Raw genomic sequence first — 144,179 nt, forward strand, 5'->3', positions numbered from 1 at the left:
ATGTTTCTTTCTTATATAACATTTTGGACCACGTTTGCACCACTTGTTTTGTTTTTGCAAAACCTTTTGTAAATCCTTTTCATAGATCTTTTGCAAATAGTCAAAGGTAAATAAATAAGAGTTTGCAAAAGCATTTTCAAGATTTGAAATTTCCTCCCCCTGTCTCAAATGCTTTTCCTTTGACTAAACAAAACTCCCCCTAAAAGAGATCCACCTCTTAGTGTTCAAGAGGGTTTTGATATACCATTTTTGAAATACTACTTTCTCCCCCTTTTGAACACAATAGAATACCAAATGATAAAGACTTTTGGAAAGCACTAAGTTTTTGAATTTGGTGGTGGTGGTGCGGTCCTTTTGCTTTGGGCTCATTTCTCCCCCTTTTTGGCATGAATCGCCAAAAACGGAATCATTAGAGCCCTCGAAGTGCAATCTTCCCCTTTGGTCATAAATAAGTGAGTTAAGATTATACCAAAGACGAAGTCCTTTTGCGTTTGAGCTTTTACTCTCTCCCCCAAGGATGAAGTCCTTTTCCTTGATGCTCATTTCTCCCCCAAAGACGAGAGAGTTGCTCGGAGTGATGGCGAAGTATGAGTTACGGAGTGGAAGCCTTTGTCTTCGCCGAAGACTCCAATTCCCTTTCAATATACCTATGACTTGGTTTGAAATAAACTTGAAAACACATTAGTCATAGCATATAAAAGAGATATGATCAAAGGTATTTAAAAGAGCTATGTGTGCAAGCTTAGCAAAAGAAATTTCTAGAATCAAGAATATTGAGCTCATGCCTAAGTCTGGTAAAAGATTGTTCATCAAGTGGCTTGGTAAAGATATCGGCTAATTGATCTTTAGTATTAATGTAAGAAATCTCGATATCCCCCTTTTGTTGGTGATCCCTAAGAAAATGATACCGAATGGCTATGTGCTTAGTGCGGCTATGCTCGACGGGATTGTCGGCCATTTTGATTGCACTCTCATTATCACATAGCAAAGGGACTTTGGTTAGTTTGTAACCGTAGTCCCGCAGGGTTTGCCTCATCCAAAGCAATTGCGCGCAACAATGTCCTGCGGCAATGTACTCGGCTTCGGCGGTGGAAAGAGCGACCGAATTTTGCTTCTTTGAAGCCCAAGACACCAAGGATCTTCCCAAGAACTGGCAAGTCCCCGATGTGCTCTTCCTATTGATTTTGCACCCCGCCCAATCGGCATCCGAATAACCAGTCAAATCAAATGTGGATCCCCGAGGGTACCAAAGCCCAAACTTAGGGGTATAAGCCAAATATCTCAAGATTCGTTTTACGGCCGTAAGGTGTGATTCCTTAGGGTCGGATTGGAATCTTGCACACATGCAAACGGAAAGCATAATGTCCGGTCGAGATGCACATAAATAAAGCAATGAACCAATCATTGACCGGTATACCTTTTGATCCACGGACTTACCTCCCGTGTCGAGGTCGAGATGCCCATTAGTTCCCATGGGTGTCTTGATGGGTTTGGCATCCTTCATCCCAAACTTAGCAAGGATGTCTTGAGTGTATTTTGTTTGGCTAATGAAGGTGCCCTCTCGGAGTTGCTTGACTTGGAATCCTAGAAAATACTTCAACTCCCCCATCATCGACATCTCGAATTTCTGTGTCATGATCCTATTAAACTCTTCACATGTAGACTCGTTAGTAGACCCAAATATAATATCGTCAACATAAATTTGGCATACAAACAAGTCATTTTCAAGAGTTTTAGTAAAGAGTGTAGGATCGGCCTTGCCAACTTTGAAGCCATTAGCTATAAGGAAATCTCTAAGGCATTCATACCATGCTCTTGGGGCTTGCTTGAGCCCATAAAGCGCCTTAGAGAGCCTATAAACATGGTTAGGATACTCACTGTCTTCAAAGCCGGGAGGTTGCTCAACATAGACCTCTTCCTTGATTGGTCCGTTGAGGAAAGCACTTTTCACGTCCATTTGATAGAGCTTAAAGCCATGGTAAGTAGCATAGGCCAATAATATTCGAATTGACTCAAGCCTAGCTACGGGTGCATAGGTTTCACCAAAATCCAAACCTTCGACTTGTGAATACCCTTTGGCCACGAGTCGAGCTTTGTTCCTTGTCACCACACCATGCTCATCTTGCTTGTTGCGGAAGACCCATTTGGTTCCTACAACATTTTGGTTAGGACGTGGAACTAAATGCCATACCTCGTTCCTCGTGAAATTGTTGAGCTCCTCTTGCATCGCCACCACCCAATCCGAATCTTGGAGAGCTTCCTCTACCCTGTGTGGCTCAATAGAGGAAACAAAAGAGTAATGTTCACAAAAATGAGCAACCCGAGATCGTGTAGTTACCCCCTTATGAATGTCGCCGAGGATGGTGTCGACGGGGTGATCTCGTTGGATTGCTTGGTGGACTCTTGGGTGTGGCGGTCTTGGTTCTTCCTCATCCTCCTTTTCTTGATCATTTGTATCTCCCCCTTGATCATTGCTATCATCTTGAGGTGGCTCGTCTTCTTGATTTTGCTCTTCATCATTTTGAGCCTCATCCTCATTTTGAGTTGGTGGAGATGCTTGCATGGAGGAGGATGGTTGATCTTGTGTACTTGGAGGCTCTTCGGATTCCTTAGGACACACATCCCCGATGGACATGTTCCTTAGCGCGATGCATGGAGCCTGTTCTTCACCTATCTCATCAAGATCAACTTGCTCTACTTGAGAGCCGTTAGTTTCATCAAACACAACGTCACAAGAGACTTCAACTAGTCCAGTGGACTTGTTAAAGACCCTATATGCCCTTGTGTTTGAATCATAACCAAGTAAAAAGCCTCCTACAGTTTTAGGAGCAAATTTAGATTTTCTACCTCTTTTAATAAGAATGAAGCATTTGCTACCAAAAACTCTAAAATATGAAATGTTGGGCTTTTTACCGGTTAGGAGTTCATATGATGTCTTCTTGAGGATTCGGTGAAGATATAACCGGTTGATGGCGTAGCAAGCGGTGTTGACCGCTTCGGCCCAAAACCGGTCCGGTGTCTTGTATTCATCAAGCATGGTTCTTGCCATGTCCAATAGAGTTCGATTCTTCCTCTCCACTACACCGTTTTGTTGTGGCGTGTAGGGAGAAGAGAACTCATGCTTGATGCCCTCATCCTCAAGGAAGCTTTCAATTTGAGAGTTCTTGAACTCCGTCCCATTGTCGCTTCTTATTTTCTTGATCCTTAAGCCGAACTCATTTTGAGCTCGTCTCAAGAATCCCTTTAAGGTCTCTTGGGTTTGAGATTTTTCCTGTAAAAAGAATACCCAAGTGAAGCGAGAATAATCATCCACAATAACTAGACAGTACTTACTCCCGCCGATGCTTATGTAAGCGATCGGGCCGAATAGATCCATGTGTAGGAGCTCCAGTGGTCTGTCAGTCGTCATTATGTTCTTGTGTGGATGATGAGTGCCAACTTGCTTCCCTGCTTGACATGCGCTACAAACCCTGTCTTTCTCAAAATGAACATTGGTTAGTCCTAAAATGTGTTCTCCCTTTAGAAGCTTGTGAAGATTCTTCATTCCAACATGGGCTAGTCGGCGGTGCCAAAGCCAACCCAAGTTAGTCTTAGCAACTAAGCAAGTGTCGAGTTCAGCTCTTTCAAAATCTACCAAGTATAGCTGACCCTCTAACACTCCCTTAAAAGCTATTGAATCGTCACTTCTTCTAAAGACAGTAACACCAGTATCAGTAAAAAGACAGTTGTAGCCCATTTTACATAATTGGGATACGGAAAGCAAATTGTAATCTAAAGAATCTACAAGAAAAACATTGGAAATGGAATGGTCAGGTGAAATAGCAATTTTACCCAAACCTTTGACCAGCCCTTGATTTCCATCCCCAAATGTGATAGCTCGTTGGGGATCTTTGTTTTTCTTATATGAGGAGAACATCCTTTTCTCCCCGGTCATGTGGTTTGTGCACCCGCTGTCGAGTATCCAACTTGAGCCCCCGGATGCATAAACCTACAAAACAAATTTAGTTCTTGACCTTAGGTACCCAAACTGTTTTGGGTCCTTTGGCATTAGATACAAGAACTTTGGGTACCCAAACACAAGTCTTGGAATGCTTGTGTTTGCCCCCAACAAATTTGGCAACTACTTTGCCGGATTTGCTAGTAAGCACATAAGATGCATCAAAAGTTTTAAATGAAATGGCATGATCATTTGATGCATTAGGAATTTTCTTCTTAGGCAACTTGGCACGGGTTGGTTGCCTAGAACTAGATGTCTCACCCTTATACATGAAAGCATGGTTAGGGCCAGAGTGAGACTTCCTAGAATGAATCTTCCTAATTTTGCTCTCAGGATAGCCTGCAGGGTATAAAATGTAACCCTCGTTATCCTGAGGCATGGGAGCTTTGCCCTTAACAAAGTTAGACAAGTTCTTAGGAGGGGCATTAAGTTTGACATTGTCTCCCCTTTGGAAGCCAATGCCATCCTTGATGCCAGGGCGTCTCCCATTATAAAGCATGCTACGAGCAAATTTAAATTTCTCATTTTCTAAGTTGTGCTCGGCAATTTTAGCATCTAGTTTAGCTATATGATCATTTTGTTTTTTAATTAAGGCTAGGTGATCATGGATAGCATCAACATTAATATCTCTACATCTAGTGCAAATAGAAACATGCTCAACATTAGATGTAGAGGGTTTGCAAGATTTAAGTTCTACAACCTTAGCATGCAACATTTCATTCTTAGTTCTAAGGTCGGAAATAGTAGCATTGCAAACATTAAAATCTTTAGCCTTAGCAATTAAATTTTCATTCTCTAATCTAAGGCTAGCAAGAGATGCATTCAATTCATCAATCTTAGCAAGCAAGTCAACGTTATCATCTCTAAGATTGGTAATTGAAACATTGCAAACATGTGAATCAACCTTATCATTTAAAGTAGCATTTTCATTTCTAAGGTTGTCAATCATCTCACGGCAAGTGCTTAGCTCACTAGACAGTTTTTCACATTTTTCAACTTGTAGAGCGTAAGCATTTTTAACCTTAACATGTTTCTTATTCTCCTTGATTAGGAAGTCCTCTTGGGAGTCCAAGAGATCATCCTTTTCATGGATGGCACTAATTAGTTCATTTAATTTTTCCTTTTGTTCCATGTTAAGGTTAGCAAAAAGAATGCGCAAGTTATCCTCCTCATTTTTATCATCATCCTCATCACTAGATGTTTCATATTTGGTGGAGGACCTTGATTTTACCTTCTTTTTGCCGTCCTTGGCCATGAGACACTTGTGGCCGACGTTGGGGAAGAGAAGGCCCTTGGTGACGGCGATGTTGGCGGCGTCCTCGTCGTCGGAGGAGTCGCTTGAGCTTTCGTCGGAGTCCCACTCCCGACAAACATGGGCATCGCCGCCCTTCTTCTTGTAGTATTTCTTCTTCTCCTTTCTTCTTCCCTTCTTGTCGTCGCCCCTGTCACTGTCACTAGACATAGGACATTTTGCAATGAAGTGACCGGGCTTACCACACTTGTAGCAAACCTTCTTGGAACGGGGTTTGTAGTCTTTCCCCTTCCGTTGCTTGAGAATTTGCCGAAAGCTTTTGATGATTAGGGCCATCTCCTCGTTGTCGAGCTTGGAGGCGTCAATTGGTTGTCTACTTGTAGACTCCTCCTTCTTCTCCTCCGTTGCCTTGAAGGCCACCGGTTGCGCCTCGGAGGTGGAAGGCTCGTCAAGCTCGTTGATCTTCTTGGAGCCCTTAATCATGCATTCAAAACTCACAAAATTCCCGATAACTTCCTCGGGGGTCATTAGTGGATATCTAGGATTCCCACGAATTAATTGTACTTGAGTGGGGTTAAGGAAAATGAGAGCTCTTAGAATAACCTTAACCACTTCGTGGTCATCCCATTTTGTGCTCCCGAGGTTGCGCACTTGGTTCACCAAGGTCTTGAGCCGGTTGTACATGTCTTGTGGCTCCTCCCCTTGGCGAAGACGGAAGCGACCGAGTTCCCCCTCGATCGTTTCCCGCTTGGTGATCTTGGTGAGTTCATCACCCTCGTGCGCCGTCTTGAGTAGGTCCCAAATCTCCTTGGCGTTCTTCAATCCTTGTACTTTGTTGTATTCCTCCTTGCTTAGGGAGGCAAGGAGGATGGTTGCGGCTTGGGAGTTGAAGTGCTCGATTTGGGCCACTTCGTCCGTGTCATAGTCCTCATCCCCTATTGATGGTACCTGTACACCATACTCAACAACATCCCATATTCTTTTGTGGAGAGAGGTTAGATGAAATCGCATCAAATTACTCCACATAGCATAATCTTCACCATTAAAAGTTGGTGGTTTGCCTAATGGGACGGAAAGTAAAGGTGTATGTTTAGGAATGCGAGGGTAGCGTAGGGGGATCTTACTATACTTCTTGCGCTCTTGACGCTTAGAAGTGACGGAGGGCGCATCGGAGTCGGAGGTAGAAGTTGATGAAGTGTCGGTCTCGTAGTAGACCACCTTCCTCATCCTCTTGTGCTTATCGCCTTTCCGATGCGGCTTGTGGGAAGAAGATTTTTCCTTCTTTTCTTTGTGGTGAGAAGAAGATTTCTTCTCCTTCCCTTTGTTGGAGGAGCTCTTCTTCTTCTCCCTCCTTTTGGTGCGGGACTCTTCCGATGAAGTGCTCCCGTAGCTTGTAGTGGGCTTTTCGCCGGTCTCCATCTCCTTCTTGGCGTGATCTCCCGACATCACTTCGAGCGGTTAGGCTCTAATGAAGCACCGTGCTTTGATACCAATTGATAGTCGCCTAGAGGGGGGGTGAATAGGGCGAAACTGAAATTTACAAAAATAATCACAACTACAAGCCGGGGTTAGCGTTAGTAATAATAAATGAGTCCGCAAGAGAGGGCGCAAAACAAATCACAAGCAAATAAGGAGAGTGACACGTGGATTTGTTTTACCGAGGTTCGGTTCTTGCAAACCTACTCCCCGTTGAGGAGGCCACAAAGGCCGGGTCTCTTTCAACCCTTCCCTCTCTCAAACGGTCCCTCGGACCGAGTGAGCTTTCCTTCTTCTCAATCAACCGGGAACAAAACTTCCCTGCAAGGGCCACCACACAATCGGTGCCTCTTGCCTCGGTTACAATTGAGTGTTGATCACAAGAGCAAAAGAGAAAGAAAGAATGCGATCCAAGCGCAAGAGCTCAAAAGAACACGACAAATCTCTCTCGCTAGTCACTAAAGGCTTGAGTGGAATTGGAGAGGATTTGATCTCTTTGTATGTGTCTAGAATTGAATGCCTAGCTCTTGTAAGTGGTTAGAAGTTGGAAAACTTGGATGGCTATGAATGTGGGGTGGTTGGGGTATTTATAGCCCCAACCACCAAATGTGGCCGTTGCTGGGAGCTCTCTGTTCGATGGCGCACCGGACAGTCCGGTGCACACCGGACAGTCCGGTGCCCCCCTGCCACGTCATCGTTGCCGTTGGATTCTGACCGTTGGAGCTCTGACATGTGGCCCCGCCTGGATGTCCGGTGTACACCGGACATGAACTGTTCATTGTCCGGTGCGTCGGTATGGGCGCGCCTGCCGACTGCGCGCGCAGAGCGCGCATTAAATGCGCTTGCAGGTGACCGTTGGCGCAGAAGTAGCCGTTGCTCCGTGGTTCACCGGACAGTCCGGTGCACACCGGACGGTCCGGTGAATTTTAGCGGAGCGGCTGCCGCGCGAACCCGAGGCTGGCGAGTTCCGGAGGCCGATCTTCCTTGGAGCACCGGACATGTCCGGTGCACACCGGACAGTCCGGTGAATTATAGCGCGCCGGCTTCCGAGAATTCCCGAGAGCGAAGAGTTGGAGTCTAAGTCCCCTGGTGCACCGGACAGGTACTGTTCACTGTCCGGTGGCACACCGGACAGTCCGGTGCGCCAGACCAGGGGTGCCCTCGGTTGCCCCTTTGCTCCTTTATTGAATCCAACACTTGATCTTTTTATTGGCTAGATGTGAACCTTTTGCACCTGTATAACTTATACACTAGAGCAAACTAGTCAGTCCAATATTTGTGTTGGGCAATTCAACCACCAAAATTATATAGGAACTAGGTGTAAGCCTAATTCCCTTTCAGTCATGTTGGAGAAGTTCCTTTTGATTATGATAGCTACATTTTTTAGCAATTTTCAAATCTGATTCAATGTATCCATGTATATTCAAGGCTTGACTTGTTATTTCTTTTGTTCTACTATCTACTGCAACTTGTTTCTTGTCAGACAAATCTTGCTCCTGGAACTGACTTCTGGTTGCTTTTATATGTCACTGAATGATTTGACAGTATTTTACCATTCTCTCTTGAAGATGCCAATTGCTCCCTATGAGTTCCCGATTAGATCCTTCAACACACATCTTTGTGTTCTGTTTCAGGTGGTTGCTGTTGGTGACTTGTGTGCAATATGCCAAGAAAAGATGTATGTTCCCATCCTTATGCGCTGCAAACATATTTGTTTTTGTCCTTTCTTGTGAATACCATAACTATAATACCATATGCACAATGAGCATGAAAAATTACCAATCTATATGCAACATCAGTGAAGCTTGACTTTTGTTGTTGAACATGCTTATCTTTTGTTAATGAATGTAGTGATGCTTTATTTCACATTTTCTTCATTCCCTCATCTAAGAATGTTAGTTTAATGTAAATGACTTTGTATATAATCTTATTCAGGATAGTTCTTGGAAGCTCCTCGACGCGGTGCGTGAGACAGGGCTCATCTTCTTCCGCGCACCCATGGAGGACAAGCTCCAGTTCACCTGCGATCCGGCCAGGGATGCCATCTCAGAATGGTACTTTTAACCTTGTGTTGTTACAAAGGTTGGAGGTTCTGTAGGTTCTAATGGAAGATTACAAGGTCATATTGAAGTATCAAGAGCTTTTGGTGATTGCCAGTTTAAGAAGGACAGGTTGGCTGATGCGTACCATTGTTTGCTTAATCATAGATGCTATCTATTGCCCATCACTGTTTGATTTGAAATATTCTTGTTTCCTTATATTTACATGCAGTTTTCTTCATAAAGCGGACATTCAGATCGAAAGCATTAAGTAATATTGAAACTTGGTTATTTTCTTGTGACTATTCTGAATTTGATTGGCAGAGTTCATATGGATCCTTTCTCTCTTTTGTTTATTGATGCAGCTTTCTGAAGTTATGGTGAGAAGTGGCATGAATCCTACTGTCAGTGATCAAGCAATCCTCCTGGATCTCATTGCTAAATCGAGATGTGTCGCTGCTGCCAAGAAGTACTTTTTGGACCTCCCAGAAACTTCCAAGACTTATTTTAGGTATCACGCTCTTCTCAATTCTTACTCCAAAGTTTTGATGATTGAGAAGGCCGAGTCTCTCGTGGAGAAAATGGAGGAGCTCAACTTTCCATTCATATTTTATATGAAGAGAAAGGTGGAGCACGAGAGGAACTAAATACCTAGAGTAAGTGTTGACTGGTATACATTCATGCAGTTATAAAAAGAGGGAGTCATGAAAGAATTAGACGTTAACTACAGTGCTATAGTTGTTTATTTGGCAAAGTTTGGCTGAATAGAAAAGGACATCTTCCTATTCAGGAGAAAATAACATGTAATCTATTCAGAGATTGGGTTTCTAGCTGAACAGTTGTACGAAAGTATACATTTGTATGGCTTGACTTCGTATTACACAAGGAGAGACTAGCCACTCTATAAATATAAAAGTGACAACTGATTGCCAACAAACAGTTAAATTTACCAAACAAGTTACTTTTTCGTTTATCTTGTCTTCTAATCTACTATTGTGGCACGATGTATGCTTCAATTAAAGAGTAAATTGTTGACTTCATGCCATGGCATGCCAGGCACAATGTAGTGAATGAGCACTTTTTAATTGTTGTTCCTTGTTGTGAAGTAACCGTGAGTGTTTGTCCCATGAGTTCTGTTTCAATATTCTTTCTTAAGATAATTGCTTACAATTTTTAATTACATTTTGGTATTCTTATCAGCCATATCCTGATTACAAGCTGGTTGTTAGCCATGATGACAATTTTTAATAGTTCTCTTTTTCATAGCAATTTCCCAGTACATATTGTCCTGTCAAACTGACCAAGTTATATGTTCACTGTTCAGTGATTTTGTTGCAAATCTGTACCAGTACTGTGTTATATCTCATGTGTATTTATACGTTACTAGGAGAGTGCCCGTGCGTTGCAACGGGGCCTCTACATTGTAACCTTCAAATACAAGGATTTTCCGTGTTCTTTTTCATATTCCCGTGCTCAAACATCCAAATAATGTTCTTTTCATCCGGCCATCCGGGCGAGTTTCCCTGTAGCATCTGTCCGGCAGGAAGCAGGCATCAAATCCTTGAATCTACGTAATAGTACATTGCATACAGAACATGAAGGTTTTTCTTTTTACTGTTCTGGTGCAGTCATTTGGTCTATGTACATACACATTTGGGCGGCAAATCTTTTCCTGTCTGTTGAACAAGGCACGGATTAGCACTTCACTTGCGTTGTGTCCTCCCGTTGCAGCTAATGGCCCACGCGAGCCGCGGCACGCAGCACCGGTTGGCCTCCGCGCCCATGCGCAAGGAGTCGTCTCTGGAGAGGCCGTCGACGGCGGTGTCATTGTCATTGTCGTCGTCTTGCGCCTCTCGCAGGAGGTCGCCCAGCCTCCTTTGCGGCGGCGGCGGCTTCAGGGGTTCGGCCTTCAGGATCACCGCCAGTGTCGGTAGATCGCGGGGTCTAGGTGGCGGAGTGTTCCGGCCGCTGGTTCGGGATGCGAACGATCCCGCAGGCGTCAGATCTGGACGTGCAGGAGGATATCAATGACGCCGCCGCCGTCGGTCAAGAACCTTGAGATGAAAGTGAAACCGGCTTTTTTTGTTGTTGTGGATTCAGTTTACCTTCGTTGACGCTGTAGAAATCATCTTCGCAGTCTGATTCCAACCAGGGGGTGGCTTCAAAGGACGTCTCGTCTCTGCTACTACTACCTGCAAAAAAAAGAAGAAAAAAATTGTCAGGCAATTAGGCAACCGACTACTACATGTGGAAAATGATGGGCACCTAGAACCATGATCACAGTTGCAACCGTGGAAAACTGCGGACAACCGAATCATGATCACAGTTGCAATCTCATGAGGCCGCTCGACACTCTGCCTCGCCTCCCTCCTTTCCTATTGTCTCATCTCTCAAGTCAATGTCCTTTGCATTTCGATTAATTTCACAAGCACGAAGCAACCTAACCAATAATTTGTTGCCCTTCCGAAGGACTTGATTCGCTTTTTGATTTCTACCTCTTCTGAATTGTTCCTAGACATTGGAACTTCTGACCCCGTTGCAAGTGGAAAATCCTTGTATTTGAAGGTTACAATGTAAAGACCCGTTGCAACGCACGGGCACTCACCTAGTAATGGTTGTAAAACTCGTCTGTGATTCAGTGATGATAGTTGATGTTGCGACGTATGGCATGATTATATCATGGTCATCCACATCGTATGATCCTCCATAATCATACTCAATAATTATATTAAAAAATTATGGTAGATCATATGTTTATGATAGATCCGATAATTATGGTAGACCATGAAAGTTTTTCTTGCATGTACACAAATTTTAGATGATATTTTCGTCTCCACTACATGCACACAAAAATTAGATGGCTCCACAAATATAGGATCGTTCCAACAGTCTTGCAGCTGAGCTCTTTTTAATCGGTTTATGATATATAATAATAGTAATTATGATATACTATGTATGTATTTATACAACTTGGTACATTGCGTAAAAATATGTAACTACTGTTGCTGCTTTATTTTAACTTAAGAGACGTGAACTCGTAGCACTTTTCCTTTAGGTATTGATTGATTTGATGCTAATTTATGTGGATTGAGTGAGGTTAAGTCGGTTTAAATCCATAGTAGGGGGTGTTTAGTTTATAGAGATTAATTTTTAGTCACTACATTTTATTTTATTTTTGTTTTAAAATTGTTAAATACAAGAAAACTAAAATAGAGAAATTTAGAGACTATAGTAAAATAAATAAAATAGTCAAACACCCCTAAGTCAAAAATTCACCTCAGAACATCATAATGTATTTCAAATCGCATGGAATAGACATAACCGAACAAGTTTTAGGGTGTGTTTGGTTTGACTTTTGGCTTTAGCTTTTGCCCCCTAAAAGCCAAAAGCCAACCAAAGGGCTGGATCCAGAAAGCAGCTTTTTCTAAAAGCCGACTTTCTCGCAGTACAAAACTGAAAGCATCAATGGACCTGCTTTTAGTGGCTTTTGGATGGAACTGTGAAAACATATATCAAAGAACTTTTAACGACTTTTAGTGGTTTCCCCCAAACGGTTTTTAGCTTTTTAACAGCTCATAGCCTACAGTAGCTTTTTCCAAAGCTCACAGCCCACAGCAACTTTTTCCACAGCCACAGCCCAACCAAACAGACCCTTAGTTACAAACTGAGTCTTTTTGTTGTCTCTACCCGTGCATGGTTGCACGCGAAAACAGTCCATGGAATCTGCCCATTGCATTTCTCACACAGCAGTAGTGTGTGTAACCCACCATTTGCACCGGCCCTCGGAAAGCGAAAGCGAGAGCAGCATCCAAACAACAAAACAACCAGCTCACGCCCTTCTTTCTTAAGCCTCCAACTCCAAGGCAGACCTAGCTAATAATAAACCACGGATCTAATCTAAGCACGAACTAGCCAAAGCCAGGGCGGGGCCCCACCATGATAGTGGACGAATAGCTAAGAACCCGTAATGGGCGTATCGCACCGCCACCGTCCAATTATCACCGCTCGTCATCGCCAAATAGTCCAACTTGCCTTGCCGCCCACTGATGTCACCCGATCCGCCATCCACCAATTCTTCACCGGCGAGCGGTGAAAGAAAACAGAGAGGACGACGACGTCCATTGCTAAAGCACGCTTATAACATCAGCCGTCGGATGGCATCGATTCTCCACGCAACGGACGGCCAATAACAACCGTCTGATGCAGCATGTATGCTACTGAGTACTGACTTCCAAAATAATTCGAAATCCATTTAGTTTGATTATTTAGGATAAAACAAGAATTCTATTGTGTGTGCTGTCTTTTGGTTCATGAATCATGATTTAGTCAACACTACATTTTATGCTTGCTTGTTCAGCTAAGGACATGTACAGTGGTGACTCTTGAGGTGTTTAAAAAATGAATTATTTGCAAAAAAAAAATTGTGGAGCTGTCTCTCCGTGAAGAGACGCATCTGACTTGTAACTCAAGTAGCAACAGATGCCTTACCTTCCACTGTACGAATTCGTCATCGGTTCTATCGATCCGATGATGTACAAGCGTATTTATTTCTGTATTTATTAATAAACTACATTGCATAATAGAGTCTCTTGTGCTTGGAGAACCATTTTGGTGTCACTCTACTATACATGCCCTAATCTCTCTTTTAACGGTGCTTGGGGGCAAGGGGTTTCATCCGCCCCAGTCCTCACCTCATGAGAGTTAAATGCACAAAATTGGTTAGCTCGAAAACATTTACCTAACCTATACATGTAAGAGCATGTCTAATGGCTTTAGTATTGCTCCATCCGTCCTAAATATAATTCGTTTTAGACTAAATATACATTCATTCAATAACATGTGAATGTAGTTTGTATATACGTCTACGTATATTACCATTCATTCGAACATGGATGGAAAAGAGCTACAAATAATTATATTTCAAGACAGAGGGAGTATAATCTTTTCAATAAAACTTTGTACCAAGGATAAGCATAAAACACAATGTAAGGGCATTATTTTTTGAGACTGCGGATTATCATCGGACATTCGCTATAAAAATATAAAAAACTATCTACTCTATGTGCCTTCACTAAATCACAAGTTGTAACACCAACCTCCGATTATACTTTGTTTGATTGCATCTAGATTAGAGGAGAATGGGAGAAATTATCCCTTCCTATATAATTTTAAATAAAAGAGTTTTAATTCTATTTAATTTTTAATTTCTCTAAATTGACTTCTAATCAAACATGCCTTTATTAATGAAAAAGCAGGCACGCACCGAACACAGGGCAGTGGCGAGCTCAAATCGCAGTTGTTGCGAAACATTCACATGTGATCAAACTCATCCGATGGGTTACTACCCAAGGGTCACACCCCTTGGGGGAGTACCCATGCAGTCTGTATATAATCCAATGTTCCCCTGCAATAAAGACTTACAATTGTCATTTGTTATTCTCTCAGTCTCGTTACCACTGACTTCTAATACGTTATCAGCATCGTTTCTTCACTGAGCGCAAGAAAAAGAAGTGAGGAGGTTTGACCTCTAGAACGACAGAAAGGTACGATAATTGCCGTTCTCTTCGCATTCGTCGCTTGAGCCATATTCTTCGTGTCGTCAACGACGTTGGGCCATCGGGGCAGCGCTCACGCTAGCCGCCAGGACCGTAGCTGAGCCTGAGGCCGGGCCATGCTAGAGGCCGCACCCTCACGCCGGAGGAGCGGCACGCCCGCACCGTCGTGGCCGCGTGCCGGCACCGCTGGGGTCGCGCGCCCGCGTGCTGAGGGTCTGACCGGTTGTGCTCGCGCCGGAGGTCGCACCGCCTGGGCTGGAGGCCGCGCCCAAGTGCCGACGGGCTACGCGCCCTCGCGTCAGGTGTGCGATCCTGCGCAGCCGGTGCCTGGCAAGGAGATCTGCGCCGGGGGCTGTTGCGCCCGAGCCCGTGCAGGGGTCGACGCGCGCCCGCGCTGGCCGAGGTCCGCCTGTGCCGGACGCGCCAGATGTGCCACACGCCCGATTCGCTGGGGAGGCAGCGCCTCGCCACCAGATCCCGTGTCGCCGTTGACACATGCGTCGGGGAGGTCCGGTGCGGGGACCGCGCCCGAGCCGTCGGGGCCGGAGGCCGCCGCGCCGCTGGGGGATCCTCGCTCGCGCGCGCCTCGGAACGCACGCCCGCACGCGCTGTTGGGCCATCGCGCCCAAGTTGTCGGGTCGTGCCTGGACGGCCGCTCGCCCGCAGGGGAGGCCGCGCGCGCTAGGGGCCGCTCCCGCGCGCTGCTCCTCGAAGGCCGCGCCTGGCCGCTGACGGGAAGCCGCGCCCGCGCTCATGCGTCGGGCTGTCGCGCTCGCGCCCCGCCGTTGGCCGTCGGGGCCACGCTAGCGCCTGGCCGGGGCCGCGCTGCCGGAGGACAGCGCCATGGTGGCGGTCGACTGTGTCCGTAAAAAATGGTTAGGTATCCCTAACCGTCTCCATATGGTGGCGTCAACCAGACCGCGGATGGGCCGGTATTCGGCTATAATGGGCCACGAGCAGTTTTTTTTATTTGTATATTTATTTATTTTCCTGCAGTTTTACGTTTTAAACACTGCGTTTATTCGTAATTCTGTTTCATCAGTGTTAGGTGTCTATATTTAAATAATTAGACCCCCTGATGTTATATATAATTATACATACTTGTTTGTTTTTATTATGAAAAATACAGACTTATTTGTGAATTATTTGTTTTTACATTTATAATTCACATATCTCGACTTAATTTTTGTTTTCGCATTCTTTTATGTTTGCTAGCAAAACAAAGCATACAATTAAGTCGACACCTAATGGTCTTTATGCAAAATAAGGTTGCATTTTTTGGGAAAAGCATAGGGTGATGGAGTCCTAAGCACTGGCTGCGCTAAATTCTTTATCGAGTTTAGTAGCCCAGAGACCGTGCTTTAGGCCGCATTTGAAATGCCTATCACTATAAGGTCTACATCTTTCGAGATGATTACCTATACGTGCTAACCCAAAAAGATCATGGACCACGCAGGCGTCGCGGGCTATGGAGCCAGACTGGACGCTGCAGTCATACTGACTGCTAAAATAATTCTTTTAATTAAGTTCTACTTAATTAAGCGATGAATTCTTGCAAAATATGACACATATCTTGAACTTGGGATATTTCAACACATGATGGAGATCTAGGCTTTGGCTGCAATAAGTTCTTGGAATTTATTTGCCCAGAGACCAAGCTTTTAGACAGCAAAATGTTATTTGCTCATCAGTAAGAGGTCTACAACATATGATTATGATGATTACCTATGTGTTCTCCCAAGTAGATATGTTGGTTATTCACATTTATGGAGATTACCATTTCATTTTTGAAATTTTGGTCAAGCACATGGTAGTGGAGTCCTAAGCATTGGCTGCGGTATGTTCTTTGAATATATCGGCCCAGAGACCATGCTTTCAGGCAGCAAAAGTTTTGCCCACTACTGAGAGATCTACTCCATAGTTTTATTACATGGAGATTATCTACGTTGTGTACACCAATTTTCAAAAATCCTTTGGTACACTTTATGTGATACGAGTTCTCCAACATATAAAGATATGATATATTTTGCGGCATATTACAACATCTGAAAATGGTTAATCCATTTGGAGGATAATTATTTAATAGAGTTTGATGAACTCGCCTACTCGGCTTAATTATCCTTAATGATCATTGCATGTGTCCATTTCATTTTTGTATGATATGGGAATTCATCTCTTCATTTTGGAGGAAATAAGATGCTCTCTTTCTCTTTCGGTTCTTATGAAAAGAACTTATGTGCTTTTGCGGCTTGATATGCAAGCGCAAAATGAATAGCAAAGAAAATCATAAGACTTGTGGACTTATGAGTATGTGTCTGCATTATGTTGTAGACTAACACTTTGTATTCAAATATTTTTGCTTGAAAGCAAATATATAAGCACATTAAAAATGGAAGGGCAATGAGTATGACAAACTCTTTTGTCATTACACTATACGTGGTATAGTGTTGTATGCCTAAGCATCTAATCATGTATATGAAATCCCAATAGATGCATACTACTCATGAAAGCTAAGATATGAAGTGTACTTCAATCTTCCATCTGACATGATAATAGTGGTTAGTTGTGTAATTCATGATTTGGACTAATCATGTAACAACACTTCTTTTTCTAAAAGAAGACCACTTTGTTAGATTATTTGCTTTTGAGTACTATTTAAATGATGCATGAGATTTGGTATAATCTCATAATTGATAGGTTCAACTCATGCGATGTGAGTTGAACACACTCATGTGATTTGAGTTGACCAAACTCATCGATTAGAGTTGAACGAACTCATCAAGGGAGTTGATGACTCATTGATTTGAGTTGTGCAAACTTGTACGGGGATTCTTCCAATTGAGGAAGAAACATGCAATGTGGAGAATTGAGCCACAAACTCTATAAGTGGGAAACAAAATATTCTCATATTCCTTTGGAAAGAGGAAAGAATATTTTGGCAATCGCTTCGCGCGATATCATGATATGTTGTTATCATATCCCCTTTTGGTATTGGAAGTATCAAGGATGTGTTGATATATCCTAATTTATCTTACCAAATTATAGAGATATCCATAATATTACTATCATGTGGAAACACAAGGTGATAGTGATGGATATTGCATATGTTTCTCAGAAACATTTCTTATGGACTGTATTCTACATACATCCTCCCATACAAAGTGTTGCATTAGTTATAACTTTTCATGTGATGATACTTACCAGGCTGGGTAAGATTGAATTGGTCATCACATTGTTGGGATGAAATGAAAAGTTATGGACAATTCTATTGGTCATGTTTTTCCCATAAGATAGATACTTGATGAGTATCATTGGGAATGAGATTTTAAGTCCCTCTTATCTTAAAATCTGATCTGAATTGGTTAAGTTCTTTGAATTATTTCAAAAGAACAAGTGTGGTCCATTACAGAGTTGTATGGACATTGAAGGTTTTATATGGTTACTTGGTGCATCTATATGATGACCTCAAGTGTGTCCTTCGGACAACACATGACCATTAAGTAATAATGTCTCAAGCTTGAGCACATTAGCCTCCACACTGCTGAATTTACCAAACCTGCTTACAATGATGATTGTTTGTCTTGGTATTCAGAATGATATCCATAAAGGATATGATGAATCTATGATAGATTCGAAAATTTCAGATCATTAATGACCATCAGTAATGAATTGTCATTTCCAACTGGTTATGGTTGGAGTCAGGAAGTTTGTACGCTCCTGACTTGTGATTAACTGCATGTACTACATGTACAAGTTCCCCTATGTTTTTTTAGTATGTGGGAATCCATGAAAGATTTCCCATGCGTACATTGGGTATGTTTTCCCAATCTCACCACCGCAGCGTACATGTATGGGCACACAGAAAGCTGGGGATCTATGTGAGAATTTATTCTCCGTCGATCATTAAGTTTTAGAATCTCTTCATGAGAATCTATTTACGGCCCGTATGCTTGTTTGAATCATGAGCTTTTCCAGGCATTAGGGGGAGATTTCGAGTACCAAAATGAATGCCAGGAAATTATAATGAATGCAGTAAGCATTCAGGCTCAGGATCGCGTACTAAAACTGAACTTTTAGGTTCGAATGATTTGCAAGAAGTTGCAAATTGACTGCCATGTGCATTTACTAAAAGGTGTCACTCAAATTAATCCTATGTGAAAGTGCCAGAAAGAGTGGTTACATGGAAAACCACTTAACTCCCTATTGCAACGTAGTTGTAAATAAGAGGGGGAGAAGTATGGACACAAACTGGGATTAAGATGCTTGCAAGCAGCTGAAGGCAAGACCTTCTGAGAAAGTAAATGCAGACCATCTATTCGTTGGTAACCAACCTAGTGTTGGTGGACACCTAAAGGATATTGATTATCCTATGAATGGAAGACATTCACAACCTAGCTCAGTGCGCACTGATGAGGCTAGGTTATCGGAAGCCCTTGATTCTCGTTTTGGGATTTCACGAAGAATCATAAGGGTGCATAAAAATGACTTCATGTCAACTAGAGAATTATGTTATTTGAAAGCTACAAGTGTCGACACATACATCTCAACAATTGTATATGCGCTCCATGTGATCCAAAAGACTATGGCCATAGCAGAGCATAAGTATGCTCAATTGGATCTTGTTGAGTGATACAATGTTGCAGAGATAGCCTTGCTCACCGGAAAGAAGTGTTAACTTATTTTCACTTCAGGGTATCTTACTGTGGATACAAGTTTGTTTTCATGGACTTGGAAACAATGAGGTGGTGGGAAAGCATGGCTAGTAGCAACTGGGTTTATACGCAAACCCAAACATTATTTTAATGCTATAAATTCTCTTCTACCGTGAGTAGTAAAATTCCGATACAATACAAAGGGCAGTAAATCATCTATCTCTGCAGTTGATAGATGTAGTGACAACATATGCATATGTGGTCACTGAATTATGGTATTTATGGAGTCTTGAAGGATTCCAAATACATAATAACCAATCACAAATTTGCAATGCTTGGAAAGTCTTTGTGACTTAGAGCATTCAGGTCAAATATGGTACATTCGACCTAGTGAATCCTTCCTTCCGAAGGGATACACAAAGAATGGTATGTTTAGCGTAAATATGTGCAACATATTTCTAAACATACATTACTTATCGACGGAGTTCGAGATAGAAGATATGAATTGAAAGAGATGTTCAATTCAAAGTAAACTATCTTGAGTATCTTGGATACAAAAATTGTCTATATCCAACATATATTGAAGAAATTCAATATGAGAGAATCATTGTTATTTGATTCTTTCCGATCATGAGATGTGCTATTGTATCTTGCAAGAGCATCCGGCCGGATATTGCTTTGCAAAGATTTGCTAGCTAACAGCACATGAGATCGAGTTATGATCTCCAGGTATACTCATGCTCTCCTTATGTTTGGATATATTGATCTTGGATATCTATAGAAGATCCCCAGGTACAAGATCAATGACATACTTCCAGTAAGTTGGACCTACTGTTTGATAAATGTTGATCAACAGAGATTAATGGCCACTTACACTAATCATTCTATAGTACACTTCGTGGGATTGTACAGAATGATATACTACATACTGAGGGTATGTGGTGGTCATGATTTTATATCATTGACCTTATTATCTATGGAGATAATATTACTTTGTGTTGTTTAGATGAAAAACAAGTTACGAACTAAGTCTCTACCTTACTCCACATTTTTTATGTGTTTGAGAGTAGGTATGGGATGACTTAGTGTTTTGCAAAGATCAGGGGGAGTTTTCTCTTGATCGGAAGAACTTGTTTCTACATCATGTTGTGCTCTTTTCTTTGCATAAGTTTTTCCCTGTTTGGGTTTCTCATTCAAAGTTTTTAATGAGGCAACATCAACACAAGGCTTATGTCGTATCATCTATTTTTCCCGTAAAGGTTTTCGAGGATGATACATTATGGCATAGTTATTGTTGTATTTGAACTAGGTGATGAGTTTATCTCCCTAGAGTTCAAATGAATCAACAATAGAGTATGACTACTCTCCTTATTTCTCCCACTGGGTTTTTAAGGAGACTCAGCTGATATGTTGATTTCTCAGATTTCCTGGCAAGATTATCTTGGAGAAATATTAGCCTGAGTTATATGTCTCATCATTTATTTTCCCCACGGGGTTTTTTGAAATGATGACTATAGACATATTATTGTTCTTTGGGCTAGAGGTCCATGGGAGAACAATGGCATACCATGGTTCAATTGAACCACCGATAATTATCCATAAAGATAATTGAGCTTGTGTTGTTCAGATGGAAACAGGAAAATGGAAATATAAACATCTTGCAAACAAAGTCTTGTGAAAATCTTGTTGATCTATTCACAAAATCTCTACCATACTCAATGTTTTCAGAAATGTGTTGAGGTGAATGGTATGAGAAGACTTAAGTGCTTGCAAGGATCAGGGGAGTAATTCTCCATGATATTTGACATGTTTTGTACCATCATATTACACTCTTTTCTTTGTATGAGTTTTGCCTTATTGAGGTTTTCTCATCCAAAGTTTTTAACGAGGTAATATCAACTAAGCTATATGCTTCATCATTGACTTTTCCCCACAGGGGTTTTTATGCATGATGATTACAAGCATATTTTCTTTTGGAATTCAAGTGAGATTATTCTCATTATCCAAAAGACACTGTGTACTCCTTATTTTTTCCCACAAGGTTTTTGAGGAGATAGGACATTGGAAGACGACTTGCAGGTGATCAAAGGGATTTGGGTTGATCAAGGGGGAGTGTTGCGAAACATTCACATGTGATCAAACTCATCCGATGGGTTACTACCCAAGGGTCGCACCCCTTGAGGGAGTACCCCTGCAGTCTGTATATAATCCAGTGTTTCCCTACAATAAAGACTTACAATTGTCATTTGTTATTCTCTCAATCTCGTTACCACTGACTTCTAACAGCAGTTTCGCTTGGGGCTGGACTGCCGGCTGCGGATGACGGATGTGTGGATGCATGACATGGGTGGTCATGCCCCCCATAGCACCATGCACCCATGCCATACCGCCCCCGAAAATATCAAGGCCATGTCAGCAGCGCCAGGATGCGGGCGATCTCCCACAGTCCCACCCCAGCTCGGGGCATTCCCGGATAAGTATCTCCCTCCCCCCCGCCGACGCGCGGGCCCAGACGTGCCTCGCGTCCACCTGTCGGTGACTGCAGTGACCCGCGTGGGCCTTCACCTGTGGCTCGCGGGTGAAATAACGCGGCCGCACCACCACCACCCCCGGCCCCCGCATCGCGAAAAAATCTTTTTCTCGCCTCTCATCGCTCCTCGCCATTTCTCTCTCCTCCCCTCCGTCTCACCCGCCGCCCGCCGCGAAAATCTGCGCACGGACGCGCCGGCTGCCCGCGGAGAGCCTCGGGTGGGAGCGCGCCCCGTCGAGGTAGTGCTCCTGTTTTTTTTTCCGGATTTTTTTCCTGCTCGGGCGGGTTTCGTGTTCCCGGCGCTGTATTTAGTATTCACTGCGGTTTTGCCCGTTGATTTACGGCTATCCGTTCGTCGCGGCTACTGGTGCCAGCTGGTCTGCTGGATTTGTAGATACTTTTTGGAGCAGGTGGTTTTATCGGGGTTACGGTGATGGATTTACTAGAGACGCTTAGGATTGGCGGCGAGGTTGAGCTGATTGTATTTACCATGTTTTGTTTTGGCTAGTCTCGACGGATCGATGCGTCGGGATGCACTTGTCAATGAATTTCTGTAGTATTTTTATTTCGGCTACTAGATCCTTAGCTCGTCGATTGCAAGTAGTGTGGATTTGAGCTGGGCCTCGCTATTTACGGTGTCATACTACATACCAGTGTGTAGAATTATGTTCCCGAAAAAAAACGGTGGAGGATCCGTAGTTACGGTTGTGGAAAAGTTATAAAGGTGGGGACAATCATTTGGAATTGTATCTAGTAATGGTTGTTGGTCCTATATTTAACATGTCTGCTTTGGTTATCCTGTTTGTTTGTTTGTATTTGTTGACGAGGAGCTATATCAGACAATTATTGATCTGAACTAGTACTAGAAATATGCGAGTTCAGCACACAGGATTATTGATTCAAAACAGGAAGGTTTTACTTTGAACTTCCATACCAGTCATCCTATTCCTACGAATTGTTCATCAGTATACAGGAAATTAGGTGATAAGTTGAGTCCTCGGAATTGCTGAACTGAACCTTGATGGACGATTTTTTAGATGTAGGCACCTGTATGAACTTTCTAAAGGATAAATAACTGATTCCCAATTCACCTTCCCCTTGCGGGCAGTTTCGGGACAAAACATCACATTGGTTATTTAAAATGCTCTTTTGCCAAGTCGATTTTTCATTTATGTGATCCAGAAATGTAGTTTAAGTGTCCATTTTGGACTGTGTTGCTGAAATGTCAGATAAGTACCGCCTGAAAAATTACTGCCGTAAAAAGTTAAGCATAAATTCCCAATCCCCTATTTTGGTCATAATTTTGTTTGATCATGCATTTATTGTAAAAAAGGACAGACCCAATGCTGGAGGCTCCCACACGAGTGGGGTCTTGGGAAAGGATAATTTTGTTTGGTCATGCATTTATTGTATCAAAAAATTTATAAGATCTATCAGCAGATTGTACACATTTCTTGTTTGAGCTCCATCTCATTTCTTTTGTTAGTTTCTATATTTGTAGTTCAGTTGCTTTTTATTCTTGAATATTAATTCTCAAAACTATTCACCCCCCAATTCTTTTTTGTTATATATTTCTAATGCAGAGGTTTTCAAAGCAACTATGTTTGGGATTGGTTGATATGATACTTGTTCACGTTAGGGGATGTAGACGCCCTCCTCTGTGGGGGTTGATTGAAGAAGTTAATGTCACACTTAGGATAACTTGTGTATTACTGAAAGTTTCTTGGTTTTGAGGCAAATAGCATTACTAAGAGTAGTATTTTGGCGTATAGATTGATGAACTGATTGACAACTTGAACACAGTGTTGATTACAGGTGCTCTTATTGGTTATGGGATCAATGTGCAATTTTTTTCTTTCCGTTTGAGAGCCTTTCTAGTTTCTTGGGCAGGCTCTTGAGCTACCAAGCATGTCAGAATCAAATGTGAAGTGGATTGATGGGCTTCACTTCACATCATTGTACTGGCCTCCACCCCAGGATGTGGAGCAGAAGCAGGTATCTTTCTTGCTTATTGAATTTGGTTGTCTATGCTATAATTTTCATGATACTTGGTGTAGATTGCAAACACCTTTGGTCATTTCTTGTTTGAAGGCACAAATCTTGGCCTACGTCGAGTACTTTGGCCAGTTTACAGCTGACAGTGAGCAGTTCCCTGAAGATGTAGCTCAGGTACCTCATCTCCCACAACAGTTTAGTATTTATTGTGGCAAAATGTATGTCAGATGTGTTTACCTTGTTTACCCTTTTTTCCTTCTGTGCAGCTCATTCAAAGTTCCTATCCATCAAAAGAAAGTCGCTTGATAGATGAAGTATTGGGTAATACAAACTTCTTATGGATAATTGCTAGGAAATTCAAGAAAGAATCTGACAAGTTTCTTTTACTTGCACTGTACAGCAACTTTTGTTCTTCATCATCCGGAGCATGGTCATGCAGTTGTACATCCAATTCTTTCACCCATCATAGATGGGACACTGTGCTATGATAGGCATGGTCCTCCATTCAGCTCCTTCATCTCTTTATTTAGCCATACTTCTGAGGTGAGGCCATTACAGTTTCAGTTGTTCTCTTTGTGTTTGTGTTGACTTTGAGTTTTACTATTCTATACTGTTTCTCATTAACAATTTTCACCACAGCAAGAGTACTCAGAACAGTGGGCCTTGGCCTGTGGAGAAATTCTTAGAGTCTTAACTCACTACAATAGGCCAATTTTCAAAGTTGAACGCCAACACAGTGAAGCTGAATGTAGCACCACATCTGATCAGGCAACATCTAGTGATTCCACAGATAAGAAATCTAACAATTCTCTAGGAAATGAATCTGACCGGAAGCCATTGAGGCCACTAACCCCGTGGATCACTGACATATTGCTAGCTGCACCTTTGGGCATTCGAAGTGACTATTTTCGATGGTGAGTAATATTATTTGTATTTGACCTTTTTCTGATTATTGAATTTTCTTAGAACAACATATTATGTATTTTTATATACAATGAGTATATCATGGACTATATATACAAGGAATGCAACAAACAGCTAGTTGATAATACAGGAGTAAGGGAAGGAATTCATTATCCAGCTCCAGCCCATACTGCAACAATGTCTGCAATTTACTTATTTCAAGCATGCCCCGCTACGAATAGTATGAGGACTCATAGTTCAGAAATAACTGGTTACTGTGATGTGATGCAGATACATGAATGGAATTGTTTGTTCTCTGCTGTGAGATGCTTTTCAGTTTGTTGGAATATATTAATTTGCTGCTCAAAGTTAATTGTTTGCTCCAATCACTTCTAGTAAGTAGTAACAGAGGCTAAGCACTTCATTTTTATTTCACATATATCAGGTGTAGCGGTGTAATGGGAAAATATGCTGCTGGTGGAGAGTTGAAGCCTCCAACTACTGGTTGGTAAAATCAATCCCCAAATATTTTATCTTGATATTGTAGATTTGTAGCATTATAAAAAACTCGTCCCTCCGTGCATTATATTAAGAAGAAGATCTTCTCACACAGTTTGAGAAAACCTTCGAACCCCTGCCCCATCCATACAGCGCGGTACGTAGCCCATGTGAAAATGATAGCGACCAAGGATTAGGCCTTAGACCGGTGCTTTGGCGTGAGACTAACGAGGTATTTTTTTTACCCCCAACCTGAAATCCGCTCCCATGGGGAGTTGAACTCAGGATCTGAGAGGTGCTACTCACACCACCTAACCAACTCAGCTAGTAACTATAAATAACCATTTTCTTATATGTAGAGATTGTTGGGAAATGCACTTGTTTTCATTATGAGGCCCTAAGGCCTGTATATATACATCGGTACATGAGGATAAATATGCACTAAACACCTTATTCAATGGGGATATATAGGTACATGAGGATAAATATGCACTAAACACCTTATTCAATGGGGATATTTAGGAATACATATATATACATCTAACACCCCCTCTCAAACTCAAGGTGGATCAATGACACTAAGTTTGGAGAGATAAAACTGATGCTAAGCTCTGGTTTGCGCCCTGATGAAGGTACCAGCCAACTGAAGCTCTGAAGGCACATGGCGAAGAACAATGACATCATCATCCTGAATCTGCGCTCGTGTATAAGAAGCATCAACACCAATATATGCTTAGTAAGCTCATGCTTTACCGGATCACGAACAATACTAATAGCACATGTACTATCAGACAAATGAGAAGTCGGTATAGATACAGAAACTCCAAAATCAACAAGCAACCACCGTAGCCAAGTCACCTCTGTCGTCGCAAGAGCCATAGCACACAACTCAGCCTTTGTACTCGAACGAGAAACTGCTAATTGCTTCTTAGTCTTCCAAGCAATGAGGGAACCACTAAGAAAAACACAATGGTCAGAAAGAGATTAAGGATATGAGAAATAACTAGCCCAAGTCACATCAAAATAGGCATGGAGCTGCAAGGAGCTAGAACGAGGAAAGAACAGATGACAAGAGATAGTCCCACGAAGATAACATAGAACACGAAGAAGATGATTGTAGTGAAGTTGAGTGGGGGTAGATACAAACATATTCAGAATATGCACATGATACGAGATGTCATGGTGAGTAACACCAAGGTAAACCAGACTACCTTCAATGTGACGATATCGAGTAGAATCCGAAAGAGGCTCGCCATTAGTGGCACAAAGGCAAACATTGAGCTCCATGGGGTCTTAACAGTGCAATGATCAGAGACACACAAGGGTGACTAGCAAGTAACTGGGCACGAAGAGGCTCAAACTTTTCACGCGGATGGGTAAGCCTAGACATTTTACCCGCTACACGCTACCCGAACCCGGACCCGAAATACCCGAACCCACAGTACCCAAAATCTATTTCGGATAAAAAATGCTATTACCCAAAATTAGTTTGGGTAGTTTGGCTAGCAGCACCTGATACCCGAACTACCTGTAACAACGGGTAATATGCCCTGGCGTGCGAGGTGTCGGAGTCTGCTATCTGCGAACCGTGGAGACGTCAGAAGTGGAGTCATGCGACGACCCATGAGCCCATCAAGCCAAGGCGCATTCGCTTTAGCTTCATCTGATCCGACGCCCGACAGTCGACGCTGCATAACCTAGCAGTAGCCGCCAACTGTCTCCTTGTCCTCGGTGGCGGTACCCGCCTGCGACTACGCCGGACGCCGGTTGCTTCTTCACCAGTCACCACGGCCGTACACTCCGTTGCACAGTCGCTGCCCTTACTCCCTTCGTCCCTCGTCCACGGTCCACCTTTGCCCAGTTTTGATGACTGGTAGTTCTAAATTCTTTTCCTGTAAATCTTCAAGCCGTATGTAATGTGCTTTGGCCTTTGGGCGTATGGACTCTGGAATGTTGGGTGTGTCACTGTCAGTGTGAGCATGTAATGACTGTTGTTCGATGAGAGCAGATAGCTTCTGTCAAATATGCTTTGGGCTTCTGTCAAATATGCTTTTGATGAGTGATGACCGCTAGTTCTATTCACCGGAAATATTTCGGGTAAATCGGGTATACCGAACTCGAACCCGAAATTACGGGTAGAGTTTTTTCTTGGCTGTAATGGGGTAACAATTTCTATTACCCGAATTTATCAAAGCCCGAACTACCCGACCCGAATTAAACGGGTAACCCGAAGGTCCCGAACGCCAGTCTTATGGATGGGTCAAGAAGTCATATGTGCGACGAAACTCAAGATCAGTCTTTTGATCCAGACAGAACTCACATGTGCTAGGAGACATCTACAGACTAAGAGTATCAAGCTGACGCTAGGCGTCAGACATCTGGCTATAGAATTCATCAACTGTAGAATCTCCCTGACGTAAAGACCACTCCTGACGAATGGCAGCAAGATAAGTAGATGTCCAGCACACACAACAATCACGAAGAAGGGTCCACATCTGATGAGAACTGTCACTCAACAAACTCTGTAGAAAAGCGAGCCTCCACACTAGCGGTGAGAATAGAACCAGCTCAAGCATCCTCATCCATCCATATCCGATATGCACTCTACTGAGCCTCATATGATGCCAGCTGATCATCATAATCTGCAAGTAGAGTGCATCAGCTGCTCCCTATACTGCTCCATTACTCGTCTTATTAAGAAAATGGCTTTCATGGTTGACCTTCTAGAGTTCTAGGCACGAAACCAAATTGGTTAAAAGAGATTCTCATTATTCCTCTCAGGCGGCGCTCGATAACTCTCTTCCATATCTTCATAGTATGGCTCGTCAACTTAATTTCTCGGTAATTAGTACAACTTTGAATTTATTCTTGTAGATCGGTTCCGATATACTTTACCACTCAGACATCTTTATTTTGGACAAACCCAGCCAGAAGTATCTATATTTTGGGATGTAGGTAGTAGTCGATAATGTTTGTTGTGTATGGAAAAAAATCAACATATCCCTGGGTGATTTAGCTTACAGCCGAGGATCTGGAAAGCACCCACAACTTATGCCTTCCACCCCCAGATGGGCTGTTGCCAATGGAGCTGGAGTTATATTAAGTGTCTGTGATGAGGAGGTAGCTCGTTATGAGACAGCAAATTTAACAGCAGCAGCTGTTCCTGCGCTTCTGCTACCTCCGCCAACGACACCCTTGGACGAGCATTTGGTGGCTGGTCTGCCCCCTCTTGAACCATATGCTCGCTTGTTCCATAGGTAATCTCCAGTTCACTGCTATGCTTTCATCTACTTCCAGATAAAATTTTAAATGGGTTATTTTTTCCCAGATATTATGCAATTGCTACACCAAGTGCTACACAGAGGTTGCTTTTTGGTCTTCTCGAAGCACCTCCATCATGGGCTCCAGATGCACTTGATGCAGCAGTACAGCTAGTTGAGCTACTTAGAGCAGCTGAAGATTATGCTTCTGGCATGCGGGTATGACATACTTCACAGATTATTTTGAGTGCAAAATTATCAAGTTGCCTACGATACAAAATTGTCCGGCCACATTTGTGTGTGTAAATTTTCATTAACTGTGATACTTTTATTTTATTTGTAGCTTCCAAAGAATTGGATGCATCTGCATTTCTTGCGTGCCATTGGAACTGCAATGTCAATGAGAGCTGGTATTGCTGCTGATACAGCTGCTGCTCTGCTTTTCCGAATACTTTCCCAACCAACGCTGCTTTTTCCACCACTGCGACATGCTGAAGGAGTTGACGTACATCATGAACCACTAGGTGGCTATGTATCATCATATAAGAAACAGGTATGCAATATTTTTTCTCTCAAAACCATTTTAAAGCTTTCTAAAGAAGCTACGGATACGATGATAATTGACACTTGTCCAGTGAAAGTACAGCTAAAATTTACTGTAGGGGATTTCCCTACAGTTTTTCCTTCAAAAAATATTTTTATCCAGTTTTATCACCGTCGAACTAAGTTCAGGGCAGAAGACACCTTAGTATGACTATTTAGGCTATTTGATCAGCCAAAACATCACAGTGAATTGATATAATATCTAAACTTAATCTGTATGTATATTGAATAAAGAATTTTCACATTTAAAAAACTCGACATGCAGGGTAAGGCAGCCCCCGAGTATTGTATTAAGAAAACTTTCTTACATAGGTCGAGAAAACCAACGAATCTCTGCCCCACTCATACACAACGGCATCATAGCCCATGTGAGAACGATTGTGGCCAGGGCCGAGCCTTAGAGCAGTGCTTTGGTGTAGGATACACGAGGTGATTTTTAACCCCAACCTGAAATTCGGTTCCACAGAGTCAAACTTAGGACCTGAGAAGTGCTACTCAGACCACCTAACCAACTCAACTAGAGGCCTTTCACGAATTTTCACATTTATACGTGCTGATTTAGCATGCTACCTCAATTTCTTTATTTTTTGAACCATATATTCTTTGATACAACCCTTTACAATATTCAGCTACTTTGATGTTATAACAAACGAAAGTTGGAAATTAGCTTCCCCTTGATTTATTGCTGACTTCTGTTTGCATTGATCATTTTCCTGTCTGCACCTGACTACCGGAAGTTGGAAGTTCCTGCATCTGAGGCCACTATCGATGCCACTGCACAAGGCATTGCTTCTTTGTTGTGTGCTCATGGGCCTGATGTTGAGTGGAGAATATGTACCATCTGGGAAGCTGCCTATGGTTTGCTACCACTAAGTTCATCAGCAGTTGATTTACCTGAAATTGTTGTAGCTGCCCCGCTTCAGCCACCTACACTGTCATGGAACCTGTACTTACCATTATTAAAAGTATTCGAGTATCTACCTCGTGGAAGTCCATCTGAAGCATGCTTGATGAGGATATTTGTGGCAACAGTTGAAGCTATACTTAGGAGAGCTTTTCCTTCTGAAACACCAGAGCAATCCAGAAAGCCAAGAAGTCAATCTAAGAATCTTGCTGTTGCTGAACTTCACACAATGATACATTCACTCTTTGTTGAATCCTGTGCCTCAATGGACCTTGCCTCCCGGTTGCTATTTGTGGTGTTAACTGTTTGTGTAAGTCATCAAGCTTTGCCAGGGGGCAGCAAAAGACCAACTGGTAGCGATAACCATTCCCTCGAGGAAGCCACTGAGCATTCAAGATTAACAAATGGAAGAAGCAGATGTAAGAAGAGACAAGGCCCTGTTGCTACGTTTGATTCGTATGTTCTAGCTGCAGTTTGTGCCTTATCTTGTGAGCTTCAGCTGTTCCCTTGCATTTCTAAGAATGGATCACATTCAAATTTAAAGGATTCCATGAAGATTATCATACCTGGAAAAAACAATGGGATCAATAATGAGCTACACAGTAGCATCAGCTCAGCAATTATTCATACTCGTAGAATTCTTGCCATCCTCGAAGCCCTTTTCTCCTTGAAGCCATCATCAGTTGGTACCTCATGGAGCTATAGCTCAAATGAAATAGTTGCAGCAGCTATGGTTGCTGCTCACGTTTCTGAGTTATTCCGTCGGTCCAGGCCATGCCTTAATTCACTCTCTGCACTGATGAGATGCAAGCGGGATGCTGAGATTTCTACCAGGGCATCATCCCTCTACCATTTGATTGACTTGCATGGTAAAACAGTGTCCTCCATTGTGAACAAAGCTGAGCCTCTTGAAGCTCACCTGACCCTTACACCAGTAAAGAAGGTTAATCAACATCGCTGTGAGGAAAACAACACCAACTCATCGGATAGTGCCAAGTTGGAAAACAAGAATGGTTCAACACATAAGAAAAACGGTTTCTCAAAACCACACTTGAAATGTGCAGAAGAGGTTCTGAACGGCAATGTTGCAAGTACATCTGGGAAATCCATTGCAAGCTTACAGGTGGAAGCATCTGATTTGGCAAACTTCCTTACCATGGATCGGAATGGGGGGTACCGAGGTTCACAAACTCTCCTAAGATCTGTATTATCAGAGAAACAAGAGCTGTGCTTCTCTGTTGTCTCATTGCTCTGGCAGAAGCTCATAGCTTCTCCCGAAATGCAGATGTCTGCAGAAAGCACATCAGCTCACCAAGGATGGAGGAAGGTATAATTATGTGTTCTTATAAGCCTTCTTTATTGTTGTTAGCATTCTTGTGGCTAAATGACAATCCTTGTTTCTCACGTGTAGGTTGTGGATGCACTTTGTGATGTCGTTTCAGCCTCACCAACCAAGGCCTCAGCTGCTATCGTTCTCCAGGTCAAGATATTGCTATATTCGTACGTTTGGTCATAACTAATTTTGGTTTGAGTTTTGTTTGAATTATTTCAAGTAAATTCTTTTTACCCTTTTCTGGTTAATTTATTTCAAAGCAAACATTCTTAGTTTAGTTTTTTTTGTTTCTGACAGATCTCTTTCGAAACACGTTTTAACTACAATGCCTATGTGAATATGCACCCGTTTCCTATTCACGTTTCTAGAATTTTCGCAGGCCGAGAAGGACTTGCAGCCTTGGATTGCTAGAGACGACGAACAAGGCCAGAAGATGTGGAGAGTCAACCAACGTATAGTGAAGCTTATAGCGGAGCTCATGAGGAACCATGACAGCCCTGAAACCTTGGTGATACTCGCTAGTGCCTCTGACCTTCTACTTCGTGCTACTGATGGAATACTTGTTGACGGTGAAGCTTGTACTTTGCCACAGCTTGAGGTGACATTTCTTTCGTTCATCAGATCTCGTGACAGGAGGATACCTTTTAACAAAATCGTCTGTTCTGTTCCATTATGTTCTGTTGTCATTAAACATAGTCAGCTTTATCATTTCCCGCGCACTACAAACTCGCATGATATATCATCTTTTGACTTGCTGACTATCGTTTATCTGGTGGATGTATGCAGCTTCTCGAAGTAACCGCTCGAGCAGTCCATCTTATTATTGAATGGGGAGATCCAGGTTTATCAGTTGCTGATGGCCTTTCTAATCTGCTAAAGGCATGCCCTCTTCATCTAGTCTCGTTCTCATTCATTTAAAATGCCACCCATGCATCTTTTATAGCTCAGCCAGTTAACTGAATATGATTTTTCAGTGCCGTCTTTCAACCACCATCCGCTGCCTTTCTCACCCAAGCGCGCACGTGCGCGCGCTCAGCATGTCCGTTCTCCGTGACATCCTGGACCACGGATCCGTGAGCCCCAACAAGATCAGCCGAGGGGAACAGCAGCGGAATGGCATCCAGAGCCCATCGTACCGGTGCGTGGCCGCAGGCATCCTCAACTGGCAAGCGGACGTGGAGAGGTGCATAGAGTGGGAAGCCCACAGCCGCCGCGCCACCGGGCTGACGCTCGCCTTCCTCAGTACGGCGGCGAAGGAGCTCGGCTGCCCTCTCCCGTGCTGACGAGGCCGCTCCCGGATCTGATCTGACATCGGCGGCCACTTGACGGCCAGTGCTGGCAGCTTGCTGCGGGACCGGCGAGTAGGACGCTAATCTCTCGACCAAGGACGACTCGCCGGTTTGTTCACGTGATATGTGATCAAACTGATATTAGATGGTGTTTCCAAAGTATATATCTACTGAGGGGCTTGCTCCCATGATGCGATTTTATTCCAATCTGACGTCAGATGCTTTACGAGCATATTTAACTGCTTGAGCTGTACGTAGCTTGTATTACTTGTAACTTTGTGTAATATGGTTATTATTGCCGAAGAAGCAGAACATAGCTTTTTCTTTTTTTTCTCTCTCTTTTTTAGACTGCTGCTAGATCCTTATCCATGCGTTGCAACGGAGCGCCATATAGATTGAAGTTCCCCTTGCAGGGCTCCTTGTACGGTCTATAACATGAACATAAAGATGGCATCCAGTAGTCAATCAGCAACTATCGCAATGAGATTGGTCTTCTGCACGTGACCCAGTTTAGCTCCCGTGCAGGGCTCTCTGTAACCTACTGTGATGTCCCATGACATGAACATAAATGTGGCAGGTTTATCATTCAATAACCAAACAGCAGCCGATATGTTTCATCTTTATACATAAGTGCTGATCTAATTCATAGGTCCTACAACAACCGGATAGATTGATCCTGTACAGTGTACATAATAATATGTACAGGGAGCGGCGGAGGCGCGGAGCGCTGCACGCGAGCCAAACTCGGGCTTCTTTACCGCGTGTGCCGCCATCTGACCGGGCCGGCACAATAGGCCACTGGTTTCGCATGATGGGCCCTTACACCGACCGACTCTCTGTGTAGAGACTCCCAGCCCAGTACGTTTCTATCTATTGTATCCGAAATTCCGAATACACACGACCAAGAGGAAATTTGGCGCTGATAAGACTCGAGTGGAGGCGGCAAGCGAGGCCACCAGTGTTCAAAAACTCTGAAAATTCCCACCTCTCCCTCCCTCTCTCGCGCGTCCGCGCCCGCGCCCGCGGCCTCGTTCAATCCGCCAGCGCTCCCCCGCCCCCCGGTGGTAGCGGGCTCTACGGCAGCGCTCCTCTCCGGTTCCCCTGCGCTCCGCGTCTTCATCTGTGGCGGCCGACGCTCCGTCGGTGTCTCGTCGGACGGAGCGAGCGGAGCTAGGGTTCCGTTTCATGCTCAGGATCGGCGAGATCTAGGGTCTCGATTTCAGGTATGCCCCCCGCCCTTCTCGAATTTACGGTGCCGGGCCGATGCGGGTTGGGACTTGCTTGATCCGGGGTTCTGAACCGCTGGATGTTCGGTAGAATTCAGGGATCACTGGATCAGGATACCTAGGTTTTAGGATTCGGGTCACGTATTTGTTCTCTACTGCTTTGGATCGGGTATGGAACCAAAGTCTTTCCCCCCTCCGTTTGTTTCTCTTGATCCAGAAATAAAATGAGTTCCTAGTGGACAAGTGATATCGCGTTCACTTATTTGTACTGTATTCCGTTGATAGCACAGTGCATGTAAGAGATAGATTGTTTGAAAATCATAACTTATCAGTTGAGTGGCTTTGTGCAAGAAAAATCAGAGCCTGTTTTAAACATACTGTAAAACAATTTGATTGAAATATCGTAGTGCATGGAGGAGCTAGAATTTTGGAAATCGTAAGTTATAATCAACTGCTTTGTTTTCTACAATTAAAACCAGAAATTATGTTAAACACTGATATGTAATTTTAGGACTGTAGGAAGTGCACATTTTCTTTCACGCGCAGTGATGTTCTGGCCACTTAGTGAATAGGACCCTCTCCTGAGTCATGGCATGAATCCAAACCCTTGAAATAAAAGAAAAGAGAAACTTTTAAAAACAGTGACTACATTGAGTAAGGGGGTGTTTGGTTTTTAGTGACTAATTTTTGCTCCCTCTATTTTAGTACCTAAATTGCCAAACATAGAGACTAAAATAGAGACAATCCATCTTTTAATTTATGTGTTTGTCAATTTAGGGGACTAAGGGGGTGTTTGGGATGGCTTCAGGTTCCAACTCTAGTCTGAAGCTGTAGTTTAGAAAATCAATTTAAACAGTTTTAAAAATATATTTTTAATCTAAATAATAAATAAAATGATTTATCTAAATGTCTTCTAAAGGCTTACAACTCCGGCTCCACGATTTTCTAGAGCACCTAATGATCTGCTCCATCAACTCTACCAAATTTTATGGAGCTGGAACTATCCCAAACATGGCCTAAAATGAACTAAAATAGAGAGACTAAAAATTAGTCTCTAGAAAACAAACACCCCCTTAATGATTGTGTTGTGCAACAGGGTGATTGTACTGGATAGCTGCTGCTGATATTGCAAGACAATGAAAGCTCATCAGCAGCAAGGTAATGCATCTGGCACAGGAGCAAAGACCAAATCTGGTTGTGATAAGGTACAAAGCCTGAAAGCTGGTGCACATATCAACAAATCATCAGGTGATGTGTTGTCACTATCAGTTTTCCGTCTTCTTTTCCACCTATTATCTGCTGAAATCGTAATCTAACACAGACCAAAGTCAAAGTATGAAATAAGCGCTTCTTGGTAGATCAACTAAATTGAAACAATTGCACAAACTGTTAAGTTTGTGGCGATATGTCATAAGGACATCATTGATTTTCTAGACTTATCAATAACATCATTTGCAGGCAATGTGGCTGCAAAGCGCAGAAAAGTCTCTCCTTTTGAATCACATACCAAAAGCAAGATAGCATCAAAGACTGACAGTCTTATGGAAGCACCAGCAAGTGATGCTAAGTTGTCTGCTCGGCCACCTAATCACTCTGGAAAGATCAAACTTCAACTTTTCCCATTATATGAAACCATTCAAGAGATTATGCAGCAAGTGAGTACCTCTGCACCTCAGTTTTTTTTGGTATAGCTTAATATAAGCACCATGCCACAAATAGTCCTGTTTGAAGGTTCTTTCTCTCTTATATTTGCATTGCTTATTACTTCATGCAATGTGACAGGAAAAACACAATCCTTACCTTGAATTGACTTTGGCTCCTCGAAAGAAGATGTCCTCAATTTTACAGCATCTGAATACAAAATGGGGCAGTTCTCAGTGTGCAAAAGGCGAGCTCATGCTCTTCCCTAATGATACTAGACTGGACACTATAGGTGGCAGTGCAAAATGGACTCTTAAGGATTCTTGCACAGCTGCTGATGTGCATGTTGCAGTTGGCTACCCTTCAACATTTCGTTTAAGGTTCAAGTTGTTTTCTTTATAGTTATTTTTGTTTGGAGCAAAATGTTTTGGTGGTTCATGAACTTGTCCTGTGGTGTATTTAGGTTCTTATATTCTTAGAATGCAATGTAGGTCGCCACTTGTTAAATGTGTCAACTGTCCTTGAGGTACAAATCACCCTACGCTGTAATTAATTGCATATGTTACACTTAAGTGTGCAGTTTGAGATCAGATGCTGCATGCTATATTTTGTGCTCATGGTCACCACCACTGTCATGTATACCTCGATTTAGGTGTTATATTGGTGTGCCATATGTGCAAGCTTTTTCCAATTAGGGTGATTTGGATCAATGACATACTTAACAAGTTTAGAGCCACATGTGTGTTTAGGAGTTTATTGGGATTTAGATGACATTGCTACTTGCTAGGCAAGTTTATGAATTCTCGGTGTATTTCATTTTTGTGTTTGTATTCACGCAAATCAATTGTGAAAGTTGATGTTTAAATATTATTTTTCTATTATGAAGGTATGGTTGGTTTGGACCTGATTTGAACCAACAAAGTAGTGAACCATCCTTGGCATCAGCGTACTCTGCAGACAAGATTATTGGCAGCAGGCCTCCTGATCTTGTTTTCAATGAACAAAAACATATGGCTGGTTCAGATGAATTTGCAAATCATTTTGTGACACCCTCCATTGTGGATGAAATAAATACATCACAAATGGCGGTGAGTATCAAATTTTGTTGTTTATTGAAACATTACCATTATCTGTACTTGAAGCTGATACCCTATATGATTCAAAAATAGGAGAATCCAAGCAAGGTGGCACAACTTTCATGGCTTGACTCCATATCTAATATTAGTTTTGGAGCACTGTTATCTGAAGCTGCGCCTTCTCAAGACACCAAACAACCGCCTTCACAAAATAGCATTTGTCTCCAGCAGATCCCTCCCACATGTGATTCATTTGATGCTGCTATTGCTTCGCTGATTGCCCGTCAGCAACCAAGTAACCAACCAAAAGTGTTAAATCCATCCCTTTGGGAAGCCGAAGAAACTTGCCATGCATTTCCCTTCCAGAATCAAACTCCACATGCATCAAGTTCAGTTCCTGGCAACAGCTTTGCTGCTATGACCTCATCAGTCTTGTGCGCCATTCCAGAAACTGGCACAGATGATCAGGTACACTTGCCTTGTAATCTTTTGTCTCAGCAGAAACCTTTCTTGCTGCTTATGATCTTTTTGTTTTTGCAGCAATGTGCTACGGATGGTAGGAAAGAGGAACTAAACAGTCAAACATCAGTAGAGGGCGATGGTATTAATGCAAAGCCAGAGATTTCAATGGTACCGGTTATGACCCTAACAACATTGATTTGTTTAGGATGCTTAGACTTCTTTGGTTTTCTGATTACTGATGTAATCCTTATGTAAATCTTACTATTTCTTTCAGCAGGAGTCAGCTGGTGACCCAGAGCGTGAAGCATCTTGCCCCAGACTCTTGGGTGGAACCGACAGTATAGGACTAAGCTCTTTGCTCACTGACAGCCTGGATGCGTTCCAGAAATTCTCTGTTTTCTGAAGCTCAGAAATCCATAAAGAACGACGGGCTTATACAATATGAACTAAGCGGAGGTATATATTAACCAGGTTTCTGTTTCGTGAACAGAACTAATTGTTTTGGGCTTCCTAAGTTATTTCTGTAGATAAAACTCCCCATATCTGTATTGTGAAGTTTTTTATTATCTCTAGTTTACTACTCCATCTGTTCTTTTTTATTTATCGCGGTTTAGTTTAAAAATGTACTAGCTGACGACAAATATTCGAGAACGGAGGTAGTACTAGAAAGAAATATGTATTCTGAAGTTGAAATTTCTTTCGCTTTATCTTAAGGTAGCAAGTGCCTAGCCTATAGGGAGGCTCTGCCAACTGGGCTGTCACCCAGTTATATTTGTCATTGCATCTTGCTGTTAAGTGAACATTTGTTCTTTGGAACATTGATCGGCTGTGGTATTATAGTGCAATAACAAGCGGTAATCTGGCCGTTTTGCTGTAATGTGAGTTGTTGGGTGGTGCGTCTATTTGACTATTTGCTACTCTTTTTTAAGTAAAAAAAGAGAGTAACCAAAAAACGCTCAGTGTATCTCCAACCATTCTCCCTCTCAAATCTCCTTGTTTGTACTTTATATTCATATTTAAATATCTCTCTCTAAACTATCCTTCTCTCTATTTATCACTTCAACCATTCTCCCTATTCAGTCTCTCTATACATTATAACTGATTTATTTGACTTTTATATATCAATTTTTAAAATTTTAAAAAATTCTAATATATTTGTTGTATCATAATACATATTGTTATAAAGTGATAATATAAAAAATTAATTTCACAGTGAAATCACTGATTAAATGTGGGAGATTACTACTCCCCCTCGACGGGGTGCTTTTTTTTCTCTCACCCCGCGTAGGGTGACACCGAACGGGTGCCGTTGAACGGCTTCGACGAGCTCGCCACCCCGGATTCCGTAGGCAGCAGGCGAGGGTGCTCCGTTGGAGCTAGCCTCAAACTTGAACCAACAACCATTCTTGCGTGCTGTACCAGTTGTGCACTACAGAGGTCGGTGTCCTGGCCACATTAAAACTTCTACTTGCTGTTGATGTCGCAATTATTCCTGGTTGCGTACCTGTAGCATGATTGTATCGTTGGGAGTTGTCCCTTTTTAGGACTAGTTTTAGAACCTCATTTTATCTATAAATTTTTATTTTTCTAAAAAAAATAGTGGGAGAATAGAAATCCCTTGAATAAATAAGTTTCTAAACTAGCCCTTAAAATAGAAAAATCTTTGAAACAACACTGAAAGATCACCATAACCGATGCCTCAAATCATCGCATTGTATTGCTACGGTCTGACGAGCGTTAAATGTGAATATTTTACTGTTAAGGAATGTATAACCCTATTTAATATGTGGTCTCTTGAGAGGTCTCTAAGGACATGTACAACCTAAATACTATGTTGCGGTTCTTCAAGCACTAGATACAGCTAAGAAACCCCATCTTACAACCTAATGTATTTAAGTCTTGTATCTTATTCATTAGAACCTCTCAAGATACAACTCATTTATGTGGGTTGTATAGCTAAAACCGTATCTAGACTTAGAGAACTGTGCTAGAGATGTCCCTTCACCAAGATAACATCTTTTGTGTTTTTTTTTTTTGCACTTACCCCGTTGATACCACTTAAGAAAAGAAACATTTTTGTGGGTTATACATGCCCTAAGAGATTGTTTGAATATCTTCATGACTCTCGATACATGTCATCTCTTGGCTGCATTTATAATCCATTGTCTTGGTATTGTATCGTGCAGTCTCTTAACTGTCTTTTATACCTATAAAACCAAACCAAAGTCTTAGAGTTATACATGCCCTACCTTATTCAATTTTAAAGAGGTTGAGGGGATTAATTTTTTTATTTAATTTTAACTCTCAAGAAATTTAATCTTCTCTTGTTCACTTTTTAATCCGCTCATAACCAAACAAACCCTAAGGAAAATGTTTGGATCGCATTGTATTGCAACTAGGTTTTGTGACACTGCCCAGCTGCATATTCGTTTTAGACGAAACTCAGGTCTTTGTGGTCTGACCTGATCTGATCAATCTATTGGTTAACAGTTGTTGGGCCAGAGAGACGTCTGAACAGCGCCCAGCCCTCTTCCGAATTGAAAGCAAAAAAAGGCATGATGACTCGGCTCGAGCGATCTGGAGTCAAACAAGTTTGAAAGAATTCGGTTGCAACTTGCCACGAATCTGGCCTGCTTCGTTTGACCGTCAGATACTGTGGGATCCTATCCTTTCCCTCATTGGATACGCCCACGGGCCACGTACAGACCTGCCTGGAGATCTGCATGCCACGCAGCAACACATGCTTGGAGAGTTGGAGATCCAGTCAGTCAAGTTTGGCGCTCTCAAGTCTGAACTGTTCCTGCTACGCGGCTACGCCATTTAAAAAAAAACAAAAACTCTCCTAGAAAGAGAGATTTCATTATGGTGGCTGACAGGACCATGTAACTGCCGTCTCCCTCCCAACTGACTCGTTGTAGCTGATGCAGCAGTCTCACTCAACTCCTGTTTGGTGAAACAACAACGGAGATTATGGGGTGTTTAAATACATTAGAGTTAATAGCCTAATAGTTAGTTGGCTAAAAAATTATAGACAAATTAGCTAGCTAACTATTTGCTAATATGCTAAAAACAACTAATTGCTGAACTATTAGGTATTTTGTTTGGATGTCTTCAACTAATTTTAATGGAATTATCCGCTTCGAATTTAAAACAGTTGTTTTTTGACTGCTGCACATACAATTTATAGAGATAAAAACATTATAGAAACAGTAGAAGTCAGTATGGATTAAAATCAAACGAACATGATAGCTAACTATTAGCTCTAATACATTCGAACACTCTCTATGTCTAACATGGTACACCGACTAGTTTCCTCCTCATCCTCCAAATAATACAAGTCCATGGCATGCATGATTGGCTAAGCTGGACCTGCCGCCAGTGCCAAACGGCAGGCCTAACTGAAGGACTAGTACTCTAGTAGGTTAGTAGTAGCTTGGTGTAATATAGTATTGTCTCCGTCCCTTTCTTTTTTATTTATCATGTTTTAGTACAAAACTGAAGACAGAGTAGTATATTATATAGAAGGCGCCGGTACGAAAAACAAACATGGGTGTCCAAGGAAACGAGCAAGAACTGGATTTTGGGGTGCTAGCAATCATGAACTGAGCACTCTCTTGCATTGCGGTTCCAAAGTGATCTAGTACTCAACGGGTAATGATGTGCATTGAGCAAGCATCAAGACAAACCGCCAATCTAACGTCTACCCACTGAGCACGCGCCAAAATGTGCTTTGTTCTTATCTTACGGGGCAAAAGTTTGGTGGAGTGCTGACAAATAAAGTAACAGCAGGTTATGTTCTCTCTCTAATTCAAAATACCGGAAGTTTTGGCAAGTTTAGATATATAGTTGTTACTATATATCTTGACATAATTTATACCTAGGTGCATAGCAAGAGTATCTTATAGTTTAGAACGAAAATAGTAATTAATTAATTTCTTGCTTGCAAATTCTTAACAAAGTCACTCACATATGGTTTGTGGAGGTTTTCCCCCGATCTAGTATCTTATTATTATTATTATTATTATTATTATTATTATTATTATTATTATTATTATTATTATTATTGTTGTTGTTGTTGTTGTTGTTGTTGTTGTTGTTGTTGTTGTTATTGTTGTTGTTAATTGAACAATAGTTTATGCTTGAAAATAGTAATCCAATTACTACTACTACTTATATACCCATGCAAAACATACCTTGGACTTTTGGTTTTGACAAATCTATATGTCTCGTTTTAGACTAAACATATATTCATTATTTAACATATGAATATATTTGTATGTATGTCTATATTCATTATTATTATAATTATTATTTCAGTTTTTATATTTGTCGTATTTTAGTTAAAAATAAATTAGCTAGCGACAAATATTATAGAACAGGGGAAATTAATTTCGAACGGATGGATTATTAAAGAGTGAAAACAGATTTTTATTACTCGTTCTCTTTCTTGTCTATTTGTCCGTTGTCCTCTGCTCTCACTTGTCTTGCTTTTAGGAATGGACAAATGTAGACCAACTGTGGGAGTTTAGAGCTCCAAAACTTTCACCGCTACCACACCACTCATATCGTTGTCTGCCTGTGCACGTCACGACGTGCGTATGCATGCCTCGTCTTAAGCCATAAAAACACATAAACAACTCATTCATTAGCCAGCTACAGGGAGTACACATCTGTAATGAGCTGGTACTATGCTAATAAAAATCCGAGCAAATAGGTAATTACATTGAGATAGAGAAATATATACTTTGGGTCGTCCAAGCAAATGCATCCATTCCATTTGCATGGAAACTAACGTGGCATAGCTTGTGATCCCTATGGCGAACCAAATGGACAGATCAACCTTTGTCATTAGCAAAGCTAGTCAAAGGCAACAACACATGATTAGAGCGCAGCGCCCTAAAAATTTGATTTTGATCCCAAATCCCCCAAACCACCCACCGCCCACACAACCCACTCCGGCGCTCCCTCACCTCTCCCATATATACGCAGGCCGGGCGCGGCCACTCCCCCGCTCCTGCCGTCCCCCACCGCAGTCCCCCGCAGCAATCTCTCCTCCTCGCTCGCCCCCGCAGGCCGCGGCCGCCCATCGTCTCCATGGACGGCGGCGGGTACAGCCCGCGGTTCCAGCGCCAGGCCTCCTGCTCCTGCGCCCCCTCCATCTCCCGGCGGGGGTTCGTCCGCGCGGGCTTCGACCTCGACGGCGACGGCGACGACGACGCCGCCGCCGCCGTCGTCTTCCACTCCTCCTCGTCCTCGTCCTCCTCCTCCTTCTCCAAGGCCGACGGCCCGGGTGCGCCCTACTACTACTACTCCGCCGCCGGGGCCCCGCGGCCGTCCGCGCGCGCCAGGCTGAGGGCGCTGTGGCGCCGCGTCGTGCGGGAGAAGAAGCGGATCCTGCTCTGCTCCACCGGCTGCGTGCCGGCGCCGCACCGCGACCGGGAGCCCTACGACGCGTACAGCTACGCGCAGAACTTCGACGACGGCGAGGCGTGGGTGGAGGAGCCCGACAACCTCTCGCGCTCCTTTTCCGCGCGCTTCGCCGTCCCCTCCAGGGTCTTCCAGAGGGTCGCCGTGTAGTGTAGGAACCGCCGTCCCGCTCGCTGGCGGCCGGCGGCCGGCGGCGTCAAGATTTTTACTTTTAATCTCCCCCCCCCCCCCCCCCCCCCCCCCCCCCCCCCCCCCCAACTCCAATTTTGGTCCGGTGAATTCTGAAAACAGAAGCATCCATCCCCATCTGTACATGCATTCATATTTTTTTCGTTCTCGATCAAACTCTGTACTTCGCCGGCAATCAGATACCACAGCACACATGACTGACACACCATTGCTCACAGCAAAATCACGGAAAACATGTGAATGCTACGTTCCACAGCCCCGTGATCTGTTGCTAAATCACTAGAGGTGGGATGAATACTTGGTTTGTTCTGAACTGGCTTGATGAGAAGATTGGTTTTTTTTGTTTTTGTTTTGAATGCTAGTTGGAAAACGCTTGTCAGTTTTAGGAATCTTTGGAGACAAGATCTAAATAAAGGACTGCAAAATTGAAAGTGCCCAGCACTATGTACTAATTGTCTAATCCAGCTAATTGCGTACGATGGGATCGCTTGGTCAAACATGTTTTCTTGGACATTAGGCGAGTGCGTCGCCGCATGTGAAGTTGATCGGAGTCTGCACGCACCACTTTTTCAATGCTCCAAACGCTCGCACGTTTGACCAAACTAAGAAACTGATCTGGTTCATAAGACTACGCTGCCTGAATCTGACCATTTTCAGAAAGAAAGAAAAAAAAACCCACGCATCCCGTCCTTGCCTTCCATCAGAGTGATGTGTGTGGCTCGCCGTCTTCGCAGCGTAGAGTGAAAAAAAGAACCGCAGTGTAGAGTGGAAAAAATGCAGAAGGGGCGGCAGGAGATGTTTTCGTCCTAATCCAACCTGTTGAAAATTGCCATGTGTGTGTTTGTCGTGCTAGGCTGATGTGATGTGAGGTTAGCGTCACACCATTGTTGCTGCTTAACCAATTCTCCCTCCCTCTTCGAAAGCGAGAGGCCACACGCGCTGTATTCTAGAAGAAGCAATCTTGGTGTGCGAGCTCCTCTTCTTAAAGGACAAACGCGCTGTGACCGGACCTGTGAGAAGGGAATCTTGCTGCATTCTTTTCGTAGGCACTTCGTCTTGGCGCACTCCTTTCATACTCTATACGCTGCCATTTTTGTTTAGTCTCAAGTGGCCTCATGTATTGTGGGTTTTTTTTAAAAAAAATAAATGTATCTCGGTTAATGATGGTCAGCGTTTACATATACCGTCGTTTAGCCAGTAAACAATGCGTAGTGGTTTAGGCACTGTTCGAAACCTCTAGAGCTAATTATTAGTCAACTAATAATATATGTTATTAGCTAAGTTAGAGCAACTAACAGTTATTTGATAGGTATAGCTAATAATAATTAGTTGGTCTATTGACTTACTCGTTCTAAATCTCCCAGCTAATTTCAGCAGCTAATCATTAATTTGAGAGGTTCAGAACATGGCCTTACTACGTCCGTTTAATCGTCGTTTATTAAGTTTAAATGACTTTTTAGTCTAAATAATGAGCTAAACATAGTCATTTAGTTCGTTTAAACCCTTAGAGTAACACTGATGATCATTATTGGTGAACAGTATATTTTATCTACACCTTCAAAAGTGCAGGCCACTATCCCTCGTTCCCCGGCTCCCCGCTACTTACACATTTATGATGCAACGATATATGTATGCATGGGATATGGACATATAGTAGCTAGGTACACTATCAATATGGATATGTCAACATGGCCATATGGATACACCGGTATGGCTATAGGGATGGTAATGGGCACAGATTACCCGCGTGCCCACGGGCACAAACCCTATAGGGTGCGGGTTTGGGTTTGGGTTTATACCCGCGGGTAAGGGTACGGGTTTAAATGTGTACCCAATGGGTGTATCTTCGCGGGTATAAAATGTTTAAACCCGTGCCCGTATACCCGCGAACCCGGTATATATATATGTGCTAGAAACCCTAACTCTGTCTCAGCAAACCCTACTCCCGTCTGTTCTCGTTGTGGCGGCCGCCCCTATCCCCAATTCCCCATTCCCCATCCGGCTTCGGCGACGACAATCCCACGCGGCCACGCTCAGGCGGTCAGGCCCAGGCGGTCCAGCCTCCACTCCAGCGCTCCAGCTCCACCGCTCAGCCGCTCTAGCACGGGGCGCAGCCTCCACCGGCGCTCGGCCAGTCGGCCTCCAGCCCTCCACACAGCGCCGCCCTGCCCCTGTCCGGCTGTCCCACGCGGGCACGCGGCCAGCGTCCAGTCACTCCAGCGCTTGGCCTACAGCACCGCTCGGCCTCCAGCAGTCCAGCGCTTGGCGTCCACCGCTCGGCCGCTCCAGCAGACCAGCGCGCGGAGGCCAGGTCGCCAGGACCCAGCGCGTGGTCGTGCTGCGGCAGTCCAGCACCAGTCGTCCAGCGGCAGCGGCACAGCGCCGTCCAAGCTCCAAGGACCAAGGTCATCCTCCCTCGAGCCCTCGATCTCTAGTGTTCAGTGCCAATTTCAGCCTAGAATTTATCTACATTTGGTAATTGGTATGTTAAATTGAATATGTGTGTTCTCTTGTAGTTGTGATGGCAACCCCTGCCAATAGCAGCCAACATGAAGTGTCGCAAACATCTGTTTTGCATGAATACCCTCTGTCCATTGTGGATCATCATGGCTTCCGTAAATTTGTTAGTTCGTTGCAACCTTTGTTCAAATTGGGAACTAGGAACACTATTAGGAAAGATATAATGAGCTTTTACTGGTTGGAGAGAAGAAAAGCTAGGAATTTCTTGCAAAAGATTAGATGTCGTGTTGCTATTACAACTGATCTGTGGGCATATGCGATGTTGTGCACATATCCTGAATCTTATTGTCAAAGATGGATTGGAAATAATTGGTCCTTCTGTTGTGAAAATCAGAGACAGTGTTGCTTATTGGATTGCTACACCTAAAAGGTATGAAAAATTTATGAAAACAGTCCAACTACAAAAAGTTCAGTTGAATAGGAAGTTGTGCTTAGATTGCAAAACAAGATGGAACTCCACTTATACTATGCTTAGTATTGCTATACCTTATAAGAAGGTTTTTGAACGATTGCATAATCTTGAACCCAACTATCAAGTTCCACCAGAAGATGACTGGAAATTTGCTTCTATTGTTTGTGAGAAACTGAAACTATTTTATGAACTCACTGAACTTTTTTCTGGAACAAAGTATGTCTCAGCAAATATTTTCTTCCCAAAAGTATGTGAGATCAAACTAAAAATGAAAGAATGGAGGGAAGATGAAAATGTGACAATTAGAGAAATGTCTAAGGCCATGATAGCCAAATATGATAAGTATTGGACTGATGTTCAAGGACTTATGGCTATTGTTGTTATCCTTGATCCACGCCTTAAGATGACAATGTTGCATGCTTGTTATATTGCTTTGTTGGGAGAGGAAGAAGCTGAGATATATGTTTCAAAGAGTTATGAAGTGCTAACTAATTTGATAAATCAGTACCTATTGCAATCTGATCAAGAGTGTGTGGGTACATCATCTAGTGGCGCTTCTGTTACAACTACAATTAGTGCAACTGCTGTTTTGTCAATATTCAAATCACTTGCTGCAAGTAAAAAGACAACAACCATTGTGAAAAGCAAGAATGAGCTAGATCGCTATTTGGAAGAAGAAACTCTTCCTCATGATGAGAATGAGTACTTTGATATCCTTGGTTGGTGGAAGGTTGCTGGTACTCGTTATCCTACATTGAGGTTAATTGCTCGTGATGTTTTGGCTATTCCAATAACCACAGTAGCTTCTGAATCAGCTTTTAGCACTAGTGGTAGGGTTCTAAGTGAGCATCGGAGCCGTCTCACACCACAAATGTTAGAAGCTTTGATGTGCACTCAAAGTTGGTTTCGTCATGCTCTTAAAGGTAAAGAAATGTGCCTTGCTAATATTCTAAGTGAATCAATTTTCTATATACTAATATGTATTTTGTTTTACAATATAGGTGAAGATAATGTGGATGTTAATAGCTTTTGGTCATGTCTTGAAGACATTGAAGAGGAAATGAAGGAGGATCCTTGTATCGCCTCGGATGATTAGTTTAAACTTAAATTTGTGGTTGTTATCCTATAACTTGTTTGACATTTATTATTGCTATGAACTGATGTCTTGGAAGCTGTAAACTATATATGTATGGAACTGGAGCTGTTGTATGTTTGTTGTATGGGACTATTTGGAAATTGCTTGTGTTTGAAATTATTACTTGTTTGTATGGCGGCCACGCGGGTTTGTTCGCGGGTCTGGTGTACCCGCGGGTGTGCCGTGGGTCTATTGCGCCCGCGGGCGCACCCGTGGGTTTATAAAACCCGCGGGTGACGGGTATGGCTTGTATACAGTACCCGACGTGGGTTGCGGGCACGGGTACGGGTACGGGTTTGCTATTTGCTGGCGGGTATGAGTTTATAAAACCAATGCCCGCGGGTTTTGTACCCGTTGCCATCCCTATATGGCTACACATACGCTGCCTATAAATTCTGTTTGGAAGGATCTTTTTAGCATTAAAAGTTAGCTAGCTAACAGCTATAAACTGAATATATTGGTGGTTGGATGGTGGGTTCATGAGTATACGAACGATTAGCACTTATTAGCAATTTCAAGCTGTATATATCTATACTACTTATTAAGAAGGTAAGAGTAGTCTGCCTTTTTTGTTCTGCCCCACTCGTGTTCTGCCTTCCTCCGGTTCTGCCTCCTCTCTAACCGTACTACTCTGACAAGTGACAACCATGAACCGCTCCCTCCTCCACCCACTCACGCACGCACCCAAGCCACCGTTCTGCTCACGATTTCGAGGCAGCCGACGAGTGACGCTCGCGATTTCGCACCATCTGCCCCTGCCTGCAACGGATTGAGATCCCCGAAGTGTAGGCCGCTCACACCGTCTTCCTCGCTAAGTTCTACGCCCGGGCGAGCCTGTGCTCGCCGCCGCGCTCGACGGTCTTCCGCTCCCTACTCTGCATGGCTCCATCGGCCAGCTCCCTCCACCGCTGCCGCATCACCGCACCTCTGTTGGCGAGCGCCACCACCTCCTCATCCTTCTCCATCGAGGTACCAACGCGCCTCCCCTTTCCTCCCAAATTTCTCCTCCCTCCTCCCACGGGCCAACTTCCTGGCCACCCCTTCGACACTGTCGCCTGTCCACCCCTTGCGCACGTCCAGAGTTGGATCTCTCCTGTAGGAGCAGAGTTCTTGTTCTGGATGCACACCATTTGTTTGAGATAATGCCCTGTTGGATGCTCCAACTTCTTTTTCTTTGAATAATTAATGTGCTCAATGTTGAAAGAAAAAAAGAGAGGGAGAGGAAGCAAGCGGCTGGGCGCCCCAAGCCCCACATGGTGCAGCGAGGTCCACGCTAACAACTTCTCGACCTTGGCCTCCCACGGCTCTGCAGCATTGCCGCGCGCCGCCGGCCGCCACTCGTCGTACTGACGCGAGAAGGAAGATGCTCTAGGAAGTTGGGGGCCTGGCTAGGGACAGCCTGTGTCCCGCCGTGGGATCGGTGGGAGAGGGGGAGGCAGCCATGTGTGATCTGGTGGCCCGCACGGGCCGGCACCTGCAGCGCTACGAGAACGGCCGTCGCCTTGTGGCCGGGTGCATACCATTCAGATACATGGATATTGATGATGGAGCTTCTGATGATGAACAAAAGAAACTTGTTGAAGTTCTCATGATCAGCTCACAAAGTGGACCGGGTCTTCTATTTCCAAAGGGAGGCTGGGAGAATGATGAAGCTGTTGAAGAGACAGCTGCAAGGGAAGCTATCGAAGAAGCTAGAGTGCGAGGAGATTTAGTGCAACTGCTGGGGTTCTACGATTTCAAGAGCAAGCAGCCCGAAGCAACGTGTAGAGCCGCAATCTTTGCTCTGCACGTGAAGGAAGAGCGAGCATCCTGGCCAGAACAGAGCACCCGACAGAGGAGCTGGCTCACAGTTCCCGAGGCGGCGGAGCGGAGCTGCTACCTGTGGATGCAGGAGGCCCTCGTGACAGGCTTCTCCTCCTGGCTCGAGAACTGGAGAAACGGTGGTGGCGGCGGCTGCGTGGACCGAACTGAGAGATGACACCACCTTAAATCATCAGGGGGCCCCGGCGGAGAAGCCATGTGCTATTTGGCGTTGTATCTTTGCTTGGACTAAAATTTTCTTCCAGAGGCTGACTGGCGTACATGCATGAGGGATCTCTGATGCTTGGTAGCTTTTGTTTACTTTGTCGCTTTATTACACCGTCTTCAGGATGACAGTCTCCTCAGCTGATGATGACCCGAGGGATGTTGGAGTTGTAAGCTGCTGATTCTTGCGGTCGCCAGCTATATTTAACTGTCTTGTATTGAGCCTTGAGACAAAGCAAGCTTTGTGTATATCAAAAAAAAATGTGTTCAATGTTTTTATTCACTGCTCTGCATTTGGAATCAATATGCTCCTACTTCTTTTTCGATACATGATGGTTCCAAGTTCATCGATTTTACATGCATGTGCTTTTTTCAGATGACCAGGTAGAGAAATATGTGTATCTGAACTTGTCATATTTCTTCCTCTCCTTTCCTAGGTTTTTTTTGCCAAAAGAACAGAACGACCACACTCACAGTAGCTTTTAGTAGAGAATTTGAGATAAAATTGATCTTCCTGTTCCCTGCATTTATGGTTCAGTTTTTTCACAGCCTATAATATTTCTTCGATGTATTGTTGTTCTGCTATCACAAGGAAAGTTCTCAGCTGATGAAATTCTTGAACTTATACTGGGTCACTCCAATTTTGTATCGACAATAACATGCAATGAAGTTTATGAGTATCCATATGCTTGTAACACCACAGGGGGATGCTACAGCCAGCTCCAAGTATTTTGAAATTAGTTGATTTTTCTTTCATGGAAGAAAATAAGGCAGAAATTGCTATTGCAGAAAAGAGAAGAGTTGAAACCATCAGATTACTAAGGGTACTGTATGATATTAAGAGCAGACAACAGAATAATAGCCAATTGAGTGGATGAAGAAAATTAGTTTTCTTGCTTTTGTCTGTTTATGGTGCAACCCTTAGTGAAACAGATTTGGAGTTATTTCACCTTATGAATGAGATATAGTCACCCGTGTGCCAAACCATTACTGAAGTTGATCATCTGTGGGGAGCTTCTGCTCTAAAATTTCAGAATCGAAGGTTTTAGTCCTTAAGGTAAATTCTATACTTATCTTATTTAGTCCAGTTGACTTCCTGGATCTGATAGCTGCTTGGAGATTTGAATATTTGTTTATGTTTGATATGCTTGCTTTGCATTGTAGGTGTTGAAGAAGTGTGTTTAAAATAACTTGCAAGAATTTTAGAATAACTAAAACTATGGTTTGTGATACTCCCTTTGAGTGTCCTTACCTCTTTGATATATGATATACTGTCACTACATAAGCACACATATTTCTTGTTTTTTAATCCATGGCGAACACTTGTATCCGGATCGTATTTATTATACAAGTATAATATCCATTTGAAGGAGAATAGGATCATGTATCTTCTCTTAACAATATATCTTGCCAATTCATGCTTGTAATATGCACTTCAGTAGGTAACTTCTGTCAATACCACTTTCTAAGAATTAGAGATTGATCTACTTATAACACATTTCCCCCTTATTCATCATCGTCCCTTTTCTATTTCAATGATTACCTATAATCCTTTTCTATCTCTACTCTTTATTATCCTTTCTTATCTATTGATATTATGAATACTCAGTTACTGTATAGCATCTTCTTTGTTGATAAAACATATGTGCAGTCAGTTCTTTATGTAGAACATGTCTTAACTAATTGCTTTCCTGCAGATTTTTCATCACCAGCTCAATAAGATGAGGAACATTTTGCTTTAATTGGTTTGATCTGTCGTGGTTGCTTGTAATTTGATATGAGCAGGAGGCAACTAATCAACAATGTTCAGTGTGCAGGGCCACACCACACATATGGACTGCTTCAGTTTGTATGTCAAATCTGTTTTCCACAAAGAAATTGTTTAAACAAAATGATCGCATCACAGAGAGGATGGGACAGTGATGAGGCTTTCAGGTGGTGGGCATAGCTGCTTTCGGGATAGTGATGAGGCAAGATAAAGATTCAAACAGAAGTTCTAGGAGAAGGCTGTGGAGATAGATGATCTATGTTGAAAGGATGGTGCATGGTGGGGTATTAAAGGCTGCATGCAAGACAATTTCAACCATAGCAATAAGGTCACCTCGCACAAAGAGCATTTTCAGAACAGTAGGCTCGTGAAATATATGTTGGATATGTATTGGGAGCTTCGTCCTGTTACCAGTTCATCCTTAACACACCTAACAAGGTATGACCCAGCTCATCCTTAACACACCTAACAAGGTATGACCCAGCACGTGCAGTTGACCCAATCATTGAAGATGGTCACTACACCTTGTTTCGAAGCCTAGCGAGATTTGACGCCTCAGTGTTCAATTGTTACACGCAGATGGTATTTGTGCAGATACCAGGTTTAATGTTGAGCACAGACAATGTTTAAAGATTTTACGTGTTGAGGTTGTTTTACTTTTGGCCAACTGTTGATAGTCTTTTTTGTACAAAAGTGATGCATTGTACTATCATATATAGAAGTTTGCATGGTATTGATGGTTCCAATATAGTGATGAAATAGGTAGATTAAAATATAAAAAATTATGTATGGCTAGGATCACAAATGAATTACGAAACTTTTTCTTATAACAGTATAATACACATTTGTATATAGGGTATTGTTGTATTACATATTCCCGTTGCAACGCACGGGCACTCACCTAGTAGCTAATGAAATCAATAGTAGTCTACCAGGTAATATTTAGAAGATTTATTAGCAGGTTTATTTGAATCCGCTGATATTGATTTTTGGTCGCTAACTTTTAGTGTTAGCAGACTCATTGGATTCTTCTACGTACGTTACAACCTCGAATTTGTTGGTGTGCTTTGGAGGCTTGGACAGTGTACACGTCATGAACTCTGTATAGTTTCCAAATTGTCGATCCGGGCCCGGCATATATGTGAGAGATCGATCTTGTAAATTATAGCCACAGTGTCTTTGGTGATTTGTACGTAGCTGGAATTAAGTAGAAGAATTGTTAAAATGGTAAGTACTAGTTATTAACTTGCCTTGAAATGAACTAGCTGACATTGATTTGTCCTGGGATCGGAGGAGAGACACAGAAACCTAAAAGAGTTAGCAAAGACAGAAGTTGCTAGGAAGCTTAGTGATATACATACATACATGTACACCAGTGGCTTGCGCGCGCGGCTGGCCTTGGCAATTGCCGTCATGGATTATTTGCAGTAGTACCTGTGTGCCACATTGGTTTGCATGTGACATACATGTACCCCATGAGAAGACGACGATCCGTGATTAATTAGTTGAGCGCAGGTGGTCATCATCAAGCAGCTGCGTCCTGCGTGTCACATGCATGCATGGGCCCACCAGGAGTGTCCGCCGCTGTTGAACGTTGGTTGCGTGCATCAGCAATTAGCGTGGCGCCATTATCCATGATTACCTAGGAAAGATCCAGGCCATTTCCAGCTTTAATTTCCTTTCCCCGCCGCCCACCCCCTTTCGCTTTATTTTTCATCGCCAGCTGCTTGTGACCCATAAAACAATTAATGGAGTCTGATCCTATTTTAAGACCAGGCTAACATCGATCGATCCTTGGTGGCCTTTTACACCAATCCAGGGAACGTACCTTCATACATTCTATAAGTTATAAAACATTTTAGCTTTTATATATAGTCATTTTACGTATCTTTTATAAACTACTTTGATATACTCTATCTGTTTTAAAATATTATTCGTTTTAATTCTTGGTTTTTATGTCCATATTTAACTAGATGATGATAAATATATATACTTATACAGTAAAAATGGTTGGTGTAGAGATAATTTGGTTGCGCGAGTTTTATAAAGTTTAAACTGTTGAACTAAACCGGTAGTAAGAACTAGCTAGATCTTGCGTGGAGTAAGAAGTACATGCTGCAGGCCTGAGTGGCGACACCGGCACAGCCAACGTTCCGAGTGATCTCATTCTCATCCCATGCATGCAAAGTCTGTATGCATGCATGTGATCATGTGAGCTAGATGGTGCATTGCTGTTGTTTAAGCACTGATGAATCTGCGCTTCGTGCCCGCCGCTGTGCCTCTTTGCTTGCATCGGATACCTTAAAAGAAACTAAACTATTCTCGCTGGACGACGGCTTCTTGTGGGCAACACGTTAGTCGACAACGATTCGGCCGCCGCCTGCACACACCGCCGGCCGGCATCGTCCGGCATCGTCGACCTAGTCCAGGGCCAGTTTGATGGCAACGCCTAACTGTGTTTAGCCAGCTAAAAGCTAATAATCACAGTCTCTCTGAACTTTAGATGGAATTAACAGGTGTTCTATCAGCCAGCTAGCTGATCGACCTCATCTAATTTACGCTATTTTTTGTTTAATCTTAGCTAATAATTAGTTCCAGCTGACTCATGACGGGTTCAGACGATGCACTATTCATGACGGATTAATTCAGCTGATTGATCGATCATGACGGCTAACTGTGTAGGCTTTTAGTTTATGTGCACTGATCTTGAGATCATACGGGTTCCGATGCACAACAGTCAACAGTTTCGTCTTTGGGCGAATTAATGGTCTGAAAATGAAAACCATCTGGTACATGTAACTTTGTTGCCGTTCAGTTTTCTGTGTTACTGAAGAACCGTCATGATCAATCATGCAGTAGCCTGTTTGGTTGCCTAGATTTTCTTAATCCAGATACAACTTTCAAGCTACTACCTATTTATTCTGGCAAATTTTTTTTATTTTGTATATATATAAATTAGTCGGATTTAATGCTCTCTTCGGTTTAAGTTATAGAACGTTTTGGTTTTTATGGATGTATAACATTTGCTACCTATTTAAATATGGATTATATCTAGATATGCAGTTGAAACAATGTATCTATAAAAAGACAAAATGTCTTATAATTAAGAACGGAGCTAGTTTCCTATATTCTAACGTGATGCTATTTTAGAATTGTATGATGATTCTTGTTGAAGGCGGGAGTCAAAGGGGAGTACACTACATCTCATGGAGGAGACCTGTAAACAGACTCGAACTGATCGACATTACAACAGTTCAGCCAAGCCAATTAGGTTGTAGGTGTCGGCTGACTATGGTCGAGTTTGGTACTTTAGTCACTTTTATATCAAAGAATCTCTACTAACTATTAAGAGTAAAGTGTAGACTGCCCCCGCCGCGGTTCTTCTCCCGCCCGCGGATCACGCGCCCGCCCGCCACCCCCGCCGCGATTCCGCTCCCGCCCGCGGATTACGCGCTCTCCCCTCCCCCCTCGCCGCGATTCTCCTCCCTCACGCGCCCGAGCGCGGCGAGGTCGAACTCGGAGAAGAAGGGGCCCTGCAGGGCGGTGTTGACGCAGTGCACGGCGCAGAGCTTCCCTTCCTGCACCTCGTGGTAGAGCAGCCCGTCGTTGCTCGCCGCCTCCCTCACGCGCCCGAGCCCCCCCCCCTTCACGCGCCCGAGATATGCAGGAGGAGGGGCGATGCCTTCAACCTCCTGCCACAATCTCCTCGACCTCGCCGCGGCCGACGAGGTGCCCCTGTCGTCGCCAACGCCGCTCCGCCTCCCGCGCGTCATGTCTGTCGCGTCCCCGGTCTCACCCACCTCGCCGCCCGCGCCCGCCACGCCGCGTCATCGTCTCCCACCGCCTGCCACTCCGCGCGTCGCCCTTCGGGTTCGCCTTCTCCGTCGACGCCGGCACCGTCGCGTACCAGCTCCGCTCGGGGCTGCCCGCCAACGCGCCCGTCCTCCACATCGGCACCCTCCCAGCCGAAGCCGCCTCAGATGAGCTGTCTGACTACCTGCTGGCCAATTTCCCGTGCCTTCCCGTGTACCTCCCCTTCGGGATCGACATGGGCCAGCTCAGATCGGTGGTCTCGGCGCCGGAGACGAAGGATGTGGTGCGGCGGGTGACCGAGGCGTACAAGGGACGACGCATCATGGTCGGTGTCGACGACGCGATCTGTTCAAGGGGATCGAGCTCAAGTTCCTGGTGATGGGAGCAGCTGCTCGTGGAGGACGGGAGCTCCGCGGCCGCGCCGTGCTCGTGCAGATTGCCAACCCTACGCGCAGCGAGGGGCGCGACATGCAGGGCGTGCAGGACGAGGCCAGGGCCATCAGCGCCTGGGTCAATGCGCGCTTTGGCACCCCCGGGTACACGCCGATCATGCTCATCGACGCCCTGGTGACGCCGCAGGAGAAGGCCGCCTACTACGCGGCTGCCGAGTGCTGCGTCGTCAGTGCCGCGACGGGCTCAACCGGATCCCCTACATCTACACGGTGTGCCGGCAGGAGAACACCGCGCTCGGAGACGACTCGCCCAAGCGGAGCGTCATCGTGCTCTCGGAGTTCGTCAGTTGCTCCTCGTCCCTGAGCGGCGCGATCCGCGTCAACCCGTGGAGCGTGGAGTCCGTGGCGGAGGCCATGAACGCAGCGCTGCGGATGCCGGAGGCCGAGCAGCGGCTACAGAAGCACTACAGATTCCGATGAAGTGCTTTCAGGTTATCATGCTCCACTGATAGGCTGACAGAAGTTATGGTTCTTCAGATTCTGGTTTTCTTCAAACAAGGTTTGCACCTCTTTCTTAGCTTTCAAGGACATCCCTTTTTGGCCAAAAAAAGATAACGGCCTGCAACACCATGCAGCCTGATGATTTCAGGGAATGTAATTCACATTGTTTATTGAATTAGAGTGAACACTTTTTAAGCGTTTTCTAAGTAACAACCAACTCAAAAGAAAACAATGGAGCTATTGTCAATGCTTATCCCAAACCACAGTCCAGTTTTTCTCTGGCAGTTTTGAATTTACACTAACAAGAGATATAATGAAATATATTTTCTTGTATAGAAAAAGAAATATGATGTTGTTCTCTTCCTCCGTGCAGTTAACTGCTACCCTGGCCACAATTTTCTGTTACTTTGCAGTTTATTTCCATTCAACATGAGTCATGTTGTTTTTTACTCTTCATACAACATTTCGAGTTGCCATGATTTCAATGCAACTGTCTTGTGCTTTCAGCCTCACATAGCCATAAGTCCTTTTTCATGCTTTTGAGTTGTGAGTATTGACCAGAACTAAATGCCTCCTCTGTCGTTGCACTTTGGGCACAGGGATAAGCTAGAGCTTAAAGCCGTGAAAGACGGTTCTGCAAGCTATGCTGCTCTGGAAAAGAAAGCAGAGTTGTATGAAAAGTTATCCAGAGGCGAGCTACCTGATGAAGAAAACAAAAATGGTACTATATTCATAGCATCTGAGCATTTAGTGCATAGGCATACAACACGATGAATATGAATTGAGCTTTCAATATAAGATATTGAAATTTTAGGTGCTGGGTTATTGTATACCAGTAGGCACATGAAACGGAGCAGTCCTAGGCTATGCCAGGGCCAACATATTTTTCATGTTGTGAGGTATTGTTCATGGTGTTCTTAGGATTAAATTTGTTATTTAAAGATAAGGTTAGATTGAGTTGATTCCTTGATTTTAGAGAATGGTCTCTTAAAAGACAAGTTACTCATCCATGTGAGGATGGAATTCTGGTTAATCAATAAATGACAAATAAGTGGATCTAGACTATCTCCTTATCTATTCCTGTCCTTGCGGTGTAGTTGATGGGAATCGGCATAAGTGCACTGCTTGGATTAAGGGCCATCGAATTTATGCCCTTGACATACTATCTTTTATGTTCAGACACTTCATTAATTTATTAGGTACCTGATTTGAGATCTCAAGTAAAAAAATCCATGATACCTATTGTTTGATACTTGCTTGATACAAGTTTCGGACAATATTCATGACATGGTGAGATCAGTGAACATCATTGCCAATAGCCCAGTAGTGATATCAATATATCACTGAACTTCTTGGCTTCAGCACATTTTCCTCTCTTTGTAATATATTATTGAACTTCTCGACTTTAACACCTTGATTTCTCGTGGCGATATAATGTGGCCGCTTTGGATTTTGTACAATGACGTGTTGTGACCTTTTGATTGACTTGCACGATGTGGTACATCTGCAGGGAAGTTCATGAGGAAGTAACTGAGGCAAGGCAGAAGGCCTCAACGGTAAGATCTCGACGACAAGAGCAGGATGCTGCTCGTCGAGAGAAACTCAGCCAAGCTTACCTGAAGAAACGGTTAGAGAAGTTGATTGCTGAAACACAGGTCTCTACTAACTATTAAGGCATTAGTGTAGACTGCCCCCACCTCCCCTCTGCCCGTGGCAACCCCCACCCACCCGCAAACCCCGCAAGCAAGCCGCCGTCTTCCGCCCGCAAACCCTGGAAGCAAGCGCCGTCTTCCGCACGAAAACCCCGCAAGCAAGCAGTCGTCATCCGCGCGCAAATCCTGCAAGCAAGTCGTCGTCTTCCGCGATATGGGGTATAGCCCAGCTCCATCTTTGTACACTGATATTTTTGCTCTCTGTTAGTTGGTCTTATACCTTGAGAAAGTACTATAATGTTTAGTGAAATACTGAAAGTTTAGTCCTTTGTGTATTTTTGTTCTATGTCAGTTGGTCTTGGAATGTAAGTAGTGAGGGGTTTCTAATTGGTTGGTAATTCAGAATTGTTCGAAATTTCATGGATGGACATATTTACATTTTATAATTGTTGTTGTGTTTTTGGTATACCAACTGAAACTTTAGTTCTTTGCATTTTTTTGCTCTGTCGGTTGGTCCTGGAATATAGGTAGTGGGTGGTTTCTAATTGGTTGGTAATTCTGAATTGTTTGAATTTCATGGGTGGACATATTTACATTTTATGTTGTGTTTTGGTATACCAAGCGAAATATTGTGGCCCTGTTTGGATCTCTCCATATAATCATTATCTGCTAAACTTTTGTTGTTAGGATCCAAACATACCCAACTAATAGGCTAAATAATTGTGTTATTGTGGCCACTAGATATTTGTCGCTTCAAGGTTTTGAAGTAGCTCACGTTATAGCTTGTGGAGCAGAAGGGTGCAAACGATGAGGTACTCCAAGCTATCTTGTTTCCTTCTTCGTTCCATCTCATGTTTCATTAGTGATTAGAACTACAATCATCAAATGATGGATTTGACTAGACTTGTTCTACTTGTACTTTTCTGTGTGCATTGCAGAACATGGAGGTGGCGGTTGAGAGGAGCTTGTGGAACCTGTCAAGTGGTAGGGACCGATGGATGGGCTGGAGGCGCTAGCTGACAGCTTATGTGTGCTATATAGTCGTCCGTTAGCTCCTTATATATATGTACAACACTAGCAACTCAACTTAAATTCGCTGGAAGATTGTATTTATATGTGCAACCATTAAATCGGTGTATGCTAATGTCCAATTCTGTTGTATTCTGTTTTTTATAAACTTGCAAGCTATTACTTGTATCATGGCCATTGTACACATGTATGCTTTTTTGTACGGTGCACTTGCATCTGTCTCTATTTCACTCTCTCACTCATCTGCTTTTTTATGCTTCTCTTTCGGATATACTATTGAACACGTAGATAACCAGACATTTTGTCCAATATTTTGTATTGTGTTGCAACACACGGACACCTAACTAGATGGGCTTCCGAGCAAACCTTCTTCAGACCCCCAAGGAAATATAAGATCCGATCAGATATGTATCGTGCTCATCCCAGCGTACTCCCGTTGCAACGCACGAGCACGCACCTAGTCAAACATGAATGACTAAAGTGGGTGACTAACCTTTAGTCATCTAGTAACCAAGGGGTAACTAAAAGTGACTAAAGTGGTTGTTTGTCTCACATGCCCTTCCCCTTTTCCCCAACTGCCCGTCCAATCCCTGGACCGGCGTTACTTACTCCTGGCAGCTCTCTAGGATCATATATTGTCCCCACAGACCAACACGAGTCTTTTGTGCGCACTTTGTCCTCACTCATGCGCACCCGAGAAAACTTCCCGGTCGGTCACTCATCTCAAATTGCTCCAAGCCAAGCACACTTAATTTGGAGGTTCTTTCGAGGTAGGCTTCCGAAAAAGAAGATGCACCTTATTGGTATGATTACACTATTAATTCTATTAAGCCTTGGGCCAGGACATCCCATCCCAGGGGCTAGGATATCACAATCCACCCCCTTAGAAGACCGACGTCCTCGTCGGTCAACCCCAATCCAGGAACCTCCCCTCTTGACCACGTCTATATGTCTAGTGTCGTCATATGCCATGCCATGTGACCACTTCGGGCCCACATGCGCCATGCGCCATATACTCGAACCCCCTAGCCCACACACGCCCGTGAAACCGCGAGGGTCGGCTCTGATACCACTTGTAACACCCCGTCCAATCCCTGGACCGGCGGTACTTACTCATGGCAGCTCTCTAGGATCATATATTGTCCCCACAGACCAACGCAAGTCTTTTGTGCGTACTTTGTCCTCACTCATGCGCACCCGAGAAAACTTCCCGGACGGTCACCCATCCCAAATTGCTCCAAGTCAAGCACGCTTAACTTGGAGGTTCTTTCGAGGTAGGCTTCCGAAAAAGAAGATGCACCTTGTTGGTATGATTACACTATTAATTCTATTAAGCCTTGGGCCAGGACATCCCATCCCAGGGGCTAGGATATCACACTGCCCCTCGCTCGGTTCCTTTACCAAACCCTCACACCGTGCTGCTCTTCCAAAATTCGTCGTCTCCTCCTCCATTCTTCTCCACCGAATCCGGTCACCTCCATCCATCGGCGAGTCAGATCTGTAGGTGCGTCCACTTTGTCAAACCGGATCCGTGGTCACATCGTCTCTCGGCGGTTTTATCGGTCGCAACTCCTTCGGTTCTCCGCCAAAGTTCTCGGTCTGGTCACACTCCATCAGCTCCTCCAGAGAAGGAGCTGGCTCTCCGATGGATAGAGGTAGCCGTCCAAATAATTATAGTTTGCATGACACTTCACAATTTCATTAGAGAGAGTGTTATGTCAGATGACGACTTTAGTTTATGCGATCATGATGAGCCTACATCCGGAGCAGCAGGTTCACAACAAAATAGAGACACTACGCTTGATATGGACGAAGATATAAATATGAATGAGTTTCGTGATTGGATCGTCGATGGTTTGTTTAATAGAGCTTAGCAATTTTTTATATGTAATAAAGATGTTATGTTTCATATTATTGTTTGTGTGCTATGGTGTATGGACGAAGGTAGAAATAAAATAGAGAGGCGATTTTTGTGTGCTATGTTGTGATTGTTGTGTGCTATATGCTGTGTTGGCAGCAAGCAACATAAATGAGCAGCCGATAGGAGCAAGAAACAATGTATTAATTAGAGGTAATGCAGTCTTACATGGAACAATTAATGCATTTTAGTTAGGTTTAGTAGCTGAAACCAAATAGAGTATTTTAGTGACTAGATTTTAGTCACTAGACTTTAGTTAGGTTTAGAGAGTGTTTGGTTTTTAGGGACTAATTTTTATTCCCTAAATTTTATTCTATTTTAGTCTCTAAATTGTCAAATACGTTCAGTTTCCGTATTTGACAATTTAGAGACTAAAATAAAATAAAATATAGAGAATAAAAATTAGCCTCTATAAATCAATTACCCCCTAAGCAGACGTCTGCCTTGACCATTTGACCAAATTTATACGTAATAATTACTTTAGCCAAATTTAGAACGAATATATAATTTCTTTGTTACAGACTAGTCCGTGAGCAAAACGAGTATGTCCATCGTGATGAGCCCATTAAACTTCCAAACCGACTGGGCACAGCTAAGCCCAAATGCGTTAACATAAGTAGGTCCATTAGAACCCTCATGTAAAAATCGAGAACAAAACCCAATTCCATTGTCCACGGCAACGAAACAAGTCCATCTAGACCGTTCCTCCTCTAATCCCCATCCTCGCTCCCCCCAACCCTCACCGCCATGGCGACCACCGAGGACTCCGCCGCCGCGGGCGAGGCCCGACGCCTGTTCGCCCTCCTCGAGTCCCAGCAGCAGGTACTCTCTGACTGCCACGGCGCCTGGTCGCGCGCCCTCGCACACTTTGCCTCGCGCGAGGAGGACCTCGCCTCCCGCTCCGCTGCACTCGACGAAGCCCTAGCCGCCGCCGACGTTTCCACTTCCGAGACTCTCGCAGCGCTCGAGGCCCGCGAGTCCTCCATTCCCGCGCGCCTCGCTGAGGCCTCCGCCGCGCTCTCCGCCGCCGTCGCTGAGGCCGAGACTGAATCCACCGGGCCACCACCCACCGACATCAAGGGCGCGCTCCGGTGGATATGCCGCCGCATGGACGCTGCTGCGCTCTGGCGCTTCATGGCCGCACGCCGCCGGGAGCTCGCGGTAGTCCGGAGGGAGGCCGGCCCCGCCGTCGCCATGGCCGTCGACCCGCCCCGCCTTGTCCTCGACGTGGTAAGCGATTTCTTAGCCGCTGGCGACGGCGTCGGCGGGGACCAATGCTGGGTGCTCGGCATGTTGCTGCGCTCTTTGTTCGATTTGGATGGCAGGAAGCCTCCCGAGATAGGAGATACATTGGTTGAGAGGGCGTTTGCAGTAACCAAAGAGTGGCAAGAGCGCTTTGGGATCAATATGGACAATTTGTCTTCTGAAGACAAGGAGGTGGAGATGGCCGAAGCTGATGGGTCAGAGAACTCAGGAGCAACAGAGAAGAAAGAAGGAAAAGAAGATGAGGAGCAGGAGGAGGTGGAGGAAGAGGACGAGGAAGAGGAAGAGGAGGAAGACCCAGAGGAGGAGGAGGAAGAGGAGGAGGAGGATGACCCAGAGGAAGTAGAGGAACCTGAGGCACCAGGAAAGGAAGGGAATGAGGTGAAGGGAGAAGGGGCAGAGGGAAAGGTGTCTGAGGAGGGAGAAGGGGCAGGGGGGAAGGTGTCTGAGGAGGGAGAAGGGGCAGAGGGAAGGGTGTCTGAGGAGGGACAAGGGGCAGAGGGTAAGGTGTCTCAGGAGGGACAAGGGGCAGAGAAAATAGGACATGAGGATGAGAAGAAGGGAGCAGCAGTGGGCACCATGAAAGTGAAGACGGGAGAAGAAGGTAATAAGGGTGCATCAGAGCAATCGGAGGCACAGATATTTGTGCAGATGGTAGCGGCATTTGGATTGAAGGATAAGTTCGATGAGGAGTTCTTGAGAAGGCTGTTTGTTGCTAATGGACGGAAGAGGGAGCTTGCTAGGATTGCATGCGTGCTTGGATTTGAGGAAAGCCTTGGAGGTGATGATCAATTAACCTTGTTTATTAAGTATGCTATAAGTCATATTTATTTATCTGATTCATGATCGAATTGTTCTTCTTTGAATTGTGGTTGTATGGTATTTGTCAGAAGTCAGAGCTATTGTGGTTAGATTATTAGATCAAATTTGCTTATTTTTATTGTAGCTATTTCTCAAGTTTACTCAACAAACCGATAATCTTTGTTCAAGAATGAGACATATGTGTTCATAATCTTGTGTCAGGTACTCAGGTTTAGGGTGTCCATCTGAACACCTCATTTGAGATAATCTCATAATCCTTGTGTCAGCCTATTCATTGTCTCTGTATGCTTGCTTTAGTGTTTTGATTTTTGGATCTAACGTGCTGAAATTTGTTTGGTGATAAACTGGTAATGTTACCATTGGTGCTGAAAAACACCCATATTTTGAGTATGGGGCATTTTTTTTAGAAAAATGTAAACTTCTGAAATCATCGTTGGATTTCATTAAACTGAAAACTACCATGATTTTGATTTTCAAAGAGGCTTTCATATGCAGAACATGGTTTGAGCTCCCCATCGCTCAGTCCACACTGTAGTTGACCGACATTCAACTGTGTTTGTTGTTTTAATAGTTCGTCTCAGCCTCTCAGGAGAGTGCATATTGATTTACTAAAGTTAACGTAGTCTCAAGTTTATGTATAACCAGTTCTAATCTTGTTTTTTTATTGAACAATGTGTTTCCTGGATCTGTTAACCAGACTAACGTAGCGCATATTTTAAATTGAAGATTTTTCTTTTAGGTGAGAAATGAACCAGGCTTTCCTTGATCTATGTTGGATTTTGTCACATCTGTCAATTTCGGCAATGACTGTTATGCAAGCAGTTCTTCTGTGCAAGCGTGCAAGCAAACCATCTGATCCATTAGATTACGATCCAACCACAGATACAACCATGATTTGTTAGGGGTTTTTTTATAAAGATTATTGAGCTGGTGGTGGAAGGGTTTAAGTGTTAAATGTGACCTACGGTTGGATGACGATCTAATGAATCAGATGGTTTGCTTGCACAGAAGGACTGCTTGCATAACAGTCGTTGCCGGCAATTTCATTTAGTTTTTTGGTCAAATCAACTGTACTCTAATAACAAGCATTTTTAAACGAGAAACAAGAGTTGACAAAAGCTACTTTGGCGCTTCTTTTCAGATATTGTTGAGGAACTAATAAAGTCAGGGAATGCTATAGAGGCTATATATGTTGCCCATGAGGCTGATTTGCTTGGGAAATTTCCACCTGTGCCTCTCTTCAAATCTTATCTGCAGAATTCCACTGATAAGGCTCAGGCAGTGTTGAAAAGTGGAAGACATTCCAGTTCTGCACTTGTAAGTAACGTATTTCTCTTATACCCTTGTTCCAATCACTCTGTTATTGATTGTTTAATAAATAATTCAATATAAGCAGAGCCCTTTTTTCTTCCCAGATAGCTCTGAGGAATCTTGTATTTAGTCTAGTTATTTATGATAAAGTTATTTTTTTTCATAATGGCTGAGTTGAGTTCCATTACCATGAAACCACAAAATTGCAAGCGTTATGTTTGAGACAATGGTGATGCAGAGAAACGTTAGCAAAAGCCGTCACCTCTGAACAGTGAACACAGAGGGTTCAGCCAGCTAGGCAAACTCCCAAACTAACAAACTTAAATCCAGTTACAACTGAATACAAAGCACCACAGCCGTTGATAAATTCCAGTCCAGAAACACTGGTTACATGTCAACAGCTAACAGCACCCACAACCTGGAAAACACGTCATTTTCAGATTTTAATCCTTTTTATGCTGATGAAATGATAAAATTACTAAACTAGAATCAGCACTAAAACCTTCATTGTGACAGTACCTACAGTTATTTTTTAATGGACCTTGATATTGATAAACCCATGTGCATCACCCTAATTTTCTCTTCTGCCATGAATTGTTCTTTGAATGGACTCGTCTTTGTAGCTGGTAGTATCTCATATACTGTATTACTGTTATACTAGTCATTTGGACTACTTTGCACATTTGTTTCTTGCTCTTGGATTCTGAAGGGTGTCTTTCTGTATTACTCCCTCCATTTTTTTATTTGACGTTTTGCAGTTCATTTTTGCACTATTTGGCGTCAAATAAAAAATGATGGACGTTCTGTTATTGTACTTAATTACTCAAGCTCAAGATGGATTCATTTTTTTCCCAGGAAGAGGCAAACAGCTTGGAGGGCAATGCATACAGGTCCGTCATAAGGTGCGTCGAGTCCTGCCAGCTACAATCGGTGTTTCCTTTAGAGGTCCTGAGGAAGAAGTTAGGGAAGTTGGAGAAAGAGAAGTCTGATAGGAAGAAGGCAGCTGGTCCAAGCAGATTCCCGAACAAGCGATCCCGCGGCGCAGCTGGACCCTATCCCTTCCCTGCTGCCAAGGCTGCTAGGGGCTCAAGCTTTGGTCCGCGTTTCCAGAACCCAGTCTCACGTTCCTTAAACTACGCACCTCATGCTGGATATATAAACCCAGCAGCTGCATCACCATTCTCTGTCCCTGGGAGCGTGTCGGGGAGACGAGGTGGTGTACCATATGGCGGACCTGGAGCCACGTATGGTGGCTCCCCTAGCTTTGCAACCGGTGGTGGGCAGCAACCATTCCGTCGTTAGGTCTAGGGCTGTTTGTTGTAACTGAATGCTCCTTGTTTTCTGGCTAATAGGGATAATGTATGCCTCCAGCTATTCAAGCATACTTGTTCAGTTCTTGATGGATGCTGGATATTGAACGTCGTGTAGTACACATTCTATGGTACTGTGTTTGCTTTGTTAAATTTGAACTGTGTCTTCCATAATTTTGTGGCGCAGGCATACGTGGGCTTCTTACCAGCTTCTGATATACTACCTACCTCCGTCGATCTTTTTTATTTGTCACGTTCTATATTTTAGTTCAAATATTTAAGAACGGAGGTGGTAATATTCTCGTGCTAATAGCAAAAGGAGTTGACACGTCCAACTAAGCAGACACTATAAATAAAAATCTACCCAGAGATTCCCATGACTATTTTCCACATTTCTATTTTCCCTCGAAAATGTAGAATATTTCATCAATAGATAGCGGCAAACTCAAGGGAAGTGCAATAGCATAAACATACCTTCAACGCAAAAAAAAAAAAAACTTAAACTATTAGAAGGTACTTTAACAATCTTCGTAAAGTCAAATGACCCGCTTGTCATGAATACAAATCTCAACACCATCTTTTTTTCGGTCACTTGATATTGTCTTTACACTATATCTTAGCTACAAGAGAGAACTTGGCATATTTTGTATGTTGTATCTATGCACTATGCTTTCCTATCATAAGACATTATTAGATACCGAACTGCCGGCCAGTCGGCCACGAATCGTTCGGCGGAGTCCTGATAAATTCAGTATTTTGGTAGTTCGGTATTTAATGTATGAAACGGCTGAGTCCTGAAAAATTCGGTATTTTAAATTTTTTGGATAACCCGAATATCTACACTTTCAGAGTCATGACAAAACAACTAACTACAATAAATGAAAACAATGAGGCATTTAAGTTAGTCAAACCATTTTTAAGATAGTATTTGGTTCTGGAGTACGGTGGTGTAGAGCAGTACCGTTCTCAATTTATTGTTGTTTGAATTGCTTCTATATGGGATAGAGTGACTCTAAAAAAAGAAAATTATGTTTAAATATTATTGAAGCATCTAGCTCCCAAAAAATCTTTCGGACATGACAGTTTCTAGCATGAAGCTGCTCCATCCAAACTAACTTTGGAACCAAACACTACTAAAAAACTCCAACGATTTTGTTGATTAGATGTGAAACCTAACTACCTATCAAGCTTGGTACTCTGTTGCGTCATTCATTCACGATTAACGCTGGGCCTAAAAGTAGCACGCCGGCCCAACCCAAGCCCATGACACCGCCTCCGCGCGCACAAGTGATAAAACCGTTTCCACCGCCGAAACCGGAGCCCCAAGTGCCGTCTCGCCCCCGCCCGCCACTCAAGCACTCCCTTCCCCTGAACTAACTCCCTCCCGCCTCACGCCCACAAAAAATTTCTCCGCTTCCCGCCCTCCTCCCCAATGGCCTCGCCGGCGAAGCGTGCCAAGCCCTCGTCGCCGGCCAAGCCCTCGAGTTCGCCGCCTCAGGAAGAGGCGACCGCCGCCGCCGTCTCTGAGGACCCCGTCGTCCTCCTCCGCCGCCGCTGGGAACTTGCATCCGTGCTCCACTTTCTCAGGGTGAGCCTAGGGTTTCTTCTCCCTCCCTCGAACCGCGGATCGCATGAGCTGATTCCGCTTTTTCAGTCCGCGTGGGGTGTGATTCGGGTTCTGGTTTCCTTGGTCTCAGGTGTTTGAGCCGGTGATCGAGGCGAACTTGGGGCTATCCGCGGATGAGATCGAGATGGCACTCGCGTCCAACAACCGCGACCTAGCTCGCATACACATTGCCCTTTTGAAGGTGACTTGTTTGCGCCCCCCCGTGGCTCTGTATACTCGTTTCAGATTCGCGGAGCGTTAATGCATAGCTTGCCATCCGCTAGTGTGTGTAAGACCGCGTGCAGAATTGCATCTTGCGTTCAAATTAGGTGGAGGAACGCTTTCTGTGCTCACGGCTGATGTGTTAGTGAGCTAGTGCCATCATGAAACACAATAAAATTGCAGAGAGTTTAGGATCATTTTTTTTGTATAGCTTGTTATCCAACAGTGTGTAAGGCCGTTGTCATAATTACATTTTGCGTTCAAATTAGGTGGAGGAACGATTTCTGTGTTCACGACTGATGTGTAGGGATCGTAATGGATCACGATCCAAATGTTTCTTCACAAAAAGTTAGGGCCCTTAATTAATTCTAGTTCAAAAATGAATATGAATAGAGCCCGATTCTAATCCTATTCGATCCTTAAATTTTATAGTGTAAAATCTAGAGCCCATTACCACCCCTAGTGATTTGTTAGTGAGCTAGTGCCGTCATGACCACAATAAACTTGCAGAGAGCGTAGGATCATTTTCTTTTTTTTCTGTTTAGCTTGCCATCCACCATTGTGCGTAAGGCAATTGGTAGAATTGCATTTGCGTTCAAATTAGGTAGAGGAACGGTTTGTGTTCATGAACCACAATAAACATGCAGAGAGCATAGGATCATTTTTCTTTTTTTTTTTCTGTCTAGATTTCTGTGTTCATGACTGATGTGTTAGTGAGATAGTGGCGTCATGAACCACAATAAACTTGCAGAGAGCATAGGATCATTTTACTTTTTGTCTCTCTTAGTCTCTTATCATGTGTTCAATTGGTACAGAACATGGTTGTGATAGTTCGTATCTTGGTTGAACCCAAACATCCATTTTACGATCAATTGAAAGATATTTAGCAGTCTTTTCTTATTGACCAAGTATAACAAGATGACTCCTTGTAGTTATGAGCATTCTTGTTGTCTGAAGCTAGGGATAGTATATGATTATCTGATGATTTAATTAAAACGACGACAAAAAAGGGTTTGCTAACTGTTTATATGCATGTGTAGTCACCTTTATTTTCAGCGTATTGCAAGTTTTTTGTTCATCATTCTGGAAGTTGTTATGTTAGCATGGTGAACGACTTCTGCGAACAGTAGTGTCTACCTATCTGTCATTCTCTCTCTCAGAACTTAGCTGTGCAAACCAATTTACCAAACATGCACACATTGTCAGCATTTGTGCATAGTGCATACGTTGTCGGCATCTTGACTGGTTTGCATATTAGTTACCATTTTTTGCATCATTTACTCTGGGCTTTACTCTAGTTCTGCATATGAAAGGACGAAATTTTGTGACTTGACATTTTTAGCACAATCTGTCTTGTTTCTGACACAATTAACATCCACTTTATTTTATCTTGGACCATGTCATGTTCGTTTGATATGTTGCTTGCTCACCTTTGCTACCAAATATGCCAGGGAATACCTCCAGTTAACAAACATCTAAAAGATGAGGATGGATGGATTATTGTAACTGCCAAAAAGCTAACAGATTGGTGGTCGTGGGTATGTTGTTAGACTTGTTTTTTTCCATGACATGATTATAATAGAGTTCGCCCAAATCTTGATATTATTTTGGTTTCAGGTTGCTGAAGGAGCAAACCCTTTCAGAAATAATTCAGGGTATGAGTAAGTCTACTATTGCATTTGTCTATGATGATTTTATTGCTACAACCTATTTGTGTTTGCAGGAAAGAAGTCGAGATGTATAAGCAGCAAGATCCAATCAAGCGGTTGTTGATACTAAAAGCGCTTTGTGAAGTCCGATCTGAGGTATGCCGTTTGTTAAAAATGCTTCATTTTTGTAAAATCCCAGTAAACTAAGAGTTTTGGTCAGTCTCGCTGGTTTAATAAATAAATCTAGTATTTCATTCCGCATTTACCTGACTGAAATTACCTATCATTCAGCAAGATGATGCGGTGTGGTATGTTAATGATGAAATGAAGAAAGGAACTCATATTTCCAACTTTCGGAAAGATAAACTAGGCAGTGGCAGTAGTGGGACTACATACTGGTAAGTCATTTTCTGTTCTTTATCATTGCCGAATTCATGATCTATCATCTCCAGTCAATGAAGTACTGATTCACAATTTAAATTGCTTCAGTAACAATAGGTTTCAAAACAGTAAGTGAAAGAATTTGATGTAATGAAACAATAGACTGATATGTTGGCTTTGGAAATTTTGAACAGAAAGTTCAGAATGGTTTTAGCTGCTATCTGTAGTATTTTGAATCACTAGAATATGCTGAAAGGGTTGTATGTTTTAAACTTGATATTTATCTTGTTCCTGTTTTGAACGCTTAGTTAGCTTGGTTGATCTGATCCAGATTCTGAACCATAAGGACTGCTTTTGCATTTTTGGGTAAATGAAAAGATAATCTAAATGAAGTTTTTCAAGTTTTCTTATTGTCAAACTAACCACACTTGGCGTGCGATGCTGCGTTAATAAAATTATTTTTGAACCATCTCATACTAATTTCACAGCTCTTTTCCACCCTGAATCTGCCCTCATTTGCATAGCTAGCATGTCGCTTCTCAATGGTATGGATGATTACAAGTTTGTTATGAGATCATGCCTGGTAACCAGAGTTTTTACATGTATGCATTATTGCATTAAGAACTCTGCTATGGATGTACATTTGCTTCAAATGTGGTAGTCTTATCTGAGTTTTGGACCTTGAGTCTTTCATTTTAAAGTTCATATCCTTTCATTAACAATTTCCAGAAAATTAAGTCAATAAGTCCTTGTTATCTCTTTTTTCCTGACCTTGTCATATGAAATCCTCCTGCTTGTTAGGTATGACGGTGATTCAACTATTGGCCATAGATTATACACAGAAGACGTAACAGTTAATTTTAAGCAGAATTGGATGGGAAAGGGTGGCCGTTTGACAAAACCAGTTACCAATATTTACTGGGAAACAGTTGCAACTAACCTTGACGAGTTTCTTGAAATATCAGTAAGGGCTTCTGCTTATATATATTTGATGCTCGCTTATATTTTTACTGTATTTGACATAAGATGTTGACAGGAGAAGTTATCCAGAAAGGGTCGTGCTGAATCTGCTATTGCAGATTATCTTAAGACAGAAGTTATTCCAGCTGTGGAGAATTTTCAAAAGGTAGACACCAGCTGATATGTTTCCTAAGTTCCTATCTATTTCCGCCTATGTTTTTTGTAATTAGTACATAATTGTTAGAAACACAAATGCTTGTATAATATTTGAAAAATAGCTGAATAATCATTTGCATCAAGTGTTGTTTTCGTGCAGCTCATTTATCTGATATGTCTCTACAGAAAAAAGAGAGACGTTTAAAACGGCAGGAGAAGAAGGACAAACTTTTAGCTTTTACTAACACATTCCAAACCCGTTCATTGCGGGAACGTCGGCCTGTCAGCTACAATTACTGTAAGGGGCTTCTTTATTGATCATTTCCATCAACACAAAAGGCCATCGAACATTCAAGCTTGATATGGTCACTTTTACCTGGCCAAGAATCTTTGGGCTGTGAATTGTCACCTTGATGGTTATGTTGAATGTCATGTGGCAATTCCATCCCTCATTTCTTCTGTCAGAATCTCTGACATTCTATAAATGCATCCAAATTAACGTGTTTCTACTATCTTTAACCATTAATTGTGAGCCAGTGCTGTTGACAATTCTTGCTGCAAGACAATAATATTTGTGGTGTCTGCTACATGTTGCTTCCAATATCTATTCTGACTGGATTCACAAAACACTTGAATAAAATTGACATTTTTTACCAACTGTCTTTTTCTTAATCTTCGATATCTTTTGTGTGCAGCTGATTTTGATCGTTCCATTGAGGAGGCGATAAGAGCTGTACAGTAAGTTTGGACCATTCCAGTACTCGTATTTTATCTATAACATCAGCACCTGTTATCTTCTTATAGTAAAGGCATGACACATACTTTTGATGGACGTTCGGGGGAAAATATGCATAGAAAACTCTGGGAAGTGGGAATTTAGGTTGCATTTTTAACTTCAAAGAAATATCACGTATGAACTTTGGATTGCAATCTCAACAAGTCAATGTCTAAATGATCTATTGAAATCTTATCAATTGTTTTTTTATTAAGTAACTAGGAAGCATTCTTCTTAAAAAGACTTTACTGTACCTTTTTTAGGAAAGGAAAAGTACAAGGTTCACGTGAGGCAGGAACAGAAGAGAAACCTGCTTCACATCATGGAGACAAAGGTGCCGATGGAAGATCTGACATCAATTCTGAAAACAACAAAAATGGAGGACAGGAGGATGCCAAGTACCTAAGTGACCTGAGCTCTGGCGATGAGGAAGACGGAGACTACAGTGACAGGGGTGTCAGCTCCGCTGACAGTGACGGAGACAATAATGCTTCTGATTCCTACAAGAGCGACATGGAGGAGGATGTGTCTGTACCACGCAAGAGAACCCGTCTTGCTGCCCGTTTGGCAAATGACAAGCCTCGGCCAGGGCTTCGTCGGAGCCAACGAAACATGAAGAATGATGAAGAGACTATGCATCCAGGTCAGGTCACCCCTCCACCAATGGCGAAGAAAACACTGAGGCAAAGGCCCACGCCTGTCTCCAAGCAGCCTGACATTACTTTCTCGAGCTCTGAAGATGATCTTGCACAGGTTGTTGCAGACTCAGAGGATGAAAGTGGGTAATTTGGCAGAGGTTCGGTTGCATGCGGTATTTTGGATTTTGCCTTGTGGGAGCCGGTTGAATTCCACAGGTTTAGCGTCACTAGGCACTTCCATAGTTTCACTTCTACCGGCTGGCCGGAATCAGACGCAGACAGCACCGGCGTTTTCCCCATATCCGATGTGTTATCTTCACGAAGTCATTGGGACACCTCTGACCCACTTGTATGGTGATTTGTACATATGCATTTAGACACTATACTGCGATGCATCACCACTGGAGCACCCAAAAATCTTGCTGATGAAATGCTTCTGATGTGAACTATGTTATCCATGCATTCGAAGAGAAATGGTGCTTATGTTTGCTTTAGACAGCTTGCCTCTCTAAGACTCTAACTTAAGATAAGCAGGTTTATGTCAGCCTGCGATATTTTATGTTGATTGCCATCATCTGTGTTCATGAATTTTATAGAAATCGATCTATTTTTATAGAAGAAACATAGAAGCATAAAAAAAGAAATTCCAAGCGGACTAATCGTACGTAATTGCATGGAGGGCGAGGTAGATGATGGGCCGATCATGAATTATTGGTATGATTGGATGGGTGGCCAACTTCTGAGTTCCATGAAGTTATGGAGTGTTTAGTTTGAGGAATGATGTAGTTCATCATCTTCTCACTCCTCACCTTTTTGTTTGGTTTGTGGAATGGAGTGAGTTAATCCATCACCACCTCATTCCTTATAGTTAGTTGTTTAGTACTAATATGTGGAATGGAGTCATCCCACCAAATTTGAGAAATGGACTCATGATGCACCACTTTATTTTGGGTAGAGTGATTCATCAAACCAAACACATCATTAGTTATTGTCTGTTTAGTTGAGCTCGTTAGCCAGGCCATCGGCATTAGAGATTTTATGACACAAGTCTTTTGCCATCCGCGCAAATATGTGGGCATCTTTTCCCAGAGGAAATTAGTTTATTTTCTCTTGTGAAAATAGAATCCTTTAGAAAAATGAAGTTGTTAAACTAGCCCTAAATTTTTTTTAAAAAATTATTTGTCTAAATCAAATTATTTAACACACACATAATAAATCATTTAATTAGAAAAAAATAAGGACTTAAAATGAGCATAGCTTACTCTTACATTTTACATTTTTTAACATGCTACAACAATAACAACAAACAACTTTTATTCCCAAACAAATTGATATAACAAAAGTCACAAACATTTTTATCTACCGGTTGCTATTAATTTCCTCGTAAGTTTTATTAAATCTAGATTGCTCGACTTAGTATAACCTCAAACTCTATTATATTTTGAGATGTACGGGTGTCGGGTATGATAATTAGGGGCACCAAACTACACCCCAAAACACGCTTAAAACCCTAGGGATACCCTTAAAGTACGTCCCCCGAGGACCAGGAATCAAGAACTCCGTCTCGCTCGAAGTCCCCTGGAGGGTCTGCCCAAAACTCTGCCTCGCCCGAGCCTGATTTCGAACGGGCGCAAGTACGGGCAGATCTCTGTCACGACCAAGGCTCCCCCACCCCTGGGGAGCTATGTCCGCCTCACCCGAGCCCATTTCAGACGAGAAGGACGAAGCTTGTAGCAAGCCTTTCGAAGGCCATTGTGAGACAGTCGCATTTAATGCGCGTACCTACCCCGCGCGGGGTTCAGGTGTACAGTGGTAACATGACCGCAATCTTGTCAACTATTCACCAGCATGAATACACACGCGCCATTGTACACGCACGTCGTCTGCCAGCCCCTGACGGGACATGTAATACGACAGAAGAGCGGACCAGCCCTCGGGCGCAACTTCGTCTCACCCGACGCAGGGCTCACCCTCGGGACAAAACTCCGCCTCGCCCGAGCCCGACCTTGGCTACCTGCTCCCCCGCGAATCCACGAAGGGCCACTCCTTCGAACTGTGGCGCGTGTCATCGAATCTCAGGACGGGCTCGGTCGCGACCTCAGGCGGACCTCCGTCTCGCCCGAGCCTGGTTCTGCCCTCAATATCTATGACGGAGGACGCCCCAACGTCATCGGATACAGTGAAGCTAATGCGTCCCTCAATAATTTTTTCCCATACTAAGCACTGTGTCAACCACTGCGGTATGGGCAACCCCTCCTAGGGGGCTCGGGTACACAACCAAGCCCTCGACCTCGACTCTCAGCAGGAAACAAGCAATCACAAGTCAACAACAAAGTACAAAGGCCATGCTGTCTACAGGACACGAAGACATCATTGAAAGGGAAATGTGCCTTTGGGCCATTTCTATAATGTTTTGGTGATTAAGTGCCCAATACATATTCTCCAAGTCCTAATGTGTCAAAGATTGAAAAGTGCAAATCAAGGCATGAGGTATGTTTCTAGACTTAGTACATTTGTTTTTGAATACTAATGAAGTTATCTAAGTGCTAGAAACAGTGAGAAAAGAAGAAGAGAAGAAACCAAAAAGACTTGGCTCGGTGCAGCCAAAACTCAGCTCGGTCTGGCACACCGGACAGTGTCCGGTGCGCCAGGCTGATCTCCGGTGAAAAGGCCGCTCTCGGGAAAAGATCAGCGGCGTACGGATATAATTCACCGGACTGTCCGGTGAGCCAATGGTCGCCAGCGCAACGGTCGGCCGCGCAATCCGCAGGCGACGCGTGGCCCGCACCAACGGTCGGCAGGGGGCACCAGACTGTCCGGTGTGCACCGGACAGTGTCCGGTGCGCCAACGGGCCCGAAGATGCAACGATCGACTGCGCCTGTTTTGGAAGGCAAACGCGCACCGGACAGCTACAGTGTCTGTCCGGTGGTGCACCGGACTGTCTGGTGCACCACACAACAGAAGGCAAGATTAGCCTTCTAAGATTGTCTTCAACGGCTCCTAGCTGCCTTGGGGCTATAAAAGGGACCCCTAGACGCGTGGAGGAGGAACCCAAACATTCACTAAGCATCCTAAGGCATCCAGACTCTGTTCCCACACATTCGCTTCGTTGTTTTAGAGATTTGAGCTCTATTCGAGTCAAGGACTCCCTGTGTTGTCATTTGAGCTCAAGTCTTCTCTTGTGTGTGTGGGTGTGCTGCGATTTGTGTCTTGTGTGTGTTGCTCATCCCAACCTTACTCCATGCTTTCATTGTGATCTTTGTTGTAAGGGCGAGAGACTCCAATCTTGTGAAGATTCCTCGCAAACGGGGATAATCATCTAAAGGAAAACCGTGGTATTCAAGTTGATCATCAGATCACTTGAAAGGGGTTGAGTGCAACCCTCGTCCATTGGGACACCACAACGTGGAAGTAGGCAAGTGTTACTTGGCCGAACCACGAGATAAAAATCGCGTGTCTTGTGTGGATCTCTCTGTGATTGTTTGTTCACAAGAACTCGCTTCGAGTAATTTAGCCATACTAACACTCATAACTAAGTTTTGTGGCTACTAGTGTTTGAATTTTACAGGATCACCTATTCACCCCCCCCTCTAGGTGCTCTCAATTGGTATCAGAGTCGTACTCTTCATCTAGGGAACTAATCGCTCGAAGAGATGGATCCTAAGGGAAAGGGGATGGTGGTCAACAACAAGGAAAAGGAGTCCCTCCTCAATGAGCCTAGAGACGACAAGCCAACCGACTCTTCTTCTTCACCAAGAGACGACGACGATGACGATTCTTCATCAAAGAAAAAGACGGTTAATCAAAATTACTCTTTTGACTATTCTCGCATGTCGTACAATTTGAATGCACATTTACTTTCTATTCCACTAGGAAAACCTCCACACTTTGATGGAGAGGACTACTCATTTTGGAGTCATAAAATGCGTAGTCATTTATTTTCTCTCCATCCTAGCATTTGGGAAATAGTGGAAAATGGAATGCATTTCGATAGTACGGATAACCCTGTGATGATAAATGAACAAATTCATAAGAATGCACTTTTTTGCTAGCATCTTTGTGCAGGGATGAATACAACAAGGTGAGCGGCTTGGACAACGTCAAGCAAATCTGGGACGCCCTCAAGATATCTCATGAGGGAAACGACGCCACCATGATCACCAAAATGGAATTGGTGGAAGGCGAGCTGAGGAGATTTGCGATGATCAGGGGAGAGGAGCCAACGCAAACCTACAACAGGCTCAAGACCCTGGTCAATAAAATACGAAGCTACGGAAGCACAAGATGGACGGATCATGATGTCGTTTGACTCATGCTAAGGTCATTTACTGTAATTGACCCCCATCTTGTCAACCTCATTCGTGAAAACCCCAAGTACACCAAGATGACGCTCGAGGAGATCCTCGGAAAATTCGTGAGCGGGCGCATGATGGTAAAGGAGGCACGATACGTGGACGACGCCTTGAACGGTCCACTACCCATCTACGAGCCGCAACCCGTTGCTTTCAAAGCAACAAGCAGCAAGGAGGCGCTACCAAGCAAGGTAGCACAAGCTGAGGCTGTCGGGCTTAACGAATATGAGATGACCCTAATCATCAAGCGCTTCAAGACCGCACTGAAAGGACGCAAGGAGTACCCCAACAAGAATAAAACAAGGGGAAAGCGCTCCTGCTTCAAATGCGGTAAGACCGATCACTTTATAGCAAATTGTCCCGATAATGATAGTGACCAGGGACAAGAAAAGAGCGGGAAGAAGGAGAAGAAAAAGAGCTACAGGAAGGCAAAGGGCGAGGCACACCTCGGAAAGGAATGTGACTTGGACTGCTCTTCATCCGACTCCGACGATGAAGGACTGGCAGCCTCGGCCTTCAACAAGTCTTCTCTCTTCCCCAACGAACGCCACACTTGACTCATGGTCAAGGAGAAGAAGGTAAGTGTTCGAAATACCTCTAAGTATACTACTTCTAGCGATGATGATTCTAGTGATGATGAAGTAGATTATACTGATTTATTTAAGGGTTTAGATAGAGCTAAAGTAGATAAAATCAATGAGCTAGTTGATACTCTAAATGAAAAAGATAGATTGCTAGAGTAGCAAGAGGACATTTTATATGAAGAACATGACAAATTTGTTAGTGTACAAAAATCTCTTGCTTTAGAAACTAAAAGTAATGAAATGCTATCTTCTGAGTTATCTGCTTGCCATGAATCTATCTCTAGTTTAAAGATTTTGAATGATGACTTAAATGCTAAGCTAGAGGAAGCTAATAAATCTAGTTCATGTGTAGAGCATGTTGTCATTTGCAATAGATGCAAGGACTTTGATGTTAATTCTTGTGATGAACACCTTATTTATATTGCTAAACTAAATAATGAGGTGGCAAGTCTTAATGCTCAACTTAAGACTTGCAAAATTGATTTTGATAAATTAAAATTTGCTAGGTATGCCTACACTATTGGTAGACACCCCTCCATTAAGGATGGACTTGGTTTTCAAAAGGAAACTAAGAACTTAACAAGCCAAAAGGCTCCCGTTCTCAACAAGGAGAAAGGGAAGGCTCCTATGGCTAGTAGTTCTCAAAAGTGTCATGCCTACATTTATGATAGAAAATTTTCTAGGAATACTCATTATAATAGGAGTTATGATTATGATGATTTTAATTCACATCTATGTTTGCCTCTAGCTCTACTTTTGTGCATGGTAGAAGTAGGCCTAGGAGAAGTAATGTTGTGCCTCATGTGCCTAGGAGAATGTGCAATGAATCTTCTACCATTTACCATGCTTGCAATACTTCATTTGCGCTTTTATGTAAGAATGAAAAAGTAGTTGCTAGAAAGTTGGGATCCAAATGCAAGGGAGACAAAACTTGTATTTGGGTTCCAAAGGCTATTGTGACTAACCTTGTAGGACCCAACAAGAGTTGGGTACCTAAAACCCAAGTGTAAATTGTCTTGCAGGTTTATGCATCCGGGAGCTCAAGCTGGATTATCGACAGCGGATGCACAAACCATATGACAGGGGAGAAGAAGATGTTCACCTCCTACGTCAAGAACAAGGATTCCCAGGATTCAATCATCTTTGGAGATGGGAACCAAGGCAAGGTTAAAGGATTGAGGAAGATAGCCATTACATCCGAGCATTCTATCTCCAATGTGTTCTTAGTTGAATCGCTCGGGTACAACTTATTGTTTGTGAGTCAATTATGTAACATGGGTTATAATTGTCTATTTACCAATATAGATGTATCTGTCTTTAGAAGGAGTGATGGTTCATTAGCTTTTAAGGGTGTATTAGACGGTAAACTCTACTTAGTTGATTTTTCGAAAGAGGAGGCCGATCTAGATGCATGCTTAATAGCTAAGACTAGTATGGGTTGGTTGTGGCATCGTCGTCTAGCACATGTTGGGATGAAGAACCTTCATAAACTTCTAAAGGGAGAACATGTGTTAGGACTAACCAACGTTTGCTTCGAGAAAGATAGACCTTGTGCAGCTTGTCAGGCAGGGAAATAGGTAGGAAGCACTCATCACAGCAAGAACGTAATGATAACATCAAGACTAATGGAGCTTCTTCACATGGACCTCTTCGGACCTGTTGCCTACCTTAGCATCGGGGGAAGTAAGTATGGTCTCGTAATTGTTGATGATTTTTCTCGCTTCACTTGGGTATTCTTTTTGCAAGATAAATCAGAAACCCAAGGGACCCTAAAGCGCTATCTAAGGAGGGCTCTAAACGAATTTGAGCTCAAGGTGAAAAAAGATAAGAAGCGACAACGGGTCCGAGTTCAAGAATTTGCAAGTTGAGGAATATCTTAAGGAGGAAGGCGTCAAGCACGAGTTCTCCGCTCCCTATACACCACAACAAAACGGTGTAGTAGAGAGGAAGAACAGGACGCTTATCAACATGGCGAGGACGATGCTTGGAGAGTTCAAGACGGCCGAGCGGTTTTGGTCGGAAGCTGTGAACACAGCTTGCCATGCCATAAACCGGCTCTATCTGCATCGCCTCCTCAAGAAGACCTCGTACGAACTACTTACCGGTAACAAACCCAATGTTTCTTACTTTCGTGTATTTGGGAGCAAATGTTACATTCTGGTGAAGAAAGGTAGACATTCTAAATTTGCTCCCAAAGCAGTAGAAGGGTTTTTACTAGGGTATGACTCAAATACAAAGGCATATAGAGTATTCAACAAATCATCGGGTTTGGTTGAAGTCTCTAGCGATGTTGTATTTGATGAGACTAATGGCACTCCAAGAGATCAAGTTGATCTTGATGACATAGATGAAGATGATGTTCGAGCGGCTGCAATGCGCACGATGGCGATAGGTGAGGTGCGACCACAGGAACAACAGGAGCAAGATCAACCATCTTCCTCTACAATGGTGTATCCCCAACTCAAGATGATGGACAGGTTCCTCAAGAGGAGGCACATGATCAAGGGGGAGCACAAGAAGAACAAGTTATGGAGGAAGAAGCACCATTGGCCCCTCCAACTCAAGTCTGAGCGACGATTCAAAGAAATCACCCTGTCGATCAGATTCTGGGTGACATAAGCAAGGGAGTAACAACTCGCTCACGTTTAGCTATTTTTTGTGAGTATTACTCGTTTGTCTCTTCTATTGAGCATTTCAGGGTAGAAGAGGCCTTGCAGGATCTGGACTGGGTGTTGGCCATGCAGGAAGAGCTCAACAACTTCAAGAGGAACGAATTTTGGAGCCTGGTGCCACGTCCAAAGCAAAATGTTGTGGGAACCAATTGGGTGTTCCACAACATGCAAGACGAGTACGGAGTGGTGACAAGAAACAAGGCTCGACTTGTGGCAAAAGGTTATGCCTAAGTCGCAGGTTTGGATTTCGAGGAGACTTTTGCTCCTGTGGCTAGGCTAGAGTCTATTCGAATACTATTAGCCTATGCTGCTCACCACTCTTTCAGGTTGTTTCAAATGGATGTGAAGAGCGCTTTCCTCAACGGGCCAATCAAGGAGGAGATGTATGTGGAACAACCCCCTGGCTTTGAGGATGACAGGTACCCCAACCATGTGTTCAAGCTCTCTAAGGCGCTCTATGGACTTAAGCAAGCCCCAAGAGCATGGTATGAATGCCTTAGAGATTTCTTAATTGCTAATGCTTTCAAGGTTGGGAAAGTCGATCCCACTCTTTTCACTAAGACTTGTGATGGTGATCTTTTGTGTGCCAAATTTATGTCGATGACATAATATTTGGTTCTACTAACCAAAAGTCTTATGAGGAGTTTAGCAGGGTGATGACTCAAAAGTTTGAAATGTCGATGATGGGCGAGTTGAACTACTTCCTTGGGTTCCAAGTGAAGCAACTCAAGGACGACACCTTCCTCTCCCAAACAAAGTATACTCAAGATCTTCTCAAGAGGTTTGGGATGAAGGACGCCAAGCCCACGAAGACACCGATGGGAACCGACAAGCATGTCGACCTCAACAAAGGAGGTAAGTCCGTTGATTAAAAGGTATACCAGTCTATGATAGGTTCCTTGCTTTATTTATGTGCTAGTAGACCGGACATTATGCTTAGTGTATGCATGTGTGCTAGATTTCAATCCGACCCCAAGGAATGTCACCTTGTAGCCGTTAAGCGAATTCTTAGGTATTTAGTTGCTACGCCTTACTTCGGAATCTGGTATCCAAAGGGGTCTACCTTTGACTTGATTGGATATTCAGACTCCGATTATGCCGGGTGCAAGGTTGATAGGAAGAGCACATCGGGGACATGCCAATTCTTAAGAAGGTCCCTGGTGTCCTGGAGTTCAAAGAAACAAACATCCGTTGCCCTATCCACCGCTGAGGCCGAGTATGTTGTCGCAGGACAGTGTTGCGCGCAACTACTTTGGATGAGGCAAACCCTCCGGGACTTTGGCTACAATCTGAGCAAAGTCCCACTCCTATGTGATAATGAGAGTGCAATCCGCATGGCGGATAATCCTGTTGAACACAGTCGCACTAAGCACATAGACATCTGGCATCACTTTCTGAGAGACCACCAGCAAAAGGGAGATATCGAGGTGTACCATATTAGCACCGAGAACTAGCTAGCCGATATATTTACTAAGCCTTTAGATGAGAAAACCTTTTGCAGGCTGCGTAGTGAGCTAAATGTCTTAGATTCGCGTAACTTGGATTGATCTATAGCATACATGTGTTCTATGCCTTTGATCATGTTACTTTATGCATTTATGTAATTTGTTGCTTATTTATGGTGCTCAAGTTGTGCAAGGGATCCCCGGACCTCACAAGTCCATGTGTGAATGATGCACATATTTAGGGGGAGATGTGCTACAACTTGACCCCTTGAGACTAATCTGTTTGTTTGAGTCTACTTGATGTAGTCTCAAAGGTGCATTGAAAGGGAAAGGTGAACTTGGACAATGAAAAGACTTCCACTGCACTCTGGTATTAGTGTACTTATTTCCAAGTTCATTCTTATGCTCTAGTTGCCTTTTTGTTCTTAATTGACATTTTTGGTGAGGCAATGGGGTTATAGGGCCAATAATGATCTCGTTTTGGTGCTTAATGCCAAAGGGGAGAAATTAAGGCCAAAGCAAATGGATCAGCTACCACTTGTGAATTTTGAAAACAATAGAGTTAGAACTTTTGATTTGTCCAAAATACGTTTATTGCAAAATTTGGTCTCTTGTGGGGGAGAACTTTTTATTATGGGAAAAGGGGGAGTTTTTGGCACTTGATCAATTTCACTCTTGGATTATCTGAAAGGGAAATGTGCCCTTGTGCCATTTCTAAGTATTTTGGTGATTAAGTGTCCAACACAAGTGCTTAAGTGTTAAATTGTGCCAAGGACTCAAAAAGTGCAAATCAAGAGTAAAGGTATGTTTCTAAGACTTAGTACATTGTTTTGGAGACTAATGTATTGTGTCTAAGTGCTGGAAACCGGAGAAATCAAGTTGGAAAAGAGATGGCTTTGTTCAGCCAAAGACAGCTCGGTCTAGGTGCACCGGACTGTCCGGTGGTGCACCAGACAGTGTCCGGTGCGCCAGGCCGGCGTCTGTCAACTGGCTGCTCTCGGGAAGCAATTAACGGCGTACGACTATAAATCATCGGACTGTCCGGCGAGCCAACAGTCGGTCGGGCCAACGGTCGGCCGCATGATCCGCGCGCGACGCGTGGCAAGAGCCAACGGTCAGAAGGGGCACCGGACTGTCCGGTGTGCACCACCAACGGCTCCTAAGCGCCAACGGTCGGCTTCGCCAAAGAAGGAAAGAAATCCGCACCGGACTGTCCGGTGCGCCAGGCGACAGAAGGCAAGAATTGCCTTCCTGGAATGCTCTCAACGGCTCCTAGCTGCCTTGGGGCTATAAAAGGGACCCCTAGGCGCATGGAGGAGAACACCGAAGCATTCCTTGAGCATTGTTGATCACTCACACTTCATTCTTGCGCACTTGTTCAACATTCTTAGTGATTTGAGCTCCGTTCTAGTGAGAACCTCGAGATATTGTCTTGAGCTCAAGTCTGGGTCTTGTGTGTGCGTATTTGCTGTGGATTTGAGTGTGTTGCTTCCCTCCCTTACTCTAGTGCTTTATTGTGATTCTTATTGTAAGGGCGAGAGACTCCAAGTTGTGGAGATTCCTCGCAAACGGGAAAGAGTAAAGTAAAGAAGAACACCGTGGTATTCAAGTTGATCATTGGATCACTTGAGAGGAGTTGAGTGCAACTCTCGTCCGTTGGGACGCCACAACGTGGAGTAGGCAAGTTTTGTACTTGGCCGAACCACGGGATAAATCCTCGTGTCTCTTGTGCTTGTCTTTATTGTGTCTATTGTGCTTCACAAGAGCTTTCCTCTCTACTCACTTGATTTCATTGTTCTAACTCTTAATCAAGTTTGTGGTGTTAAGTTTTAAGTTTTACAGGATCACCTATTCACCCCCCCCCCTCTAGGTGCTCTCAATTGGTATCAGAGCCGTTCTCTTCAAGAAAGGGACTAATCGCCCGAAGAGATGGATCCTAAGGGCAAGGGAATGGTGGTCAATGATAAGGAGAAGGAGTCCTTTGTCAATGATCCAAAGGATGACAAGCCTACCGACTCAGGCTCCGGCCACAAAAGAAAAGACGGGAGGAAGAAGAAAACAAGGCGCATCAAGGAGATAGTCTACTACGATAGCGACGAATCTTCCTCTTCCCAAAAGGATGACGACAACGACTACGAGAAAAAGAAAATGGTCAATTCAAACTTTTCTTTTGATTATTCTCGTATTCCGCAAAGTACAAATGCGCATTTACTCTCCATTCCACTTGGTAAACCTCCTCACTTTGATGGAGAGGACTACGGATTTTGGAGTCACAAAATGCGTAGTCACTTGTTCTCTCTCTCCATCCAAGCATATGGGTGATAATAGAGAGTGGAATGCAATTTGATAGTACTGATAGTCTCATGTTTATCAATGAGCAAATTCACAAAAATGCACAAGCTACTACTGTTCTTCTAGCTTCATTGTGCAGGGATGAATATCATAAGGTGAGCGGCTTGGATAACGCCAAGAAGATTTGGGACACCCTCAAAATCTCACTTGAGGGGAACGACGTCACCATGCTCACCAAAATGGAGTTGGTGGAGGGCGAACTTGGGAGATTCGCAATGATCAGGGGCGAGGAGCCAACCCAAACGTACAACCGGCTCAAGACCCTCGTCAACAAAATAAGGAGCTATGGAAGCACGCGATGGACGGACCACGACGTCGTCCGCCTAATGCTAAGGTCTTTTACTATCCTTGATCCACATCTTGTGAACAATATTCGTGAGAATCCTAGGTACACCAAGATGACGTCCGAGGAGATACTTGGAAAGTTCGTAAGCGGGCGGATGATGATCAAGGAGGCTAGATACGTTGATGATGCGTTTAATGGCCCAATCCAAGAGCCTCAAACCATTGCTCTCAAAGCAACGAGGAGCAAGGAGGCGCTACCTAGCAAGGTGGCACAAGTTGAGGCGGCCGGGCTTAATGATGAAGAGATGTCACTCATCATTAAGCGTTTCAAGACGGCGCTAAGGGGTCGCAAGGAGCATCCAAACAAGACCAAGACGAAGGGGAAGCGCTCATGCTTCAAATGTGGTAAGATTGGTCATTTTATCGCTAAATGTCCCGATAATGATAGTGACCAGGAACAAGGGAACAAGAGGGAAAAGAAGAAGACTTACAAGAAAGCTAAGGGCGAGGCACACCTTGGAAAGGAGTGGGACTCAGATTGTTCGTCGTCCGACTCCGACAACGAAGGACTCGCCGCCATCGCCTTCAATAAGTCGGCCCTCTTCCCCAACGAGCATCACACCTGCCTCATGGCAAGGGAAAAGAAGGTAAGCACTCGTGATACTAGTACTTACGCTTCCTCAAGTGATGAAGAATCTAGCGATGATGAAATAGACTATTCATGTTTATTTAAAGGCCTAGATAGAACTAAGGTTGATAAGATTAATGAATTAATTGATGCCTTGAATGATAAAAATAGGTTATTAGAAAAGCAAGAGGATCTTTTGTATGAAGAACATGATAAGTTTGTAGAGGCACAAAAATCCCTTGCTTTAGAAATTAAAAGGAATGAAATACTTTCTTGTGAATTGTCTACATGCCATGACTCTATTTCTAGATTAAAGAGCATAAATGATGATTTAAATGCTAAGTTAGAAATAGCTAATAAATCAACATCTTGTGTAGAACATGTTGCAATTTGCAATAGGTGTACAGATTTTAATGTTGATGCTTGTAGTGAACATCTAGTTTCAATTTCTAATTTGAATGATGAAGTGGCTAGTCTTAATGCCCAACTTAAGACTAGCAAGAGTGAATTTGACAAACTGAAATTTGCAAGGGATGCCTACATGATTGGTAGACACCCCTCAATTAAAGATGGTCTTGGCTTCAAGAGGGAAGTCAAGAACTTAACGAGCCATAAGGCTTCCATCTCCGCCAAGGAGAAAGGGAAGGCCCCTATGGCTAGTAGTGTCCAAAAGAACCATGCTTTCATGTATCATGATAGGAGACATTCTAGGAATGTTGATAGAAGTTATGATGCTTTTGATTCTCATGCCATGATTGCTTCTAGTTCTTCTATTATGCATAATAGAAATTTGGCTAGGAAAAATGTAGTTCATCATATGACTAGAAGAAATATTGTTCATGTTCCTAGGAAAGTAATGAATGAACCTCCTACAATTTATCATGCTTTAAATGCTTCCTTTGCTATTTGTAGAAAGGATAAGAAGGTGGTTGCTAGAAAATTAGGGGCAAAATGCAAGGGAGATAAAAACTTGCATTTGGGTCCCTAAGGCTATTTGTACTAACCTTGTAGGACCCAACAAGAGTTGGGTACCTAAGACCCAAGCCTAAATTGCCTTGCAGGTTTATGCATCCGGGGGCTCAAGCTGGATTATCGACAGCGGATGCACAAACCACATGACGGGGGAGAAGAGTATGTTCTCTTCCTACGCCAAGAACAAGGATCCCCAAGATTCAATCATATTCGGTGATGGGAACCAAGGCAAGGTGAAAGGGTTAGGAAAAATTGCTATTTCATCCGAGCACTCTATTTCTAATGTGTTCTTAGTTGAGTCGCTTGGATATAACTTGTTGTCTGTGAGTCAATTTTGTAATATGGGATATAACTGTTTATTCACAAATGTAGATGTGTCTGTCTTTAGAAGAAGTGATGGTTCATTAGCTTTTAAGGGTGTACTAGACGGCAAACTTTATTTAGTTGATTTTGCAAAAGAGGAGGCCGGTCTGAAAGTTCCCTTTGCCCGGGAACAGGATCTGGATGTCGCCTAGAGGGGGGGTGAATAGGCGAATAAAAAATTATCACTTGCAAACTTTAGTTCTTACTCTACTCAAAGACCAGATCGCAGTGGAATGAAAGATCCTTCGAGTAGGTTGCAGCGGAATAGAAGATCCTATCTCAAAATGCCCTGCACTTCAAATATAACTTGTACCACAGATAAGTGTTGAAGTGCAGATATAAAAAGTGAGTAAGACAGAGAGTCAGCACACAATACAGAGCGAAGCACACAGACGCAGGAATTTATCCCGAGGTTCGGCCAAGCCTGAAATGCTTGCCTAGTCCTCGTTGGAGTTAGCCACACCTGGGCTTGGAGTATATTTCAACTCCTTCCTCCGTTTGCTCAGATCTGTCAGTATGACAGATAGAGCCTTCCACTATGTTGAGTTGGGTTACAACAAAGCCGCGGCTGCTTACAATCTTCTTGACAGCACTCCGGCGGAGTAACAATGCGCTCAAGACTTTGCTCTAGCTCTTTGCAGCACCTCTCCACTCTCTAAAGGCTTATAACTTTGCCTTCACACAAACTAGAGAGATTTACACAAGAGGGAGAGAGAGAATCGATCCGAGTGATGTATACAATTGTTGGCTGCACTTGTGTTCTTGTTTGAGGCGCCTAGGGGTCCCTTTTATAGCCCCAAATGGCCTAGGAGCCGTTGGAGCTTCATTTGGAAGCTCCCAGCCTTCCCTGGTTGCGGGTGCACCGGACTGTCCGGTGGCGCACCAGACAGTGAACAGTAACAGATCTGATTGGCAGTTTCCTTCTCTGGAACAGCTAGCCGTTGGTGCATCGGACAGGTTACTATTCACTGTCCTGTGCACCGGACAGGTTACTATTCACTGTCCTGTGCATCGGACGCAGCTACTATTCATTGTCCTGTGCACCGGACACAGTTACTATTCACTGTCCTGTGCACCGTACACAGCTACTATTCACTGTCCTGTGCACCGGATAGGTTACTATTCACTGTCCTGTGCACCGGACAGCTACTATTCACTATCCTGTGCACCAGCCAACAGCACACTAAGTGCTTTTTCTTTCGTTCTTTCTCCGTTTGACTTCAACTTTTGGGAGGATTTTCCTGAGACTTAAACAAACACATTTAGAGTATAATCCAATTGATTTAGTCCTAGAAACTTACATCTTTCTTGTTCTTCTCCTAGCTTTTCTGTTTCTCCTCCAGCAGAGCTCAGAATGGTACTTTCTGTGCAGAAAGAGTTAGAGAGCAAACCAAAGCACCAAACTTGTAGTAAGAGGTGTATGCAAAATGGTTGAACACTCAAACCTTACATACTTAACCTTTTTCATTGTTTTACCCAATTTGGCTTGTTTGAGGTCGATGTTGGACTCTAAACCATCAAGTCAACTTGACTTGATCTAGATTGACATATCTGAGCCCCAACCCCCGTTCACTTCTCGAGCTTGATCTTGAGCCTTATGACTTACACCACATAATTGTAGATGTTACCTCATTGGTTGTAAGTCATGTCCTTATGTAGTGATCCTTGATGCACCATAACTCTTCTTAACTCGATCAACCTTGACTTTGCAAGTCTTCTTCTTCACCCCTGGCTTTGGGTTCCTGGTCTCCTTGACCTTCTCTCGTGCACTCGGTACCTCGAAGCTCTTCTTGCCTCCATCCTTGGCTTGATCGGTTGTCTCTGAGTTACGCACACCGAGTCTCACTTAAGCAATGTCCATATTACTTGTGATGTCCATTATCTATAGATAATCCAGTCTTTGGACCATCACACTTGTTCACTTGTGTTGAACCCTGTTAGCTTTGCATTAAGCACCTGTTCAACACTTAGCACACTTGTTAGTCCTTTAATTGGGTTGTCATCCAAACCACCAAAACCCACAAGAGAGCTTTCAATCTCCCCCTTTTTGGTGATTGATGGCAACACAATTAAAGCTTACACAACAATAAGATTTAAAGCACAAATTTTGAATTCTAAGTTTATAGAATGCTCCCCCTAAATATGTGCTTACATTAAAATCTTAACTTTGGCCTTAAATGCCAAAATGCACATACTTAGGCTAATTCGAAGCATTGCTACACCTTAGCACCTATGGGATGCATTGTGTGAAGAATCAAACCGTGATGCGTATAACACACAAATGCACAGAATCAGAGTTAAACACCAATTACATAAATATACCATAGGAATATCAACCTACCACTATTCACCATTAAGATACCGATTTTAAAGCGCCAGAACCACATGAATATCTATCACAGGATAAACACAGTAGATACCAATTGATTCATATCAACGGAAGCACTAATTTTGCATTATCACCATATAATACAACAAGAAGCATATGATAAGTATTATCCACAAACTAACACATTTTTCTTTAAGATCAAAGGAACTCAAGGAAACCCCTTTGAGTCCTTTAGCACACAAAAAAATTAATCTTCACCCTTAAGATAAGCTTTCCTCTCAGGTCGAGGTAAGCTTTAATGCACAAATTCTCCCCCTTTGACATCAAACACCAAAACCATATTCAAGCAAGAACATAGGATGATGTCAAGGGACAGCAGGGTATTAAGCAGGGAAAATGCAACACACTAACATTACTCCCCCTTACACATTAAACATATGCAACACAAGCATTGGAGAAAAATTAAGGTACAAATACGCAAAAAGGTCAATACCTCCTTTTGTACCTTTACCATGTTATGGTGTACTTTCCATCTAAGTAGGCGGAGTTCCTTTTGTCATCAATTCAAGATTTCCATCTTGAAAGTTTTATCTCTAGGGAGCTCCTTTACACTTATGTCTGATCCTTTATCCTGACCCTTTCTTGTTGCTAAGATACAAAACTTAGAACAAGTTATAGTATTGTGGCACAAGATGAAGCTTCTATTCTAGTGATTACCAAAAGATACCAATTGAAGCACACTACCAAGGCTACCAATTGAAAAATCATCACTGTCATAGCTCCATGATATTTAAAGATAAGCATCTAGGATCACCAACTATTATAGAGCACGAGCAACCTTTAAATACGTAATTACTCACAACTTTAGATACCAATTACTCGACTTGTGGAGGTACCCAAGTCCTGATCGCTCCATTTCTTGCTCATCTTCCCTTTTTCACCTTGAGACTATATAGGATCACTCAAAAAACAGTTAGTCTCAAAAGACACAAGTTATGTGTGCTCCCCCTAAAGTTGTGCATCAAGTATTTGAATGACTTGCACCTTGCACATTCTAGCATCCTCAGAAGTAAAGGGGAAACATACCTTGGTCTAGGCATAATATATCAATTACATCACAAAAAGATACCAATTGAATAGATGAGATAATACAACTTATGACTAGTGGAAACAATGCATGCCTCATGATATATAACATTTAAAAACACCAAGGCACGCTTCACACATGATGATCATTGCAACACATATACCAATTGAAAAACGACAAGATCATGCATATAAAGCACAATGTCTAAGCACACCATGATTAAGAAGTATTTTCTTAGGTACACCAAAGGAAACAACATTTTAAAGAATAAAGCACCTAAGCCAAGATACTACCAATTGAAAGGCAAGAACATAGCTATGATCGCAATCAACAGAACTTCAAGATATTCAATGAAATTGCATAGTTCCATTCTCCATACCTTTGCCTTTTACCTGAATGCCATGAGATTCATTCTTTTAGGTAGTGTGTAGTGAGAGCACCTACTGTCACCAATTTAGGGATCCTTTTGCTCATGCACCTCATAGCTCGAGAGGGTGCATTAGAGACACAACATGGATTTCTTGTTTTGGTATACACAGAGTACCAAGACAAAGTAATCATGTGAACATGGACTAAACAAAACTATCATGCTTGCACATAGGTTAATCATTAAAAACCACATAGCATGACTTACAAAAAGATACATGTTTATCCACATACACCAAGAGAGTTAATCATGGTGGATATATCAAATGAAAAGCTACCTATTGAATGATTCAAGAGATATAACCTATAAAGCACACAGTCACGATTAAGCAAGCATGATTATGATCTTGGAAATCATGGATCATTAATTGAAAGATATTCAACACAAGCAATCTCAAAAGCATAACTACTCCAAGGATAGGTATAGCATGACAATCCAACTTAAAAGCAATGCTGATTAGAAATAATGCACTTAAGATACACGGGTACCGTCCTTTGGAGAGCAAGTTGCAGATTCTCATCAAAGTCCTTTGCTTGATTCACCAATAATGATCAAGGACATCTACAACTTATTTAACTCGAGATGAACATGGGATTAGTATTGCACAATAATTCAACCTTGGGTCAATAAATAGACATTAAAATTGATAGCTTAAGCATAGAGTTTGAATTAACCATCTTAAGCTCTCCCAGGGTCTCCAGTCCATCTCGAGGCACCTGCATGGTCTAGTTGGCACGGTTTGGTACCCATCTCGAGATGGGTCCATAACGTTCATCTAAAAGGGCCTTTGGTACCCAAATAGCAGTTGTGCTAGTTCTAGGTGATCTCATTACTGATCTAGCACAAGTGTATGATTTGGGTCTCCTAAGCGAATAAGATTGAGATAAATTTACTTGTTTAGGAACCTTACCCTTCTTACATACCTTAGGTAGATGACCATGCTCACCACACATGTAGCAGAAGCGTCGCTCAACCTGACTTGACACTTGTTGTTTGTCTTTTTGCTTAGTGAGGGTCATCTTGGAGGGTGCACGTCTTTGATTCTTCGTGAGCGGACATGAAGTGATCATATGGTCCTTATCGTTGCATCCAAAGCATCTCCTCATTCCTTCATCCTTGTATTTGTGTGGACAAGACGCAATGAAGTGACCTAATTCCTTGCACTTGAAGCACCTCCTTTTTCCTCTTCCCTTTTTGCTCTTGGATGACATAGAGAGATGATCAGTGCAAACAACATGACTAATTGAATTTTTACCTTTTTCCTTGTTCATGTTGATTTCTTCATTTATTGCTTTAGGAACATCCTTCTTATGGAGTTTAACACTTGTTGTGGTTTCTCCCGTCTCAAGCTTCTTCACCACGCGTCCGTGGATACCTTGAGGAGGTTGAGCAATGCGTCTTCTCCTTAGTTGCTTTGCTTTCTTGTTCCTTTCTTTTGATCCTGCAGCTTGATGCTCATTCAAAAATTTGCTTTCTTTTGAGCAACAGGGGTTAGCACATGGTGATATATTATCTAAATGTGCACATGTGCAAGAATGAGGTTCACATGAATTTAAGTTTGAAATTACAACCTCATGAGCAACATTAAGCATGATATGGTCATCAACTAATTCATTATGAGAATAAGATAGCATATCATATTTTTCACTTAGAGCAAGTTTTTCTAAATTTATCATTCCTACTTGACTCTTAAGCATAGAATTCTCAGTTTTAAGTTGAGCAACATCAGATAATACATCATGATTATTTCTTTGCTCAAATAAAATAGATTCATACTGTTGGACCAAATTATCATGAGAGCACTTTAGCTCCTCATGTTCTTTGGTCATCTTCTCCAGGCTGTCGTTGGTTTTGATGAGAGTCTCCTCTAGCCTGAGAATCGTCTCGCCTTGTTCCTTGTTCCTCCTCAACAACTTAACCAAGAGCACTTTGTCTTCTTTGTTGAGATGGGTGTAGAACGGCGAATCTCCTCTTCTTCCACATCACCGGTCTCATTTTCCCTGTCATTATTATTAGTGGAAGCAATACAGGAAAATGTACCTTGTGGTGATGAAGACTCATCCTCGCTATCATCCTCATATTCCTCCTCATCATCGCTTTCGTCTCCACTATCATTGTTAGCAATAAGACATTTATAACTAGTGGAAGACAAACCTGTCGGTGAGGTGGATTCATCGTTTGGCTGCCATCGTTTTTCTTCTCCCTTTGAAAGGTTAGTACCACAAGCAACATAGGGAGTAGAAGTAGTACAATTGGACTCAGAATATTTTATTTTAATTCTAGTCCATAGATCATGAGCATCAACAAATAAATCACTATCACTACTCATGATGGCAAAATAAGCACCTCTAGAAAGAGAGTCAACTAAGATGTTGCAAGCATGGTGATTAAGAGATAGACATCTTAGTTCAGTATTAGAAGAGTTTTTACTAATATTAGAGGGAAAAATACTTCTACTAAAGATCTGTCTCAAATCAGGATCAATATGCATGAAAGCATTATAAATAGAAACAGACCAAGATTTATAATTAGAACCATCGCCTAAAAGAAGTTCTAGAGTTACCTCTTGTGACGACATCGTCATCTCCGGACGGCTAAGCCCACACTGGAGAGGCCTAGCTCCGATACCAATTGAAAGTTCCCTTTGCCCGGGAACAGAATCTGGATGTCGCCTAGAGGGGGGGTGAATAGGCGAATAAAAAATTATCACTTGCAAACTTTAGTTCTTACTCTACTCAAAGACCAGATCGCAGTGGAATGAAAGATCCTTCGAGTAGGTTGCAGCGGAATAGAAGATCCTATCTCAAAATGCCCTGCACTTCAAATATAACTTGTACCACAGATAAGTGTTGAAGTGCAGATATAAAAAGTGAGTAAGACAGAGAGTCAGCACACAATACAGAGCGAAGCACACAGACGCAGGAATTTATCCCGAGGTTCGGCCAAGCCTGAAATGCTTGCCTAGTCCTCGTTGGAGTTAGCCACACCTGGGCTTGGAGTCTATTTCAACTCCTTCCTTCGTTTGCTCAGATCTGTCAGTATGACAGATAGAGCCTTCCACTATGTTGAGTTGGGTTACAACAAAGCCGCGGCTGCTTACAATCTTCTTGACAGCACTCCGGCGGAGTAACAATGCGCTCAAGACTTTGCTCTAGCTCTTTGCAGCACCTCTCCACTCTCTAAAGGCTTATAACTTTGCCTTCACACAAACTAGAGAGATTTACACAAGAGGGAGAGAGAGAATCGATCCGAGTGATGTATACAATTGTTGGCTGCACTTGTGTTCTTGTTTGAGGCGCCTAGGGGTCCCTTTTATAGCCCCAAATGGCCTAGGAGCCGTTGGAGCTTCATTTGGAAGCTCCCAGCCTTCCCTGGTTGCGGGTGCACCGGACAGTGAACAGTAACAGATCTGATTGGCAGTTTCCTTCTCTGGAACAGCTAGCCGTTGGTGCACCGGACAGGTTACTATTCACTGTCCTGTGCACCGGACGCAGCTACTATTCATTGTCCTGTGCACCGGACACAGTTACTATTCACTGTCCTGTGCACCGGACACAACTATTATTCACTGTCCTGTGCACCGGACAGGTCACTATTCACTGTCCTGTGCACCGGACAGCTACTATTCACTATCCTGTGCACCAGCCAACAGCACACTAAGTGCTTTTTCCTTCGTTCTTTCTCCGTTTGACTTCAACTTTTGGGAGGATTTTCCTGAGACTTAAACAAACACATTTAGAGTATAATCCAATTGATTTAGTCCTAGAAACTTACATCTTTCTTGTTCTTCTCCTAGCTTTTCTATTTCTCCTCCAGCAGAGCTCAGAATGGTACTTTCTGTGCAGAAAGAGTTAGAGAGCAAACCAAAGCACCAAACTTGTAGTAAGAGGTGTATGCAAAATGGTTGAACACTCAAACCTTACATACTTAACCTTTTTCATCGTTTTACCCAATTTGGCTTGTTTGAGGTCGATGTTGGACTCTAAACCATCAAGTCAACTTGACTTGATCTAGATTGACATATCTGAGCCCCAACCCCCGTTCACTTCTCGAGCTTGATCTTGAGCCTTATGACTTACACCACATAATTGTAGATGTTACCTCAATGGTTGTAAGTCATGTCCTTATGTAGTGATCCTTGATGCACCATAACTCTTCTTAACTCGATCAGCCTTGACTTTGCAAGTCTTCTTCTTCACCCCTGGCTTTGGGTTCCTGGTCTCCTTGACCTTCTCCCGTGCACTCGGTACCTCGAAGCTCTTCTTGCCTCCATCCTTGGCTTGATTGGTTGTCTCTGAGTTACGCACACCGAGTCTCACTTAAGCAATGTCCATCTTACTTGTGATGTCCATTATCTATAGATAATCCAGTCTTTGGACCATCACACTTGTTCACTTGTGTTGAACCCTGTTAGCTTTGCATTAAGCACCTGTTCAACACTTAGCACACTTGTTAGTCCTTTAATTTGGTTGTCATCCAAACCACCAAAACCCACAAGAGAGCTTTCACGGTCTAGATGCATGCTTAATTGCTAAGACTAGCATGGGCTAGATGTGGCATCGCCGTTTAGCATATGTGGGGATGAAGAACCTTCACAAGATTTTAAAGGGAGAACACGTGATAGGTCTAACTAATGTAACGTTCGAAAAAGATAGACCTTGTGCAGCTTGTCAAGCAGGTAAATAGGTGGGAAGCTCTCATCATGCCAAAAATGTGATGACAACATCAAGACCCCTGGAGTTACTTCATATGGACCTCTTCGGACCCGTCGCCTATCTAAGCATAGGAGGAAGTAAGTATGGTCTTGTTATAGTTGATGATTTTTCCCGCTTCACTTGGGTATTCTTTTTGCAGGACAAATCTGAAACACAAGGGACCCTCAAGCGCTTCCTAAGAAGAGCCCAAAACGGGTTTGAGCTCAAAGTGAAGAAGATAAGGAGCGACAATGGGTCCGAGTTCAAGAACCTTCAAGTGGAGGAGTATCTTGAGGAGGAAGGAATCAAGCACGAGTTCTCCGCTCCCTACACACCACAGCAAAATGGTGTGGTAGAGAGGAAGAACAGGACGCTACTAGACATGGCGAGGACGATGCTTGGAGAATTCAAGACGCCCGAACGGTTTTGGACAGAAGCCGTGAGCACGGCTTGCCACGCCATAAACCGAGTCTACCTTCATCGCCTCCTCAAGAAGACTTCATATGAGCTTCTAACCGGTAACAAACCCAATGTATCTTACTTTCGTGTATTTGGGAGCAAATGTTACATTCTAGTGAAGAAAGGTAGGAATTCTAAGTTTGCTCCCAAAGCTGTAGAAGGGTTTTTGTTAGGTTATGACTCAAATACAAAGGCGTATAGGGTCTTCAACAAATCATCGGGTTTGGTTGAAGTCTCTAGCGACGTTGTATTTGATGAGACTAATGGCTCTCCAAGAGAGCAAGTTGTTGATCTTGATGATGTAGATGAAGAAGACGTTCCAACGGCCACAATGCGCACCATGGCGATTGGAGATGTGAGGCCACTGGAACAAAAGGAGCAAGATCAACCTTCTTCCTCAACAATGGTGCATCCCCCAACTCAAGAAGATGAACAGGTTCATCAAGAGGAGGCGTGTGATCAAGGGGGAGCACAAGATGATCATTTAATGGAGGAAGAAGCACAACCGGCACCTCCAACCCAAGTTCGAGCGACGATTCAAAGGAATCATCTCGTCGACCAAATATTGGGTGACATAAGCAAGGGAGTAACTACTCGTTCTAGATTAGTTAATTTTTGTGAGCATTACTCCTTTGTCTCTTCTATTGAGCCTTTCAGGGTAGAAGAGGCCTTGCTAGATCCGGACTGGGTGTTGGCCATGCAAGAGGAGCTCAACAACTTCAAGAGAAATGAAGTTTGGACACTGGTGCCTCGTCCCAAGCAAAATGTTGTGGGAACCAAGTGGGTGTTCCGCAACAAACAAGACGAGCACGGGGTGGTGACAAGGAACAAGGCACGACTTGTGGCAAAAGGTTATGCCCAAGTCGCAGGTTTGGACTTTGAGGAGACTTTTGCTCCTATGGCTAGGCTAGAGTCAATTCGCATACTGTTAGCCTATGCTACTCACCATTCTTTCAGGTTGTTCCAAATGGATGTGAAGAGCGCTTTCCTCAACGGGCCAATTAAGGAGGAGGTGTACGTGGAGCAACCCCCTGGCTTTGAGGATGAACGGTACCCCGACCACGTGTGTAAGCTCTCTAAGGCGCTCTATGGACTTAAGCAAGCCCCAAGAGCATGGTATGAATGCCTTAGAGACTTTTTAATTCCTGATGCTTTCAAGGTTGGGAAAGCCGATCCAACCCTTTTTACTAAGACTTGTGATGGTGATCTTTTTGTGTGCCAAATTTATGTCGATGATGAAAGTCGCCTAGAGGGGGGGTGAATAGGGCGAAACTGAAATTTACAAATATAAACACAACTACAAGTCGGGTTAGCGTTAGAAATAAAGAAACGAATCCGCGAGAGAGGGCGCAAAACAAATCGCAAGCAAATGAAGAGTGTGACACGCGGATTTGTTTTACCGAGGTTCGGTTCTTGCAAACCTACTCCCCGTTGAGGAGGCCACAAAGGTCGGGTCTCTTTCAACCCTTCCCTCTCTCAAACGATCCCTCGGATCGAGTGAGCTTTCTCTTCTTAATCACTTGGAACACAAAGTTCCCACAAGGACCACCACAAGTTTGGTGTCTCTTGCCTCAATTACAAGTGAGTTTGATCGCAATGAAAGAATCAAGAAAGAAGAAAGCAATCCAAGCGCAAGAGCTCGAAAGAACACAAGCAAATCTCTCTCTCTAGTTACTAGGGCGTTGTGTGGAATTTGGAGAGGATTTGATCTCTTTGGTGTGTCTAGAATTGAATGCTAGAGCTCTTGTAGTAGTTGGGAAGTGGAAAACTTGGATGCAATGAATGGTGGGGTGGTTGGGGTATTTATAGCCCCAACCACCAAAAGTGGCCGTTGGGAGGCTGTCTGTTCGATGGCGCACCGGACAGTCCGGTGCACACCGAACATGTCCGGTGCCCCCGCCACGTCATCACTGCCGTTGGATTCTGACCGTTGGAGCTTCTGACTTCTGGGCCCGCCTGGATGTCCGGTGCACACCGGACATGTACTGTTCCTTGTCCGGTGCGCCAGTATGGGCGCGCCTGCCATCTGCGCGCGCAGAGCGCGCATTAAATGCGCCGCAGGTAGCCGTTGGCGCCGAAATAGCCGTTGCTCCGCTGGTACACCGGACAGTCCGGTGCACACCGGACAGTCCGGTGAATTATAGCGGAGCGGCTGAAGTGAAATCCTGAGGCTGGCGAGTTCCGGAGGCCGCGCTTCCTTGGAGCACCGGACAGTCCGGTGAATTATAGCGCGCTGGTCTGAGAAATTCCCGAAGGTGACAAGTTCGAGTTGGAGTCCTCTGGTGCACCGGACACTGTCCGATGGTGCACCGGACATTCCGGTGCCCCCAGACCAGAGGTGCCTTCGGTTGCCTTTTTGCTCCTTTGTTGAATCCAAAACTTGATCTTTTTATTGGCTGAGTGTGAACCTTTTACACCTGTATAATCTATACACTTGGGCAAACTAGTTAGTCCAATTATTTGTGTTGGGCAATTCAACCACCAAAATTATTTAGGAACTAAGTGTAAGCCTAATTCCCTTTCAATCTCCCCCTTTTTGGTGATTGATGCCAACACAAACCAAAGCAAATATAGAAGTGTATAATTGAACTAGTTTGCATAATGTAAGTGCAAAGGTTGCTTGGAATTGAGCCAATAAATACTTACAAGATATGCATGGATTGTTTCTTTCTTATATAACATTTTGGACCACGTTTGCACCACATGTTTTGTTTTTGCAAATTCTTTTGTAAATCCATTTCAAAGTTCTTTTGTAAATAGTCAAAGGCAAATGAATAAGATTTTGAGAAGCATTTTCAAGATTTGAAATTTTCTCCCCCTGTTTCAAATGCTTTTCCTTTGACTAAACAAAAACTCCCCCTAAATGAGATTCTCCTCTTAGTGTTCAAGAGGGTTTTGATATATCATTTTTGAAATACTACTTTCTCCCCCTTTTGAACACAATGGGATACTAATTGATAATATTCTTAGAAACACGAAGTTTGTGAAATTGGTGGTGGTGCGGTCCTTTTGCTTTGGGCTCATACTTTCTCCCCCTTTGGCATGAATCGCCAAAAACGGAATCATTAGAGCCCTCAAGTTATATTCTCCCTCTTTGGTCAAAACAAATGAGTGAAGATTATACCAAAGATGGAGTCCTTTTGCTTGGTGCTCATGCTTTCTCCCATAAGAACGGAGAGTTGCTTGGAGCGACGGCGAGGGGTGAGTTACGTAGTGGAAGCCTTTGTCTTCGCCGAAGACTTCAATTCCCTTTTAATACACCTATGACTTGGTTTGAAATAGACTTGAAAACACATTAGTCATAGCATATGAAAGAGACATGATCAAAGGTATATAACTGAGCTATGTGTGCAATCTAGCAAAAGAAATTGCGTGAATCAAGAATATTGAGCTCATGCCTAAGTTTGTTAAAAGTTTGTTCATCAAGAGGCTTGGTAAAGATATCGGCTAATTGATCTTTAGTATTAATGTAAGAAATCTCGATATCTCCCTTTTGTTGGTGATCCCTCAAAAAGTGATACCGAATGGCTATGTGTTTAGTGCGGCTATGCTCGACGGGATTGTCGGCCATTTTGATTGCACTCTCATTATCACATAGTAAAGGAACTTTGGTTAATTTGTAACCGTAGTCCCGCAGGGTTTGCCTCATCCAAAGCAATTGCGCGCAACAATGGCCTGCGGCAATATACTCGGCTTCAGCGGTGGAAAGAGCGACCGAATTTTGCTTCTTTGAAGCCCAAGACACCAAGGATCTTCCCAAGAACTGGCAAGTCCCCGATGTGCTCTTCCTATTGATTTTACACCCTGCCCAATCGGCATCCGAATAACCAATCAAATCAAATGTGGATCCCCTGGGATACCAAAGCCCAAACTTAGGAGTATAAGCCAAATATCTCAAGATTCGTTTTACGGCCGTAAGGTGAGCTTCCTTAGGGTCGGCTTGGAATCTTGCACACATGCATACGGAAAGCATAATATCCGGTCGGGATGCACATAGATAGAGTAAAGATCCTATCATCGACCGGTATACCTTTTGATCCACGGACTTACCTCCCGTGTCGAGGTCGAGATGCCCATTAGTTCCCATGGGTGTCTTGATGGGCTTGGCATCCTTCATCCCAAACTTGTTTAGAATGTCTTGAGTATACTTCGTTTGGCTAAGGAAGGTGCCATCTTGGAGTTGCTTCACTTGAAATCCTAAGAAATACTTCAACTCCCCCATCATAGACATCTCGAACTTCTGTGTCATGATCCTACTAAACTCTTCACATGTAGATTCGTTAGTAGACCCAAATATAATATCATCAACGTAAATTTGGCATACAAACAAATCATTTTCAAGTGTTTTGGTAAAGAGCGTAGGATCGGCCTTTCCGACTTTGAATCCATTTGCAATAAGAAAATCTCTAAGGCATTCATACCATGCTCTTGGGGCTTGCTTGAGCCCATAAAGCGCCTTAGAGAGCTTATAGACATGGTTAGGATACTCATTGTCTTCAAAGCCGGGAGGTTGCTCAACATAGACCTCTTCCTTGATCGGTCCATTGAGGAAGGCACTTTTCACGTCCATTTGATAAAGCTTAAAGCCATGGTAAGTAGCATAGGCCAATAATATGCGAATTGACTCAAGCCTAGCTACGTGTGCATAGGTTTCACCGAAATCCAAACCTTCGACTTGGGAGTATCCCTTGGCCACAAGTCGAGCTTTGTTCCTTGTCACCACACCATGCTCGTCTTGCTTGTTGCGGAAGACCCATTTGGTTCCTACAACATTTTGGTTAGGACGTGGAACTAAATGCCATACCTCATTCCTAGTGAAGTTGTTGAGCTCCTCTTGCATCGCCACTACCCAATCCGAATCTTGGAGTGCTTCCTCTACCCTGTGTGGCTCAATAGAGGAAACAAAAGAGTAATGTTCACAAAAATGTGCAACACGAGATCTAGTAGTTACCCCCTTATGAATGTCGCCGAGGATGGTGTCGACGGGGTGATCTCGTTGAATTGCTTGATGGACTCTTGGGTGTGGCGGCCTTGGTTCTTGCTCATCCTCCTTTTCTTGATTATTTGTATCTCCCCCTTGATTATTGCCATTATCTTGAGGTGGCTCATTTGATTGATCTTCTTCTTTATCAACTTGAGCCTCTTCCTCATTTTGAGTCGGTGGAGATGCTTGCGTGGAGGAGGAAGGTTGATCTTGTGCATTTGGAGGCTCTTCGGATTCCTTAGGACACACATCCCCAATGGACATGTTCCTTAGCGCGATGCATGGAGCCTCTTCTTCACCTATCTCATCAAGATCAACTTGCTCTACTTGAGAGCCGTTAGTCTCATCAAACACAACGTCACATGAGACTTCAACTAGTCCAGTGGACTTGTTAAAGACCCTATATGCCCTTGTGTTTGAGTCATAACCAAGTAAAAAGCCTTCTACAGTCTTAGGAGCAAATTTAGATTTTCTACCTCTCTTAACAAGAATAAAGCATTTGCTACCAAAAACTCTAAAATATGAGATGTTGAGCTTTTTACCGGTTAGGAGTTCATAGGATGTCTTCTTGAGGATTCGGTGTAGATATAACCGGTTAATGGCGTAGCAAGCGGTGTTGACCGCCTCGGCCCAAAACCGATCCGAAGTCTTGTATTCATCAAGCATGGTCCTTGCCATGTCCAATAGAGTTCTATTCTTCCTCTCCACTACACCATTTTGTTGAGGCGTGTAGGGAGAAGAGAACTCATGCTTGATGCCCTCCTCCTCAAGGAAGCCTTCGATTTGAGAGTTCTTGAACTCCGTCCCGTTGTCGCTTCTTATTTTCTTGATCCTTAAGCCGAACTTATTTTGAGCCCGTCTTAAGAATCCCTTTAAGGTCTCTTGGGTTTGAGATTTTTCCTGCAAAAAGAATACCCAAGTGAAGCGAGAATAATCATCCACTATTACAAGACAATACTTACTCCCGCCGATGCTTATGTAAGCAATCGGGCCGAATAGATCCATGTGGAGTAGCTCAAGCGGCATGTCGGTCGTCATGATGTTCTTGTGTGGATGATGGGTTCCAACTTGCTTCCCTGCCTGGCATGCGCTACAAATCCTGTCTTTCTCAAAATGAACATTTGTTAATCCTAAAATATGTTCTCCCTTTAGAAGCTTATGAAGATTCTTCATTCCAACATGAGCTAGTCGGCGGTGCCAGAGCCAACCCATGTTAGTCTTAGCAATTAAGCAAGTGTCGAGTTCAGCTCTATTAAAATCTACCAAGTATAGCTGACCCTCTAACACTCCCTTAAACGCTATTGAATCATCACTTCTTCTAAAGACAGTGACACCTACATCAGTGAATAGACAGTTGTAGCCCGTTTTGCATAATTGTGAAACAGAGAGCAAATTGTAATCTAAAGAATCTACAAGAAAAACATTGGAAATAGAATGGTCAGGAGATATAGCAATTTTACCAAGACCTTTGACCAAACCTTGATTTCCATCCCCGAATGTGATAGCTCGTTGGGGATCTTGGTTTTTCTCGTAGGAGGAGAACATCTTCTTCTCCCCTGTCATGTGGTTTGTGCACCCGCTGTCGAGTATCCAACTTGAGGCCCCGGATGCATAAACCTACAAAACAAGTTTAGTTCTTGACTTTAGGTACCCAAATGGTTTTGGGTCCTTTGGCATTAGACACAAGAACTTTGGGTACCCAAACATAAGTCTTTGACCCCTTGTGCTTGCCCCCAACATATTTGGCAACTACTTTGCCGGATTTGTTAGTCAACACATAAGATGCATCAAAAGTTTTAAATGAAAGACTATGTTCATTTGATGCAGTAGGAATTTTCTTCTTAGGCAACTTAGCACGGGTTGGTTGCCTAGAGCTAGATGTCTCACTCTTATACATAAAAGCATGGTTAGAACCAGAGTGAGACTTCCTAGAATGAATTTTCCTAATTTTGTCCTCGGGATAACCGACAGGGTATAAAATGTAACCCTCATTATCCTGAGGCATGTGAGCCTTGCCCTTAACAAAGTTAGACAATCTTTTAGGAGGGGCATTAATTTTGACATTGTCTCCCCTTTGGAAGCCAATGCCATCCTTGATGCCAGGGCGTCTCCCATTATAGAGCATACTTCTAGCAAATTTAAATTTTTCATTTTCTAAGTTATGCTCGGCAATTTTAGCATCTAATTTAGCTATATGATCATTTTGTTGTTTGATTAAAGCCATGTGATCATGTATAGCATCAATGTTAACATCTCTACATCTAGTGCAAATAGAAGTGTGCTCAACGGTAGATGTAGAGGGTTTGTCAGATTTTAGTTCTACAACCTTAGCATGCAATATTTCATTTTTACTTCTAAGGTCGGAAATAGTAGCATTGCAAATATCAAAATCTTTAGCCTTAGCAAGCAATTTTTCATTTTCCTTTCTAAGGCTAGCAAGAGATAAGTTTAATTCTTCAATCCTAGCAAGTAAATCATCATTAATATCTCTAGGATTGGAAGTTGAAACATTACAAGAAATAGAATCAACCTTAGCTAGTAAATTAGCATTTTCATTTCTAAGGTTGTCTATAGTCTCATGGCAAGTGCTTAGCTCACTAGATAATTTTTGACATTTCTCAATTTCTAGAGCATAAGCATTTTTAACCTTAACATGCTTCTTATTTTCTTTAATAAGGAAGTCCTCTTGAGTGTCCAAAAGGTCATCCTTTTCATGAATAGCACTAATCAATTCATTAAGTTTCTCCTTTTGTTGCATGTTGAGGTTGGCAAAAAGGGTACGCAAATTATCCTTCTCATCACTAGCATTATCATCACTAGAAGACTCATATTTAGTGGAGGAGTTAGATTTAACCTTCTTCCGTTTGCCGTCCTTTGCCATGAGGCACTTGTGGCCGACGTTGGGGAAGAGGAGTCCCTTGGTGACGGCGATGTTGGCGGCGTCCTCGTCGTCGGAGGAGTCGCTAGAGCTTTCGTCGGAATCCCACTCCCGACAAACATGGGCATCGCCGCCCTTCTTCTTGTAGTACCTCTTCTTCTCCTTTCTTCTTCCTTTCTTGTCGTCGCCCCTGTCACTATCACTTGATAATGGACATTTAGCTATAAAGTGACCGGGCTTACCACACTTGTAGCAAACCTTCTTGGAGCGGGACTTGTAATCTTTCCCTCTCCTTTGTTTGAGGATTTGGCGGAAGCTCTTGATGACGAGCGCCATTTCCTCATTGTCAAGCTTGGAGGCGTCGATTGGTTGTCGACTTGGTGTAGATTCCTCCTTCTTTTCCTCCGTCGCCTTGAATGCGACGGGTTGAGCTTCGGATGTGGTGGGTTCGTCAAGCTCGTTGATCTTCCTTGAGCCTTCGATCATGCACTCAAAACTTACAAAATTCCCGATAACTTCCTCGGGGGTCATTTTAGTATATCTAGGATTACCACGAATTAATTGAACTTGAGTGGGGTTAAGGAAAATGAGAGATCTTAGAATAACCTTAACCATTTCGTGGTCGTCCCACTTCTTGCTCCCGAGGTTGCGCACTTGGTTCACCAAGGTCTTGAGCCGGTTGTACATGTGTTGTGGCTCTTCCCCTTTGCAAAGCCGGAACCGACCGAGCTCCCCCTCGATCGTTTCCCGCTTGGTGATCTTTGTGAGCTCATCTCCCTCGTGCGCGGTTTTGAGCACATCCCAAACCTCCTTGGCGCTCTTCAACCCTTGAACTTTGTTATACTCCTCTCTACTTAAAGAGGCGAGGAGTATCGTTGTTGCTTGAGAGTTGAAGTGCTCGATTTGGGCCACCTCATCCTCATCATAATCCTTATCCCCTATGGATGGTACCTACGCTCCAAACTCAACAACATTCCATATACTTTTGTGGAGTGAGGTTAGATGAAATTTCATTAAATCACTCCACCTAGCATAATCTTCACCGTCAAAAGTTGGTGGTTTGCCTAATGGAACGGAAAGTAGAGGTGCATGTTTAGAAATGCGAGGATAGTGTAGGGGGATCTTACTAAACTTCTTACGCTCTTGGCGTTTAGAAGTTACGGAGGGCGCATCGGAGCTGGAGGTTGATGTTGATGAAGTGTCGGTCTCGTAGTAGACCACTTTCCTCATCCTCTTTTGCTTGTCCCCACTCCGATGCGGCTTGTGGGAAGAAGATTTTTCCTTCTTCTCTTTGTGGTGAGAAGAAGATTTCTTCTCCTTCCCTTTGTTGGAGGAGCTCTTCTTCTTCTCCCTCCTCTTGGTGCGGGACTCTTCCGATGAAGTGCTCCCGTGGATTGTAGTGGGCTTTTCGCCGGTCTCCATCTCCTTCTTGGCGTGATCTCCCGACATCACTTCGAGCGGTTAGGCTCTAATGAAGCACCGGGCTCCGATACCAATTGAAAGTCGCCTAGAGGGGGGTGAATAGGGCGAAACTGAAATTTACAAATATAAACACAACTACAAGCTGGGTTAGCGTTAGAAATAAAGAAACGAGTCCGCGAGAGAGGGCGCAAAACAAATCACAAGCAAATGAAGAGTGTGACACGCGGATTTGTTTTACCGAGGTTCGGTTCTTGCAAACCTACTCCCCGTTGAGGAGGCCACAAAGGCCGGGTCTCTTTCAACCCTTCCCTCTCTCAAACGATCCCTCGGATCGAGTGAGCTTTCTCTTCTTAATCACTTGGAACACAAAGTTCCCACAAGGACCACCACAAGTTTGGTGTCTCTTGCCTCAATTACAAGTGAGTTTGATCGCAATGAAAGAATCAAGAAAGAAGAAAGCAATCCAAGCGCAAGAGCTCGAAAGAACACAAGCAAATCTCTCTCTCTCTAGTTACTAGGGCGTTGTGTGGAATTTGGAGAGGATTTGATCTCTTTGGTGTGTCTAGAATTGAATGCTAGAGCTCTTGTAGTAGTTGGGAAGTAGAAAACTTGGATGCAATGAATGGTGGGGTGGTTGGGGTATTTATAGCCCCAACCACCAAAAGTGGCCGTTGGGAGGCTGTCTGTTCGATGGCGCACAGGACAGTCCGGTGCACACCGGACATGTCCGGTGCCCCCGCCACGTCATCACTGCCGTTGGATTCTGACCGTTGGAGCTTCTGACTTCTGGGCCCGCCTGGATGTCCGGTGCACACCGGACATGTACTGTTCCTTGTCCGGTGCGCCAATATGGGCGCGCCTGCCATCTGCGCGCGCAGAGCGCGCATTAAATGCGCCGCAGGTAGCCGTTGGCGCCGAAATAGTCGTTGCTCCGCTGGTACACCGGACAGTCCGGTGCACACCGGACAGTCCGGTGAATTATAGCAGAGCAGCTGAAGTGAAATCCCGAGGCTGGCGAGTTCCGGAGGCCGCGCTTCCTTGGAGCACCGGACACTGTCCGGTGTACACCGGACAGTCCGGTGAATTATAGCGCGCTGGTCTGAGAAATTCCCGAAGGTGACAAGTTCGAGTTGGAGTCCTCTGGTGCACCGGACACTGTCCGGTGGTGCACCGGACACTGTCCAGTGTACACCGGACAGTCCGGTGCCCCCAGACCAGAGGTGCCTTCGGTTGCCTTTTTGCTCCTTTGTTGAATCCAAAACTTGATCTTTTTATTGGCTGAGTGTGAACCTTTTACACCTGTATAATCTATACACTTGGGCAAACTAGTTAGTCCAATTATTTGTGTTGGGCAATTCAACCACCAAAATTATTTAGGAACTAGGTGTAAGCCTAATTCCCTTTCAGATGACATAATATTTGGTTCTACTAACCAAAAGTCTTGTGAAGAGTTTAGCAGGGTGATGACTCAAAAGTTTGAGATGTCGATGATGGGCGAGTTAAGCTATTTCCTTGGTTTCCAAGTGAAGCAACTCAAGGATGGGACCTTCATCTCCCAAACGAAGTACACGCAAGACTTGATCAAGCGGTTTGGGATGAAGGGCGCCAAGCCCGCAAAGACTCCAATGGGAACCGACGGACACACCGACCTCAACAAAGGAGGTAAGTCTGTTGATCAAAAGGCATACCGGTCTATGATAGGGTCTTTACTTTATTTATGTGCTAGTAGACCGGATATTATGCTTAGCTTATGCTTGTGTGCTAGATTTCAATCCGATCCAAGGGATTGTCACTTAGTGGCCGTGAAGCGAATTCTTAGATATTTAATCGCTACGCCTTGCTTCGGGATCTGGTATCCAAAGGGGTCTACCTTTGACTTGATTGGATATTCAGACTCCGACTATGCTGGATGTAAGGTCGATAGGAAGAGTACATCGGGGACGTGCCAATTCTTAGGAAGGTCCCTGGTGTCGTGGAGCTCTAAGAAACAAACCTCTGTTGCCCTATCCACCGCAGAGGCCGAGTATGTTGCCGCAGGACAGTGTTGCGCGCAACTACTTTGGATGAGGCAAACCCTCAGGGACTTTGGCTACAATCTAAGCAAAGTCCCACTCCTATGTGATAATGAGAGTGTTATCCGCATGGCGGATAATCCTGTTGAACACAGCCGCACAAAGCACATTGACATCCGACATCACTTTTTGAGAGACCACCAGCAAAAGGGAGATATCGAAGTGTTTTATGTTAGCACCGAGAACCAGCTAGTCGATATCTTTACCAAGCCTCTAGATGAGTCGACCTTTTGCAAGCTGTGTAGTGAGCTAAATGTCTTAGATTCGCGGAACCTGGATTGATTTATAGCATACATGTGTTTTATGCCTTGATCATGTTCCTTAATGCATTTTGTTGTTTATTTATGGTGCTCAAGTTGTACAAGCACTCCCCGGACCTCACAAGTCCAATTGCAAGTTATGCACATATTTAGGGGGAGATGTGCTACAACTTGACCCTTTGAGGCTAACTGTGTGCTTGAGTTTGCTTAATTTAGTCTCAAAGGAGGATTGAAAGGGAAAAGGTGGACTTGGACCATGCAAGACTTCCACTGCACTCCGATGAAAGAGTAACTGATTCCAAGTTCATCTTTGTACTCGTATTGCCTTTTTACTCTTGGTTGAAGATTTTGGTGAGGCAATGGGGTTAAAGGGCCAAAATTGATCCCGTTTTGGTGTTTGATGCCAAAGGGGGAGAAAATAAGGCCAAAGCAACAAATGGATCAGCTACCACTTGAGAATTTTGAAAATAGTAGAGTAGAGTTTTTGATTTGTCAAAAATCTCTTATTGTCTCTTTTGTCAAAAGTTGGCCTCTTGTTTGGAGAATGGTTGATTATGGGAAAAAGGGGGAGTTTTTGAAATCTTTGATCAATTTCTCTTGGAACAACTCTCTTTATGCCTCAACAAGTGTGTTTGACTTAGAGATAGGAAATTGAGTTTGATTTGCAAAAACAAACCAAGTGGTGGCAAAGAATGATCCATATATGCCAAATTTGAATCAAAACAATTTTGAGTTCTCATTTGTATTGATGTTGCACTTCTTTTAATTGCTTTTTATTGTGTTGGCATAAATCACCAAAAAGGGGGAGATTGAAAGGGAAATGTGCCCTTGGGCCATTTCTAAGTATTTTGGTGATTTAGTGTCCAACACAAGTGCTTAAGTGTTAAATTGTGCCAAGGACTCAAAAAATGCAAATCAAGAGTAAAGGTATGTTTCTAAAACTTAGTACATTGTTTTGGAGACTAATGTATTGTGTCTAAGTGCTGGAAAAAGGAGAAATCAAGTTGGAAAAGAGATGACTTTGTTCAGCCAAAGACAGCTCGGTCTGGGTGCACCGGACTGTCCGGTGGTGCACCGGCAGTGTCCGGTGCGCCAGGCCGGCGTCTGTCAACTGGCTGCTCTCGGGAAGCAATTAACGGCGTACAACTATAAATCACCGGACTGTCCGGTGGTGCACCGGACTGTTCGGTGAGCCAACAGTCGGCCGGGCCAACGGTCGGCCGCATAATCCGCGCGCGACGCGTGGCAAGAGCCAACGGTCAGAAGGGGCACCGGACAGTGTCCGGTGCACCAACGACTCCTAAGCGCCAACGGTCGGCTTCGCCAAAGAAGGAAAGAAATCCGCACCGGACAGTGTCTGGTGGTGCACCGGACTGTCTAGTGCGCCAGGCGACAGAAGGCAAGAATTGCCTTCCTGGAATGCTCTCAACGGCTCCTAGCTGCCTCGGGGCTATAAAAGGGACCCCTAGACGCATGGAGGAGAACACCGAAGCATTCCTTGAGAATTGTTGATCACTCACACTTCATTCTTGCGCACTTGTTCGACATTCTTAGTGATTTGAGCTCCGTTCTAGTGAGAACCTCGAGATATTGTCTTGAGCTCAAGTCTGGGTCTTGTGTGTGCGTATTTGCTGTGGATTTGAGTGTGTTGCTTCCCTCCCTTACTCTAGTGCTTTATTGTGATTCTTATTGTAAGGGCGAGAGACTCCAAGTTGTGGAGATTCCTCGCAAACGGGAAAGAGTAAAGTAAAGAAGAACACTGTGGTATTCAAGTTGATCATTGGATCACTTGAGAGGAGTTGAGTGCAACTCTCGTCCGTTGGGACGCCACAACGTGGAGTAGGCAAGTTTTGTACTTGACCGAACCACGGGATAAATCCTCGTGTCTCTTGTGCTTGTCTTTATTGTGTCTATTGTGCTTCACAAGAGCTCTCCTCTCTACTCACTTGATTTCATTGTTCTAACTCTTAATCAAGTTTGTGGTGATAAGTTTTAAGTTTTACAGGATCTGAGAGCACCTAGAGGGGGGTGAATAGGTGATCCTGTAAAACTTGAAACTTAACTCACAAAAACTTGATTAGGAGTTAGCACAAATAATGCCAAGTGGCTAGAGAGGAGTCTCAACAAAACACAATAACCACAAGAGATCAATCACAGAGATGGCACAGTGGTTTATCCCGTGGTTCGGCCAAGACCAACGCTTGCCTACTCTATGTTGTGGCGTCCCAACGGACGAGGGTTGCAATCAAGCCCTCTCAAGCGGTCCAAAGACCCACTTGAATACCACGATGTTTTGCTTGCTTTACTATATCCCGTTTGCGAGGAATCTCCACACTTTGGAGCCTCTCGCCCTTACACTTAACGTTCACAAAGAAGCACGGAGTAAGGGAGGGATAAGCAACACACTCAAGACAAGAAATCACAGCAACACCACACACACAAGTCACAACAAGAGCTCACAACACAACTCAATGAGTTCACAACTCAACTAGAGCTCTAATTGCTATCGCAAGGAATCAAAAGCGCGGAATCGATGTCTTAGTGCTTATGAATGCTTAGAGAATGCTTGGTGTGCTCCTCCATGCGCCTAGGGGTCCCTTTTATAGCCCCAAGGCAGCTAGGAGCCGTTGAGAGCATTCCAGGAAGGCAAATCTTGCCTTCTGTCGCCTGGCGCATTGGACAGTCCGGTGCACCACCGGACACTGTCCGGTGCGGATTTCTTTCCTTCTGTGGCGTAGTCGACCGTTGGCGCCTGGGAGCCGTTGGCGCACCGAACACTGTCCGGTGCACACCGGACAGTCCGGTGCCCCCTCCCGACCGTTGGCTCGGCCACGTGTCTCGCGCAGATCGCGCAGCCGACCGTTGGCCCGGCCGACCGTTGGCTCACCGGACAGTCCGGTGCACACCGGACAGTCCGGTGAATTATAGCCGTACGCCGTTAATTTATTCCCGAGAGCGCCAAGTTCGCCTGAGCCAGCCTGGCACACCGGACACTGTCTGGTGCACCACCGGACAATCCGGTGCACCCAGACTGAGCAGAGTCTTGGCTGCTCGAGCCAAGACATTTCCAATTGTTCTTTTCCTGTTTCCAGCACTTAGACACAATACATTAGTCCATAAACAATGTACTAAGTCTAGAAACATACCTTTTGACATGATTTGCACTTTGTCCACCACATTGCATAGATCAACACAAAAGTACTTGCGTTGGCACTCAATCACCAAAATACTTAGAAATGGCACAAGGGCACATTTCCCTTTCAATCTCCCCCTTTTTGGTGATTTATGCCAACACAATATAAAACAACTAGAACAAGTGCAATATCAATGCAAATGAGAACTCAAAATTGTTTTGATTCATTTTTGGCATATATGGATCACTCTTTGCCACCACTTGGTTTGTTTTTGCAAATCAAACTCAAATTTCTATCTCTAAGTCAAACACACTTGTTAAGACATGAAGAGAGTCGTTCCAAGAGAAATTGATTCAAGATTTCAAAAACTCCCCCTTTTTCCCATAATCAACACTTCTCCCCACAAAAAGCCAACTTTTGACAAAAAGAGCCAATAAGAGTATTTTGACAAAACAAAAGCTCTATTCTATTATTTTCAAAATTCTCAAGTGATAGTTGATCCATTTATTGCTTTGGCCTTTATTTTCTCCCCCTTTGGCATCAAGCACCAAAACAGGATCAATCTTGGCCCTTTAACCCCATTGCCTCACCAAAATCTTCAACTAAGAGTAAAAGGCAATAAGATCATAAAGATGAACTTGGAATAAGTTACCCTCTCATCGGAGTGCAGTGGAAGTCTTGCATGGTTCAAGTCCACCTTTTCCCTTTCAATCCTCCTTAGAGACTAAATCAAGCAAACTCAAGCACATGGTTAGTCTCAAAGGGTCAAGTTGTAACATATCTCCCCCTAAATATGTGCATCACTTTGCAACAGACTTGTGAGGTCCGGGGAGTGTTTGTACAACTTGAGCACCATAAATAAGCAACAAAATGCATAAGGAACATGATCAAAGGCATAAACATAAGTATGCTATAAATCAATCCAAGTTCCGCGAATCTAAGACATTTAGCTCACTACGCAACTTGCAAAAGGTCTGCTCATCTAAAGGCTTGGTAAAGATATCGACTAGCTGGTTCTCGGAGCTAACATGAAACACTTTGATATCTCCCTTTTGCTGGTGGTCTCTCAAAAAGTGATGTCGGATGTCTATGTGCTTTGTGCGGCTGTGTTCAACAGGATTATCCACCATGCGGATAGCACTCTCATTATCACATAGGAGTGGGACTTTGCTCAGATTGCAGCCAAAGTCCATGAGGGTTTGCCTCATCCAAAGTAGTTACGCGCAACACTGTCCTGCGGCAACGTACTCGGCCTCAGTTGTGGATAGGGCAACAGAAGTTTGTTTCTTAGAACTCCAGGACACCAGGGACCTTCCTAAGAATTGGCATGTCCCCGATGTACTCTTCCTATCGACCTTACATCGAGCATAGTCGGAGTCTGAATATCCAATCAAGTCAAAGGTAGACCCCTTTGGATACCAGATCCCGAAACAAGGCGTAGCGACTAAATATCTAAGAATTCGCTTCACAGCCACTAAGTGACACTCCTTAGGATCGGATTGAAATCTAGCACACATGCATACACTAAGCATAATATCCGGTCTACTAGCACATAAATAAAGTAAAGACTCTATCATAGTCCGGTATGCTTTTTGATCAACAGACTTACCTCCTTTGTTGAGGTCGGTGTGTCCGTCGGTTCCCATCGGAGTCTTTGCGGGCTTGACGTCCTTCATCCCAAACCTCTTGATCAAGTCTTGCGTGTACTTCGTTTGGGAGATGAAGGTTCCATCCTTGAGTTGCCTCACTTGGAACCCAAGGAAGTAGCTTAACTCGCCCATCATCGACATCTCGAATTTCTGAGTCATCACCCTGCTAAACTCTTCACAAGACCTTTGGTAAGTAGAACCAAATATTATGTCATCGACATAAATTTGGCACACAAAAAGATCACCATCACAAGTCTTAGTAAAAAGAGTTGGATCGACTTTCCCAACCTTGAAAGCATTAGCAATTAAAAAATCTCTAAGTCATTCATACCATGCTCTTGGGGCTTGCTTAAGTCCATAGAGCGCCTTAGAGAGCTTACACACGTGGTCGGGGTACCGTTCATCCTCGAAGCCAGGGGGTTGCTCCACGTACACCTCCTCCTTGATTGGCCCGTTGAGGAAGGCGCTCTTCACATCCATTTGGAACAACCTGAAGGAATGGTGAGCGGCATATGCTAGCAAGATACGAATGGAGTCTAGCCTAGCCATAGGAGCAAAAGTCTCCTCAAAGTCCAAACCTGCGACTTGGGCATAACCTTTTGCCACAAGTCGTGCCTTGTTCCTTGTCACCACCCCGTGCTCGTCTTGCTTGTTGCGGAACACCCACTTGGTTCCCACAACATTTTGCTTGGGATGAGGCACCAGTGTCCAAACTTCATTTCTTTTGAAGTTGTTGAGCTCCTCCTGCATGGCCAACACCCAGTCCGGATCTAGCAAGGCCTCTGCTACCCTGAAAGGCTCAATAGAAGAGACAAAGGAGTAATGCTCACAAAAATTAACTAATCGAGATCGAGTAGTTACTCCCTTGCTAATGTCACCCAAAATCTGGTCGACAGGATGATCCCTTTGAATCATCGCTCGAACTTGGGTTGGAGTTGCCGGTTGTGCTTCTTCCTCCATCACATGATCATCTTGTGCTCCCCCTTGATCACTCGCCTCCTCTTGATGAACCTGTTCATCGTCTTGAGTTGGGGGATGCACCATTGTTGAGGAAGAAGGTTGATCTCCACATTTTGTTCCTGTGGCCGCACATCTCCAATCGCCATGGTGCGTATTGCGGCCGTTGGAACTTCTTCTTCATCTACATCATCACAATCAACAACTTGCTCTCTTGGAGAGCCATTAGTCTCATCAAATACAACGTCGCTAGAGACTTCAACCAAACCCGATGATTTGTTGAAGACTCTATACGCCTTTGTATTTGAGTCATAACCTAACAAAAACCCTTCTACGGCTTTGGGAGCAAATTTGGAATTCCTACCCTTCTTCACTAGAATGTATCATTTACTCCCAAAAACTCGAAAATACGAAACATTGGGTTTGTTACCGGTTAGGAGCTCATACGACGTCTTCTTGAGGAGGCGATGAAGGTAGACCCTGTTGATGGCGTGGCAAGCCGTGTTCACGGCTTCCGACCAAAAGCGCTCGGGGATCTTGAACTCTCCAAGCATCGTCCTCGCCATGTCTATAAGCGTCTTGTTCTTCCTCTCTACCACACCATTTTGTTGTGGTGTGTAGGGAGCGGAGAACTCGTGCTTGATCCCTTCCTCCTCAAGGTACTCCTCCACTTGAAGGTTCTTGAACTCGGACCCATTGTCGCTCCTTATCTTTTTTACCTTGAGCTCAAACTCGTTTTGAGCTCTCCTTAGGAAGCGCTTGAGGGTCCCTTGGGTTTCAGATTTATCCTGCAAAAAGAATACCCAAGTGAAGCGAGAAAAGTCATCAACAATAACAAGACCATACTTACTTCCTCCTATACTTAGATAGGCGACGGGTCCGAAGAGGTCCATGTGTAGCAGCTCCAAAGGTCTTGATGTGGTCATCACATTCTTGCTGTGATGTGCTCCTCCCACTTGTTTACCTGCTTGACAAGCTGCACAAGGTCTATCTTTTTCGAAAGTTACATTGGTTAGACCTATCACGTGTTCTCCCTTTAGAAGCTTGTGAAGGTTCTTCATCCCCACATGTGCTAAGCGGCGATGACACAGCCAGCCCATGCTAGTCTTAGCAATTAAGCATGCATCTAGACCGGCCTCCTCTTTTGCAAAATCAACTAAGTAAAGTTTGCCGTCTAATACACCCTTAAAAGCTAGTGAACCATCACTTCTTCTAAAGACAGACACATCTACATTTGTGAATAGACAATTATATCCCATATTGCATAATTGACTAACAGATAAAAATTATATCCAAGAGACTCAACTAAAAACACAATAGATATAGAGTGCTCATTTGATATTGCAATTTTGCCTAAGCCTTTCACCTTGCCTTGATTCCCATCACCGAATATGATTGAATCTTGGGGATCCTTGTTCTTGACGTAGGAGGTAAACATCTTCTTCTCCCCCGTCATGTGGTTTGTGCATCCACTGTCGATAATCCAGCTTGAACCCCCGGATGCATAAACCTGCAAGGCAAATTTAGGCTTGGGTCTTAGGTACCCAACTCTTGTTGGGTCCTACAAGGTTAGTCACACTTGTTTTAGGGACCCAAATGCAAGTTTTATCTCCCTTGCATTTTGCCCCTAATTTCCTAGCAATCACCTTTCTATCCTTTCTACAAATTGCAAATGAAGCATTACAAGCATGATAAATTGTAGAAGGTTCATTAATTATTTTCCTAGAAACATGAACAACATTTCTTCTAGGCATGTGATTAATAACATTTCTCCTAGCCAAATTTCTATCATGCGTAATAGAAGAACTAGAAGCAACCATGGTATTTGAATTGTAAGCATTACAACTCCTATCATCATGAACATTTCTAGAAAATTTCCTATCATGGTACATGAAGGCATGGTTCTTTTTAGCATTACTAACCATAGGGGCCTTCCCTTTCTCCTTTGCGGAGATGGAAGCCTTATGGCTTGTTAAGTTCTTGACTTCCCTCTTGAAGCCAAGACCATCCTTAATTGAGGGGTGTCTACCAATTGTGTAGGCATCCCTTGCAAATTTTAATTTGTCAAATTCACTTTTGCTAGTCTTAAGTTGGGCATTAAGACTAGCAACTTCATCATTTAATTTTGCAATAGAAGCTATGTGTTCACTACAAGCATCAATATCAAAATCTATACACCTATTGCAAATAACATCATTTTCTACACAAGATGTTGATTTACTAGTTATTTTTGACTTAGCATTCAAATCATCATTTATGCACTTTAAGTTAGAAATAGAATCATGGCATGTAGACAACTCACAAGCAAGCATTTCATTCCTCTTAATTTCTAATGCAAGGGATTTTTGAGCTTCTACAAACTTATCATGTTCTTCATACAAAAGATCCTCTTGCTTTTCTAGTAGCCTATTCTTATCATTTAAAGCAACAATCAATTCATTAATCTTGTCAATCTTAGATCTATCTAAGCCCTTAAATAAGCATGAATAGTCTATTTCATCATCATCACTAGACTCATCCTCACTAGAAGAAGCATAAGTAGAGTTTCGAGTACTTACTTTCTTCTCCTTGGCCATGAGGCATGTGTGATGCTCGTTGGGAAAGAGGGATGACTTGTTGAAGGCGGTGGCGGCGAGTCCTTCGTTGTCGGAGTCGGACGTGGAGCAATCCGAATCCCACTCCTTTCCAATATGTGCCTCGCCCTTTGCCTTCTTGTAATTATTCTTCTTTTCCCATTTTCCACTCTTCTTTTCCTGGTCACTATCATTATCGGGACAATTAGCGATAAAGTGACCAATCTTACCACATTTGAAGCATGAGCGCTTCCCCTTCGTCTTGGTCTTGTTGGGATGCTCCTTGCGACCCCTTAACGTCGTCTTGAAGCGCTTGATGATGAGGGCCATTTCTTCATCATTAAGCCCGGCCGCCTCAATTTGCGCCACCTTGCTCGGTAGCGCCTCCTTGCTTCTCGTTGCTTTGAGAGTGATAGTTTGAGGCTCTTGGATTGGGCCATTCAATGCATCATCCACGTATCTAGCCTCCTTGATCATCATCTGCCCGCTTACGAACTTTCCAAGTATCTCCTCGGGCGTCATCTTGGTGTACCTAGGATTCTCACGAATATTGTTCACAAGATGAGGATCAAGAACAGTAAAGGACCTTAGCATTAGGCGGACGACGTCGTGGTCCGTCCATCGCGTGCTTCCATAGCTCCTTATCTTGTTGACAAGGGTCTTGAGCCGGTTGTATGTTTGGGTTGGCTCCTCCCCCCTTATCATATCGAATCTCCCAAGTTCACCCTCCACCAACTCCATCTTGGTGAGCATGGTGACGTCGTTGCCCTCATGTGAGATCTTGAGGGTGTCCCAGATCTGCTTGGCATTGTCCAAGCCGCTCAACTTATGGTACTCATCCCTGCACAATGAAGCTAGCAACACAGTAGTAGCTTGTGCGTTTTTATGAATTTGTTCATTGATAAACAAAGGGCTATCCGAGCTATCAAATTTCATTCCACTCTCTACTATCTCCCATATGCTAGGATGGAGAGAGAACAAGTGACTACGCATTTTATGACTCCAAAATCCGTAGTCCTCTCCATCAAAATGAAGAGGTTTACCAAGTGGAATGGATAATAAATGAGCATTTGTACTTTGAGGAATACGAGAGTAATCAAAAGAAAAGTTCGAATTGACCGTTTTCTTTTTCTCGTAGTCGTCGTCCTTTTGGGAAGAGGAAGATTCGTCGCTGTCGTAGTAGACTATCTCCTTGATGCGCCTTGTCTTCTTCTTCTTCCCGTCTCTTCTTTTGTGGCTTGAGCCCGAGTCCGTAGGCTTGTCATCTTTCGACTCATTGAAGATAGACTCCTTCTCGTTGTTGTTGACCACCATCCCCTTTCCCTTAGGATCCATCTCTTCGGGCGATTAGTCCCTTCTTGAAGAGAACGGTTCTGATACCAATTGAGAGCACCTAGAGGGGGTGAATAGGTGATCCTGTAAAACTTGAAACTTAACTCACAAAAACTTGATTAGGAGTTAGCACAAATAATGCCAAGTGGCTAGAGAGGAGTCTCAACAAAACACAATAACCACAAGAGATCAATCACAGAGATGGCACAGTGGTTTATCCCGTGGTTCGGCCAAGATCAACGCTTGCCTACTCCACGTTGTGGCGTCCCAACGGACGAGGGTTGCAATCAAGCCCTCTCAAGCGGTCCAAAGACCCACATGAATACCATGGTGTTTTGCTTGCTTTACTATATCCCGTTTGCGAGGAATCTCCACACTTTGGAGCCTCTCTCCCTTACACTTAAAGTTCACAAAGAAGCACGGAGTAAGGGAGGGATAAGCAACACACTCAAGACAAGAAATCACAGCAACACCACGCACACAAGTCGCAACAAGAGCTCACAACACAACTCAATGAGTTCACAACTCAACTAGAGCTCTAATTGCTATCGCAAGGAATCAAAAGCGCGGAATCGATGTCTTACTGCTTAGGAATGCTTAGAGAATGCTTAATCTCCTCCTCCATGCGCCTAGGGGTCCCTTTTATAGCCCCAAGGCAGCTAGGAGCCGTTGAGAGCATTCCTGGAAGGCAAATCTTGCCTTCTGTCGCCTGGCGCACCGGACAGTCCGGTGCACACCGGACACTGTCCGGTGCGGATTTCTTTCCTTCTGTGGCGTAGCCGACCGTTGGCGCCTGAGAGCCGTTGGCGCACCGGACACTGTCCGGTGCACACCGGACAGTCCGGTGCCCCCTCCCGACCGTTGGCTCGGCCACGTGTCTCGCGTAGATCGCGTAGCCGACCATTGGCCCGGCCGACCGTTGGCTCACCGGACAGTCCGGTGCACACCGGACAGTCCGGTGAATTATAGTCGTACGCCGCCGATGAAATCCTGAGAGCAGCGAGTTCGCACGAGCCAGCCTGGCGCACCGGACACTGTCCGGTGCACCACCGGACAGTCCGGTGCTCCCAGACTGAGCAGAGTCTTGGCTGCTTGAGCCAAGACATTTCCAATTGTTCTTTTCCTGTTTCCAGCACTTAGACACAATACATTAGTCCATAAACAATGTACTAAGTCTAGAAACATACCTTTTGACATGATTTGCACTTTGTCCACCACATTGCATAGATCAACACAAAAGTACTTGCGTTGGCACTCAATCACCAAAATACTTAGAAATGGCCCAAGGGCACATTTCCCTTTCACCGAGGCCCAGCTCGGGCAGGCTTCGCAGTGAAGCAACCTTGGCCAGATCGCCTCGCCAACCGACCGTATCGCAGGAGCATTCAATACAAGGATCGCCTGACACCTTATCTTGACGCGCGCTCCTCAGTCGACAAGGCCGAAGTGACCGCAGTCACTTCGCCCCTCTACCGACTGACCTGGCAGGAAAACAGCGCCGCCTATGCTGCTCCGACTGCTATGCCACCCGCCAGGGTGAGGCTGACAGCCACCAAGTCCAACCTCAGGCGGCATAGGAAGCTCCGCCTCGCCCGACCCCAGGGCTCGGACTCCACCTCGACCTCGAAAGACGGTCTTTGCCTCGCCCGACCCCAGGGCTCGGACTCCACCTCGACCTCGGAAGACGGTCTCCGCCTCACCCGACCCCAGGGCTCGGACTCCACCTTGACCTTGGAAGACGGTCTCCGCCTCGCCCGACCCCAGGGCTCGGACTCAGCCTCGACCTCGGAGGAGTCACTGCCTCGCCCGACCTCGGGCTCGGACCGACCACGCCGCAGTGGGGTACATCATTACCCTACCCCTAGCTAGCTCAGGCTACAGGGAACAAGACTGGCATCCCATCTGGCTCGCCCCGGTAAACAAGTAATGATGGCACCCCGCGTGCTCCATGACGACGGCAGTTCTCAGCCCCCTACAAAAGCAAGGAGACGTCAGCAAGGTCCTAACAGCCCCGACAGCTGTGCTTCTGCAGGGCCCAAGCGCTCCTCCGACGGCCACGACATCACATGAACAAGGCACCAACACCTCTCCGACAGCCACGTCGGCATGTACATAGGACTCTGGCTCCTCTCTGTCGGACACGTTAGCACACTGGTACACCCCCCATTGTACACCTGGGCCCTCTCCTTACGTCTATAAAAGGAAGGTACATAGCTCTCATACGAGAAGGTGGCCGCGCGGGAGGACGGACTGACAAACAGGCTCTCTCTCTCTCTCCCTCGCGAACGCTTGTAACCCCCTACTACAAGCGCATCCGCCCTGGGCGTAGGACAACATGAGTCGCGGTTCCCCTTATTGTTCCCCCTTATGTTCCGTCTCGCGCCGACCCATCTGGGCTGGGACACGCAGCGACAATTTACTCGTCAGTCCAGGGACCCCTTGGGGTCGAAACGCCAACACCATTCTACAAATTGCTCAAGAAGGTGGACAAGTTCCAGTGGACCACAGAAGCACAGGAAGCTCTCGATGCATTGAAGAAGTTCTTGACCATGCCACCAGTGTTAAAGCCACCACACCGAGCCACGCTAGATCAGCCGGCAGAAGATCTGTTGTTATACATCTCTTGCACGACTCACGTGGTGAGCACCGCGTTAGTAGTCGAGCGGGCAGAGGAAGGGCACACATATCCAGTACAGCATCCGGTCTACTTCATCAGCAAAGTTCTAGGGCCCTCTAAAAAGAAATATCCCCAAGTTCAAAAACTATTGTACGCAGTACTTCTAACTGCTCGCAAACTCCGTCACTACTTTGACGACCACAAAGTCATAGTAGTCACCGGGTTTCCAATAGGGGATATTCTTCACAACAAAGAAGCCATCGGAAGAATAGCCAAGTGGGCATGCGAGCTGGGAGCTCACGACATCGAGTTTTGGTCTCGCACAGCAATAAAGACTCAAGCACTGGTTGACTTCGTATCAGAATGGTCCGAGCAACAAGTTCCTGACAACCCGTAGGCTACTTAAGTATGGCGAGTGTATTTCGATGGCTCGCTGAAACTGCAGGGAGCAAGCGCAGGAATCCTCTTCATTGCTCCTAGAGGTGAACAACTCAAGTACGCTCTTTAGTTATCATTCCCAACATCAAATAATGCAGCAGAATATGAGGCTCTGATCCATGAGTTGAACATTGCCATATCACTGGGCATTAAGAGGTTGATAGTATACGGAGATTCACTGGTGGTCATGAGCCAGATAAATAAAGACTGGGATTGCTCGACTGATTCTATGGGCAAGTACTGTACAGCCGTCCGAAAATTAGAAGACAAATTTGAAGGGCTGGAATTCCATCACGTGGAAAGAGATCGCAACGCAATAGCAGACGCGTTATCGAAGCTAGGATCCAGTCGAGCTCAGGTCCCACTTGGAGTTCTCGTTCAGGAAGTGTCACGCCCAAGCATTCCCTCAGATCAGGCGGAAGAGTGCAACACTTTGAGCCAGCCAGAATCAGACTCTAATAACTGGAGAGAGCCTATCATTAGGTATATAAAGAATGAAGAAGAACTGGATGATAAGGTTGCAGCAGAACACATCGCAAGACAGTCGGCCCACTACACCCTCATAGGAGGCGCACTGTACAGAAGAGGTGCGACAGGAGTCCTCATGAAGTGCATTTCCTCGGTTACTAGGAAACAACTATTAGATGAGATTCACGCCGGACAGTGTGGAATACACGCAGCATACAAAACTCTGGTTGGAGAAGTCTTCAAGTCTAGTTTCTATTGGCCAACAGCAAAGATTGATGCAACCGAGTTAGTCCAGAGATGTGAAGCTTGCCAATTCTTGTCAAAACAACAACATTTACCAACACAGCAGCTGCAGACCATACCTATAACATGGCCATTTGCGTGCTGGGGATTGGACATGATTGGACCCTTCAAGAAAGCTCAGGGAGGCTATGCTCACGTGCTGGTCGTCATCGATAAATTCACCAAATGGATAGAATACAAACCCCTTGCTTCTCTAACCTCAGCCAAGGCAGTGGAGTTCATTCAATACATAATATTCAGGTTTGGGATACCGAATAGCATTATAACTGACCTAGGATCCAATTTCACTAGTTCTGAATTCTTCGATTTCTGCGAACAACGAAGTATCCAGATCAAGTATGCATCAGTAGCACACCCAAGAGCTAATGGTCAGGTGGAAAGAGCTAATGGAATGATACTAGAATCACTCAGGAAGAAATTCTTCGACAAGAATGAAAAGTTTGTAGGAAAGTGGATCAGAGAGTTACCTTATGTGGTTTGGAGACTAAGAACTCAACCTAGTCGAGCCCTGCATGGAAACACTCCCTTCTTCATGGTCTATGGATCAGAGGCAGTGTTACTTGCCGATCTCAGGTTTGGGGCACCAAGGCTGGTCTTCGAAAGCATAGCTGAAGCAGAAGCAACCAGGCTAGAGGATATTGATGTGCTGGAGGAAGAGCGATTGAACACAGTAATCAGTCAGCTAGGTACTAGCAGACCTTGAGACGCTATCATGATAAAGCTATACGACATCGATCCTTTGTAGTGGGAGACTTGGTCCTTCGCCGAATTCTAACGGGAGAAGGACGGCATAAATTGTCACCACTATGGGAAGGGCCATTCAAGGTATCGGAGGTCACTCGGCCAGGATCATACCGGCTTACTCAAATGGATGACACGGAAGTGGGGAATTCATGGAATATAGAGCATATCAGGAAGTTTAACCCTTAGCAAGACTTCAAAAGCTATCGGAGCAACGTTGTACTCTGTAATTGGAAAATACGTCATCAATAAAAGATTTCATTCTCAAAGGCATTCAAACTGTTGGTTATCAATTGACTTCGATTTGATTAGACTTGAAATCAACACACTTACTCGACTTAGGGTGGCCTCTATACCCTACTAACGGAGCAATCGGCTTAAGTCGGCAAAGACTTAAGACGGTGCAACATGCTCGCGCTTACTCGATTTAGGGTGACCACTATACCCTACTAACGGAGCAATCGGCTTAAGTCGGCGAAGACTTAAGACGATGCAACATGCTCGCGCTTACTCGACTTAGGGTGACCACTATACCCTATTAATGGAGCAATTGGCTTAAGTTGACAATGACTTAAGACGGTGCAACATGCTCGCGCTTACTCGACTTAGGGTGACCACTATACCCTACTAACGGAGCAATCGGCTTAAGTCGGCGATGACTTAAGACAGTGCAACATGCTCGCACTTACTCGACTTAGTGTGACCACTATACCCTACTAACGGAGCAATCAGCTTAAGTCGACACTGACTTAAAACGGTGCAACATGCTCGCGCTTACTCGACTTAGGGTGACCACTATACCCTACTAACGGAGCAATTGGCTTAAGTCGGCGACGACTTAAGACGGTGCGACATGCTCACGCCTTCTCATCTTAGGGCGACCACTATGCCCTACCAGCCAAGCGATGGGCATAAATCAGGAAAAAAACACAAAACCAGCACGCTGCATTTACTTCTGTAATTGTTCAGGATGACTGTTACATCCTGAAAACAGAAACAAAATATTGTAGTTGTGAGCACCAAAGACACATTCTAGTGCCCTACCCACCGAATATCCGAACACAATGATCACACACACATAGAGTTCACAAATACATTCAATATCTTCTAAAAACGTCACTACAACGAAACATCTCTATTTGGCAATGTCTTTCACAGAAGCAATCGAGGAAGAAGGGCGACTCAAGGCATCAGGCGCAGCCTTGACGTCGGCAACAATGTCATCAGGAACCACTATGCCGGGCCTCGTCATCAAGATCCGCCCCGCGCGAATGGCTTTGTCCATAGCCTTGTCGCGCTGAGCCTTCAGAATGGCGCAGTTGTCCTCCGAAACTTTGGTAGCCAGTCGAGCAGCCTCTAGCTCTTGGGCGACTGACTTCTTGGAGGCACGCAGATCTTTGACGATGGAATCCTTGCTTGACACCAACTGTCTAAGCCGCAGGACCTCATCCTGGGACACTTGCAGCTCGCGACGATGATGATCCAGATCTGACATAGTAAAGCGATGGCTCCTCTCCAAGATGGTTAAGGAATTGCTGGCATCACGATACAACCTATCCAGATTATCACGAGAAGCTGCAAGTGCTCTTTTCTCCTCCTACAAACAAGAATCAACTTTCAGCATCCAATAAACAGTAAGCACGACAGAACCAATTAAGGAAGTTTACCTCGTGTGCTACCCTCTCGGAGTTAAGTTGAGCATTGAGAGAAAAATTCAAAGAATGTGCATCGTCCAGAGAAGCAAAAACCCGAGCCAGGTCGGTCTGACCTTGAGAATACTTCTCCTCAAGATCAGAATACCATCGGGTTGAGTCAGCTTGATGTTGAAGATGTATTCCTCAAGCTCAAAGCACCGCCGAGCCATATCTGACAAGGCAGTCAAAGAGGGATACACAGTTAAAAACAAGTTGATCAATCAGCCGAGGAAGAAACAAAGTTACTAACCAGCGTTTTTCGCCTTCAAGCCAGCTATCTGTTTCTGAAGCAGCAATGGGTTCCACTACGATAGAGACAGAGCCCCTTCTGGGACAGTGGCACCATGTGATCTCAACTGAGCAAACATTCCATCAACTAAAGCCTGTGATCAAAGACAAATGAGTATAGGGAAGATAATTTACCAGGAGGAACGATAGAGCGCAGGAGCTGAGTTACCTGAAGATTAGAGAGGAATGATGGTAACTCCAAGTCAGGAGGAGCTACGTCATAGCTCGACGAAGGAAGATCAACCGGAACAATTTGAAGAACATTGTCAGGGCCGGGGTTGGCTCAGCCCCGCCAATAGATGTCAAAATTCTTGCATCTGGCTCGCTGACCTCCAAGGCGACTTGTTTGCTCGAAGTCAAAGAAGCGTGCATCGCCATCACCCCATCAGATCGTGGTATGGGAATGAGAGCTCACTTGGACACCCTCGGGGGCTGGGTTGCAGCTCGCGCCACCCGCCAGAGCTGGATCACTACCGCAACACCCTCGGGGGCTGGGTTGCAGCTCGCGCTACCCACTAGAGCCGGATCACTACCGGCGACACCCTCGGGGCTGGGTAACTGCCACACCACCCTCGGGGGTTGGGTTTTCTGCAATAGCCACCTCTAAGGCTGAAGGATCCTCAGTCAACCTCCATGTGAGTCGGGCAATCCTGACCAACGTCTTGACATCGAAGACTGCCTTCCAAAGTCGATGATGCTCGAGACACCGCTCGGGATACTTCTAATCCCGTGTTTGGAATTTCAGAACAAACGACCATCATGTCATCAGCAGTCGGCTCGGATAGCATATCCTCAGGGACGACATCCTCAAGGGCCTGATCAAAATCCGCTATGGACAATTCTTGAAGGCTGACAAGAGCAGACAGAGCTGGAGAAGGAATATCACTATCCTCTACTACCATTGTGATGCTGGTTATTCTTACGAATTAGTGGGACTTCTTCTTTCTCTTCCTCGTCCTCATAAAAAATACGGACAATAGCCGGTGCACGGTCACACCCATTGGGTTCAATTTCAACACGTTTACATCCATTGTGATTAACTTCAGCAAGATTACACCCATTAGGATCAATTTCGGCACGGTTACACCCATTGGGATCAGCTTCAGCAAGGTCACACCCATTGGGATCAACTTCAACATGGACACCACCATTGGGATCAACCTCAGGAAGGACCTCTGCTGGCACTTCATCACAAACTAGAGCAGAAGGACCGACATCCTGGTCCAAGCATGACAGTCGCCGGAGCCGCCTCTTTTTCTTCTTCTTTTCCTCAACAGGCGCAGTCGGACGGCTAACTTGGCGAGGACGCTTCGGGCGAGTACCCTCAGGCTTCCGGGTCTCCACTGTTTTATTAAGCTCTTGTCCAACCGTAATAGCCATCGGTTCAGCATGGGTCGAGTCAGAAGATTCTCCAGCCAGCATACTGAGTACAACATCTATTTTTGCATCATCTGGACTGGTCGACATATCAAAATGAATTTGTCTCTCATCATTGGGAGTATCACAACGGGGAGCAACCAGAGCCGCAATGTCCTCGGGAGAGGGTCGCACTCTAAGACCCAGACTACCATCACTAGCAGGAGGGTTGGACACGAAATTGAAAAATGGCCTATGAGATGGCAGATTCCAAGCAAAATAGGCAACAAGAGCACCAACATTTGGTATCTTGCCCCTCAAGATCATGTCTAGTCGGCTCACCAAAACGTCAGTAGGAATTTTCTTGTTGGTGACCCGGGTAGAATCAGTAATACTGCTGTACAAATAAGCTAGATACGCCCTATCTTTCAAAGGCTGAATATTCTTGAAAATGAAGTCAGCAACCACAGCTTCGGCAGTCAGACCCCTCTCCTTCAGCAGACAGATCTCAGCAAGCAGAACTCTAGCCTCCGTCACCTCCAAAGCAGTGGGACACTCAACCCAACTCGAAGTACGTACATCTGGTTGTCTCCCTGACCGAGGGGGGAGGGACTTGCAGTGGTTTTCCATAATAAACCACTCAAGGCGCCACCCTTTAATGCTATCCTTGAGAGGAATGTCGAGGTATTCTGTCTTCCTCCCGTGGCGCATCTCCAAACTTGCACCACCAACGAGCTGGTGCTGCCCCCCAGACATCCCAGACCGACAGTGATACAAATACTTCCATAGTCCGAAATGAGGAAGAATTCTGAGGTAGGCCTCACACAGATGCACAGAGATAGAAATTTGCAAGATGGAATTGGGATTTAGATGGGTCAAGTTTAGATTGTAAAAATTAAGGAGACCGCGAAAGAAGGGAAACGGGAAGAGCAAGGTCACGGATGAGAAAAGGAACGTAGATAATAGACTCGTGGGTATCTTCTATCGGAACAGTGACCCCACGGCAAATCCGCCAAGAGCAGAGCTCTTTTGGAGGAAGAACTCCAACATCAACAAGGTGGAGGAGATCTGATTCTGAGACAACAGACATATGGTTATCTGCGAAGGGAAACTGGTTGTTGGGTCGATGGGAGGAATGACTACTGCAGCAGAACTCTGATTCTTCCGCTTGGGCGCCATCACAATCTCGCCGGTGGGTCGAACAAGGGCGAAATCAGAAGGAAACAAGGGAGTGGTTCGAGACGGAAATGTGAAGTTAGGACTCATAACTTAAAAGCGCATGACGACATGAGTATAAATGGGGTTTTCCCGGGTTGGGCACCGTTTCTAAAAAGTGTCAAGTCATCACTCGGGAAAACGAGATTTCCGACATAGCTCGGCTGCTACCTCTAAAACGCCGATAACATCAAGCACCACTCGACCGTTACCTCTAAAACGCCGACAATATCTATCATAACTCGGTTGTTATCTCTAAAACGCATACGGGGTCAAGCATAACTCAGCTGTTACCTCTAAAACGCCAACAACATCAAGCACCACTCGGCTGTTACCTCTAAAACATCGACAGTGTCTGCCATAACTCGGTTGTTATCTCTAAAACACTGACGGGGTCAAGCATAACTCGGCTATTACCTCTAAAACGCCAACAGCATCAAGCACCACTCGGTTGTTACCTCTAAAACACTGACAATGTCTGTCATAACTCGGCCGTTTTCTCTAGAATGTCAATAGAACCAAGCACGACTCGGCAGTTACCAGTTATCACTTGGTAATTATTTCTAATAACATCAGCAACGTTAGGTGCAAAGACAAACTATCAATCGACTATAAAGTAAGAACAACGGAAAAGCGAGAGGTTGCCTGGAATAAGCTGAAATTTTCTTCAATACATAGAGGAGGGAAGTTTTTTCACAAATTTAAAGACCAACTCATTATGAGTCAATCTTTTCCCCTTTTTCACTACATTATATTACTACATTACTACATTACTCGCACTACACTTTACTACTAACTACTACTGCTACTACTACTAACTATCTATACTAATATTTAAACCAGTGTTGTTTGCCACTGGCCTTGCTGCTGCCGCCGCTGCCCTTGCCGCTGCCGTCGCCCTTGCCGCCGTTGCCGTTGCCCTTGCCGCTGTTGTCGTCATCGTCGCCGTCATCGCCGCCGTCACCGCCATCGACGCTGTCGCCCTTGTCGTCGCCGTCACCGCCGCTCTCCTCCTCGGACGAGTCGGAGGAGTTCTCCTCGTCCGAGGAGACTTTCGACTCACCCGAGCCCTCGAGCCCGGAGCGCTCGACGGCCCGGATGTACGTCCACACCTCGGCGGCGATCCCCTGGGAATCGTCTGAGTCATCGGACGATACCGGGGGAGAGGCGTAGACCGGCGCCCCCTCTGTAACACCCTGAATTTGGGGGTATAAAATTTCTTTTCTAATATTCACCAAATTCAGGTGTTACCCTCTCCCTTACCGCTTTTCTTCTCTTCTTTTCTAAATAATGGAGAGTTAATATATTATATAATATGTATATATATAAGTTTTTTAGCGTAGTAAAATAAAATCCTAGAGAAGCTTTGATTGTTGCATTCATGTCGTTGCATAGTGTTTATAAGTGCAAAGGTTTTTCAAACTTTATCAGATTATCTTGTTTATGTTTTCGAAAAACTTTCAGGAACCTTGAAAACGTTTTCGAGTATTAAATATGAATTTCTAGAAGTTTCTAATATTATTTTAATCTCTAAAATTCAGTATTTGCGAAAACTAGAATATTCCGAGAACTCGATAATATGTGTATATGTCCCTCTTTCTCTTGTCGAGCCCGTTCTAAATCTCGTGTCCTTTTCGCGGGATCGTTAGAACGTCTCTTCTCGCAAATGTCGTGTTGCTCGTGTCTACCCTCGTCGTGCTCGCAACCGCCTCTCCCGCTCGATCGCGACGCAATTGATGACGAATTTGGCAACCACCTCCCGCGTTCTCTTCTATATAGCCACCCCGCCGTCGCATAACCTCTCGTCTCCCTCCCCATATCCAAATCGCGCAGAAGCAGACATCCCTGCACATGGCGGTTCCAGGTGAGTCCTCTCCCTTCTCTCGCCTTCCCCACCCTATCTCCCCCTCTACGTACCCTTTCGGCCGAGCCTTCCCCCCAGCATGAAAGCAACAACAGGGCGTCTTCAATCCATGGTTGCCTCCCTTGTTCTTCTCTAGTTCAGCACGCAGGAGCAGTGCTCTCCAGTCGGTCCCATTCCCCTTGCCGTGCCCAACATTCTAGCCCCATGGAGACACGGATCTGAGGACAGTTTCCACTCAGGAGCAGGCCCAGCGCCAACCGCGGCACCCTTCCTCATCACCGCCATTTTTGTTCCCAAGGGTTGTGGGTTTCAGTGGTGTGGTCGCTGGTCACCAGTCTGCGCGACCGCGCCCATGGACGGCTCGCCCCCTGGTTGTGGATCCCGGCGTGCCCTACAGCCAGCAAGTAGTGACTGCCGAGGAGCGCCCCTGGTGGCCATGGCCGAGCCCCTACGGTCGTGCCTACCTGCACATCCTGTGTGCGCGCGCCGCCGGCTGGTGGGTCGTCGGCGAGCAGCCAGCTGCCTCACGCAGCTTCCAACCCTGACCGTGGCCAGCCCCTAGTGCATTGGCTCCCCCTCTTCCTATGGTCGTGCTGCCTCCTCTCTCCCCTTGTTAATTCCATGGATAAAGATGGATGAAGGAAAAAGAACTCGTACGATTAGAAAAGAGAGAAGAAAAGTGTCGTGCACATCAGAGAGAAAGAAAAGAAATCTGCCCATGGTCTAGCCTCACGTTAGATTTTCTATGGTTTGCTTCTTTAATCCTCCGTTCTTTAGTCATTCGTGTGGCATTTCTTGACCAGTCAGTTTGTGCAACATCGCCTGATTCATTAAACCTTCATATCTTTCACGTTAGATGTCCGATTTAATTCATTTGAGTTGTGTTAGCTTCATTATAACTCTGCCCACATGTTAATAATATTGTTTCATTATGTCATATGTTTTAAATAAACTATTAAATGTTTATTTGGCTAACGTTTATTAAATTAGCGTTCTAATTAAATCTAATTATTAGTTTTCAACTTGTGCTTTTGTAAACAAATATCAACATGGTTAATGTTAACTTAAATACTCTTTCATTAATAATTGTTTAGTATAAACGCAATATTTATTTATTAGTCCTCGTGTGTTGTGTCGGTCGCGCGCCGCACGCGTGTTGTACGCGTATTGTGCGCGTGTTGTGTTTTTCGTCTCGCGCCGTCATTTTATATTGCTTGTAGTCGCTAATATTATTTAAATTGCTTATTTAAAAGAGTCGTTAGCATTAAAATTAGACGATAGTTCTAGGTTACATTTAAGAAATGTCGAATAAAGCGAGTATATCGACCTAAATATTCTAATTAATACGTGTTTAGTATAAACGCATCATCTATTTAGTATGTTCCCGCCTATCTCACGTGTTGTTCCGCACGTGGTGGCGTGCCAGTTCGCGCTTGTCGCACGCATTGTTTCGTGTGTCATCAGCGTGCTATGTCGCGCGTGCCCGCGCGTCATTTGCACGCTGTCGTGCTGTTTCACGCGTCGTAATTTCGCCTCGCTTAGTATCTCTCGTGTTAAATAAATTACTTATTTAATTGACAGTTGTTAGTATAGCAGATTAATCGAAACTAAATAGTAGATATAATTTATATTTGATAACGTCGAATCAAATGTTTTAACTAGTACTTGTGTAGCGTAAACGCGATAACTTCTCGACCGTAGCTCCGACTATCGCGGTTCCTTTCCTCGCATAACCGTAGAAGCACTCTCTATTTTATATTGCTCGCTTTTATAATATTTTATCTTGTATGATGTAATGTTATTATGCAAATATATGTTTGTTTGCTTGTGCCTGTTCGTCTTCGCTTCGCGTTGCGATTAGATTGCGGTCTGTTCCTGAGCTTCGAGGAATCGACGATCAAGATTTGGTGAACCACTGGTCCCGAGATCAAGCTCCTCGAGTTCTACGAGATTGAATACCCTGAGCATCTGCTTGGTGAAGGCAAGTGTCCTCTGACCCATTATGTCCCATTTACTGTATAATTCACTGCCACGCATACTATGAACAACATAAGGATTGACTAGCTTTCTATTTGCCTTGTCCTTGATTACCTTTTGGGTTACTATGGTTAGCTTCATGCTAGCGCTTTACTTTAATCAATGAACATGATGCGATACAATGATAATACTATGGTTTTATTCTGAATATGATGATATACTTGTGGTATTTAAGGGGACTCGAGCTGTTTCTCGAGTGCCTCTCCGTAAGGACCTGTTCGTTGGATGACCGCCCGGGAAAATAGTGCAACCATGAGGGTGGAATGGGACGCCCTTAGCTGAATAATTAGAGGAACTGGGGTGTAGTTCACTTCGCCGTCGTGACGTTAATGGGGCTCGGTGTATGCGGCTCGCTCTGCCAAGGTTGGTTCGCCCCTTGGGGAGGAGTGCGGTGCATTTAGGAAACCTAACGGGCGACTATAGCCTCAGGGAATCTTTGTAAAGGCTTCATAGTGAATCCCTGGCCATTCACCTTGGGAGTGAATAAGGGTCTTGCAAGCCCGGGCTAGAGAGGGAATCGCGACTTGTGGGTAAAGTGCGCAACCTCTGCAGAGTGTTATGAAACTGATATATCAGCTATGCTCGCGGTTATGAGCGGCCAAGGGAGCTCCATTGATTAGAGACACATTGATTAGAGATACTTTGTTTACATATGATGATGAGGATAATGTTGGTTTCTATTATGATTATGATTTTAGGTATTCTTTCCGTTTGGAAGGAGTACTTTTGGGTTAACAACTTGGGTTAATGTTAAAACCTGGCTCTCTACTAGTAATAATTATGTGACCAACTAAAAGCAATTGCTTGACCTTAACCCCACATAAAGCTAGTTCACCTCAGCAAGTGGGACATTTGCTGAGTACATTGATGTGTACTCACCCTTGCTTTCACAAAACACCAGGTTGCCTTTGGTGCGATCTATGCTCAGGTAAAGAAGGAGGTGTCGAGGTGGATCTCCAGGAGTTCCAGGACTTCGACGAGTTCGAGGATTAGGCTAGCGACCTCCCCCAGTCAGCTGCCTATGGTGGGTTGTTTACGTTGGCTACGTTTCGATTCTGTGTACTTTGATTTATATTATGTAAATGGCTCTAGTCTGCAATATTATTACTTACTCTTTATTGTAATTCGAAGCATTGTGCTATGATGAGTCATTTATGTAATCGCTGTGTACGTGAATTACTGATCTTGGCACGTACATGGTTCGCATTCGGTTTACCTTCAAAACCGGGTGTGACACCCTCGGACTCGGAGGAAAACTCCTCCTCCGAGTATTCGGAGTCACCGAAGTCCTCCAAGGGAGGATTTGGCTCGCGTTTCCGTTTATCGCCGGAGTGGTGCGACGAACTCCCACCCTTCTTGTTCTTTCCCATGGTCGATTGGAAGAGAAGAGAAAAGTGGGAAAATAAGCAACGAACGATCAGAAGATGTGTGAAGACACCAGCGAGGCAGGCAGTCGATTTATAGAGGCCGAAAGCAACCGCTCATCTCATACCACGGTCACCGAACAGTCGCAAGTATTCAATAAGCAATTCAAATCGCCTGGAAGCAAGTCAGGCAGCAGACGCCGTTTCACGTAACACGACACCATTTGGACTAAGGTCAACCGCTTGGACGATATGATTACACCTCGCGGTCACGTCAAGTTACTACTCAAGGACAATTTGCTAAACGCTCGGCGTACCAAGCCGTCCCTCGGTTACACCCATTGGGGGACGTACAAGAATTTTCAATAGATTTTACCAAGTAGTCACATCCATACAGTATACACAATGAATGTATCAATACAGAAGAAAGGTATCGATGGAGATCAGAGGAAAGCCAAATATAGCTACTGAAGTACAAGTCTAATCAACAGAAGCATTGAAGCACAAAGCAAAATGAAGACTAGCCAAGAGCCATCTACCAGACGTCCAATTTGTCGCCGATCAAATAAATTTCAAACCTAACAGGACATGGGCAGATCACGCCGCTGGTTTCTAAAACATGAAATGAAAACAACGTGCTGATCTCTAAAGCATAAGCTGATGATGTAATGCTGAGTTCTAAGACATGAGACAAAGATAAAATTATGACTTCTAAAAGCATGAGATGAAGACCTTTGAGTGGATTATCTTCAGTAATCCACTCAAAGTTTGGGGGCTACACCCTCCGGTGCACCCAATGAATCCTCAACCCCTAAGGACAGAATGCTGACCTCCAAAGCATGGATCGACGATAAAATGCTGATTTCTAAAGCATGAGACAAAGATAAAATGATGATTTCTAAAAAGCATGAGATGAAGACCTTTGAGTGGGTTATCTTCAGTAATCCACTCAAAGCTCAGAGGCTACACCCATTGGGTGCACCTCCGGTGCACCCAATGAATCCTCAACCCCTAAGGACAGAATGTTGATCTCCAAAGCATAAGCTAGTAACAGAGCACCGATTTCTGAAGTATAAGGCGAAGACTGTTGAATATGTCAAAGAAGGATAACAGAAGTGTTGGTGACTTGTTCTCAAGTGCTAAGAGTTAAGAACAAGGCAACATAAAAAGTGTTAAGAGTTAAAGTCCTTCGTCCTTCGAAGCATTATGTCCCCTTCGGGAAATAATGAGTCTGGGACGAAGGTCTTTAGAGAAATACCTTCGCAAACATAACAGATAATGACGAAGGACTTTATATAAAACATGAAATATAATATGAGTATTATCGCAGAATCATTTCTATTTTATTAACATGGAAAAATAGAAATGATTTTAAATTACAAATGTACCTTCGGTCCTGAGAGAAGGTAGTGAATACAAGCGTGACGCCAAAAACAAATGCCAAGTCAGCGTGAACAGTACGGGAGTACTGTTCATCTATTTATAGACGCGGGACGCAGCCCACGTAAAATTACATCCATGCCCATTACATTTGTTAACGGTTTATGGAAATCTATTGAGGACCCCGAAGTCTTTTCATCTTTAAGTCGGTTCCCCCTTTCTGCCATCGCGCCGAAGCTTTCCTGCGCACAGCTTCGGCTACACTCGACCTTCGTCTGGTTCAGGCTTCGTCCTGGCTGTGCTCCATATTCATAATTCTGGATCCGAAAATACCTGTTCACATAATCCACTCGGAAAACATTGTCAAATTATGTTTTTGAGGACCTTCGGAGGACGAAGGCCCCCAACAGTAGCCCCTCGCAATATTAATTTGTAACTAATAAATTCAGATTGCGATATGGACGAAGGCCTTAAGCCGAAGGTCCGAAAAAACACCTTCCCTTTGCTAGAATAGCAACATTCACTGACAAGCGGGGCCTTTTAACTTTCAACGCCCTAGGCGTATAAATAAGAACACATCGTGAATTCATTTGGTACACACGCTTGCCTTTTGCTTCGGCCCACTAAAAATTTTTAGCTCTTGCTCATTGAGATTTGCTGGTCTTTTTTTGATTTCGAAGCTTCGGCCCTGGGAACAAATTTTTAGTGTTTCCGAAGATGTCTGAAGACAAGAAGATCCCTGCTGAGACGAAGCTGAGTCTCGAGGAGGAGAAGAATCTGGGGTTCCTGATAGCGATGGCAGAGACTAATACAGAGAAAATCACGAAGGAGATTCTTGAAGGTTTGTCCGAAGATACTGATGACAGCGACAGCTATGATGTGGAAAGTGATGGGGAAGAGGCCGAAGATCGACCGTGGCGACCAAGTCACTCAGTTTTTGGGAAAACAACCATCAAGCAGAGTCACATTGATAATATGAGGGGGCGATACTTCCGAGACATATCTATTGTGAGAGCTGACGCCGGGGAAAAGACTTCTCCCACCCCTGAAGAGGATGAAGTTGTGATTTTCCGAAGCCTCCTCAAGGCTGGGCTTCGATTCCCCCTGAGCAATTTTGTTATTGAGGTACTGAAAACATTCCAAATCTACCTTCATCAACTCACTCCCGAAGCTATTATAAGAATGGGGATTTTTGTCTGGGCTGCGAGAAGCCAAGGTTTGGAACCAAACGCTAAAAGCTTCTGCAACATACACGAGTTATTGTACGAGACGAAGCCCTGGGGAAAGGAGCAATACCACAACAACTTTGGGTGCTACAGCTTCGGCGCCCGCTCCGGGTCAAGCTACCCTGTGCCAACCTTTCGGAAGAGGTGGCCCGGAGCCTGGATGTCTGAATGGTTTTATGTGAAAAATGATCTAACAGCGCAAAATAATGTCAAAAGTATCATTATGTACCCAATTTGGCAACGCTTCGGGCTTCGAAGGCCGAAGGTTGAAATGGATGAAGCAGCCGAAGAATGCCAAAGAGCCTTCGGCGCAGTCTGCTCCTTCATTGGGACAAGGGACTTGGTCCAGGAACACATTGCCTTCAGGGTATGGCCACTTGCAGAAAAGTGGGAAATGCCGAAAGAAACCATCAAAGAGTCCGACGAAGGCGGACTAGTCAGATTAAAATACACATTCAAATATGCAGATAAATTTATTGAACCTGATGATGACTGGCTGAAAAGCATTGAAACATTAAGTGATGAATTACTTGGGGCATTCTCGAAGGCTGAAAATACTGCACTATCAGCAGCCTTCGGAGGCCGAAAAAAGAAGAGACTGAACCGAGTGTTTGATGCAATCGGGTTCTTCTACCCTGATTATTGTTATCCCATCCGAAGGCAAAAAAGGAAAAACATAACCTCTGAAAAAGAAGAAGCTGAAACCGCTCCTAGCGAGCCAGAACCAAAAGGAAAAAGGCTGAAGATCTTCACACACCGACCACGCCATATTGAACCAGCTTCGGTGCCTGAGTATACTGGAGGAACCCCTTCGGCCGCTGAAGGTGAACGGCCACTCTTATTGCCAGAAATTGCAGAGATGGCCGAAGCACCATCGACAGAAGAAATGGAAGAAGCGAAAAATGTGACTAAGGAAAAAACCTCAGAAATTTTAAGTCCTGCAATAAACGTTGAAGCAACAAAAATCCAAAAGGCTCCAATGGTGACCCCAAAAAGGAAAAGAATGGTAAATGTACTAGATGTCTTGGAGACAATTAAGTCTTCAAGCACAACTCCAAAAAAGAGTGTTGAAATTGCTGAAGCTTCCTCTGAAGCTCCGACACAACAAACTGAAGCTGAAGCTGGGCCTTCAGAGCCCTTCAAGGAAGAAACTTTGGAAGCCGAAGCGATAAAAATACCAGAACCAATTTTAGTTGAAGAGACGGACACTGCCATCCCCGAAGCGCCTGCCAGCATGTGTGATTACATCATACGACATGCTTCGGGAAAAAAGCTATCTGAGGAAGAAACTCATGAGGCCATCCATTATGCAAAGGAGCTGAAATATCCGAAGGGGGCAGTAATATTCAATGGAACAAATGAAGATGACTTCTTATACTGCCTGCCTGATAACAAAGAGCTATCCGTCTGCCGAGAGATGGCGAGAAGCATAGGCTTTCCGAAGCTTGAAGCTGGGTTAAGTGCCATGACGAAAGAGGATCTCGCAGACAGCCTCGCGTACAATAGCCTGAAGGTACGGGAATTAAACACTTGAGAAAAACCCCCTATTCTTTTTTTTTACGCAACGCATTCCTTTTTTCTTATATGAATTCTTTTTGCATATAGGGCCTGGTCCTAAGCAACGCGTTAAGAGCGCAAAAGAGCGCCGAAGATGAAAGTTATGAAATTGCGTTTAATAATTTACGCTCCGAAGTTATCAAACTGAGAAACGAAGCTTTGGAAAAAGATAAAATTCTACTTACACTGGTAGATAAAGTGAAAAAAGACGAAGCTGCTTCAAAGGCCCAGGCCGAAGCTCAAAAGCGCGAGATTAAAGATCTTCAGAAACAGCTGGCTAGAGCTAAAGAGGAGCGCTCGCTTGAGGAAACGAAACGAGAACTTAGTGATTTTATGGTCAACAAATTGGAATCAAAAGTTAAGGAGCTTCGCACATCTCAAGGGAAATGCTATGTCAAATCTGTAGAATGTGTGAATAAAATTAAATCCAGCTTCGCCAGCGTAGGCGCCTTTTCCAGCGAAGAGAATTTCTCTCGAGGCAATCCCGAAGGTCCGCTGGAATGGATTAGCCACGAAGCAGAGGCCTTCGAAGAGATTCTGAACAGTCGTGGCGACATATGTGCTTTTTCGGGCGCCAGAGGAATTGCTTCCGTCCTGGAGAAGAAAGGTTGCGAACATGTAAAATTTTTAGCTCAATCCGAAGCTACCTTATCTACCGAAGACATCAAGGACCCCTCGGCCGAAGCGAGCGTGGTTGGCGGCAAATTTTTTACTGATATCTGGAACGACGGCGGCCGAGGAATGGCGCGAGAGATCATTGAAAGAAGCGAAAAAGGCATTCACGATGCTAGAAGAGTAGCAGACGCTGCCGAAAGGAGTAGGGAGCCCGAAGGACAGTTAGGTACCAAGTAGTCGTTCTTGTTGCGTTGTAATTTTCATTTTAAACTTTGCTCACGATTTGTAAAAGTACTGAAGAAGTGTTTTCTTCGCTCAGAAACTGTTGGACGATCTGCCGACCCCCACACAAAAGGGGATGAAGAAATTAATCAAATGGCCGAAACTATCATGGACAAGGTTGTTGACCAACTTCTGAATGAAGCCGCCGAAGCAGTATTGAGGGAAGATTAGGTGCTATTTGGAAAAAACATTTAAAGTGTAATCTATGCAACACTTTGTACATTTGAATGTAATATACAAGTCTCTTTTCATTATTGAATTCTTTACGATGCATGAAACTTTAAATACATACCACTTTTGAGCCTTTGGCGAAAAAACACCTTCCCTTCTTTTCATGCGTCGTGAAGAAGATAGCCTTCGTCAAAATTATTCTGATGAATGACATCGATGCCTCGTGAAAACATTTTCCGAGGCTATTTTCCGAAGCTATGCAACTTTGATATTGATCTGATAAAGTTCGCCCATGTTTCGTGAAAATATTCCCCGAAACTGTATTCCGAAGCTATACAATTTCAATGTCACTTTTTCAAAGCATCCCTTCGAAGGTTGAGAGTGTCCCCTTCTCTTGCCAAATGCGATATGATGTATGATGCTTATGCTATGCAAAATGATGTGATGATGTTATGTTATGCATGTGACATTTGTTCCGAAGATACACATAAAATATATTCGTAAGCTCTGCATTCCCTTAGGAACGTCTTTGGAGCTTCTTCGTCTTTTTTCACTTAGACGGCATCAGCGTTGACTTTTCGCTGTAAGCCTCCCTTAGGAGCTTCTTCGTCTTTTACTTAGACGGTATCAGCGTTGACTTTTCGCTGTAAGCCTCCCTTAGGAGCTTCTTCGTCTTTTACTTAGACGGTATCAGCGTTGACTTTTCGCTGTAAGCCTCCCTTAGGAGCTTCTTCGTCTTTTACTTAGACGGTATCAGCGTTGATTTTTCGCTGTAGGCTCTGCATTCCTTTAGGAACGACTTCTGAGCAGAAAACTTACGCTGCGCTCCCTTTGGAACGACTTTTTGTGACTTTATAAACTTACTCTGCGTTCCTTAGAACGACTTTTTGTTACTCCGAAGGAATTTTAGTCCGAAGGTCCTTCTTGGTAACGGAAGAAATTTTAGGCTTCGGCAACTTAGGCCTGTGAATCAAATAAATTTTTCTCGTGAAAACAACGAAATTATTACATGGAAACTATCAATGTTTTTTGCTTCACAGAAAACAAAACTGAATAGAAAAGACTGCTATCAAAGGTAGGATATGTCAATAAATGTGCTTCGACTCTGGCACAGTGCTGTTGACTGTGCGAGCTTCGGACTGTTCTCTGAAGTCCCTCTGCTGTGGAGCGTATTGACTCCCTTCTGGCTGTTGACCTTGCTGCAATGGAGGTGGAGGCGGAAGCTGCTGCCAGGAAGCTTGAGGTTGGCTTGCCGAAGCTACAGAAGCCGCAGGGTGGTTGTCTATGTATTGTGGGACATAAGGCGGATGAAACGAAGCAGTATGCATAACCTGCTTTGACTGAGCTTGTTGAGATGCAGCTTCGGCTAGTTCCTTTTGCTTCTGGATTGTAACATGGCACGTCCTAGTGGTGTGGCCCTTGCCCTCTCCACAGAATAGGCAAAACAGTCTCCTTGGCTGATCTCCGAATCTTCCGCCGAAGCCCCTGGCGCCTCTGCCTCTTGGAGCTGATGGCCGAAAGAAAGTTTGTTGTTGCCCCGAAGCCTGTGAGGAGCACTGCGGCCTGTTTTGCTGACTCCCCTTATCATCATTCTGAGTGTTGTGAATGGAACGGACATGCCTCGGGTAGTATCTTCCTCCGAAGCCCCTGGTCATCTCAGAAAACCTGAAGGCCTCCTCCCTTCTTTGGCGAAAGTCATTGTCAGCACGAACGTACTCATCCATCTTTTGGAGCAATTTCTCCAAGGTCTGAGGAGGCTTCCGAGCAAAGTATTGAGCTGCAGGTCCAGGACGGAGCCCCTTGATCATGGCTTCGATAACGATTTCATTGGGCACCGTTGGTGCCTGCGCCCTCAATCGTAAGAACCTTCGGACATACGCCTGAAGGTATTCTTCGTGATCCTGAATACACTGGAAGAGGGCTTGAGCTGTAACTGGCTTCGTTTGAAATCCTTGAAAGTTGGTCAGTAACATATCCTTCAGCTTCTGCCATGAAGTGATTGTTCCTGGCCGAAGAGAGGAATACCAGGTCTGAGCAACATTCCTGACGGCCATGACGAAAGACTTCGCCATGGTTGCAGCGTTGCCCCCGTACGAAGACACTGTTGCTTCGTAGCTCATCAAGAATTGCTTCGGGTCGGAGTGGCCGTCAAACATGGGGAGCTGGGGTGGCTTATAGGATGGAGGCCAAGGAGTAGCCTGCAGCTCAGCAGACAGAGGAGAAGCATCATCAAAAACAAAATTTCCCTGATGGAAATTATCATACCAGTCGTCTTCGTTGACGAAGCCCTCCTGATGGTGGTCTTTCTGATGAGGCCTTCTGTTCTGCTCATCGTGAGTGAGATGGCGAACTTCCTCAGAAGCTTCGTCAATTTGCCTTTGCAACTCAGCTAGGCGGGCCACCTTCTCCTTCTTCCTCTGCACTTGTTGATGAAGCATCTCCATCTCTCTGATTTCTTGGTCTAGCTCTTCTTCCTCAAGCGTCGGGCTAACAGCTTTTCTCTTCTGGCTTCTGGCCTCCCGAAGAGAGACGGTCTCCTGGTTGTGGTCCAGCGGTTGTAGTGCTGCAGCCCCAGCCGCTGAAGCTTTCTTCGGCGCCATAGCGAAGGTCTATAGCTTCCGAAGGTGTTCACGAAGACTCGAAGTGGAAGTGAGTTCACCGGAGGTGGGCGCCAATGTTGGTGACTTGTTCTCAAGTGCTAAGAGTTAAGAACAAGGCAACATAAAAAGTGTTAAGAGTTAAAGTCCTTCGTCCTTCGAAGCATTATGTCCCCTTCGGGAAATAATGAGTCTGGGACGAAGGTCTTTAGAGAAATACCTTCGCAAACATAACAGATAATGACGAAGGACTTTATATAAAACATGAAATATAATATGAGTATTATCGCAGAATCATTTCTATTTTATTAACATGGAAAAATAGAAATGATTTTAAATTACAAATGTACCTTCGGTCCTGAGAGAAGGTAGTGAATACAAGCGTGACGCCAAAAACAAATGCCAAGTCAGCGTGAACAGTACGGGAGTACTGTTCATCTATTTATAGACGCGGGACGCAGCCCACGTAAAATTACATCCATGCCCATTACATTTGTTAACGGTTTATGGAAATCTATTGAGGACCCCGAAGTCTTTTCATCTTTAAGTCGGTTCCCCCTTTCTGCCATCGCGCCGAAGCTTTCCTGCGCACAGCTTCGGCTACACTCGACCTTCGTCTGGTTCAGGCTTCGTCCTGGCTGTGCTCCATATTCATAATTCTGGATCCGAAAATACCTGTTCACATAATCCACTCGGAAAACATTGTCAAATTATGTTTTTGAGGACCTTCGGAGGACGAAGGCCCCCAACAAGAAGGTTGTTTTTACTGAATTGTTTAGAATTCAGAACGATTCGACAGGTGTATTTTCAAAGCATCCACTACCCAAAAATCAAAACCGCAAGCTGGACCTAGAATCTTTGGGCTGATTATTTCAAAATCAACTCAAAGATTGGGAGCTTGTGGGGGACAGATATCCCCCGGGTCCACTAGAAGGCTAGAAGACCTCGCAAAAGGCTTTGGACTCATTATTTCGCAAGGCCATCCCTTCGTGGGCCAGGGGAGGAACTGCTGGCGGAATGGATTGACGCAAGATTGGATAGACTCGGGCCTAGGCGGCTCGTTGGATCCAAGCATTATCCACAACATTGATCCGACTCTCCCGCGCAGCGCCCTCAGACGTCGGAACTAAATGAGCATAAGTCGGCAGGATTATAGAAAGATAAGTTCAGTCGGTTCACTATTACTTAGGTCCACGTTGTTATCATACCCGCATGTAACACCCCACGGTCGAGTATATAAGGCCTAGGGAGTACCCCATCAAAAGACAGGTCATTCACCAGCCATCTACTCCATTCTCTAGCATCCTCCATACTAGAGAATCCCCCTGTAACCCACCATATAAAGATCCACACCGAGAAGTAGGGTGTTACGCCTCTCTAAGCGGCCCGAACCTGTAGAAAATTGTCTATCGTCTCTCGTGCGCCTAGCACGAACCATCGAGCTACAGTCAGCAACACCGTCCTACCCAAAAGCACCTCGAGGGGTAACCCTGGATGCGCGGACGGGTCCCAAACACCGACAGGGGCGCTTGGTCCTTGGCTCACTGATGAGGACGCCACCACGGTGGCATTGCGTCGCCGCGCCTAGGTTCTAGAGAACGAAGACAAACCCCATTTGATCTTGATTGCACAACTAGGATTAGAAGGAACTTACCTCTTCGATTTATTTAAATCTAAATCATAGATCAGATGATGTGGCGTACCGCTTCGGTATAGGGCAGATCTAATCAGATCCGAAGGATTTAGATCGAACGATCAAAATCTGAACATACCCCTTTAGTCGCGAAAAATGCAAAAGAACCCCTATATTATTAAATATAGATTATGAAGTCCTTATCTGCGGTAAATAAAATACAAAATAATGACATATTTACATATTAAACCATGGACGTTATTTTAAAGTATAAAATTGATATAAAATACCTTAGAAACTTAGATAAATCATAACTTTTTATGTTTTTAGCTCCGATTGAATACATTCAAGTTGTGTTGGCTTCAAAATAACATTGCCTACATATTAACAACATTATTTTATCATATCACCTATTTTTATAAATAAATGTTTATTTAACCTATGTTTAATATACTAATCTTGCTAATTGAAGTTAATCTGTATGTAATTATAACCCGACTAAAATATAATTTATAATCATGTCGTAACTTGGATTAAAGCTGGATAAAGTTAGTTATATCTTTTTCTCACATGATTTATAATAGTTTTTTCTTGAATACGAGGAGATCTGCGTATTTTTGTATTAAGAAGACAAAAGGGGTGAAACCCCAAAACACGAGCAACAGACTTACAAACACACACCACCAATTACACCACTCCTAAGACAACTCCTCTAGACGGAAGAAAGAGAGAGCTTTAGCGCCAGCCAAACGCCAGCACATCATCTCCTCCCTTGCAGCCGAATGATTTATAATAGTAATCGGTTTTATTGTGTGATCACATAAGAAAACCATAACTCTGATTTTAGTGATTCTCGAACCTACGATCTCGTAGCAGCACGTATAATTTTATTGTGTGGTTTATTTCCATCTTTGATGTAATGTTATTTTTATCTATTACATGACCATATTTATGTATTTTTTGTGAACAGATGTGAGGTGAGGTCACGAGGATCCTGAAGCTCCAATTAGAAAAGTACATGGAGTTTGCACCAAAAAAGGTAGGTTGTGCCCTTGATCACTTTCTTTACCTAATAATGTTTATGATAATCACCGTGTTATGCTTAGGTTAATTTGATGCAACCTAATATGTTAATAATATTTGGCTCGCGTTTCCGTTTATCGCCGGAGTGGTGCGACGAACTCCCACCCTTCTTGTTCTTTCCCATGGTCGGTTGGAAGAGAAGAGAAAAGTGGGAAAATAAGCAACGAACGATCAGAAGATGTGTGAAGACACCAGCGAGGCAGGCAGTCGATTTATAGAGGCCGAAAGCAACCGCTCATCTCATACCACGGTCACCGAACAGTCGCAAGTATTCAATAAGCAATTCAAATCGCCTGGAAGCAAGTCAGGCAGCAGACGCCGTTTCACGTAACACGACACCATTTGGACTAAGGTCAACCGCTTGGACGATATGATTACACCTCGCGGTCACGTCAAGTTACTACTCAAGGACAATTTGCTAAACGCTCGGCGTACCAAGCCGTCCCTCGGTTACACCCATTGGGGGACGTACAAGAATTTTCAATAGATTTTACCAAGTAGTCACATCCATACAGTATACACAATGAATGTATCAATACAGAAGAAAGGTATCGATGGAGATCAGAGGAAAGCCAAATATAGCTACTGAAGTACAAGTCTAATCAACAGAAGCATTGAAGCACAAAGCAAAATGAAGACTAGCCAAGAGCCATCTACCAGACGTCCAATTTGTCGCCGATCAAATAAATTTCAAACCTAACAGGACATGGGCAGATCACGCCGCTGGTTTCTAAAACATGAAATGAAAACAACGTGCTGATCTCTAAAGCATAAGCTGATGATGTAATGCTGAGTTCTAAGACATGAGACAAAGATAAAATTATGACTTCTAAAAGCATGAGATGAAGACCTTTGAGTGGATTATCTTCAGTAATCCACTCAAAGTTTGGGGGCTACACCCTCCGGTGCACCCAATGAATCCTCAACCCCTAAGGACAGAATGCTGACCTCCAAAGCATGGATCGACGATAAAATGCTGATTTCTAAAGCATGAGACAAAGATAAAATGATGATTTCTAAAAAGCATGATATGAAGACCTTTGAGTGGGTTATCTTCAGTAATCCACTCAAAGCTCAGAGGCTACACCCATTGGGTGCACCTCCGGTGCACCCAATGAATCCTCAACCCCTAAGGACAGAATGTTGATCTCCAAAGCATAAGCTAGTAACAGAGCACCGATTTCTGAAGTATAAGGCGAAGACTGTTGAATATGTCAAAGAAGGATAACAGAAGGTTGTTTTTACTGAATTGTTTAGAATTCAGAACGATTCGACAGGTGTATTTTCAAAGCATCCACTACCCAAAAATCAAAACCGCAAGCTGGACCTAGAATCTTTGGGCTGATTATTTCAAAATCAACTCAAAGATTGGGAGCTTGTGGGGGACAGATATCCCCCGGGTCCACTAGAAGGCTAGAAGACCTCGCAAAAGGCTTTGGACTCATTATTTCGCAAGGCCATCCCTTCGTGGGCCAGGGGAGGAACTGCTGGCGGAATGGATTGACGCAAGATTGGATAGACTCGGGCCTAGGCGGCTCGTTGGATCCAAGCATTATCCACAACATTGATCCGACTCTCCCGCGCAGCGCCCTCAGACGTCGGAACTAAATGAGCATAAGTCGGCAGGATTATAGAAAGATAAGTTCAGTCGGTTCACTATTACTTAGGTCCACGTTGTTATCATACCCGCATGTAACGCCCCACGGTCGAGTATATAAGGCCTAGGAAGTACCCCATCAAAAGACAGGTCATTCACCAGCCATCTACTCCATTCTCTAGCATCCTCCATACTAGAGAATCCCCCTGTAACCCACCATATAAAGATCCACACCGAGAAGTAGGGTGTTACGCCTCTCTAAGCGGCCCGAACCTGTAGAAAATTGTCTATCGTCTCTCGTGCGCCTAGCACGAACCATCGAGCTACAGTCAGCAACACCGTCCTACCCAAAAGCACCTCGAGGGGTAACCCTGGATGCGCGGACGGGTCCCAAACACCGACAGGGGCGCTTGGTCCTTGGCTCACTGACGAGGACGCCACCACGGTGGCATTGCGTCGCCGCGCCTAGGTTCTAGAGAACGAAGACAAACCCCATTTGATCTTGATTGCACAACTAGGATTAGAAGGAACTTACCTCTTCGATTTATTTAAATCTAAATCATAGATCAGATGATGTGGCGTACCGCTTCGGTATAGGGCAGATCTAATCAGATCCGAAGGATTTAGATCGAACGATCGAAATCTGAACATACCCCTTTAGTCGCGAAAAATGCAAAAGAACCCCTATATTATTAAATATAGATTATGAAGTCCTTATCTGCGGTAAATAAAATACAAAATAATGACATATTTACATATTAAACCATGGACGTTATTTTAAAGTATAAAATTGATATAAAATACCTTAGAAACTTAGATAAATCATAACTTTTTATGTTTTTAGCTCCGATTGAATACATTCAAGTTGTGTTGGCTTCAAAATAACATTGCCTACATATTAACAACATTATTTTATCATATCACCTATTTTTATAAATAAATGTTTATTTAACCTATGTTTAATATACTAATCTTGCTAATTGAAGTTAATCTGTATGTAATTATAACCCGACTAAAATATAATTTATAATCATGTCGTAACTTGGATTAAAGCTGGATAAAGTTAGTTATATCTTTTTCTCACATGATTTATAATAGTTTTTTCTTGAATACGAGGAGATCTGCGTATTTTTGTATTAAGAAGACAAAAGGGGTGAAACCCCAAAACACGAGCAACAGACTTACAAACACACACCACCAATTACACCACTCCTAAGACAACTCCTCTAGACGGAAGAAAGAGAGAGCTTTAGCGCCAGCCAAACGCCAGCACATCATCTCCTCCCTTGCAGCCGAATGATTTATAATAGTAATCGGTTTTATTGTGTGATCACATAAGAAAACCATAACTCTGATTTTAGTGATTCTCGAACCTACGATCTCGTAGCAGCACGTATAATTTTATTGTGTGGTTTATTTCCATCTTTGATGTAATGTTATTTTTATCTATTACATGACCATATTTATGTATTTTTTGTGAACAGATGTGAGGTGAGGTCACGAGGATCCTGAAGCTCCAATTAGAAAAGTACATGGAGTTTGCACCAAAAAAGGTAAGTTGTGCCCTTGATCACTTTCTTTACCTAATAATGTTTATGATAATCACCGTGTTATGCTTAGGTTAATTTGATGCAACCTAATATGTTACCTAGTTTTGTTCACCCTGTACCTTGCAAACAAACGAATCATTAGATAGTCTTGCTATTGCTATACCTGGTTTTTTTTATTGATGCTATATATGACATATGACCATGCTTTGTCCTTATGGTTGGATTATGTATTGTTCATGATAAGATTATTGTGTTAAATGGAACATGGAGCTTAATCTGAGATAACATGTGCTATCACAAAAGGTAAAATAGGACGCCCTTGGCCAAGTAATTAGAAAACTAGGGAGAGACTACATTACCCTACAGGGGCAAGAGGGGAGTGTGTCGTTACAGAGTATAGGGAGGTCCTCGGGTCGAATTGTCTGTGATAGCTTTTCATACGAGGGATTCGTATGCTTACTTCTTCCTAAATCCGTAGTGGGTTTTCTTAAACTAATGGAACTGTGGAAAGGCCTCGTAGTGCTACCATGCCTCATCTTCTTGGTAGAAATGAATGGGATCCGAGACCCACTTGGCAAATGGGTAACACAACTTGTGAGTAAAGATGTGCAACATCCGCGGAGTGTAAAACTGGTATACCAGTCATGCTCACTGTCAAGAGCAGCTCAGGACTCTCGCGTGAGTAATTTATAGAATTAAACTTAATATGTCATGTGCATTGCATTGTGGGATTTATTATTAATTATGATCAATTATTTATTTGGGATGGTATCTACTTGCATTTAGTAGTTGCTAGTAAATTTTGACTAACCTATTGAAAGCAATGCTCAGCCTTAACCACTTTTTCTTGGTAAACCTTACACTTCACATGAGCCCCCACCGTAAGTGAGCTCATGCACATTATTCCCCACAATTTGTTGAGCGATGAACGTATGTGAGCTCACTCTTGCTAAACTCACACCGGATCAAGAAGAGGTACCATAAAATGAGGAACATGAAGGATGCTACGATGATTTCGGAGGGATCTAAGCCGTTGTATACCAGCCAACTATGGTTGCGGAAGACCGTTGTCATTATATGATGTATTTTTTTAGCTATTTTTGTACGTACCATATTATGTAATAAAGATGTGACAGTGATGTCTGTACCGTGACTCATCATATGTGTGAGACTTGATCCTAGCACACATTTGAGACGTGTCTAGATTTGTCCTTAAACATGGGTGTGACATACGACGATATGTGGGACTTCTTCTCATCCTACGCAGAACTTTCCTCACAGTACCACGATGAAAGGTTGCCTTGCCACGACGACTCTAGCAACAACACTCGCGCGTTTCCACTTCGTCTGCGCACGCTTCGGGGGTGATCACGGCTCTCGTGGCCCAGGACCACCTCCCAACTACCGATGACTTGGAGTTCATTGGGATGGTCAGAGGTGGTGGAGACCTCATTTTTTATGCCCTTTTATCAGACTCAGGCTCGAACCTTGGCTCCCTAATGAGTAGTGAGGGTGGACCTCCCAACAATGGGGAGAGTGGAGGATGCCTGACCCTCGCAACCCTTGCCCCCGGAAGGCTGGAAGGGCAGGCGTCGTTGGTAGCATCAGTGAACTAGGGTTCTACACG

The 144,179-nt window shown here is 44.0% G+C and overlaps 7 protein-coding genes across 12 annotated transcripts; 6 read left to right on the forward strand and 1 right to left on the reverse strand.

Moving 5' to 3' along the window:
* Positions 1-10,467: 10,467 nt before the first annotated feature.
* Positions 10,468-12,886, reverse strand: LOC103651741 (uncharacterized protein At3g27210). Its single transcript, XM_008677440.2, has 4 exons — positions 12,797-12,886; positions 11,030-11,063; positions 10,870-10,956; positions 10,468-10,769 (listed from the first exon to the last, which is right to left on the reverse strand). Exons 1-4 carry the CDS (start codon positions 12,884-12,886, stop codon positions 10,468-10,470), a joined length of 513 nt encoding a protein of 170 aa, XP_008675662.2.
* An 8,594-nt stretch (positions 12,887-21,480) lies between these two features.
* On the forward strand, positions 21,481-32,686 carry LOC100272803 (uncharacterized). 5 transcript variants are annotated; one of them, XM_008674155.4, is made up of 16 exons: positions 21,481-21,740; positions 23,305-23,316; positions 23,392-23,496; positions 23,593-23,670; positions 23,763-23,817; positions 23,897-24,039; positions 24,136-24,410; positions 24,845-24,903; positions 27,914-28,154; positions 28,226-28,376; positions 28,501-28,710; positions 29,498-30,991; positions 31,076-31,144; positions 31,377-31,595; positions 31,784-31,876; positions 31,972-32,686. In XM_008674155.4, the coding sequence occupies exons 3-16, from the start codon at positions 23,410-23,412 to the stop codon at positions 32,278-32,280; spliced, it is 3,483 nt and encodes a 1,160-aa protein (XP_008672377.1). In that variant the 5' UTR covers positions 21,481-21,740; positions 23,305-23,316; positions 23,392-23,409; the 3' UTR covers positions 32,281-32,686. The 5 variants fall into 5 exon arrangements, 3 of the variants coding, with proteins under 3 accessions (XP_008672377.1, XP_008672375.1, NP_001140728.2); XR_002267803.3 differs by lacking the exon at positions 23,305-23,316 and having other exon boundaries at positions 21,482-21,740; positions 31,076-31,164; positions 31,972-32,643; XR_004856897.1 differs by lacking the exon at positions 23,305-23,316 and having other exon boundaries at positions 21,583-21,740; positions 23,317-23,496; positions 31,076-31,164; positions 31,972-32,643.
* Positions 32,687-33,209: 523 nt separating this feature from the next.
* On the forward strand, positions 33,210-37,566 carry LOC100278472 (uncharacterized). Of its 2 annotated transcripts, none has more exons than NM_001151742.2 (8): positions 33,210-33,509; positions 34,609-34,760; positions 34,971-35,167; positions 35,295-35,533; positions 36,040-36,241; positions 36,323-36,697; positions 36,770-36,859; positions 36,966-37,566. In NM_001151742.2, exons 2-8 carry the CDS (start codon positions 34,649-34,651, stop codon positions 37,092-37,094), a joined length of 1,344 nt encoding a protein of 447 aa, NP_001145214.2. In that variant the 5' UTR covers positions 33,210-33,509; positions 34,609-34,648; the 3' UTR covers positions 37,095-37,566. The 2 variants fall into 2 exon arrangements, with proteins under 2 accessions (NP_001145214.2, NP_001394455.1); NM_001407526.1 differs by having other exon boundaries at positions 36,969-37,566.
* A 3,973-nt stretch (positions 37,567-41,539) lies between these two features.
* On the forward strand, positions 41,540-42,755 carry LOC103649664 (uncharacterized). The gene has a single exon (XM_008675396.4). It carries the CDS (start codon positions 41,786-41,788, stop codon positions 42,266-42,268), a length of 483 nt encoding a protein of 160 aa, XP_008673618.1. The 5' UTR covers positions 41,540-41,785; the 3' UTR covers positions 42,269-42,755.
* A 4,957-nt stretch (positions 42,756-47,712) lies between these two features.
* On the forward strand, positions 47,713-48,640 carry LOC103649665 (nudix hydrolase 16, mitochondrial). The gene has a single exon (XM_008675397.4). It carries the CDS (start codon positions 47,816-47,818, stop codon positions 48,350-48,352), a length of 537 nt encoding a protein of 178 aa, XP_008673619.1. The 5' UTR covers positions 47,713-47,815; the 3' UTR covers positions 48,353-48,640.
* An 11,539-nt stretch (positions 48,641-60,179) lies between these two features.
* LOC100273178 (FRIGIDA-like protein 4a) lies at positions 60,180-64,328 on the forward strand. Its single transcript, NM_001147623.1, has 3 exons — positions 60,180-61,516; positions 62,699-62,874; positions 63,724-64,328. The coding sequence occupies exons 1-3, from the start codon at positions 60,220-60,222 to the stop codon at positions 64,168-64,170; spliced, it is 1,920 nt and encodes a 639-aa protein (NP_001141095.1). The 5' UTR covers positions 60,180-60,219; the 3' UTR covers positions 64,171-64,328.
* Positions 64,329-65,519: 1,191 nt separating this feature from the next.
* On the forward strand, positions 65,520-71,062 carry LOC100381599 (uncharacterized). Its single transcript, NM_001320895.1, is given in 11 exon segments — positions 65,520-65,766; positions 65,876-65,986; positions 67,458-67,544; positions 67,624-67,661; positions 67,730-67,811; positions 67,947-68,053; positions 68,838-69,000; positions 69,073-69,162; positions 69,339-69,450; positions 69,848-69,890; positions 70,191-71,062. Coding segments are annotated over 11 exon segments (1,512 nt in total). The 5' UTR covers positions 65,520-65,610; the 3' UTR covers positions 70,714-71,062.
* Positions 71,063-144,179: the final 73,117 nt, after the last annotated feature.

This window comes from Zea mays, chromosome 3 (assembly GCF_902167145.1).
Source record: "Zea mays cultivar B73 chromosome 3, Zm-B73-REFERENCE-NAM-5.0, whole genome shotgun sequence".
Classification (NCBI taxonomy): Eukaryota; Viridiplantae; Streptophyta; class Magnoliopsida; order Poales; family Poaceae; genus Zea; species Zea mays.

What these genes read in the sequence shown, in the direction of transcription:
- LOC103651741 (XM_008677440.2), bottom strand. Translation starts at nt 12,886, where the DNA reads ATGGACGTCGTCGTCCTCTCTGTTTTCTTTCACCGCTCGCCGGTGAAG. An exon ending in TGACATCAGTGGGCGGCAAG is followed by an intron (nt 11,064 to 12,796) that starts GCAAGTTGGACT and finishes GGTTGTCCGCAG; the next exon opens with TTTTCCACGGTTGCAACTGT. An exon ending in TTTCTACAGCGTCAACGAAG is followed by an intron (nt 10,770 to 10,869) that starts GTAAACTGAATC and finishes CTGCACGTCCAG; the next exon opens with ATCTGACGCCTGCGGGATCG.
- LOC100272803 (XM_008674155.4), top strand. Translation starts at nt 23,410, where the DNA reads ATGTCAGAATCAAATGTGAAGTGGATTGATGGGCTTCACTTCACATCA. An exon ending in ATTATGCTTCTGGCATGCGG is followed by an intron (nt 28,377 to 28,500) that starts GTATGACATACT and finishes TTTTATTTGTAG; the next exon opens with CTTCCAAAGAATTGGATGCA. An exon ending in GCCTTTCTAATCTGCTAAAG is followed by an intron (nt 31,877 to 31,971) that starts GCATGCCCTCTT and finishes ATGATTTTTCAG; the next exon opens with TGCCGTCTTTCAACCACCAT.
- LOC100278472 (NM_001151742.2), top strand. Translation starts at nt 34,649, where the DNA reads ATGAAAGCTCATCAGCAGCAAGGTAATGCATCTGGCACAGGAGCAAAG. An exon ending in CCTTCAACATTTCGTTTAAG is followed by an intron (nt 35,534 to 36,039) that starts GTTCAAGTTGTT and finishes TCTATTATGAAG; the next exon opens with GTATGGTTGGTTTGGACCTG. An exon ending in CAAAGCCAGAGATTTCAATG is followed by an intron (nt 36,860 to 36,965) that starts GTACCGGTTATG and finishes TATTTCTTTCAG; the next exon opens with CAGGAGTCAGCTGGTGACCC.
- LOC103649664 (XM_008675396.4), top strand. Translation starts at nt 41,786, where the DNA reads ATGGACGGCGGCGGGTACAGCCCGCGGTTCCAGCGCCAGGCCTCCTGC.
- LOC103649665 (XM_008675397.4), top strand. Translation starts at nt 47,816, where the DNA reads ATGTGTGATCTGGTGGCCCGCACGGGCCGGCACCTGCAGCGCTACGAG.
- LOC100273178 (NM_001147623.1), top strand. Translation starts at nt 60,220, where the DNA reads ATGGCGACCACCGAGGACTCCGCCGCCGCGGGCGAGGCCCGACGCCTG. An exon ending in ATTTGAGGAAAGCCTTGGAG is followed by an intron (nt 61,517 to 62,698) that starts GTGATGATCAAT and finishes GCTTCTTTTCAG; the next exon opens with ATATTGTTGAGGAACTAATA. An exon ending in GACATTCCAGTTCTGCACTT is followed by an intron (nt 62,875 to 63,723) that starts GTAAGTAACGTA and finishes TTTTTTTCCCAG; the next exon opens with GAAGAGGCAAACAGCTTGGA.